The 116,243-nt window shown below is 38.4% G+C and overlaps 11 protein-coding genes and 1 pseudogene across 15 annotated transcripts; 3 read left to right on the top strand and 9 right to left on the bottom strand.

Annotated features, from left to right (window-relative positions):
- The first annotated feature begins 6,714 nt into the window (after positions 1–6,714).
- On the top strand, positions 6,715–9,740 carry LOC112173845 (probable flavin-containing monooxygenase 1). Its single transcript, XM_024311534.2, has 5 exons — positions 6,715–7,275; positions 7,662–7,902; positions 8,336–8,514; positions 8,633–8,982; positions 9,191–9,740. Exons 1-5 carry the CDS (start codon positions 6,793–6,795, stop codon positions 9,537–9,539), a joined length of 1,602 nt encoding a protein of 533 aa, XP_024167302.1. The 5' UTR covers positions 6,715–6,792; the 3' UTR covers positions 9,540–9,740.
- Positions 9,741–10,176: 436 nt separating this feature from the next.
- LOC112172451 (transcription factor btd) lies at positions 10,177–16,106 on the bottom strand. Of its 2 annotated transcripts, none has more exons than XM_024309798.2 (2): positions 11,208–16,106; positions 10,177–10,505 (listed from the first exon to the last, which is right to left on the bottom strand). In XM_024309798.2, exons 1-2 carry the CDS (start codon positions 12,398–12,400, stop codon positions 10,457–10,459), a joined length of 1,242 nt encoding a protein of 413 aa, XP_024165566.1. In that variant the 5' UTR covers positions 12,401–16,106; the 3' UTR covers positions 10,177–10,456. The 2 variants fall into 2 exon arrangements, with proteins under 2 accessions (XP_024165566.1, XP_040364257.1); XM_040508323.1 differs by lacking the exon at positions 10,177–10,505 and adding an exon at positions 10,522–11,143 and having other exon boundaries at positions 11,192–16,106.
- Positions 16,107–20,353: 4,247 nt separating this feature from the next.
- Positions 20,354–23,581, bottom strand: LOC112172729. 2 transcript variants are annotated; one of them, XM_024310194.2, is made up of 9 exons: positions 23,120–23,577; positions 22,814–23,017; positions 22,678–22,735; positions 22,523–22,585; positions 22,371–22,446; positions 21,693–21,808; positions 21,313–21,402; positions 21,082–21,213; positions 20,354–20,743 (listed from the first exon to the last, which is right to left on the bottom strand). In XM_024310194.2, the coding sequence occupies exons 1-9, from the start codon at positions 23,437–23,439 to the stop codon at positions 20,609–20,611; spliced, it is 1,194 nt and encodes a 397-aa protein (XP_024165962.1). In that variant the 5' UTR covers positions 23,440–23,577; the 3' UTR covers positions 20,354–20,608. The 2 variants fall into 2 exon arrangements, with proteins under 2 accessions (XP_024165962.1, XP_024165963.1); XM_024310195.2 differs by lacking the exon at positions 22,523–22,585 and having other exon boundaries at positions 23,120–23,581.
- Positions 23,582–25,162: 1,581 nt separating this feature from the next.
- On the bottom strand, positions 25,163–26,649 carry LOC112173844 (E3 ubiquitin-protein ligase AIP2). Its single transcript, XM_024311532.2, has 3 exons — positions 26,150–26,649; positions 25,632–26,065; positions 25,163–25,522 (listed from the first exon to the last, which is right to left on the bottom strand). Exons 1-3 carry the CDS (start codon positions 26,511–26,513, stop codon positions 25,373–25,375), a joined length of 948 nt encoding a protein of 315 aa, XP_024167300.1. The 5' UTR covers positions 26,514–26,649; the 3' UTR covers positions 25,163–25,372.
- A 610-nt stretch (positions 26,650–27,259) lies between these two features.
- Positions 27,260–29,590, top strand: LOC112172630 (F-box/FBD/LRR-repeat protein At1g16930). Its single transcript, XM_024310033.2, has 3 exons — positions 27,260–28,503; positions 28,854–28,982; positions 29,099–29,590. The coding sequence occupies exons 1-3, from the start codon at positions 27,502–27,504 to the stop codon at positions 29,360–29,362; spliced, it is 1,395 nt and encodes a 464-aa protein (XP_024165801.1). The 5' UTR covers positions 27,260–27,501; the 3' UTR covers positions 29,363–29,590.
- Positions 29,591–29,883: 293 nt separating this feature from the next.
- Positions 29,884–32,904, bottom strand: LOC112169987 (F-box only protein 13). 2 transcript variants are annotated; one of them, XM_040507915.1, is made up of 2 exons: positions 31,611–31,941; positions 29,884–31,370 (listed from the first exon to the last, which is right to left on the bottom strand). In XM_040507915.1, the coding sequence occupies exon 2, from the start codon at positions 31,351–31,353 to the stop codon at positions 30,085–30,087; it is 1,269 nt and encodes a 422-aa protein (XP_040363849.1). In that variant the 5' UTR covers positions 31,354–31,370; positions 31,611–31,941; the 3' UTR covers positions 29,884–30,084. The 2 variants fall into 2 exon arrangements, with proteins under 2 accessions (XP_040363849.1, XP_024162888.1); XM_024307120.2 differs by lacking the exon at positions 31,611–31,941 and adding an exon at positions 31,949–32,904 and having other exon boundaries at positions 29,885–31,370.
- Positions 32,905–33,044: 140 nt separating this feature from the next.
- On the bottom strand, positions 33,045–38,052 carry LOC112169986 (ubiquitin carboxyl-terminal hydrolase 18). Of its 2 annotated transcripts, XM_024307119.2 has the most exons (12): positions 37,522–37,632; positions 37,199–37,268; positions 36,768–36,966; positions 36,575–36,663; positions 36,330–36,415; positions 36,074–36,236; positions 35,839–35,962; positions 35,293–35,450; positions 34,952–35,036; positions 34,220–34,432; positions 34,074–34,135; positions 33,045–33,915 (listed from the first exon to the last, which is right to left on the bottom strand). In XM_024307119.2, the coding sequence occupies exons 2-12, from the start codon at positions 37,231–37,233 to the stop codon at positions 33,258–33,260; spliced, it is 1,872 nt and encodes a 623-aa protein (XP_024162887.1). In that variant the 5' UTR covers positions 37,234–37,268; positions 37,522–37,632; the 3' UTR covers positions 33,045–33,257. The 2 variants fall into 2 exon arrangements, with proteins under 2 accessions (XP_024162887.1, XP_024162886.1); XM_024307118.2 differs by lacking the exon at positions 37,199–37,268 and having other exon boundaries at positions 37,522–38,052.
- Positions 38,053–39,085: 1,033 nt separating this feature from the next.
- On the bottom strand, positions 39,086–41,161 carry LOC112174069 (annotated as a pseudogene).
- Positions 41,162–46,852: 5,691 nt separating this feature from the next.
- On the top strand, positions 46,853–52,028 carry LOC112169369 (histidine kinase 5). The gene is made up of 12 exons (XM_024306398.2): positions 46,853–47,278; positions 47,637–48,444; positions 48,525–48,581; positions 48,663–48,890; positions 48,986–49,286; positions 49,400–49,530; positions 49,602–49,651; positions 49,879–50,228; positions 50,314–50,417; positions 50,510–51,301; positions 51,386–51,565; positions 51,668–52,028. The coding sequence occupies exons 2-12, from the start codon at positions 47,725–47,727 to the stop codon at positions 51,803–51,805; spliced, it is 3,051 nt and encodes a 1,016-aa protein (XP_024162166.1). The 5' UTR covers positions 46,853–47,278; positions 47,637–47,724; the 3' UTR covers positions 51,806–52,028.
- A 12,343-nt stretch (positions 52,029–64,371) lies between these two features.
- LOC112169608 (glutamate receptor 2.2) lies at positions 64,372–69,231 on the bottom strand. The gene is made up of 5 exons (XM_024306665.2): positions 67,797–69,231; positions 66,345–67,684; positions 65,766–66,078; positions 65,228–65,634; positions 64,372–65,099 (listed from the first exon to the last, which is right to left on the bottom strand). Exons 1-5 carry the CDS (start codon positions 68,080–68,082, stop codon positions 64,506–64,508), a joined length of 2,940 nt encoding a protein of 979 aa, XP_024162433.1. The 5' UTR covers positions 68,083–69,231; the 3' UTR covers positions 64,372–64,505.
- Positions 69,232–72,012: 2,781 nt separating this feature from the next.
- Positions 72,013–77,010, bottom strand: LOC112173643 (glutamate receptor 2.8). The gene is made up of 6 exons (XM_040508626.1): positions 76,737–77,010; positions 76,291–76,305; positions 73,687–75,065; positions 73,284–73,596; positions 72,699–73,105; positions 72,013–72,588 (listed from the first exon to the last, which is right to left on the bottom strand). The coding sequence occupies exons 1-6, from the start codon at positions 77,008–77,010 to the stop codon at positions 72,082–72,084; spliced, it is 2,895 nt and encodes a 964-aa protein (XP_040364560.1). The 3' UTR covers positions 72,013–72,081.
- Positions 77,011–89,722: 12,712 nt separating this feature from the next.
- Positions 89,723–97,578, bottom strand: LOC112174336 (glutamate receptor 2.8). The gene is made up of 6 exons (XM_024312076.2): positions 97,278–97,578; positions 93,116–93,319; positions 91,665–93,004; positions 91,145–91,457; positions 90,578–90,981; positions 89,723–90,443 (listed from the first exon to the last, which is right to left on the bottom strand). Exons 1-6 carry the CDS (start codon positions 97,576–97,578, stop codon positions 89,850–89,852), a joined length of 3,156 nt encoding a protein of 1,051 aa, XP_024167844.2. The 3' UTR covers positions 89,723–89,849.
- Positions 97,579–116,243: the final 18,665 nt, after the last annotated feature.

The raw sequence follows: 116,243 nt of genomic DNA, 5'->3' as shown, positions 1-116,243 counted from the left end.
AATTGTTCTTGACCACACAGTCCTGCGCTAGTGGATAGGTACGTTGATTGACTAATATAAATTTCTGTTTGAAAATTCAATAAAAGGCCGCTTTAATTAGTTTATGGTATTGTCGATTCTTTATGAAAATTACCCATGAATTGCTCTAAAATTGTTAATTAGTTTGTTGGTATATTCTACAAATTGTCAAAATTAACAACATCAGACTTCCATTCAATAACCATTAAAAATTTACCCAAGACATGGACGTACTCTAAATCCACATTTGTCGAAAATCAAGACCATGAAATCTGTGCCAATATGCTAGTGTAATCAGAGAAGTCTACTAATTGTAGGTAAAGATTTCATCACGTTGAGTTCATGGGCTATGTTTGGGGGGGCTTTTTTGCTCCTCTGCTTATAAGCACAAGAGCAACAAGTGTTTGGTGAGTGAGCTTATCCTCAGCTTTTGAAAAAAGCTGCCCCAGCTTCTATCTAAAAGCGGAAGCTGACTCCCCCCCAGCTTTTAGAAGCCAGAAGCTCGGTGAGCACTGTAGCGGGGATTACTGTTCATTAATGAATTTTTTTAAATCCCTATTTCTACCCTCCGTTGGCAGAAGCAATTACAGTCATCTGCCATCATCAAACCCGATCTCCCTCTCCCTCTCACAGAAAAAGAACTCGCTCTCCCTCCTCAGAACTCGCTCTCCCTCTCACGACCCAATCTCCCTCTCCCTCTCACAGAACGCATCGATCTCCCTCTCACAGAACCTGATCTCCCTCTCACAGAACGCAACCTCGATCTCCATCCAGTCGCCGCCGCGATCTGTGCATCCCATCTCGATCTCCATCCAGTCGCCGCCACATCTCAGAACGCCATCCCATCCGATCTCCCTCTGCTCGATCTCGTCTGCTCGATCTCCGCTCGATCTCCTCTGCTCGGTCTCCGGTCGATCTCCTCTGCTCGGTCTCCGCTCGATCTCCCTCTGCTCGTTCTCCCTCTGGTTTGACTTTTGGAAAATGAAGAAATAGAATAACAAAGCTTTTGGCATGGGCAAATCTGAACGTATCACATCTATTCTCATAAGAACTTAATAGGGCGTGTTAGAGTTTTGGGGATCACTTACGTTGCCCCTAAGAAGACTGATAGTAGGAAACTTAAGTTGGGTTTGGTTGGCTGTGTTGACACCTGGGTCAGTGATATGTATTTTGACTCGAAATGTATTGCAAAATTGTGTTGCAATCCTTTTTCCTCCTCCCAAGTGTTAGTGAAGTTTAGGAGTCTGAACAAATCTGCATATTTTGGATCTGGAGATGAGTTCTTGCAGCTAATAATGATAGTCATTTGTCTGGTGGCCATGTTTGGTATTCCTTGGGCTGTACTTGGTGATATCAGGTGTCAGCATAATTATAGGTTGTATTCTCTAACGAGGTGGCTGCTGGAGATGAGTTCTTTGCACAATATTGTTTGAACAATATTGTTTTATATACAATTAATTAAGCAAAATAATCTCTCATGTCCAATTCGGTCATTCCACAAATAAAAAGCACAAGCCAGTTTGATTTACCAAACACTTTGCCACTGCTTCTGCCACTGACAGCCCTTATAAAAAGCCAGTTTACCAAACACTCAGCAGCTTTGCTTTTCAGCCACTTATTCTCATAAATAAGCAGAAGCCAGCTTTTTCTCAAGGAACAGCCATACCAAACATAGCCATGGTCATATTGATGCCATACCAGCAAATTAACGATGAATCAATTATTAAAGTGCATAGAGTTACAAATTTCTTAGAAGCTTCATTTCCTATTATAAATAAATGTGATATGCTTTAGTTGAATTAGAATCTTTAGAGAAGAAATTATGGACTTAGAAGTTCATAGGGAAAGAGAAATGTTTTTATATTTTTTTCTCAAATTTTTTTATACGTGATATGTAGTCTACAACAGTCAATTGGGAATATATCTCGGTGGGAAGTAAGGAAAACAATCACTACAACTCAAATTATATTTAAGCATTTAGACATAGCTAATTACTAATGAGAGAGTAATAAGGCGCATGAACAGAGTACACAAATTGCCTCAACGAAAAAATTACAAAGACAACCGGATAAACAAAGCAAATTAGATAATTAGAATTATTATTGAACTAAATCGGATTTAGTTAGTTTAAAGCACTGTGGGGGAAGGCAGCGTGCTACACACCGCGTTGTATATTGGCATCTGGTCTTCGCCGCGGCAAAATCATACTCGCTTCTACTATTACTCAATCTCAGAGAACGAGTACTTCGGTTTAAACTAATTAAGTCCTACGAATAATTTGACATTATACAAATTAATTAGTACTAATCAAACGCAGCGCGTATAGTTAGTAGTATAACAGCCATGATTAGGACACATAAACCCTTCTCATTTTAATTAGTGCATGCATTAGGACACATATATGCTCGATCACTGTGCTAAGTGGAACTACCTCACAATTTTAATTGAATTTAGTGGACTCGAAGATCCCAAAGTATGTATACGTACATGTGCATTGACATTAATTTGGTTAACTCATCAATCACTAAACACCAACACATGCACGGTCAACTTCAACTAATAGTAATTTTCATGGGAACGCGATCCAATTCAAACCAGTCTTGGACGTCTTATCTCTAACTAATCCACATATAACTATTATTTAGCTCCATGTCTCCCAGTTTTTCAATGATTAATTTTCCTTTTGAAAGAAAAATGAATGGTACAAGAGGTAGGTTAGGTACTAACATGTTTTCTGATTGGTCATGAGCTACGTAAGTACTATAATGTGGGATATAATATGTCTAAGATGAATTTTGCTTGTAATGATCAAATCCTAGCTCAAGTATGAGGAATCTTGGGTTCAAATTCTTGTAAAAAAAAAAAAAAACATGTGAAGGACCAATTTTCATCCCTATATACATGTTTGAACCAATTTCACTTTCGTCATATCCAATTAATTGTAAAAGTCTCTTTTTTATATTATTTATCATTATCATATAAGTGACCAAAAGTGAATATTTGTAATGAAAAATTTAAATAGTAATCAGTAGATGTTATAAACTACTAAGCTATAAGTCTTTTACCTTCAAACTTTGAAATAAAAGCCAGTCACGTACGTACTGTAGTGGAAGGGGTGATTAGTGCCTAGTTTTAATGCTGGAAAACCAAACTGTATAATTAACAATTTTATTTATTTATTTTTGGTTAAAACAGGAGTTGGGAAGAGCAAAGTGTTCTCCCACCCCAAATTTATTGAAATAAAAATAATGTACAATCTAATAGGATGGCACAACAGCCAAACCCCAGGAGAACAATGTGAGTGACAGCAAATTTAAACAATACAACTAACACAAGGAGAAATGACAAATTAATGAAAACGAAAGTTAGGGAGACCGAGCTTATCTCGTTGACATTGGTCCTTAATGAAATGAGGAGGCTCGTCCCACCAAGTCAATGCAGACAATGATAAACCAATATTAGCAAGAGCATCTGCCACTTGATTACCTTCCCTGAAAAATATGAGAAGATCGGAAGTTCATCTGAGATATGCGATGCAAACAATTACCCCATGCCACTCATAAACGCCATGGAACAAGATGAGGATCTCGAAGAAAATTAAGCACAAGTGTTGAATCCACCTCGAGCCAAATATGCTTCCATTCCCTAACCCAAGCCAGCTCAATAGCTTGAATAACTGCCATGACTTCCGCATCAACAGAGCTAGGAATATCAAGATTAGAATCAAAAGCACCAAGGAATGAACCATGGAAATCTCTAAAAACTCCACCAAAACCCGCTCTCCCTAAAACACTTTGCCATGCACCATCAGTATTAATCTTAATCCAACCCAAGATGGGAGGGTGCCAATTAACTCCAGTAATCCTAGGAGCCCGTCAAGAACGACAATTTAATCCAAAATTCTTCAAGACCCGAAGCTCTGTTAAAGAATTAGACATACAACCTGAGGCTAATTTGCTAGATGCTTTCATGTGCCCCATAATTAATTGACGTGCTGCATCAACAACAATGGTACAATCCTCACGCCTCATTTTATTCCTCACTTTCCAAATAAACCACAAGGTAGTGGTATAGCATATTAACCAAACCTCCCTGAGCTGTTGGCTACGTCCAACACACCCCCAATGCAATAAATCAATTAAGGTATGTGGCAGGTTACTTAGCTCAAATAAACAAGCCCAGCTATTCCATAATGATGCCGCAAAAGAACAGTTCAAAAATATATGCAGTAGAGACTCTCCAGCCAAACCACAAAGAACATAACGAGAAGCCAAAGCAATCCCTCGACGCTGCAATAAATCCTCTGATAACACCCTACCTCGCAACACTTTCCAAGAATGAAGAGAAATACGAGGGATAATGAATTTAGACCATATGAGCTTACCCCAATCCATGAGTGGAAGGCGTGGGCGAAGAAAATGGAATGCCTCTTTTGCTGTTAGCTCCCCGGAAGATGAAGGAACCCAAATCAACTTATTAGGTCCGGAACTATAGAAATAGGAACATTATCAATCAACTTACATATGCCTGGAAAATGAAATTGAAGCAAAGAAGGTTCCATGCCCCATTATGAATATAGTCAGCTACCAAATCATCCTTAAGTGCAGACATACATGTATGAGATCCAAAAAAATCCATGAGAGGTTTGCCCATGAAGTTATCATGCCAAAAAGAAACAGATCGTCTAGAGCCAATAATCCATCTTGTGTTCTCTTGGACCTGAGCCCAAAAGTGCTTAACACCCGGCCAAATAGAAGAATAAGCATAAGATCGACGCAAGACACTATTATGCCAAAAGCGAGCTCGAAGGAAAGAACAACCTGTCGAAGTTGAGGAGAAAACCTCCCAACTCTTCTTGAGAATGAGGGAATGATTTAGAACAACCAATTGCTTTAATCCCAAGCCGCCTTCCTCCAGCGAAGTATAACATGTTCTCCAAGAAACTAAAGGAACTCATCTCTTATCAATGGACCCAGACCAAAGAAAATTCCTACACTACACCTCCAATCTTCGCAATAAAGAGACAGGCCACTCATAAACTTGGTAGCTATACACAAGCATACTATGGAAAACAGACTTCAACAATTGGAGTCATCCTGTCATAGAGAGAAGGGAACCTGTCCAGCTAGATAGACGGACTCGAATTCTATCAACAATTGGTTGAAAATGAGATGCGCGGGGCTTACCTCGAAAATAGGCACACCTAAGTAGGAGAATGGAACCTTCCCTATAGGAATACCCAAAGAAGTAGCAATAGAATGCCTTCGATAATGAATATGCTTGCTTAGAAAAACATGAGACTTAGCCTTATTAATCAGCTGGCCTGAATTATGCCCATACTCCTAAAAAAAAAGACATAACCACATGCAAAGATCGTTGATCACCTCGACAGAATACATTCACGTCATCTGCAAAAAAGACATGTGAAGGAGCCAATACACCTCGTGGAGAAGATATTGGGTGGAACCTACCGCTATTTACAAGCATAGATAACCCCCTGCTTAGAACCTCCTCTGCTAAGCAGAAAAGAAGCGACGATAATGGATCCCCCTATTGTACACCTCGTCCACATGAGAAGTAACCAACCGATCTGCCATTAACTAATAAGGAGAGCTTTGCAGAAGATAGGAGTGCACTCACCCAATTAACAAAGATCACGGTAAAACCAAAAGCCTCCAAAACACGAACAAGGAAATCCCAAGAAAGTGTTTCAAAGGCCTTTGTTATATCCAACTTTATAGCTACATTCCCTCCATGAAATTTAGAATCCAACAAATTGGTACACTCCGATGTCGTTACAATGCAATCTGCAATATTACGTCCTGGAACAAAAGCATACTGTTGTGGAGAAATTATTCTTGAAGCAATGGAAGCAAATCGAAGAGACAAAATCTTTGGGAAGATCTTGAAAACAAAATTAGCAAGTGTAATAGGCCGAAATTGCTTAATAGAATTTGCATGCTCCACCTTTGGAATCAGAATAATAAGGCTTGAATTAAAAGAGCCTGGTAAAGTACCATGTTGGAAGAAGAATTGAACTGCACTAGTTACATCAGTCCCAACAACATCCCAACATGCAATGAAAAAATGCCCATTAAACCCGTTAGGACCAGGAGCACTATCTAGGTCCATACTCTTTATTGCCAAGAGAATCTCCTCTGAAGAAGGAATAGCCGTGAGAGACACATTCTCATCATCCGTAACCATAGAAGGAATAACCCGACTGATAAGTCCAGTTAACGTGTCATCAATAGTCAAGATTAACTAGTTAGAAGGATGAACAAGCCGATCGATTGCAGAGATTGAAACTACAAATTAAGACAAATGAAAAAGACAAATTATAAGGAGCAAAATTAGAATTCTCCATGTGTATTGTGGTTTCAAATGCACAAAAATGTGAACTATAGGAGAGAAAAAGTACTACTAAACATAGACTATATATATAGTAACTTGAAAACAAAGGTAGAATGAAGCAGAAATTAGATTTTACCAACTAGGTTAGGAAGATACTTCAATAATATAGATTGCAAATGGACTAGCACTGAATCCATGCACCAAGTCAACAACAACACTTTATAATATAATACCATTTTTTGTAGTATACAACTGAGGTTAGTTGAAGAAAATGTCATACTTCTATCCTATAAATACCATAAAGCTCCTCGTTACTCCAACACATGCAAATGTTCATTACAAGCTCATAGCTTTTGCCGCCATATCCAGCTTAATATTCTCCAACCCTTTCTAGCTAGCCTTTTGCTATTCACCAAAAACATGGCTGCGCAACATCTTAACCAAACCCACCTTCACTCAGTCTCCAAAATAGGCATCATAGGAGCTGGTATTAGTGGAATCGCAGCCGCTAAACAGCTTTCGGGTCACAGTCCAGTGGTCTTTGAGGCCACTGACTCGATCGGGGGAGTTTGGAAACACTGCTCTTACAATTCCACCAAACTCCAAACCCCTCGTTGTGACTTTGAGTTCTCCGACTACCCTTGGTCTGAGAGAGACAATGCGAACTTCCCTTCTCATGTTGAGGTCTTGGATTACTTGCATGGCTATGCCACACACTTTGACCTCTTGAAACTTGTCAAGTTCGGTTCAAGGGTTGTGGAAATACGCTATGTAGGTGATGATAGTACCAGTACCCAATCATCTGAAAATTCGAAATCCGGGGAGTATGGGAATCTTTTGGCCGGCCACCCAGTTTGGGAGGTCGGAGTTCAAAGCTCCAACCATACAGACAGTACCATTGAGGTTGTTATTCTGAAACTTGGGTTTTAAGTTGCACCAGTTTTTTCATCATTTTCATGCATGCTGCTTGCGTTTTATGCTAAATTTTGCATAATTGATCGATCTTCATGATCTTCTACTAATTGGGAAACCTATTAAACACAGAGCACAACACTATTTATACCATATTTACTTATCATATCTTCTAGGGATTCGTTTATATTAAGACATATAATTAGCAATATGATAGCTATCATGTAACTTGGGTAATACTCATGCTTGATCTCTGTTTTAATTTCTGTTGAATTTTGATTTTGTCCATAAATGTAATTCGTAAAAATGGTAATTAACCCTTACACAAAAGTGGTCGAATACTAATTAAAGTTTATATATACTTTTGGAGCAAGCAGTGGTATGGATTCGAGTTCATTGTGGTGTGCATCGGGAAATATGGAGACATACCGAGAATACCAAGCTTCCCTCGCAACAAAGGTCAAGAAGTGTTTAAAGGAAAAGTCATGCACTCCATGGACTACTCTAAGCTAGACCAAGAAGCTGCGCGTGAGCTCGTCAAGGGCAAGAAGGTTGCAGTCATGGGCTACAAGAAGTCCGCCATCGATCTGGCACTCGAGTGTGCAGAGGCTAACCAAGGTACATATCGAACGATATATATGTCAAGTTAATATTTTAATTATTTTAAATCACACGTAAAACTGACGTAAATTGATAATCTGGAAGAGAGAATAGAACCATATTCATGATATGGAATCTATAAGTTGTAACGACTAGGTAGACGTACAGGATGGTCAAAATGGTGGAACTGTCAGTATGAAAAGTGACAAAAGCAACATATAAAACCCAGTTGACCACACGCTTTGATCTAGTATTATTGTAGCATGATCAGTTCTAATCATGCCACGCAACAACCTAAATTAGCCTAAAATAGCATCAAGTGTAGCACACCATGTGACAGTTTAGCCAAAAAGATAATTAACAAATAATCAATTGGATTCAAATCTTGTGTTAAAAGCAACATTTTCTGGTGTGCTTGATTTTAAAGTTTTTGTGTTGGTGGATTTTATAGGACCAGATGGGCAACCATGCACAATGGTGGTAAGGACTTTGCATTGGACTGTTCCATCATATTGGATTTGGGGACTTCCATTTTTCTTGTTTTATTCAACGAGGTCTTCTCAATTCCTTCATGAAAGACCAAACCAGAGCTTCCTCAAAGCCCTCTTCTGCCTTTTTTCATCCCCAATGGTAAATTCACGGTTTCCCTTACATTAATGATTTATGTATCTCAAACTTACGGTAAATTCATTAGATAAAAAAGTAACAAAACTCGATGTAACTATTTTGGTACTTGTTCATTAAACAGAGGAAGGCGGTTTCCAAGTTCATAGAGTCATACTTGCTGTGGAAGCTTCCTCTAGTGAAGTACGGCCTAAAACCTGAGCACCCATTTTTGGAGGACTATGCTTCTTGCCAGATGGCTATTTTGCCTGAGAACTTTTTCCCTGAGGCAGACAAGGGTAACATACAGTTTAAAAGGGCATCAAAGTGGTGGTTTTGGAATGGTGGAATTGAATTTGAAGACAACACCAGACTGGAGGCTGATGTTGTTCTTCTTGCTACTGGTTATGAGGGAAAGAAGAAGCTCCTGTCTGTATTGCCTGAGCCTTTCCGCAGCCTCATGCTTGACTCTTCTGGCACTATGCCCTTATACAGGTACCCAACAAAACTAATATCGATTTCAAGTTGATATGTTATGTTGTTCGATTGTTGACTATTGAAGTCAAAATTATTCCCTTAGAACATAAACATCTGATTGGCTAATGTTATGTTCGATCTTGATTCTTGACTAGTAAAATTACAAGTAGTAGTGTACATATATTGATTCCCATTATTGATTTTTTGAATAATTGCTTAATTGCAGGGGTACAATCCATCCACTGATTCCCAACATGGCATTTGTGGGTTTCATAGAGAGTGTTTCGAATCTGCACACAGCAGAGTTGAGATGCAAATGGCTATCAAGAGTTGTTGACAAGGAGTTCAAGCTTCCGACTGTGAAAGAAATGCTTGATCAGATAAGCAGAGAGATGGAAGTGATGAAGAGGACGACGAGATTTTACAAGAGACACTGCATTTCCACTTTCAGCATCAACCACAGTGATGAGATTTGTGAAGAAATGGGATGGAAGTCTTGGAGGAAGAGCAACTGGTTTTCAGAGGCTTTTAGCCCTTATAACAGCCGAGACTATAATGAAGAGAAAGAGGATTAAATTTTCTTGCACCCCAAAATTAACATATAGATGCTATAGATACTGATCTATCATCTATGCATCCCAAAATTAACATATCATCACTATCACCTATGTTTAAAGGGCATTAGGCTCTTAAGCGCCCTAGATGTGCATTTATTTTCCTATAATTATATTGTTCATGAGCTGTTTGATCAATAAAAGAGTGAAAGTATGGTTTATACAGTTGGTTTCTTCTCTCTCTTTTTATCCCTGCTGTGTTTTATTTTTTTGGGATCAATTTATCCCTGCTGTGTTTAAGAAGCTGTCTTTTGTAGTCGAAAATGTCAAACTTTTTCTTTAGTCAAACAAGGAATGACTGATCTTTTGGGATGACCTTTCTGGCTGCTTGGATAAACCTAATTTGATGCACAAGACAGAACTGGACATGTAAATTTTGCCCTTTTGTGATCATATAAGGTCAGAACTCAGAACAATCTCTGCTTAAAGGATCGAAATACCCTCTTTTTTTTTCCTTGACTGAAGGATAGAAACACCACTTGAAAAGCCAATTGTTTCCTGATTTCATTATTTAGAAAGAAAGAAAAAATTGCTGTAATTTACAGGTAGTTGGTAATAACAGGTATGGAAATCAAATGTACAGGACGAAGCACAGCCCTGAAACTTAAAAAGATTGAGATTTACATAACTCCATCAAATATCCAATATATTATAATATCAAGCTGCGAAAAGACAAAAAGCAGACACTCTCCTCTCCTCTTCCTTCATTATTTCCTCTATGGTCTTGGCTCTTGCCTACTTTAATATATATTGCAAAGCCTTTATTGTATCCTCAACATGAAAGGAAACTAGAAGGAAACAATTAAAAGTATTCAAAGAATTAAAAAAAAAAAAGGCCAAAGATTTGATTAACTAAAAAACATCAATCCTTGTCATTCTCAAGCTAGCCATTCACCATCAAAACCTTCAAATTCTCCAATGTCCATGCTGTTTGTCACCAAAATCACAAGGTGAAAACAAAGCAAGAAATGAGTTAGCAAACTTATCAAATGCCTTAATTAATTCAGAGACATGCAACAAAATAAATTTCCTTCTACAAAGGCTAAAGCCTAATGCAGAGAAAAAGAACAGAGAATTAACAGTTGGGAAAAAAAAAAAAATCCTGTGAGTTGGTCAAGTACTCAAACTAAGGCAGCCTTTATAGAAATGCCATAATATCTGACTTGGGCATGTAGAGACCTACACTTTTTTGTTTACCAACTTCAACAATTTTCATCTTTGGGCCTTGGGACTCAAACTTGAGGCACTAAATGCCTCTCAGCCTCTTCTCCTCATCATATTAAACTCACAGAGCTCTCAGCTGTATTGATCAAGCTGATCAAAGAAAAAACCAAGAAACAGAGAAGCTGATCAAGCTGGTAACAATTTCTCAAGGCCTTCCACCTATTTTAATGGCTAGCTAATGGGTCCAGGTAACATCACACTAATGACAACATAACACTATGGCAATTGGTGAGATTCAAATATACAATTACTAAGTTGAGAAAAAAAGACAAAACGAAACAGATTCTAATGACGCAATTACTAAAAATATTTCCACTTTATAGAAACAAGAGACTGGACCCTTATGCTACAAAGAAAGCTATGGAACAAAAGCCGTTTTTTCCTAAAATTTGTTTGGTTTCTTACCAAGGCAAGGCAGGATCTTGAAAATAATCTGCTGAGTAGTAATCATTCAAATGTTGTTGAAAACTGCCCTCATTTGCATTCAGCCAGGCTGGAAACTCCAGGACTTCATCAAATGGAAGGTGGCATCCATCATCATCTTCAGCCTTTAAGAACTTGAACCACCATGCTGAAGCTACCAAATTCATGGTGTCATTCCATTCCATCTGATGCTGCTCTCCGATTGATCTGATCTCCGCCATCTCCTCATCATCCATTGCTGCATGCAAGCCATCTCCACCGCTAGTAGCGATGCCAGAGTCGTCAACATCAGCTACAGCAGGGGCCTCCATTTCCATGTGTGATATTGCGGCTGATGAACCAGGAAGTTCATGATCAGTGGCAATAGAAAGACTAGGGGAAGAAGATGATGATGGAGATGAGGCCGAGGCTGAGAATGAGACTGAGCCTGAGGTTGAGTAAAACGGGGGACTGTTGCTGTTGTGGTAAAGGGTAGTGTTTATATTGTTGAAATCTTGAAAGTTGAGGTTCAGGCCGAGGGTCTGGCTTGGAAGAGCTGTGAAATCGAAGTCATAAACAGGCGGAGGAGGAATTCTGGAAGTAGAACTCCAGGAAAATTGATTAGGAACAGAGGGATATTGATGAGAAAAATTGGATGAGTAAGGCAGGGTTTCAAGATAATTGGTTGAATTTGATGGGTAAATTCTAGGATTTCTCCTAGATTTAATCCCTCCTTCTGGCTCAGAGCATGGGTGGGGTTGAGGCAGCAATTGTTGCGATTGTGGCTGTTGTTCTTGTTCTTGATGTTGTTGCTGTTGTTCACTGGCTTGTTTCATAGCCGCTCTATGAAACTTTAGAGCAGTGACAATCTCCCTCCTAGCCTCAGCCATGTTTAAGAGCCTTTCTTGGTAAGGTCTACTGGTGTGGAGTCTCCTCCTTACTTGTTTTTTGTGCTGTTGAGGTTGTTGGGATTGCTGTGCATTTTGGTTTTCACTAAATCCTTCCCTGAATTTGGTGCCACAGTCCAGGAGGTCTTTGGGGTTCATGGTGTCTTTGGTTCTTGAAGAGGTGAGTTGTTTCACTAGGCTACGGATATAAGCACCAGACAGATGATGAGGTTCCTCTTTGAGCTTACTAAGGTCATCTATTTCCATTAATTGATCAGTCTCTTGCTTTGAGGAACGACTCTGCCTCATATCTCTCTCAGTTTAGCTGTGAATGGAAGGAAGAAAGGGTGGGTAGGTTGGGAGGAGAATCATGGGTTTCTTCCTATATTCTGAAGAACAAAGTACACTATGCAGCAGATAAGCACAGGTTGATCTGAAGAAGTCCGGAGGTCCTCATGGATGTTATAAATAGCTGGGGACAGTCTAGGGTTTTTAAATTTCTTTGGATTTTTCCCTGATTTGGCAAACCTCATTTGTTACTGTTTTATTACCTGCTTTAAATGGGCAGTTAGGAAGTTTGGCCTTAACAAACACTAGAGAGATGTATGTTGGCTACATTTTGATTAATAGAGTTTTTGCAGGAGACTTCTGACAGTCCAAGGTCTAATGTTAATAAAGTGTTCATAAATGACCATGAAATATTATTGTGGAGTAAGTAACTTATGAATCTCGACTTAAATGATAGACTTATGAGTTATGAAAGTAGAGATCTCAGGTTCAAATCATCATCTCAACAAAGAAAATGACGAACTATGCACATCAAGTATTACCAATTCACCATATACTTATCAAAAAAGAATGGCATCACCATATGTAGAAAAATCATTCTGTAAAAGGAAACTCAGAAACTATAGCAATGCTGTTAAGACTCTTAAGCATGTACACTCTCACTAAACCAGTAGTCCAGTACTAAACTACAGTCAACTGAAGCCTAACAGAACAAATTCTAGTGTGAACTGTTGCCACATAACTTTCAACCATATCTTGTGCAGAAGCTTTGCCGTGTACAATTAGGACATTATTCTACATTGACTACTCAATGAAAATATTTATTTTCCTCAAAAAGATTTTTATGAGTGATCATAAAAATGATAACAGACGGAGTAGACTTGGCATGCATGCAATCTCAGGACTTAAATTCACCAAATATTCAAGCCACAGCCCATAGAAACCTCCCCAACAACGTGTTCCAATAAATATGTACAACAAAAAAATAAGAACTGCCCTCTCCATTTGTAGAGCAAATACCAAACAAACTGAGAAAATGGAAAGAAAAACACAAATTTCAGCGATAGCAGTTATTTTCCTTAATATAAGTTTGTGTATCCTATGATCCTAGGTATTACTGGATGATCTTTGGGACTGTAAGTATCTGGTTTACAGGTTGCTCAAGACAGAGAGGACATTTTAGGCATAAAAGAATTGACGGGTAGTCTAATGTGTTGTCTATGAGTGAAATGGGGACCAGGCTCTGGAAACGTCAGCAAAAGCCTACAATAGACTGACAGAAGAATCTCCATTACTGTTGTAACTTCTATTATAATTTCTTTTATAGTGAGAAAAAGGAAACCATCCAAATTTTCTGTTTTATACAAGTTGTTCAACATGATTTGAGTCTGTTCATGAGACACAGAACTTGGACCTATTTGCAAAGGCATTTCCACACCATGTTACAGGACAGAAATGCTCCATACCTTCCTCCCTAACCCTTTCCTCAAATTATTAGCTCTTCTTTGTTACCGCCTTTTCTAAATCAACTTTTCACTGCCATATTCTTTACTGTAATGGTGACAGAGGCATGGCTTCTGTGCCTCAACAGCAGAGTTTAAAGGTCTCACTTACAGTTAAAATCAACTACTCAAGTCTAGAGAAAATAATTTTCTTCTGCTAATCATGCTATACATCTCAGGATTAATAAAAGTGAGCAAATTTTATTTTATTTTTGGGGTAGATTGGAAGCAATTTTTTAAGCACTAGAATTTATAACTGTTAAATCAAATATCCCCAAAGAGGAGGGAGATCATCTATATCTGTTCAAATAGTTCCACGTCCTATTTGACTCTGTCAGAAATGTCTGCATAGACTTTATGCAGAATGCTATGCAAGTATGTAACAATGTAAACAGGGGATTGGTACAGAAAGTTATATCCAAGTGTGAAAAGTGAAAACTAACAGCTGCAATCCAGACCATTGTCTCTTTAGTGATTGCATAAATTAGAACATCAAACTACAAGTATTCATAGTCTCACAAAAACAAATTATTGCCTAGGCAAGCTGTCACTAACCCCCTCATTTATATGGATATTTCAGTTCTCAGAAAAAACTGAAATCCAAGTGGATCAAACATATATGTGATAAGAGTCTTTTAAGTAAAGAAATTTCTATGTACGGGTAGAAAAAAGTTAATCGCAACAACATTATCTCTTTCACTTTTATTTGCTTTCTTATTTTGTCTTTAAGTATGAAAGAAAACACTAGAAATAACTTCCAAGTTCACGAAAAGAAATGGTGAACATTAACTATAACATCATCATATGAAGTCTATGTAATACTTGAGCAAGAAAATCCAATGCTATGAGCCCTCTTGGGTTTCCATTAAACTCAAAATCTATTCTTATATATAACTACATTTTTCAGAAGTCGAAGCCTAACTCATTTGCATTTGCCTTGGAGAGAAATTTTAGGGATTGAAATAGCTCCCAATGTGATTTCATAGTTCTAACGTATGCAATCTCTGACCTCCTCATACAATTGGAGAGTTCAGTTCTCAGAAAAACATGAAAACCAAGTGGATAAAACGTATTAGACAAGATGCTGACTTGTCTTGCCGCCCAACAGTCTAAAACATCTAACAAACATATAGCAGAATGGGGATGAGAGTGAAAAAAATATGACAAGCTACGCAAGCACTCACGTCATTGAGTTGAGAAAGTAGCCATTTGGTTACCATTTTCCTAAAGAAGGGGCAACTCCTTAACTCAGTATTGGAACAAGTAAAACCTCCTAATGAGTTGAGTTGAACAACAAGACCTCAACTTTCACAGACTAGCCCTCTAGAAACGCAACAGAAGCTAGCTATTCATACAAACTAACCTAAATTGGACCAACATTTCATCAAATGATTACCAAAGTTCTAGTCTTTAGAAGTTTAACATTGATGTTTTATATAGCACAACTGAAAAAATTACCCCCTAGTCAAGCAATGCCATTTCTTATTCCAATAAACTGGGAAGGTTTTAACACGCCTAATAAATCACACAATGCAAACCAAGCAGAAAACTTGAGGGCAAAGTTTGAATCTTTACAATGGACAATGCAAATGGGAAAAATGGGATAACCATAACTCATAACTGAGTTGAATAAAATAAATAATAAGCAAATTGCAATAATAAGAGAGCGTATGAGAGAAGGAGAGAGAGAGAGAGAGAAACTGGCCTTTTTTTTCTGCGGTGTGTCTGTGGATAACATCAAAAAAGCTTAGATGGATGAGTTTTTGTTTGTGATAAAAACCAAAGCGAAGCAGCCAGCTTCCACCAATGGGGTTGCTTAGCAGCAACATATTGCAGCAAGTGCCTTCCTTGAATATGAAGATAAAATATATGATAAACCCAAAAACAAACAGATGGGTTTTGACGAATCACATATCACCCACCAAAATCCAACCGCCCCTTCCCACACCTTCTTTCTCTCTCAGATCTCTTTCTAGTGGATTCTATTCACACTCACCGCTCTGTGAAAAAATTAAGCGCCTTTTTATTAGTTTTTGGTTTTTGGGGTCTCGTCTCACTAAAAGAAGAAAAGGAGAGTCACTCGGTGCCCACTGAGCTTTGTGCCTCTGAGAGTCACTGCTTGCAGGCAGACCCTGCAGCTCCTGCCCTTCTCCCTCTTTCTCTGGGGTTATTAGCCTTTAAAGCAAGCAATAATGAATGTGTCATTACCCCCGAAATCTGAATTAGGCAGAGGACGCACGGTGACACTGTATATGGGAAATGGTAAAAGGAAGACTCCACGGTCATGTTAAGAGTTCATTTGTGAAACGATTTCAGAGTTTTTATTTTATTTTTTATTATTGAGATCTCACAGGTTCAGAGATTAATCCGTATCGAGGAATCATGTTAAAATATGTCCTCCTTCTGGCCACTAAAAATATATTGAGATTTAACTCCAATCAGCATCGGTTGGATTCAAACCCGAGTGTGGGATTTCCATACCTAGATGCTCTTATCAACTCGACCACCTATGGTGGTTAAAGGGGTTTGAAACTCATTTTATTAAATTTGAGAGTCTATTTTATTTAGTGTAGAAAAGAATTGAGATTGATAAAATGAAACTTACATGAAACACAACAAAATATTTAAACTATCTGATTATCAGTAGTGTTCGCATGGTAGGTAACTGATGAAAAAAAATTATGTTCAATCAACGTTAGATGATCTATCGATGAAAAATAAAATCACTCAACTTTCTATCATTAAATTTACATTCAAGAATGCTCACGTATAATTTTATCAATCATTTACTGAGAATATTAATTTAAGATTATTGACATAATTTACCTCTTTTCTCTTTGTAACATTTTTTTCGTTAATAAATTTCACTCACTTGGTCAAATTTTTTTTAAAAAAATAAAATTATTGACATAATTATTGTACTTCATATTAAACTTGTTGCTCAAAGTCAATGATCTATGTATCCTCTATCTAATCCAATGACAAAAGCACCATGTCTGTGAGAAAAATGGATGAAAAGTTTAGTTAAAAATAAAAGAGAAAATTATATAAATAATATCCGAATTAAGGCCGACTCCTAATTTTAGTACCCGATTATGCAAAATTATTACTTTGGTATCCCAAGTTTGAAGTCCGACCCAACAATCGTACACACCGTCCATAACAGTGTTAAGAGCCCAGTCACGTGGCAAAACCTGAAGGGTAATTGGGTCACTTCAACCCAAATTTACACTCTCTCTCTCAATCAAACCCAAATTCAACAATTCCACCCAAATCACAACCAACTTCTCCACCTGTCCACCACCACTAACCTAAACCGTAACCTAAGAAATCCCAACAATCCATGGAATCGCAGTTTACAAACACAATACACAAACTTTATAAATTTATCTCTGAAATTCGTAAACCTTGTTGCACAGAGAGAGAGAGAGAGAGAGAGAGAGAGAGATGAACAGTGAGGGAATACGTGGCCGACCCAGAAACCGACGAGGTCTTCACCAGAATCCGGCTCGTCCCTTCCGAGAGCAACAAGTTTTTTGCTCAGGACCAAGGCTCTGTGGACTCTGATGGGTCTGACAATCTGGAAAAGCCTTCTTCTTTCGCTAAAACTCTGACACAGTCCGACGCCAACAATGGCGGCGACTTCTCCGTCCCTAGGTACTGCGCAGAAACCATTTTTCAGAGGCTCGACCACTCCGCCGACCCGCCGGAGTAGATGACCGGCATTTATTGAGCCAGAATGCAGCACCCCTCGTCGGCATTTGCTAACGACCGGGTGAAGCACGTTCGTGAACTAGAAGAAGCTCGTCGCCAGTGACTCAATTGTGTTCCTGCGAGCCCAAAACGGCGGCCTCTGCTTTGGGATTCGGCAGGCTAAGTGGGGATCGCCAGCTGGGTCGTCAGAATCAGGATGGAACCACGGCTGTTATGGGGGAGAGTCGGTTTTGCTGTATTCTAGGTTCTCAATGTTTCTAAAAGATGAAGAGAACAAAATGGGGAGAAATCAAGGAGAGAGAAACCAAGTTGCAATGAATTAAAAATATAAAAATATCTTGATTAAGACATGGAGTGACCAAAATATCTCTCAAAATGTGCTAAGTGGCACAAGATTTAACATCGTTAATAACGGCGTGTACGATTGTTGGGTCGGACTTTAAACTTGGAGTACCAAAGTGATACTTTTGTATAGTCGGATACTGAAATTAGGAGTCGACCTTAATTTTATATAATTTTCTCAAAAGAGAAATAAATGGGGAAATTAACTCATTTTGCAATAGATTTGACCTTTTCCTTTTCGGGGAGGGCAGGTTGGTGGTGACTGGTGCGGTTCATTTATTTATAGAAATAATTAGTTAAAAAGAAGGGTGGGTGGGACTGCCTGCCAAGACTGAGGACAAGATGTGACGCGTCATAATCAACGGCAAATTGCCACCGAAGATGCTGACACTGAGGCTGCCACGTGGGCGGATTTTTAAGCTCCAATCAGAACGAAGCTGCCACGTGGGATATGGCCAAAGGAACAGAGTATAGGCAGCAGCAGATGTGACCCTGCCCTACCTAAGCCCAAAAAGCCTGCGCCTTCCATCAATACCCCAAACTTTACTATCTTCGGCACCTCAGTTATTTATTTTCTATTTTTTTTTTCTAAGAGATTTTCCCTTATTTATTATGTCAATTTTTACGATTAATGTCACAAACCACACAAGCTTTAGTAGACGGTTTAAGAACGGCTCTGAGGCTTTCTCCTCCGCCATCTACGTTCATGAAATCGGTGTCATGTCAGTCAATCCATCTCCATTGACGCTTTTGATTTGGGCAATGTACGTAGAGGAGGAGGGTAGCGATATGCATTTGATTAGTTTAAAGATGAAATTCTAATTTTATAATAATTTTGATGAGTTTAAAGTGTAAACACAATACAATATAACTGTGTAACGGTCAAGTGTAACTGCTAGCTTTATTAGCAGTGTAATAGTACAAGTATGGGCGTTAAGCAAAGTAGAGCAATAGCACATGAGATTAGAATCATGCAAACATATGTTGTTGTTGGTGTGTTAAATGTTGAAAGTGGAATTAGCTAGCTAGCTACGGACCTCTGAGAGAGGTAGCAGAGGATTCATGCAAGTAGTAGCTAGCTAGCTAGGTTAATTAGGTCGTCAACTGTTCACAGTTCACACACAGAAGCGATCAATATATCGAGCCTCTGGTGAATGGTGATGATGTTCCCACTTGATCGATCATTTAACCCCCTAAATGTAAAGTCACTATCCGCTATAAGTGGGGGTGGGGGTAGCGGTGGACCATAACCAAAAGTCGACCATTACCATCTCTCTCTCTCTCTGATCGAGCCCGCCCTTTCGACGCAGGATAGTCGCTACAGTGTTTTCTAGAAAGAAATTGATCGATCATCCATCACCGGCCAGAAAAAGCATCACAATTCAGAGGAGCTATGCCTCTGCCTTAACTACTTGGCTTGTAATTAACAAGTTGCAACCAATAGAAACTAAGCAAAATCAATCCTGATATATAATTTCTACCCGTATATATATTTCTCATCTATATCACGCTACCAACCTATGGCTATGGCCCAAACTACCTATATGAATCATTACGGTGGTCACAAACAGCCAGATACTCTCCAGTCTTCCTCCTCTCTAACTGCTACATTTTCATATTTATCGTCTTATCCATCAGCGTAATATTATTGATGATATATTTCTTACAGGATTGAGATGAATATAATGATCTCATAGCCGCTAGCTAGGGTTTTTGGTTTTGATTTTTCTTATCAATTAAATTAAATGCGGCAACATGATAAGGGCCGCTGGCCGGGTGACCGGTGACATGCATGCAAAAGCAACAGAATGGTGCATGCATATAATTAATAACTCACAAATAAGAATGGGGCTACTTGCTCCTTAATCACAAACCCCGTCCCGTTCATTTGCAATCCGTACTGTATAGCATGATTCTGGATGAATATCTGAACTGAAGGAAAATGGTATTATATACAGATAGATACGTTCTGGGTGGGATCGAATTGCTATCACACTTGATACGTACGTGGTCAAAGTACCGTTCAAAGTTTTATGTCTATATAAAAGATTTACGCATACAAATTTGCAAAATTACAAATTGTTGAATCATTTAGTAAAAATTTCAGTAATAATAACAACAAAATTGTGTTCATCTATTTGTAGTTCATTGGTAGAGTGATTCTTGAAGCCATGTGATGTCGTCTGATTTTACCTATTCTTGAAGCCATGTAATAATAATTTAAGAAAATTATTGAAGAAAAAAAAAAGACCATGGCCCCCTATTGTTGACCCAGGGCTTTGTTCATAATAGATCTATAGGTCCTATGGAGCATTAAGTTTTATTGATTTTCACATGCTCAAGAGGTTTTTCATTACTAGTTTTACCTCTCATCGCAAAATGGGATTTTACCGTAGAGGAATTACACCCTGGTAAATTTGACCAAGAGAAAGTGAAGAAATTGATCTTAGATAGCAGGCCCAACATTCAGAAAATGCAGAGGTAATAAAAACCCAACCCATTGTGATACCGATAGGCACAATATACAACATACCGACCAGCACCACTGAACAAGCAGTCAGCTATAATATACAAGCAAACCAGCTATTGGGATGACAATTATACTAATTCTACTTCCTTCAAGGGTTTAGGGGAGTCAAAATGTGTATATCTTTCTTTCAAAATAGCTGCCTCAATATTCAAAACCTCGAAACCAGTCGATTATAGTTCTTGATAGGACTCTAACATCATTTAGTGAAAGAGTTTTAAGACTCTGAGCAATAGCATCTGCAGGAGTGTACAAGGCACCTACTTGCCACTTGGGCTCCTGAAAATACCATAAATGAGGATACATAAAGATAATGGATGGCAAATTTGAGAGCTTCTAATTAAGAGAAAGTAGCAATGAAGCTGATAATGCAGTTAGATGTGAAGACTATATTCTACGAGATTGAGATTGTTCAAGTATTACGACGCAATTCTCAATTAACTTCAGAGGCAAAAATAGCATCTATAAGTACAAATCCTACAATCTAATTTCTGCACCTGTTTTGGATGTGGCTAGTATTTGGTTGAACTTGTTATGAATGACACCTAAACTACCAAAGCTCACTCAAAATTTTGGATAAAAAAGAAATATATTGAGCAAACAAGAATCAAGTTCACCTGGACGCATGGTGTGATATGGTTACCACTTATCTCGACCTTTTCTAGTGTCCCACCAATAGCTTCCACACGAGGCTTCAATGTGTCCTCGAGAGTATCTGTCTCATCAATTCCGTCAAATTTGAACTTCACCTATAGCAAAAGCAGTATATTGAAACCAGAGTACATATAGATTATTGCCATCGAATTTGATTATGATACGGAATAGTAATAGTGGGACATCATCCATACCAGTAGAGTGTGTTTCACATTGTATGAGCTCTTAAAAAATTCACGATTTTCAGAGGGTGTTGGCCTAAACTCTGATGTCCCTTGGGTTACCTGACAGAAAGATTCACTTCTTATAGAATAAGCAAGGCTGAAATCCACAGAACTAAACTCTGATATTATGTGTTTAAGTATAAGTGAACGAATTCTTCCAAGACCACCAAAAACAAAAACAAAAACAAAACAGGGTTTGTACTGGTGCAATGAGCAACTCTTCTATAAGCACGACAATTTTACTATGAATTAAGAGATTATTTCAAGGACCATTGCTAGTTGAATGAAGCAGACCAATGATTCCTATAGGCAACTGGATTATCTTCTGAACCATAAAGATATTAAGATACCTCATTCAGCACCAACGGCAACTGATCAACAAACTTGGTGAGTGAATTTAGAGTTTCCTTTTCATTGTCTGGTAGAACTGCTCCAGCTGCATCAACTAGAGCCTTCCATGCATCTCCTAGATATGGGAAGTTGTGAAAAGAGGGAGCATCAGATACATATCTATTACACTGTCTTGAAATCCCACATTTTATGACACGGCATGCCAGTCAAATTCAATAGCTCAGTTAAAGGGTCAAAGGATTGGAAGAAGAAGATGGATACTAAATGTGGAGGCAGGTAGGTGAAAATGTGCCTTACCAGAAGAAATAACATCATGGGATAAAAAGGTTCTGAACTTACTCTCATGAACCAATACAAATAAATACAGAACATAGTATTGATCAACACTCCTTTCCGAACTGACTTGATAAATGAAAGTATTTCTAAATAGTTTATATCTGTACACACAACATCAATGATAACTAAATGGATTACGAGGAATATAAGCAGTAAATGTTCTTCCAGGAAAAGTAAATCATTCTTGTGGCATGACAGACTAGCTCAGTAAACAGAAAGCAAGGCATGGATCTACTCCTATAAGTAAGCCAATGTGCAACCCATAACTAGAACAGAAAAAAAAAAAAAAAGAAACGAAACTTTATACTGTAATGGTATACACATGTCGATCAGGAAGCTACCTGAGGCAGTCCTTGCCATGGAAGGAACAGGAGATGCTTCTACAATAGGGACCATCTGATTAACCAACGGTCCAAGCTGCACAATAGCATTATCAGATTTTAGCAACCTATATCCAAAATTCCAACATATAGTAGAATCAGGTATTAATCACCTGCTCAAAGTAAGGGACAGCCTCTGTTGCTGGTCTATTGTTGTATGCGATTATGGCATTAGCCTTACTACCACAGGACACAATATTGCTCGTCAAACTCAACAAACAACACTCCATAACCTACACACCAAAAAATCTTGTAAAACAAACCCTACCTTTGGGATTTTATCGGAGAAATAGCTCCCAGCGAGCACTTGGAGTAGTGCACCATTGCTACAAAAACGGAAAGACAAGTCATCAAACCAATACTGCAAAATGATAAAAACATCGAAACCACTCAATTCTAATTACCTATGGCCAACAGAAAACACTGGCAACTCAGCTAGTTGGGCAGGTGATAGATCAACATCGGGCAATCCAGAGGCTAAGACGGTGTCCAAGCAAGAGTTGAACCTCTCATAGACTTGGTGAGCAGCTTGGACATGATCAAAGGTCACATTATACGGCACTGAAATAACCAGAAACCCCTCCTTGGCCAATAGCTCAGTCAAGTAGCTGCAAGAATCAAATTCCACATAAACTTCCATCCCTCAATAACAAAATGAACAATGGGAGGAAAAAAATAAAAAAAGAACAAAACTTTGGTGGAGTTGGGACCTGTAAGTGACTTCAGGAACAGCTCCGATGAAGGCACCGCCCAGAAACTTGATGATAGCCCGGGGCTTCTTGCCGGCCGGCGGAGGGATCAGCAAGCAAGAACCGCTCCGGGTGTAGTTTCGGATGCCTGGGCCCACATACCCATTACTGACACTAGTGGTGGTGTTGGTAGTGGATGAAGTTGAGCTCACTGCAACAACTGCTCTGCTCTTCCATGGAAATCGGAAGAAGCAACTATGGCCATGACGTTTGATTTGGAATTGAGGGAAGTCGTATGCGCATCCAAATTTGGCGGAGGAAGACGAAGTGGTAACTTCCATTATAAGATGGACGGGTTTGGTATACTAAACTAAGATGAGTTCAGACTTAAGAGTGAGATAAGCAGAAGAGCGATTTGGGTTTCTGTTTTACGGTTGTGCCACGGTTGCAACAACCGTTTGCCTCAAATAGCAAATTTTCGACAGCCACTAGATTTCACGTTAATTACAAAGCCGAATCATTCTCATTTTCTGTGATGTCAACTTGTCAAGTATGAATCTTATTACGTCTCTTTCAGGTTCGGGCCCACCTTTGGAATGGGCTCGTTTAGTCTAGTAGCCCGATTTAGCCGATGAACAATAACAATCGATCTAATTTCAGTGAAAATTTTCCTATATGCCGATGCAAGTTTGACACTTATTAGGTGATCTCAGTTTTTAATATTTTTAGTTAATAATATTTTAATAATTAAAAAGTGCACTTCATGTTATCTAGCTGTTCATTTCAATTAGAATATGTGTCCAATTCTATTGTATATCTTCCGGACTCATGCATAATGCGGCAGTAAAGAAAACATACAGATTGTCCAAATGTAGCAGAAACTTTGTTAGGCGAGGCTGAATGTTAAGCATATTTAGTTGGACCCAAGTAACCAAAATATGAACAACAGATTGTTCAGCTCCAATGGCTCTAGTACTTCAAATGCTTTTTAACAATATATCATTGAACTAAAGCTGCACCTTTGACCAGTGTCGGAACCACATAGAAGGCTGTATGGGCTGTAGTCTAGGCAGAATTTTGGTCCAAAAACTCTCAAGTATATGTATATTTCCCTTCAATCCATACTAGCCCCCCAAAACAAAAAATTATATGCAGCTACTCGACTAACTCGAGTCCTCGTCTCCTTGACAGCAGTGCGGCACCAGTTGGAGACGAGCTCGATGATCTGGTCATCTTTGATCGATGGACTCCCCGATGACTGACTTGACCATCTGCTAAACAAGCAGAAACTAGTGAGAAAGAAGATAAACGGCAAAGACAAAAATACCGAGCTACTTACTCTGGTTGATTATGAGGATTAACTGTACCGTTAAGATCCATCTCCTATCAATATGTCTATGATTTCTCCTCCTCTTTTTCGATACCCACTGTTGGTTTGTTCAAACATGACACTTTGCCCTCGTCTATGTATAGGAAATATAAACCTCTAGTGGCTAAAATGAGAGTAAAACAAGTTTGCAGAGTATTATTTTGCAGAGTACTACTATTAACGTACGTGTCTAGCGTAGCTTAGGAGGGTTCCAACTTTCAAGTCATGCTGTTGATGTCAAGTTTCCTTTACTCTGCAGTTTTTTTTTTTTTAAGTACTGTGCAATAGTGTATTTCTAATTAGCCTAGACGACTTTTGTATTCTGGATCCGCCACTGCCTTTGACCTTTATCATGTCGATCCGAATAACCAGAATTTTAAGCATGTTAAAGGTTGAAGCACCCTTGTACCTAGCAGTCTAAAATCCTAGACCCTAAATTAAGCTCTGAAATTTAAAGAAATGGTTGCTCTCAAATCTCTATCCCCTGTGACTAAAGTGGCAACAAAAAGTTTGGAAATGGGAACCAAACCTTGCCAAATCCCATTACATTTCAGGTACCCGGTGTAATTATACCATTCAAGTCATAAGCAGGAGATATAAGTCTAGAGTGAAAAAACCCAACAAATGAACCCCGTAATCTGATTCCATCAGTTATAAGAAGCCATTGCATCACAAACATCATTCTCAAGAAGATATGAACATAAACCGTGCGGTTTCAAGGATATCACTTATAAAGAAGAGAAACTGGCAACATGTACTCTATTCAATGTCTAAATTACAACAGAGATACAACACATCCAGTTGGATTCACAGCCAGTAGAATGTGATGGAATGAATATTACTTATAATTGAAGCTGCAAATTGGACAAATTATTATTCCCATAAACAAAATCCTCTTCCAAACATTAAACATACATGTATTCACCACCCCGAACCGCATTGGCAGCGCCTTTTCTGTCTTCTTCAGCCTCCCTCTCCCTCTCCTTCCAGCTCTCATATGCATGATCATCAGTCTCCAACTCATGCCGGCATATTGGACACGAATTGTGCTCATCCTGCACAACCAAAATCAATCACACTCTTTCACTTACTTGAATCGAAACAAGACACAAAGCAAATCACATTATGATCTACATTATAACATTTACAACAAACAATAATTACCAGCCAAGGTTTTAAACATGGTGGGTGAAAAGTGTGCTTGCAAGGCAATTCCTGCATCTTGTCATTCACAACCAAAATCTCTTTACAAATGCAGCAGTCTGTTCCCAGCTTCTCCAGCTTCTCCTCCGTAATCGTAATCACCGGAAGATTCGCCACCACTTTCTTACTCGCCGGCGGCACCCTCGGCGCTCCTCTCACGTCGTCCAAAATCCCCGGCGGCAAAACGCTGTCAAGGTTGTCGATTAGCGACTGCAGCAGATTCGCCGCGCTCTCGGAGTCGTCGTTGTTGTCGCCGGTCTCGGGTTCGGGTCGACCCGAACGTGAAGACTCGGCGGCTAAGAGAGTGGCGGCGGAGGCCATGAAATTCGACTGGACCAGCCACTGCGGTTGCGGCGGCTCCCGATCCACCGTCAGATGCCCCTCGAAAAGAAACCCTAAGTTTTTCCACAAATTCAAAATTTTCGATTAGAAAAATACCAAATCGGAATCGAGCTCTGAAATTCGGAGAGATCTAAAACCTTGATTCGGCGGCGAGAGATTGGGAGGCTCGTCTTCTTGACGAACGACCTTCTCGGCCTCGGAAATGTAATTGAGTAATTGATTCTTCTCGGCCGGGTCGGAAACTAGGGTTAGGGCGAGGCGGAAGAGGGCCAGCCCGGCGGCCCAGAAACCGGGGGAGGTGTATCGGGTCTTCAAGACGGTGGCGACGCGGGAGATGACGGTGTAGTAGGACTTGCGAAGCGGCTGGGAGGCGTTGGAGTAGCGGTCGCGGAGGAGAGAGACGAGGGCGGCGACGGCGGGTTCGAACTTTTGCTTCTTGGAGACGTCTCTCTGCAATTCGTCTAGTCTTTGCTTCAGGTATTGTTCATCTTCGAAATCCATCGTGTTTGGGTTGGACTGGCTTCTCTGTGTGAATGACTGGTTTTGAATTTTGATGATGAAGAAGAAAGATGCAATTGGAATTGGAATTGGATGATGATCGAGCTGGGTTGTGTTTATATTTGCGGAGGTTGGCTTGGTGAGGAGGTCACCGAAACCGAAACCGAAACGAACAAGGTGTGGAGCCCCAATTCAACGACACCATTTCCAACGTCGTTTGTTACTTTCCCCTTTGAGAGTTCAGATACATAGAGGCCCATATCTCTGAAAATGGGCCCGGCCCAGTACATTTCAACCTGTAGTCTCTTGAAAATAAGTATGGCAGACGGGTCACGTGATTAGTACGCCCAATTAATCATATTTTTCTATCTCTTAAGTGTATTTTCTCTTGCTTTCAATTGAGCACTTGTTGTTGACGCATTATCCATCTTGACTCTTGACCACAAATCGTGAAGCAAGCTTGCAGTAGTGTTTTGTCAACTAATTCGTGGTAGTTCTGAATGAATTTTTTTTTTTTCCTTCTCTTCATTCGCTCCGAAAATGCTGCTTCTTATTTTTCTGTCACACTGATTTGATTCGCAGTCGATCCGGCCGGTGATAAAAGAAAATCACTTATGAGTTTTAGAATGGGCCCAGTTTTCAAGTAGAACGAGAAGTAGTAATCCTGTGTGCAGTAAGCCCACATAAGGAAAAGCCCAGAAAAGAGAATACGAAGCAAAGCTTAAAAAGAGTCAAAGGCCGATAAACGCAGTTCAAAACTCAGAAAAGAGACACCAACCTGAGCTTAGCAGGTGAAAACGGAAATGGGGCGGTTGAGTTCCTTCATCTTTTTACATCTTTGATCATGAGATCACGTTTCGGGTAAAGTTGCCTCCTTTCATTTTGCTTAGTTTGGTTCAAATCAATCAACGAGTGCCTTTGTGTTTCATTCTGAGCCTTGTTGTTATTTTCTAAGAAATTTTGAGCTGATAGATAGAGTAGGGTAGAAGAAATGCGTGTTCAGACCGGCAAGAAGAAAAGGGTAGAAAAAATGGGTTCGATTGATAGGATCAGTGCATTGCCTGATGAACTAGTTCGTCACATACTTAGCTGCATGCCCACATTAGATTCTGTGAGGACCTCCGTTTTGTCTAAAAGATGGAACAACTTGTGGACCTCGGTTCCCAATCTGGACTTCTACGACCGAAGAGATTTTCCTGCTGATGATGCTGATAATGATGTTCGACTTCGTCGCCCTCGTTGTGATCGTTTTGCAAGGTTTGTCAGCAGTGTGCTCTATTCAAGGGACGCAATAGACATTGGCAAATTCTCTCTGTCGGTTGGCACACCCCATCATTTACCTGTCATTGAGGATTGGATTTGCGCCGTTGCTAGGCGCAATGTTGTTGAATTACAACTTGCATTCCATGTGCCTAGTATTTTTTGGATACCTCGGTGCATATTAATGTGCAAGACACTGAGGGTTTTGGGGCTGTGCCTGTGGGACTTCGACTTTGCTATTGATCCTCCTACATCAGGCTGTTTCCCAAGTCTGAAGGTCCTCCATGTTAGAGTTTCTAGTGATAATCTATATTTAATGGGGAAGCTGTTTTCTTACTGCCCTGTGCTTGAAGATCTAACTATTGACGGAAAAGTGAAAAATGGAGACACTGATATAGGTTACAATTTCAATGTTTCTGTGCCTCAAGTGAAGACGCTGAACATAAGTCTTGAAGTGGGGATGGCGAGGTCAAGAAGAGGTCATGAGTATGAACAGTTTGAGACTCGTATCAATGTTTATATTGATGCCCCAAAGCTTGAAAAACTTGATCTCAAAAAGGATGGTTTCACAAATTATGTTCTCATGGGGAGAGCCAAGTCCCTAGTTAATGCTAGTATTGATGTCAGAGATTCTAGAGCAAAAAATCCACCTCACTTTCCCTCATGTGCAACTGCGCTTCTGGTTGGAATTTCTAATGTGAAATATCTGTCTCTTTTGGCTCCTTGGTCAAAGGTTAGTATATCTGAGCTTTTGTTCTTTTACTCTATACTTGTTACGATAGATTCCAGGATAAAACTTTAAAAAGGTCATCTCCTATCTCCAAGATGGATAAATCGGAGTCTATCATGTGGTGATTACTAATTTGGTTCTGCTTTGACACAAAGTCAAGTAGAGTAATAGAGTGTAACTGTACAAGAGGATTTGAAAATTTCATTCCCTTATAAAGTCACATTAGGAGTTTGAGCACCTTCGTTGACATTCCAATCATCCAACATATATGAGAAAAGATGCATCTCTATTATTTCATTCTATTTTTTATATCAGCACTTTTTACCTGAACAATATTTGTATTTATCATCTAGGATTGGCGTCTCCCTGCTTTTGATAATTTGAAACAACTGAGGTTAGTTCTTGTGGATTGCAATTACTGGGAAGTGCTGCCTGAGTTTCTGCACTGTGCACCTAATCTTGAAGATTTGGTCTTAGAAAATGTAAGTAAGATCGGTTCCATTAAATGCAACGTTATCCCAGTATGCAGCTGTTAAAGTTGATTCTTATTTCATGATCTTTTTCTCTCTTTTTTTGGATATTTATTTCATATGATCAGGTAACTGAATGTGAAAGACAGTATCCAAGGTGTGAATGGGGTCTGCCAAAGGATGTGCCTATTTGCTTGTTGTCACACCTGAAGACTATCTCCATAAGTGGATTCAAGGGACAGTGGGCTGAGAGGGAGATAGCCAAGTATCTCTTGAAGAATGGTTCTTTTTTGGATGAGATGCTGATTTACACAGACGGTGTGTATGCGGTACGAGACTTTCACAAGGAGTTTTCAATGTTCCATAGGATGGTTAAGTTCATTCAGATGTAAATTTAGATTTCATGAGGATTTCGTAAGTTCATTCAGATGTAAATTTAGATTTCATGAGGATTTCGGTTCATCTCATGGTTTTAGAAGATTTGTAATCAAACTTGCAGTCTCTTGGTGGAAGTTTTGGCATATGCTTGTTAGAGACTGGGGAAAACATCCTCAATTGCAGAAAAACAGTTCTGTTTGAAACTATGTTAGTAGTGGTAGACACCCTGGTTTTTCAATTTAGTCTGTTTCTTTCTAAGGTACACAATTTCTGCATTCTCCACACTCCACACTCCTCACAAAAAAGTGGGTCACAAATACATCAACACAATGCTATGAACTATCAAGTATCTACGTGATGTTGCTCCCTCAAGATTGATTAAATTTCAAATCTCAAGGGTAACATGGACCATTTATAAAGAACACCCCTGACTTAATTCAGGATTAGCTTCTTTCCGATTGTACTACGCATTGATCTATTCGGTAACATTGACGTTATTCTTCAGAAGACGAAAACAAATGCAAGAGCAATTTGCATTATAAACTTCAGTCCAGTTTCATTGAACACTAGCAATATATAATCTAAAAGTACAAGGTAAAAGAGAGAGATAAAGACTTCTCCATCGGCTAAGAATTGCATAAACAATAGCAGTGCAAATAGAATTTTAAAGAATTACAATCAATACACGGTAAAAGAATAAAACAAAGAAAAAAAATCAGAAACCAAGCACTCCAAATCATAGAGAAGCCTCAATCCTTGGCTGGAATGAGAAAGCAGACATAAACTTGATGGCTTCACCATCCACATAGCATTTGGGCAATTCAACCCATTCATTAGCAGCCAAGTCACACATAACACAGCTAGAAATCTCTGCTGAGCTTAAGCAAATCAATATCTGGTCACCTGCCCCGACACAGTTGATATCCACATTCTTGCCATACCACTCATGGGACATTGCTGGTGGCATTGCTGCAATTTGTTGCCAACTTCGAACATCCTCATCATAACACCAAACCCTAAGGCTCGCACTTTCAAAGAACTCCGACAACAGAACCACCAGCATCCTGCCTCCACACTCCACCAAGTCAATGGAGTACTCATAGAAAACGGGGAGTAGCCTCGGGTACTCAATGAAGCACTTGGAGGTCAGATTGCAAGCCACGATTGAGCCCGAGGAGCTAAGGAAATGGACTATTTCCTCACCATCTTTGTTAGTGATAACAGATGAGTATTGCTTAGATGGGCTTCTTTGCATATTGGTTGCCACTACATTTCCAGCCTTGCTGAGGAAGTAAACAGCACTGTCATCATTCGAGTCAAAGTCTGTAGAATCATCAAGTTCCTTTGAATTATCATCATCATTGAACTTCTTGCACAAGGTGATCTCTTCTTCCCAGCAACCGCTGCTTGAGTTGTACACTCTAAATGACAGCTTCGGAAGCTCACCAAAGACAACTACAAGCCTGTAAGAGGACTGGTCATGCTTGTTGGGACATGAGCTCATCACAATGGCATGGAATGTGAGGCTTTGTAGGGCTGGATAGAGTGGAGGTTGTTCATTGCAGGACCCTGTCACAGGATTGCACACGACAAAGTTGCCATATGAATTTCGGAAACAGATAAAGCCACCAGAGGCTGAAACAGGCATGGAATTGCAGTTGGAGTTTGTCTGGAGGAGAGGTGGATGGTTAAGTTTCTTCCAGTTTTTTTCAGCAGAGTCAAACACAATGGATCGATTGAGATGAGAGTCGACCATGAAGAACCATGGATCCCGAGAAGGGATTTGGGAGCAGGCAAGCTTGAAACTTGAAGAGTTTGCAACTGATTTCCATCTCTTGCAAACCGAAGAAAGACGGAAAAATGCAGAGATTGGTAGCCTAGACAGGACCCCTTCAAGAAGGTCTTCATTAAGCTCATCCATCAAAAATGTGCTTGAAATGCAATTCTCTTCTTGGGACTTTCTCTTCCGAGTCATCATGAAAGCTGAGCAATTTTCTTGCTCCATTAATTAGACAAAACCAGCTGCAATAACCAAAAGACTGAGTGTTACTTGTGAAATCTATATCCATGCCCATCTTGCACAATAAGTCTCGAATACATATCAGAATGTAGTGAATAAAGATTCCAACTTTCAAGAAAACTGTGGAGTCTAGTGAACAAAGATTCCAACTTTCAAGAATATAAAGAAAAATCTGAGGGTTAAGTTACTCAAAAACAATGGCAAGCAAGCAATTAGAAACAAATTGGGATTGAAAACAGTACCCATTTATGAGAAAATGCATTATCTGGGTTGTCAAGACAGAAATCAAATAGACTAGACTAGGACCCAGAAGAAAGTTGAAGGGTGGTTCCAACTGTCAGACCCAGAATTCCAACATACACAGTTTCATAGATCGATCTCAACATACACAAAAGTCCCAAATTTGACCAATGAATCAACTTAGTCAGTCACATTCACACATAGCCTAAACTAAACTAATACCCAACAAAACAATTTAAATTCAAGAGAAATGAGTGAGGTTAGGAGTAAGAACAGAACACAATGAACAAGAAGAAGACAAAAAAAGAAGATAGAACAGAGAGAAACTAAGAAAATGTACCTGATGCTATGTATGGCTTTGTGCTCCGTGAGTCTGAAATGGAGAAACACAAAAACACCAAGAGAGTGATAGTTGAGAGTAGCTAAGGCTTTGTTGGTGGGTCTTTAAAATGGGCGTTGAGACTTTGTTGGGGTTTGACAGGAAAAGCAAAAAAGCAAAGCAAAGAAAGAAAGAAGCAAAGGTGAGGAGGAAGGAAGGTGGGAAATTTCCTGTGTAGCTCTTTTTGCAAGGGTTGACACTTTGTTACAAAACCGAATGAGAATACACGAGCGGAGGAATTAGGGTTTTGCTTTGCCTTGCTTTCTCAATCCAATTTTATAACCAAAAGAGAGTATTGCTTTTCATACTCGCTCACCCAATACACAGTGTGAAAGTAGCTTAGACTCATAGAGTGAGAGTATATAGTTGACTCTGCTCTCTACCCTCTTCTCTTTGGCCTTGGATTCCAAAGCCCAAACAAAGACTAGGGCATTTGGAATACATTTATGTACTCACTTTAGTCTTCTTTTGCAAGTTTTTAACCTAAAAGAAAGAGAAAGACAGAGAGAGAGAGAGAGCATCTGGGCACGGTTGCATAGCTTGCATTACAATACAATACAACTAGAAAATACAAGGTCACATTGTCAAAGGGGCTAAATAAGATGCTGACCTTTGCAGTTTTGGCAAAGCAAAAGCGACAAGTCGTGGCCTCGTTAAGGAATCTAAGCCGCTGGCTCTTCTTCCTCATGTGATGCCATGCCACTCGTGAACATAAAACACTGTCTGTCCTGTCTTCAAAGTCAATGCCCAGACCAGATTCTTCTTCGAGTCCCAGAACTCAAACCAACCAAGCAATTTTCAAACTAGAATACAAACAAAAAAAGACAAAACTGACAAAGCCGCTGATTACGTTCCTATTTTATTGTGCTTTCTTCATTTGCTTTAAACGCAGAGATCTCCATGCCTACCAGGCCCGGGTCTCCAAGTGGCCTTCTTTAATTTGATCTATCAATTTTAGTTAATCATCCAATTCATAGTCAAGGGTTAATCTTGGTTTGTTGAAAAGAGAAGCTTTAAGTTCTAGAATGGAGGTTTAAGATTGAATGGAAGCTACAGAGACCCAAAAAGAATACCTCTTCCAACTCATTATGATGTTTCGATTACATTATGACGATTCTCCAACTAAGTTGTTAAGATACATCTGAGTTTCTGCAAATATTGAAACCCCAGACCAAGAATTTCCCAGCTCAATCTTTTCTTCTGATGATGAGGGGAGCTAAAGAATTATGAACAACCAATAATTATTGTTCAGAGATCCACCTTTCATTGTTTACCCGTCGTCAATCTGTACTAATCTATGATATCCGTTCCCATTCATTAAGCCCGGATGTTCAACTGGAGAAGCCGTTTCATTCGCTGCATCAATTGTTCCGTTGCTTTTGCAAACTTCAACGTCCTGTGCCACGAGTGTGCTCGACTCCCACTCCATATCATCTGCAGAAGAGCGATCCTTCTCACAGCATTCTGATGCCTCCTCAGACACAGCCCGATATGGTTTGTCATTAGCTACATCCACGCCATTTGGAACTGTTCTTACTTTATCCAGATCCGATGTAGTGACAGGAACCTTCTCGCAACCAGAAATCTCCCCTGAAGTGGATGGACTTGACTGTGAATTGACCGTAGCTTCTTCAATTATGTGAACATCTTTTGAAGCAGATGAGGGTGATATGAGACTGGACACATTTGTAATACCATCAGAATGCTCTAGTACAGCAGATGAGTCTTCTACACAGTTGGTTATTTGTGGGGGCAGACTAATGTCCAGTGGCTCAGACCAATAATGGGGAGTTAGATCTGCAGACTCCATAGCAGAACATTTAACTGGTTCATTTGGGAGAGTCTGTACTTCAAGGGTGGCATTGGGCATTTCCTCCTCTTTCCTTGGAGGTTCAAGGATGCTTAGACAAGGTAATCGTGCCTGAACCCTGTGAAACGACAGAAAAAGCAAGATCATTTTAGAGAGTATCCAACATAATGCTTCTTACCATGTACAGTGTCAGTTTGGACTTGCATCTGCAATCCGCCACAGCACATTTGTATAAGGTACTACCTCAAACTAAATATACTACAAACAGATATGCACCTGCTATATAAAAGCATATATGCTCCCTGAGAAAGCACCTCTTCCAAATAAACAGTCGTAACCTGTGAAAAGTAGCAAAATAAGTCAGCCAACAAGTTTCTCGGGTACATTATGCACATAAAAGTCATCAAAGGGATTGGAATTACCTTGCAATCATCAATTCTGTACCAGTTTCCAAGGAAATCCTTGGTATAACAGATGTAATGACCGAAGTATGAAGCATTCAACATATCCACATGGACAACAACACCATAAAGGCTGTAAATATCTGTACCATCTCCCACTTCACTCATGTACGGACCGAGATCTAGCGTCGCAGGGAATGTAACTCTCTTGTTAATTTTCCCAAAGCGCCCACTCTGAAATGTTCGTCAACATAATAGTTTGTAGATCAGTAAAACACAAATATCAATCCCTACAAATTTGACAAGAACAAAGAAGAAGATCCAAGTATCAACCAGGGTGACCAACTCAAAGATTATGCTTCTTAGTCGTGGTACTTATGTAAGGTACAGCCTCTACAATACTTAGTAATGGTGGCTATGCATTCTTCACTTGGAAGGTATTCCTAGTTATTTGTCATAGTGTGTGCAACAAACAATAGACGGTTATATTAAAAATCCAACTTGCCAACTGACCAAAATACCACATTCATCTATCAACTATAAGTCCAATTAGGACTGTCGGTGATTAACTGCTTTTCTGAATTACTATATACTATTAAATAGGACGCAATAAGAGCTACAAAAGAACTCATGGAACTGAGAGAGGCACTGATTTTACTTCTTGATGTAGGTTTTTAATTCAATTGAAGTTGTTTGGGAAGGGTTCAATCAATTAACAAAACAACACATATAAGAAGAGTATAGTGTTGAAACCTGAAATCTCTTCAAGGCAATTGTCAGAACATTTGGAGCACGTTTAACGGAAAGTCTCTTCCAAGCCTTGACATAGTCATTGCACCTATTAGCAGCAACATATCAAATCTCATAAGAAACTACATAATGGAAAAGATAAAAAAATAATAAATGGAATTGAAAAGTACATAGAATATATCTATTGAATGACTTGAATCACAACAGTCAGAGAACGTCGTACATAATACACACACACACACAACCCCACACAAAAAAAATCATCTTAAGATAAATGCAACACAAAAAGGGAAAGAGGAGAAAAATATTAGAAAGGACAAATCAGAATTAGGAAGCACTCATACCCATCACATTTGTACATATTTTCTCCATGAAGCGACTCCCTGCCAGTGTATTGGACTAGGCATTCCTCCAATGATGAAGCATCCCCATGAATCTCAACAGTTAAATCCATCATATTCTCATATTGGTTTGATATGTTATTGCATTTTGAACAAATCACCTGCAAAATATTCGAAAAACAGAAAACACATCAGAAGACAATTGGCAGGGGTGAAATAATAAAGAAGGCATCAAATCTGCTTTAAAAGAATACTTTCTACCACACATTCAAACACAAAGTCCACATGCTTAATACCAGAGAACATTTCCTTCCATTGTATACAAAACAATAACAAACCAACAAAAAAGAGTGTCAAGTAAGGCTCAAAACCTAAAACAGCAAGAAAATTCATAAAGCTTAAGAAAACGATTTTTTCTTTTTTCTTTTTCAAAATTGTAAAGATAAGAACCAGATAACTGCAGGCAATTGTAAGTAACATAGCATTACAAGTAGAGAAAACACAGATTTGGCAGCAAGACGTAAATCGCTTGACCAGAAGATGCATGACCTGAGATTGTAGCTGACCACCAAATATATGTTGAATGATGGTTGTTTCTTGAGAGCGAGGATCAACATTTTTCTCTCCACCAAACTCATCAAGACACACTGACTGCATTGTATCAATGGCAAACCTACAAAAGAATACAATGAACTTACATGAGCAACCATCATATACCACTAGATTGTTAAATTCAACAATGTATTGAACAGAATAGCCATAAAATAGTGCAAGTAACACAAACCTCATGAGTTCATGAGCATCCTCCTGCCTCCCATAGCCAAGATTTCCACCAATATTAGGTAGTCTAGAGATAATGTTGGTTGGAGAAAAGGCCTGTGAACTTCGACTTGCTCTTTCAAGATGGCTTTCAAATTCACACAGGAAGCACCACTCATCCCGTATGCCTGGAAACCAAACAAACAAGAACTGTTAAATAAGTGAAGAATGCCATAACCGCAAGGAAAATAAAGCAGTTTGGAATGGTTTTGAGACTGTACATTCTTTCCGATGGCCCTTCTCTAACAAGTACGCAACAAGTGGTCGAGTGGATGAAAGGCATTGGAGAACAACGTTGGCAAAGCAACTGCAATAATAGGACATTAGAAATATAAACAAGCTTGTGGCTAAACAATGTGTATGATGAGAGAGAGAGAGAGAGAGAGAGAGAGAGATAGGAGGTTCATGAAGACATACATGCATGGCATTATTATTTCACTGAACCATAAATATGATAAACACAAACCTGTTTCCGCAGTTTAAGAGCCCACAAGGAGAAAATCCGGCCTTCTCCCAATGGAAAAGTTCAACAAATTCATCATAGGGGAAAAGAATCTGAAAATAATTAGGTTTCTGTTAATGCATCTGGGTGTCCAATAAGAAATTACAAAGAATATGAAAGCAGCATTTACTTATGAAAAAAGAACCAGAACTTTTACCTTTTTTGGCTGCTTGAAACGCTTAGAGATGATTCCATGAGTAGGAACAAGTGCAATTCCTTTGAAATTTTTACGCACAGGAGTTTTAAATATACCATTACTCGACGTGTTTTGAGCTGAGCTGATTCTGCCAGCCAGTATATCATTGCATTCAGTCTTATGACCTGATCTCCAATGTTCTGTCTGGCACTTTTGCGAGCTGAGAAAACAAGCAAAGATATAGAACAAAAACTTCAGATATGAACATACATTAACATCTCTAAGATAAAAGAAAAAGAAAAAAAAGGACTATAATTTTCCTGATACAAATACCAATTCATCCATTCAGCAAAGTTTGAATATCCTGATACAAACCTTTTATAAAACCCCCTGTATGTTAATACAATTTCAATACAAAAAACAAAAAGGTATCTATGATATGGATCACTAACCATAGAACATCTACAGTATATTTGATACCCAGCATAGCGCAGAACCTCTTTGCGATTAAAGCCTAATTAACTGCAATATTTGGCCAGTAATTACTACAAAGACAACAAAGAATCAACATGAAGGACCCAGAAACTAAAAGTCACAAAGACTAAATCCTTGACATAACAAGCTGTACATACCATATTAGATCAACAAACGATATCTAAATTAACTCAGCAAAGTAAAATCATCAAAGACTAAACCTTTGCCACAATTCATTAAAAAAACAGCAACAATTAATTACCAGATAAGAAATTACAGCCATTAAAGAAAACCCAATTACCAGTATTTAACGGCTTTGCAGCGAGAGCACTTCTTGACGCCGGAACCGCCGCAGACGGCGCAGGCGGGATCGTTGACGAGCACGCCGGGCATTTGGGGCGTCCGATCACCACCGTCGAAATTGGCGTCGACCTCAAAGTACTTGGACGCCGTGTTCTTGACCAAGTGTAGCACCCCAAACGCTAAAACGAACAGAGTGAATATCAATTGCAGGAACCAGTTCAGATCCAAGCTCACTCCGGCGACATGCATCTACGCCGTGTTCTTGATCTCCGATACCTCCTCCTCCCCAACCCCTGCTCTTCTCATCGATGCTGCAACTTGCACACTTGCAATTTTAGGGTCTTGACCCAACCCGCCCCCAAATTCTCCAATTAGGGTTTGTTTTTTCTGGTTCTGGTGGGGAATCAATGATTTTGGATGGGGTGCAAAGATTAGGGTTTCAAGACAAAAGGCGAAAGCTTATATCTTTATACACAACAGACGCGCACACACCTTCCTCTTCTTACACACCAGAAGGTATTTTTAGCTTTTGGGTCAAGTTAACAAAAATCTTGAATTTACTGGAAATTTCCTCTTTGGGATTTTTTAGGGGATAAATAATGGGGCCCACGAAGTACACAGTATACTGACCCTTTCAATTCAAGGCGTTTGGGGAGGGGTTCATTAATCATTATTTGTCTGCAGACTCTGCACGGCTTTTTTACTAAATATGGCAAAAGTTGAAATATATGATGCTTTCAGTTTGATTCATCGAATTGGAAATAAATAATTTACTTCTGAGTTCAGAATTAGGCAAGAAATCTATTTATGTAAATTCTCTAGGCTCCATAACTTGAAGGCAATTTTAAATTGCAGACCATGATCAAATTACAATTTTTCCTTGCCAGAGTTTTCGTTTCAACTCAAGGTTTTCTTTATATTCCGACTTGAACTTGAGACTTGTGAGTTGTGGCAAATAACCACTATAGTACCACACCAACCACCTCAACGTTAATCTCCTTGTCATACAATAAATTTATACATCACTTCTAACATATTTAGCTCACCTATTCACTCATGTAAGGACTTTTAACATATAGCTCACCTATTCAAACTCATGCAAGGGTATTATTGTTTTGGCCATTTGTGGTTCTAAAACACACTATTCAACTCTCTATCCACTAATCATCATCTTTTTCTTTTCTACTAATCTCAACCTAATGAGATCAAAACCCGATAGCCTTAATATGGCATTAGTCTATATCCACCAAACACCACCATCTTCTTCTTTTCTACTCTGAAGTCTGAACCTAATAAGATCAAAACCTGATAGCCTTAATTAGTCAGAGCTTAATCGTAATTTTTCTATCCACTATCTTTTCAGCTGGTTAAGGGTTTTAGTAGTCGATACTAATTAATCTCACCATAAATTTCTCTTTTCATATACATTGTTTTTGAATTTATTTTTTCTCATCAAACTCTATTTTACTGAAAAGACAAGCCAGGCCAAAGGAAGTAACCATAGCATTGATCCAAAAAACATTCATAGCATATTCTTCAAGTTCAATAAGCAGAACAAACAGCAAATGAAGAGCATAACACCGAAAACATAAAAACAAATGAAGAAACTAAAAGCCAGTTTTCAGTTGCAGCACACATCAACCCTAGAGGAGCTAGGAACAAACTTTAGAGCAATCACCAAAGCAGTTGGAGACTGCAACACCCAGATTTCACGATCCAACGTTTTATATACAGAGTTGCAAGCCAATTCACAGCTACGTTTTCTGTGCACCAAAACCCCAGTTGCAGGGCATATATACCAGAGAAGCTTAGAAGACATATTCTATCCATTACACGTGTTACAAATCCCAAACGAAAACCAGAACTTGGATCAGATTTCAGTCGAGTAGAAGCAGACTCTCTCTATAAACATCAACATACCAGCAATCTTCGAACATACCTAGTTCAATTTCGTGCCCTTGAGGAGTACATGAAACAAGTATTGGTGGTCGACTATCACTCCTGATTACCATATCAATGTCTTTCCCACTGCCACTTGTGTTGAACCCCAATGGCCATGCTATAGATACAAAACTTTCCATACGAAGAGTCCTGGATAGTTCCAATTTACTTGTTACCATGTTCAGAATGTATATCTCACAGCAGCTTGTATTCTTCCCAGCATATTCAGCGACTTTGGGCCGAAACAAACAAAGTGAATTGTTCCACACTTGCATACAGTTTGGATGCATAAGTGGGAACAAGTCCCTACTATAGCTCCTGGTTCGAAATGACTCATTGTGCACATCAAAAGAAATGATGGACAAGAGGTCCTCAGATAGAATCCAATACACAACTCCGTTCAAATATGCACATTTGGGGCGAAAATAAGCATCTCGTGGAACAGGGGGATCGGAACTCTGCTTATTCTTTTCCAAGAATTTGAATTAAGACTGTATACCTCAACTTGAAAAGTATTTTCAGAGTCAGTATCATGGTGCACAAACTTTATAACCTTATAGTCATTCCCACCTGCAGAATGGAACCCCATCCCAAGAGTAACTTGATAATCGTGGTCATTAATTGTGCTTGTGATGAGGCCATAGGGAAGTCTTCTGATTTTTCTAATTGATGGATTCCACAAGTATATAGGGCTATCTACACACAGATACCTGTTGGATATGCAAAGCAACCCATTGTATGAACCATAAACAGTTAATTCAGAACCCAACTCGTACACAGCATTCTCAGGAAGCTTTATATCCAAATCCCTAGCAAATGTTCTAGCACAAATGCGTGACATGCATTCAATCTCTGTACTGCGGATAAGTAGATAATCGGAAGAATTTTTCATGGGATTCCTTTCGAGATGGAAGTGTATGAAATCAGAACTTGTAATTAAAGTCTTGAAAGATTTGCAAACCCATCTTAGTAGGAAAGCAGATTTCACAGGTAATCTTGCAAAGATATCAAACAATATTTCTGCAGGTAGGTCTTCGATGGTAGACATGTTGACAGCAAAAGCTCAAACGGAACCCAACTGATCTCAGCAAGAAAAGAAATGCATTCCAGAATAACAATTCTTGGACACCACTATTCCAAATTGACAATCCACAGAAGCTCAGGAAACACTGCAAGTAATTAAGCAACACAATCATATATCTAATACGTAAATGACCAATGATGGCTTTAGTATCAAGAACTGAATCAAAAGCATGAAGAACTATGAAACAGAGGGTATCTAATTATCTATCAAACACAAAATCAAAAATGAAAGCATTTAACTAAACAACAGGAAATCAACAACTTTAGAACAGTGAGAATCTTGATCTCTACTGGTCATTTTCTCGTGCATGAAATGATCATAAGCTCATAAAAAATAAAAATTCCAAAACCAAGGCATACCCAGAATCACCCATTCGAGAAAGATCAAATCTTTGATCGAATTCCTGGCTCATATATATAGTGAATGACTCGATTCAAACGCATGCACATGGAATACCCACTTTACGTATACAAGAAAAAGCAATGAAATTTCGAACCCATATAAGAATCAAAGATGAGGTTTACATTCTTGTTCAGGGGTGGTTCGCATTCTCTGAGCTCTTCTCCGACGGTGACATCTTCGTCTTCGTCAATCCTAGTGTGCCTCTTGAGTTTTTCAGACAGTGAAGAGTGGTTTCCTTTTCTAGCGTATTGTTGTAGTGAATCAATAATCGGTGTTGGGCCGTCTAACAACTATAGTTGTGGGCCGACTAGGCTGTAAAACCCAGGTATATGGGTTGATATGCCCAACAGAATATATACCCCCACCAAAGCCTTGTCCTTGCCTTACCTATTTGAATTTGGAAAAGTGTCGTGGGTTTTTGGCAACGCGAGTAATTGCAATTATAGGCTTCATAAAGTTGTGGGCCTAGCTAGGTAATGGGCCCACCAGATGAATAGCAAATGACGTATGAGAGACAAATCGTCGGCGAAGATATTGTCGTGTAGAATTTTTTCTGAAGAATGTGCAAATATCATTTGATGACCAACATCTTATCCCTAAAGATGTTTTCATATACGTACATTAAAATTTGTGAAAAGATGAGGAAATAATCTTTACCGATGAAAGTTTATTAAGAAAGAGCGACTAAATATCGAGGTTTCATTCAATGCATTGGGTTAGCTTAAACCAATTAACATGTACAGACAGACCATTTATATGCTGGTAAATAGTCTAGCATTAACCTATTGTTCCATATAACTAATCTAGCCGATATACGGGGGATGATTCAGTGCACCGATGTGCACTTGCACCGACATAAATGGATGATTAGATTATATTAAATACACTCTTAGGTTATTAATAAAAGTATTAATTATAAATATCAAGGGTTGAGATCATCTTATAAGTGCTGGGTCATTTGCACCGTCGGTGCATAGAATAATTTCCACCGATATACATAAAGAATTGTTAGCTACTCGCTACTGCTATTGGTATAACTAGTTCACAGGGCTGGTCCTGAGTTTTTCAAGGCCCTGGGCGAAAAATATATATACATTAATAAAATGGAATGAAAAAAAAAAATCTTCAATAATTGAGATCTTTAAAGAGAAGCCAAACATAAGTCTGCTAAACTTTGAATGTAAATACTTGAGCATAGAACAATAAAATATGAAATCAGTCAATCAACTTTGTTCCTTCTTGTTTTTCCTTTTCTGCTTGAGATCGACTTGGAACTCCAACTTCCAATTGCACCAAAATTGCAAATTGAAAACGAATTAGCAATCAACAGAACCCAAAAATCAAGTAACCCAAAATCAAAATTGAAAAACACCCAATACGTATTTTGATTTGTACCTCAGCCTACGTCGATGGAAACCTAAAGAATTCGTATGAACACTGTAGAAGTACATAAGCATAGAGAGGAGAAAGAGTGGGTGATGATAAATGATGAGAAGAAATTGAAGGATTGAACAACCATTGAAACCAATTTAAAGAGAATTTGCTTGATTTCAAGGTTTGGGAGAGAGTAAGAGACGCTAGAATAATGACATCGTGCGTGCAATTGGAAGAAGAAAGAAGAAAAAACGTTGGAATAATTGCGTCTAGAAATCTGCAATTTTTTTTTTAAGTTCCTTACTTATTTTTATATAATTATATATATATATATAATTATTAAATCTTATTTTAAAAATTTGGTGCCCCCTCTTTGTTGTGCCCTGTGCGGTGGCAATGCTGCCCAGCAGCAAGGCCGGCCCTGCTAGTTCACCATAGGTTAGCCCAACCTATTCCTCTCATATTGACTATTCAATTAGTGCTATACCCCTTTTAATTGGTTCGCGATGGTCATTAGAGAATTCATCTTGCTTTCCTCACTATTATTTTCTCAGTTGATATAAAATTTCTCTTGCTATTTCTTATTTTGGTCTTTAATGATTGGTATACCGTAGCATTTTTCTTCTCTAATTAATTTAATGTTAAAGACAACAAATCAAGAACTTAGTTTTGAATGATTCGGGATAAATAAGAGACAAACAAAAAACGATAGATTTATCCTAATTCTTTTGGAACAATAATTAGTCATTGAACAACAATTGTAGTCCTTTTTCTGAATGTTTGTGTTGCTTTAATCATTGAGCCATTGTTCGATTGTCTCATATGGGGAAGGACAATGAACCCAGACTAATGGATTCATCGATCATGTATAAATGACATTATTCCTCCGCAAAATGATATAAAGGGGGAGAAGGGGCCGGACCTCCCTCTTTACATGCTTTCGATCTTTTCCCTAATGCATTAAATTAATTGTGCGGGGTGTGGGTGGGCAATACTGCCGCATTAAGAAACGAATGTTGGTCCTAAATAGTGCACACAATTATTGTACTTTTAAATATTGCATGGCATATTTAGTACATAGATATACTAGGAAGTTAGTACCAAGTAATATGAATGATGACAAGGATATGTCTTCTTCTTTACCAATAGATTTACCTTTCTCGAGGATCTAAGTCTAGCCCTAGAAAGTTAGGGTTTTGATACAGAGTATTCGCTATGTGGGGATAGTTAACCAAGTTAAGCAAGAAAACCCGGAATGGGGTTGTCCGCCACTTACCCAATACTCCAAAATTGTCCAATCCCGATCTCCATCTCCATCTCCATCATATGATTTATGCCCAATGGCTTCGATCTTCTTACTTTCTTAGTCTAACCCTTATGGCTAAACCATTTGCATCATCTATATTTTCTTAATCTTGACATATTCAAGGTCCTATAGATAGGTGAATGCATGAACGTGTTAAGCCATTTTGTCAGCGAGTTGTCTCTAGGACTATTCGTCTTATATATCAAATTAAGGTTGTTGATTGTTTAGTCCGGAGTTTGTGGATTGTGTTTGGTCTGGTGTTTTCTAGACTTGCTCTTCCTTAGCTCCCAAATCCGGGATTGCTTGGGAGATATCGTACATTCATAATTGATAATTCAAATCATCGACCTCCAACCTTGGTGAATACTATGATCAATTCACTTTATAATTGATTAATTTGTAGCCTCACAGGTACTCCATCATTTCATACGACATGTGTTGGACCACTTTAGTTTTATGCCAATTTGCATGTTATACTTATGATGGAAGAGGGGGATTATATCAAATGCTAATTAGCGGTACAATAGAACAGTAAATTCTATATATTATAAGAGTATAAACAATCCAATCCAAGTGCAATAACACTAACTAATGCATATATTAGTTTTTTTTTCAAAAGAAATTAACAATTTGTTTAGATTAACAACTAATATTACATTTGAAGAAACTTATGTGAAAATTAGATGGTTTAACGTACTCCATAGAGATTACAACACGAATAAATCTAATGTGACTGCTCTTCTATAAAACTTCTGATATTCTTCGGAGAACCGAAACTTTGTGGAAGTTCTGGCGCATATAGTAGTCCACAGCGTCGACTAGACACCACTCACTCCCTGCCCTGTTCTAGTTCTGGGTTGTGCAGCTCGCAGTTGGCCTTTGGAATTCGTTTCCGCACATGATGCGATCCAAATGTCCAAGCTGCTACTCTCCAACTCCCCAATTATGCAAGGTTGACCTCCATTGAACTTGGACCCAACTGCACTTAACGTATCTGTAACCATAATATCTCAATAATCTCAGTACGAAAATATTCTATTTCTCAAATAAAAAAACCAAGAACAATAATTATACATGCATCAGCGACGGAGTTATTTATACACGATAATGGGTCAGCTAGCTGTCGTCAAGTGCGCCACTAACAGGAAAACTTCGGGGCCCCGCACTCAACGTAGCCCGGCCAGGAACCCACGTCGCCGGCGACGACTGTAGACTGCAGATTCCGTCCACTCACGCCCACCACCTGATGCTCGCAGCTGACAGTGTGCCACGTCACACTCAGCGCTGCCACGTCACACTCAGCAATCATCTGAGAGACTCAGAATTATAGTTTTGTTTAAGTGCATGGATCCGAGGCCAACACGTACTACGTGTTCCAATCCGGTTGAACTGGTTCGATTAAACTAGTAGGTCGAGGACGATGACTGTGAATAAGTTTCGCCGGAACCAAACAACCCGATATCATTATCTATGGTATAATGCATGTGTTTTTTTTTTTTTTTTTTTTAATTATTATTATTATTATTATATTTTTTTTTATCACAATGCATGTGCTTAGTTTGACATGGATCAAGTTAAACCGACTCTCCTATTTTATACGTTTTTAACCGATCAAACGAGCGACAGATCAGAGCGCAGCAAAACTTTTGGTTAATTTTGGCACCAAAATTTATGGTGGATTGGGTTTTGTGCTAATGAACTTTTTTTTTTACGTGTATTTTAATTCATGCACATGTTATATGCTCCGTCTTAATTTGTGTACGATATACCAGCACCAATCCCTTTGCCCAGTTGTTGTTAAAAAAAAAAGAACATGAAAACCCTAGCAATGTCAATGCAAATTGCTATAATTAATTAACAGAAACCCTAAGACAATGCTTTCATAAGTACACGTACGATGAATGGGATTGGATCGAATCGATCGACTAAGGGGGAATTAATTAGTCCCTTTGTTAGGGGAAGCTGTCACAAGCAAACACGCACAAAAATTAGAATAAACGAGGGTAGCAGATCGGTGGTCCCTGGATTAATTTCTCATCTTGTGGTAAGCTAGGGTTTTCTTTGGGATGCAGTTAACTAGGATATAAGAAGAAATGTGAACCGCCATTAATTAGTTGTTTATTCTAATTAGTCTAATTAACGGTCTTAATTCAGGGAATTGTCTCAGAAAAACGTTGATTAATCTGATTAAGAAAGAAGACACATACATGGTAAACGTACATTGAACGTGTAGGTCATAAACAACGTTTTGTCGTGATTAGTTTAAGTCATTATGTAACTAATTAGGTGAATTAAATATTTAAGTCCCTATGCTATCACACCTGGCAATCTTTGGAGTTTGGATGCCATAGTCTAATCACGTGTAACCTGGCTATCATAATTGATTAATGATTTTTTTTTTGGATAACTCTATCACATATAGAATTTTTGTATATAGATGATTTTTTAATTTTTTAATTTTTGGACAAAAATTATATTACATGACATTTATATATAGACGGATTGAGACACTACCATAAACTAATCAAGAGAAATTCTTGCGTATGGTCAGCCGTACTACGTGGCGGTGCAGTTGACTAATCAATAGCCACAATTTTTTTTCTTTTATTTTGAAACTATCCTTGCTTTTTAAAAATGAAATATCCAAAGTACCCTCTGCTAGGACCCTGATTGGTCAGCTGCACCGCCATGTGATACGACTGACGTACGTAAGAATCTCTCTTATATCAAACCTAGATTTCCAACTACAAATTTATTTGTTAGTGTTTTTCATTAATTATTTGGACTCCCTTAGTCCTACCTATTATAATTCATAACTCATAAAGGTGCAAAAAGTAGCAAGGAATATTTTCTTTCCAAACCCATAAGTAAATTAAATTCCCTCTCAAAAAAAACGAAGAGTAAGTTGAAATTCAATTTTGCAAAAGGAATGAAATTGAGTCCCATAAGATTGTTTTAGAAATAAATAAATCCAAAGCTTTTTTTTTTTTTTTGAGATGAAATAAATCCAAAGCTTAAAGCTTGCTTTGTAAATAAGAAGATTCCTCAAACCCAACCTTTCCTAGCAAAGCGCGTGCTCCTCACGTGCCGTCCCAACACACGTCATTACCTGGGAAAAAGGCGGGGAACAACAAACCCATTTAGAAATTCCAACTCCCGAAAACCTCCCTCCCTCTCTCTCGGAGTCTTCAAGACTTATAGCTAGCCATAGCTGATTGTAAGTCTGAGGTTTTGGTTTTGCAGAAGAGGAGCTCTGAATGTGATCACTTCAAAACCCAAAAACACAGTGAATTAAATAGCAAGTTTTTGCTCAGATTCAATTAAAAAATTGGCATCCCAATAATTCTCTAATATTTTTGACCTCCATCTGCACATGGCTTCTTGGTTTTCTCTCTTCCTCTCCCACATTTGTTTTTAGTTTTCCTTTTCCTCACATGCTTTTCTCTCTCTCCCCCCAACTGATTCATTGCCAGCACTACTACTGAAGCTAACCTTTTGACTAATCAAGCAGTTGATGAGATTCCTCTCAGATCTGCATCCATAGCCTTTTTGGCCATTCCCAGACTCTCTTCTACTGCTTCTTCTTCAAAGTATCTGCTTTTATTCCTTCACCAAGAAAAGGGATTACTTTGAATTTACCACAAAAAGGTTAGATATTTGCTTTTATCATTCTAAGCGCCCGTTAAGTTGTATTTGACTTTCTCTTCATGTATCTTGTCATCATTTCGCCAAATTCGTGTTTTGGCCCCGCTTTTCATGAAAAATTTGAAACAATTTAAGACTCTTTGTGTTGCTCTTGGCAGGATTTTGTCAATCTTAAAACTCAAAAGAGTTCAACTGTACAACCTTTTTTCTTGATTTTGACACTTATGTTTTTCACGCTAATAAACTAGAGTAACCCCCCATTAATATGCAAATGACAGGGTTCAATTACTTTATGAAATTAAATTTCGTAAATTATGCTTATTTTCCTGTTTTGCTGTTAAATTTTGATTCTCTGATGCAGAGACTACTGAGATAGTGGTGACCAAGCAGGAATCAGTAGCATTTTGGTTATGATATGTTTTAGAGAGAGCTAAATTGGATTGAATTTGATGGTTTGTGAAATGGAGATCGATAATATTGAAGAAATGGAAATGGAGGAAGTCCTCCCTTCTATGTGGCCTGAGGATATAGATTCCGATAAGCAATTCAACATTGAGAAGCCAGGAAAAGATCAAGACATGTTGGAGGAGGTCACATTCAAAGAGAAACCAACTACAGTCGATTTCAGGCGGCTGTTGGAGCTAACCAAACACACAGATACAGGCTCTTCCCAATTAGCACACCTCGTAAAGCACTGGGAATATAAGCAGGCGAATGTGGTGAGACTTCTTAGAGAAGAACTTGATATCCTCAGCAAGCAAAAGCAGGAAGTTGAGCTCAAGAAATTGGAGATATTGGAAGAGCACCGCTTCGAGTCAGAGAGCTATGGCGGTGACAAACGCCCCATTTCCATTTTGGATGAAGTGTATCAGTTATGGGCTCCGGATGTTCCTCTAAAGAAACTTGATGTTGTTGTGGAGAGTAAGAGAGTCGAGACAGAAGCCGAGTATGACAGTGCTGTGTACTGGAAGCAAAGGGCTATGCATTTGGAGAAGTTGTTGGAGGCAAGTGTTGCGAGAGAGCAGATTCTTGTCGATAAATTGCAGGAAAGCATTAAGAGTATTGAAAGACAGTCATCGCCGGTTGATGAGCTGTCTGAGATTTTGAAAAGAGCAGATAACTTTTTGCATTTTGTTCTTCAGAATGCCCCTGTTGTTATTGGTCATCAGGTAAACTGAACGCTACTCTTATCTTTGTGCACCAATTTTACCTTCAAGAGATTGAAATGTTTGGTTAATTTGTGTTTCAGGATAAAGAGTTGCGGTATCGCTTTATCTACAATCACTTCCCAAGTTTGGGAGAGCAGGTAATTTCTTGTCACTGAAGTTCTAATCTGAGGAGTGACAGTAGACCAGACCGCCCTAAGTTTCTTGTTTTCTTTTGCCAGGACATTATAGGGAAAACAGATGTCGAGATTTTCAGTGGGGCTGGAGTTAAGGAATCTCAAGACTTCAAGAGAGAGGTTCTGGAAAAAGGGATACCGGCGAAAAGGGAGATTACATTCGAGACTGAACTGTTTGGGTCAAAGACGTTTTTGATATATGTGGAACCTGTTTTCAGCAAGGCAGGGGAGACAATTGGTATAAACTATATGGGGATGGAGGTGTCTGATCAGGTAATGGTGTTTTTGTTTTAGTATACAATTGATTCAAATACTTCTCTGCTGATAACTGATGGGAATTTGTTTGTATTTCAATTCTTAAATAATAGGTGAGGAAAAGAGAGAAGATGGCAAAGCTTCGTGAGGAAATAGCCGTCCAAAAGGCCAAGGAAACAGAGCTGAACAAGACAATTCACATAACGGAGGAGACAATGAGAGCAAAACAGATGCTGGCAACAATGTCTCATGAGATAAGGTCTCCTCTTTCTGGGGTTGTCAGCATGGCTGAGATTCTTACTACCACGAAACTTGACCCCGAGCAACGCCAGCTGTTGGAAGTCATGTTATCTTCAGGAGATTTGGTCCTCCAACTGATAAATGACATCCTTGACCTTTCCAAGGTTGAGTCAGGTATGAATTCTTTCTCTTCATACAGTACTTGTTGAAACTACTCTATAGTCCATATGAGTGTGGTTTTATTGTGCTTGAGTATTTAGCTGATATTACTTCTTTTCTTGGTTTAGGAGTAATGAAGTTGGAGGCTACAAAGTTCCGGCCAAGACAGGTAGTTAGACATGTACTACAGACTGCGGCAGCATCATTGCAGAAGATTTTGACCTTGGAAGGACATGTTATGGAGAATGTTCCTGTGGAGGTGAGGATTCAGACAACATTTATGCATATACTTCTATATGAAATTTTATCATCACTATGTTCCAATTTCAGGTCATTGGAGATGTTTTAAGGATTCGTCAAATTCTAACCAACTTGATCAGGTATACATTTCTTAGGATTCATTTTGTAGTGAAGGATTCCATAGATGATATAGCTTATTTTATGCATGGCATCAGGATTTCCATATGTACTGTAAATTTATAACCCCATAAGTCCATAACCCCTACTAATGAGAAAATTCAAGATACTGCACAAGTAAGGGACATATGTAACATGTAAATCCAGAGAGAATTTGGCCAAAATTTCTAATAGATTGAACATTTTGCAGTAATGCAATCAAGTTTACTCATGAAGGGAAAGTCGGGATAAAACTTTACATGGTAGCGGATCCAACTTCTGGAGATGATGAAAGATGTCTGCAGATGTCGAATGCAGTTCAATCAATGGTTTCAGTGAATGGATTGGATGAAGAGAAATCAGCATCACAAAATTGCTGCAATGGAGAAGGTATTCGTCGCAAAGAACCTTACCAAAATGGTTCTCTTCACGATGAACCTAGCACACCGGTTAAGAGTGAAGCCTCAATGAATGGAGATAAAGAGGACGAACCCCATTCATCTGAAACAACAACAGTGTGGTTACTTTGCGATGTATATGACACAGGAATTGGAATACCAGGTAAACACTAAGTTTCACCGACTTTAGTTTGATGGTCCTATCTTTGAATGTTACTCATTATAATCTTTTGATTCTCATCTATCAGAAAATGCTTTACCGACCCTTTTTAAAAGATACATGCAAGTGAGTGCTGATCATGCTCGAAAATATGGCGGGACAGGATTAGGACTAGCAATATGCAAACAATTGGTAAACACTTATTTCAACAATTTACAACATTTTCACACGCAATGCAACCAGTAATGTTATGGAAGTTAACAGTTTAAATGTGTTTGGTGTAGGTTGAACTAATGGGGGGCCAACTCACTGTGTCTAGCCGAGAACATTGTGGCTCCACATTCACATTTGTATTGCCTTACAAGGTTTCAACATCGTCGGAACATTCTGATGATCCTGATGAGCTCACGGATATCGCTGAATATGACGATGCTGTAACTGATGATGAAGTAGCTGAAAGCTATTTCCAGTTCCAACCACGCACTTTAGGTTCTCTGTTCTCTTCTAATGGCACCGGCAGGACTCAAAAACTGTTACCACATAAACTCAATGGATTATCACAACATGCATACTCGTTTCCATATAATAACATCAGACCAGAGGAGATTACTTCAGTTGAAAATTGCTCTTCTGCAGTCGATGATGTTGCTGAGACATTATCTGAACCAGAGAGTTCAGTAAGTCACATGCCGAATTCCAATAGCGAAACTCCAGCATGTAGGGACAGAAAGGGTCAAGATGACTCAAACAGTCAATCCCAAAATTCTTCAACAGATTCAAATCATCATGCAGAGGCAAGCAGAGAAAATGGTGTAGCAGCAAAGACAAGAGAACCCCAAGGAACGTGTAATAGACAGGAGAAATCAGATGCAGATTCAGAGTGTAGCTCTGGCAACAGTCCAAAAATACCAAAATCAACATCGAATCCTAAGATTCTTCTTGTTGAAGATAACAAGATCAATATTATGGTGGCACAGTCAATGATGAAGCAGTTAGGCCAAAGCTTAGAGGTTGTAAATGACGGAGCTGAAGCTGTGCGTGCAGTTCAACGCTGTAGTTACGATCTGATTCTGATGGTATACAATTTCTGCATAATTTGTTGGTTTCTTCAAATACAAGAATCCTAGTCTTGGTATTCATGGTTGTTCCGAATTTTGCAGGATGTTCATATGCCAGTTATGGATGGCCTACAAGCTACAAGAATAATACGTTCTTTCGAAGAAACTGGCAACTGGGAAGCTGCTAAGAAGGCTGGAATTGAGCAATCTGTGCCTTCTTCAAATACACCACAAAACAGCCACGGACATACGCCTTGTAGAAAGCGAATCCCAATCATTGCGGTGAGTATTTACGATCTTAACTGTGACACTGTTAGACTATCAACCCGATTCTTGTTTTTAATGTCGTAGAATTTGTTAAAGAATTGTTCGGTTTGGTTGCAGATGACAGCAAATGCATTTGCAGAGAGCGCAGAGGAGTGTTTTGCAAATGGTATGGACTCGTTTGTGCCGAAACCTGTAACGCGCCAAAAATTGAAAGAGCGGCTTGAACAATATCTACCCGATTGCAACCTAGTGTAAATTTTATGGTTTCTGTACAAAAGCGACAGCGTGCTAGGAAAGTTTTGTAATCCATGTATCCCATGTATCATATTCTTCTCAAACATTAGCTTCTGCTTATAAATTGTACATACATATGCAAATCTTTTTTGCCTATATAGTAGATTACATGAAGCTAAAACCCGTCCAGACTTACAAGAATTACTGAGTTTTACCGAATGATATTTACTCCAACATAAATCGTCAAAATACAAAAGTAAATAGCGGATTAACAAACTCTTCCATATCAAATAGCCAAACGCAGTACAACAAGTCTAAACGGAGTCGTATTCATTGATTGGTTACTTATCTTTGGTGGAGGAAGGCGAGGTTACGGACGTAGATGACTCAGTTGACCTCCGGCGGCAGCCGCGTCTTGACTTTCCGGAGACTGATTGCGCTCATCTTCTTAGGGTTTTGGGGTCAAGATTTCTCGGAATGTAAGAGAAGGATAGAAAAGATGTGGGCCTTCTATTACAATAAGCTTGGTCTTTTATTGCAATTTGGGCCCGGCCCCATACATTACAGTGGGTCAAGACTAGTTGGGACATCTAATTGTTTTCTTTAGCTGTAATTTGCATTACTTGAATGGTCATGAGTCTCATGACAACGTCAGTGGATGGAGGGGCGATTTCTGGAGAGGCTTGATCAATTGAGGATGTGTGTTGTTCTCCAGAAAATGCAGAATGGGTATTTTCGTGGATCGAATTGTCGATGACCGGATTTTGGGGATAGAAGTGGTCTGGTGAGGCCTCAACTGTACTTGGCGGTTGGCTACATTTGAAAGCGCGACAGTTGGGGTCTTTTTCGTTGAAAATTTTAAACATGGTCTGAATCTTTGTCCCTGTCGAGAGTCTTGAATCAGCTGATTGGTTGAAGATGTTCCTATGCTTATAAATGAAGGAAACTACAAATATGATGAGAGCAGTGTTGAAGCCATCCCGGCAATCAGGAATAGGACCCAAAAGCTATCAGTGCCAATACTACTGCTAAATTCCTCAGCAGTACTTGAGCCTTCACAATTAATGCTTTCATTCTTGAACCATATGCCTTTGGGTCCTATCAGGTAGGATAGGATCCAAAGGCAAATCCATCTGTTTTAGAGAAGGGTCCAATCATGGTATATTAATTTGTTGCAATATTTTGCAAGAAAAAGCATCATATAGGGGGTTTCATGAACAACAGCAGCAACACCTCTGTTTGCACTCCCTTTTGAAAAAGCTTCATTAATTTCTTCCATAGTTTCCAAAGCCTTGAGCTTGGAATCTTCAAAACCTACTTCCTTCAACTGTTGGTAAACATTAGGATTGATAACATAGCCAACGTTTTCCCCTTCCCCTAGCAGATCATTAAGCTGGTTACAGTTGGCTTGAGTTTTTGAACGGTGTATTGTGACGTGAGATTGGCTGTGTAATTTATTGTCAACACTAGCACAACAAATATCCACACAGCCATCACAAATCTACCTAAATTGCTGACAACTTTGGCAGCTACATGCATAAAGCAAAGAACGTTTGAGCACTAGCCAACTTATCACAACTACACAAAAGGCTTCACACGACGGTTTAAAACTGTCGTCTCACGTTTTGCATTTCCGTGGTCTATCGAGGTGTCGTCTGATGAAACGCTGTTAGCTCGTATACCGATCATTGGGTCGACGGTTTGCAGTTGAATCCGTTGTCTGATGAATCGGCAGATCTGCCGACAGAAATTTACCGTGGTGTGACTTCTATTCATACCACGGTTTTTATGATTCCAGCCTTGTCTCTTTGTTGTTCATAAGTCAGTTTTCATTTTTAAGACGTTGTGTAAACTCTATACACACGATAGTTCTTTTGGAATTAGATGTGGTCTCTTTGTTGATCAGAAGTCAGTTTTAATTTTAAAGACGTTGTGCAAACTCTATACACACAATAGTTTTTCTGGCATAAATGTGTGCATTGAGACGACACATTTAACTTTTGTTGTTGTGTGTGTACATTTTAAACAATGCCTTTTAGTTATGCTTGTTGTCTCAGTTTATATTCAACAATGATTAGAATCAAGATTCAATTACCGATTGAACAATGATAATTGATCATGTTTTAGAGAATTGGATAATTGTATTGTATTCATCTCACCATGAGGTTTATATAGGGTTACATTATGTATACAAAAGGCAATACATAATAGGTATACTAATCAATCGCACATTACAAGTATGTCAATCGCATGCATTACGAGTCTGTCAATCGCATACATTAAGCAATACCTATTGCATGAATAGTCATTATCATTTACAACACTGCCCCTTGGATATTCCATGTCTATAGTGTTGCCTCTGCTATGTACTTTTAAGTTGCCTTGTCAAAAACCTTGCCAAGTAATAAAAATCCTGTGGGAAAAAACAACCTTGGTCGAAGGAGAAAAAGAGCACAACGCGCGTGAATGTGGAGTAGTCGACATCCTTCCACACTCCCCCTTGTCTAGCTCAAACTCGGTGATGACGCTTTGATCGTTGCCTCATTAAAAACCTTGCCAGGTAACAAAAACCTTGTGGGACAAAAATAACCCTAGTAGAAGGGCAAAAAGAGCACAACACGTCCTTCACTTTTCAAGATTAAACATGTAGGCATCATACCTCCCCCTGATGTCAAGGTCTCCCCCTGATTTCTACAATTATGGGAGTTCGGATAACTTTCTTAATCCGATGCTCTTCACATGTTTCTCGAAGGTGGATTTAGGTAACGACTTGGTAAACAAGTCTGCTACATTATCCTCTGAATGAATTTGATTCACTTCAATATTTAGAAGTGTTTGTTGTTGCTGATTGTAAAAGAACTTAGGCGATATATGCTTGGTGTTGTCGCCCTTGATGAAACCTAACTTCATTTGCTCAATACAAGTTGCATTATCTTCATAAATGCATGTAGGTTCATCTGTGGTAGACTTCAAACCACAAGTTCCTCGAATGTGTCTAACTACAGACCTTAGCCATATGCATTCTCACACGGCTTCATGTAGAGAGATAATCTCTGCATGATTTGAGGAAGTAGAAACAAGGGTCTGCTTTGTAGACCTCTAAGATATCGCAGTGCTTCCCATGGTAAAGACATAACCCGTTTAGGAGCGACCTTTGTGAGGGTCAGAGAGATACTCTGCATCAGCAAAACCCATCAACACATCGTTGTCATTTTGATGGAGGGGAGGAGGAGCACGGAAGGTGGCGTTTTGCCTTGTGGAGTCTGATCCCACTCTTCCGTTATTTCTTTTCTCTCTGTAAGGATAGAACAAGCTCATATCAATCGTATCTCTCAAGTATCGAAAGATTGTCTTTATGCCAATTCAATGGCGGCGTGTTGGCGCAGAACTGTGTGGAGCTAACAAGTTCACTACGAATGAGATATCTGGTCTTGTGCATTGAGCTAAGTACAATAATGCGCCTATTGCACTTAGATAGGGCACTTCAGTCTCTAATAAGTCTTCGTCCTCATCCCTTGGACGAAACAGATATTTTTCAGGCTCAAGACTACGACCGATCATGGGAGTACTCACAGGCTTTGCTTTATCTTCATTAAAGCGCCTTAATAATTTTTGAGTATATGTTGACTGATGGATCATAATCCCATCACTACGGTGCTCGAATTCTAGTCCGAGGCATAACCTTGTTTTCCTAAGATCTTTCATCTCAAATTCGGATTTCAAGTACTTAGCAGTTTCCTTTAACTCATCTAGAGTTCCAATTAGGTTCAAGTCATCGACATAAACTGCTACAATTGCAAATCCGGAACTTGTCCTCTTTATAAACACGCATGAGCATATTTCATTGTTGACATAACCCTTCCCAATCAAGTAGTCACTTAGACGGTTATACCACATCCGTCCGGATTGTTTCAATCCATATACTGAGCGTCTCAATTTTATTGAAAACGCGCTCCGTGGTTTAGAGGCACTTGACTTGGATAATTGAAGTCCATCTGGAACCTTCATATATATATATCTAAATCTAGATCCCCATAGAGATATGTTGTAATCACATCCATAAGATGCATGTCAAGTTTTTCGGAAACTACCAAACTGACAAGGTAGCGGAACCTTATAAAGTCCATTACGGGAGAATATGTCTCCTCGTAGTCGATTCCAAGGCGTTGTGAGAAACCTTGCGCCACAAGGCGGGCTTTGTATCTAACAACCTCATTTTTCTCATTACGCTTTCTAACAAAGACCCATTTATGGCCAACATGCTTTATACTTGGGGGTGTCAGCATTATAGGCCCAAATACTTGTCTCTTTGTTAGTGAATCCAATTCAACCTGGATCACATCTTTCCATTTAGGCCAGTCTGCTCTTAGTTGACATTCTTCAATGGAGCGAGATTCGATATCATTGTGTTCTAAAATTCCTTGAGCAATCGAATACGCAAACATATCATCAAGGATAATAGAATCTCGATTTAACGTCTCATGTACACTAATGTAATTCATGGAGATCTCCCTATTCCCTGGAATTGGTTCTAACATTGAAGTGTCCCCCAATGATGTCTCTTGGACATAACCATAATCCGGAATATCTTCATGAGACGGGTTATTTATGTCGATGATTAATGAATCTTTCTGTGCCAAACTCGCTTTCTTTCTCGGGCGAGAATCCATCGAACATTTGGACCTCCCACATTTCCTTGCTGGGAGTCCGGACTGAGCCACATTGCCATCACTATTAGTGGTGGAGGCGCTATGCCCAATACCCCTAGGGGTGGCGCCATATCCATGTTTTTTAGGGCATCAATCCTTATAGGCACGTTTGCAGTAGGTATATGTGATCTTGTCACTTTAGCGATATCAGAAAACGCATCAGGCATAGAGTCTGCTACGTTCTAAAGATCGAGAATTCTCCGCACTTCAATTTCGGACTGTGCGGTTCGGGGATCAAGATGAGACAAAGTGGGGACAGACCACGACAATTCCTGTCGTTCCTGTTAAACATTATTGTTTCTATCTCCCCCTAACAACAGGAAGACTGTCTCATCAAAGTGACAATCCGCAAATCTAGCCGTAAATAGATCGCCTGTCAAGGGTTATAAGTAGCGGATAATGGTTGGAGAGTCATATCCAACATAAATGCCTAATCGTCTTTGAGGACCCATTTTGGTGCATTGTGGCATCGCAATTGGCACATAAACTGTACACCCAAATATGCGTAAGTGTGAGACATCAAGTTCATATCCAGTAACCATCTGGGATGCAAAAAAGGGTTGAGTGGCAATAGGCCTCAGACGAATGAGCACAGCTGCATGCAATATTGCATAGCCCCAAGCAGAAACAGGGAGATTGGTGCTCATAACCAATGCTCTAGCGACCATTTGAAGACTTTTAATGACAGCTTCTGCGAGACCATTTTGGGTGTGAACATGAAGAACAAGGTGTTCAACCTCAATCCCAATGGACATGCAATAGTCATCAAACGTTTTTGATGTAAACTCTCCAGCATTGTCAAGACGAATTGACTTAATAGGATGATCAGGGTGATGAACCCTTAATTTAATGATTTGTGCGAGGAGTTTAGCAAATGTAGCATTTCTTGTGGACAATAGCATGACATGTGACAATCGTGTTGATGCATCAACCAACACCATAAAATATCTAAATGATCCGCAAGTTGGTTGAATGGGTCCACAAATATCACCTTAGATTCTTTGTAAGAATGAAATATTTTCTTTAGTGTCCTTTGCATAGGATGATCTCGATCCTAATTTTGGCTAAAGATTAGACTTTGCAAAACAAAAGATGGGCTTTAGAAGCAACCAAGGAAGTATCCGGTTGAGCCACGAAGTCACAATTGACTTTAGAAGTAGAAAAAGGAACCAAGGAGGTATTGGTGGCGTCAATACCACTTTTGGGCCGCAGGGGGTAGGCGACGCCAGCCCTACCTTGGATCGAATTTTGGTTCTGACTTCTTTTCGTTTTGAAAAATGGATGTCCGTGTGAAGTCTTTAATATACGGATCATCATATCACGACCTGGGTGTCCCAAACGGTCATACCAAAGCCTACATGTGTCAGAATCCCATAAGTCATCTCTCATGATATGGTTGGATTCAATAACTCGAATAGTGGTTGCATACAACCCACTAGATCGACACATAAGTTTCTCTAATACTCGTTTATGTCCGTAGTCATTAGAGGTGATGCAAAGAAACTCTTGTCCATTCTCACAATGTGTTTCCACATGAAAACAATTGGCTCTTATATCTTTAATACTCAATACGGTCATTCTAGCCCTAGGAGCATATAGAGCTTCGGTGACATTAATACTTGTGTCATTTGGCAACATAAATTGAGCTGGTCCTCGACCATGAATCAATGTGATGGTCCAGCCATCGTAGTCACAGAAGATCGACTAGGCGTCATCCATAGAAATAGTTGTCTATGTCGTAATATAGTATGTGTGGTGCCACTATCAACAAGGTATTCCAACTCTCCAGGAAACATACTGAAAAATAAAGTTCGGAATTAAAACATGTCCATGACATCGAATAATAATACAATACTTTATTAATAAATATAGCCAATGATTACATCAAAGGTCTCAAAAAGTCTAATCCAAAATAAAATCAAACTAAGACACATTGTAGTCATTCTATCCGTTTGGTAACTCCAATCAAATATGACCAGGAAAGTAGAGAAAGAGATGTTGGTGGAGCGAGGCTCTCTTCAGTACCATTAATCTCAATAACTTTCCTAGACATCATATTTCATTGGGTGCACCACATAAGAAAAAGAGTTTAATACAATTTTTATTTATTGGCTAAGGCATATTGCCATTACAAAAATTCTTGGAAAATAAAAGGACTAATCTAATCAAAGTCTGCGGCATCCTTATGCACTTCATCGTCACCTTTGAAGTCCTTTATGGTGAGATGGATGTCTCCACCATTTTCTTCTTCTTCTGCAAGGTACACTTCTTTCTCCCTCAGGTCCTTGTATGCCCTGTATCTTGAAGCTAGTTGCTCGCATGCCTTGCATTGCTTGAACCAATGCTCACTTGATCCACATCGATGACACATGTCATTGTGGTTGCCTCCCTTTAATTGAGGTGCACGTTGTGGGCGTTCCCTAGGAGGGTTGGTGCCACCACCATGACCCATGGCGCCTCCACCATGAGCCATGGCGCTACCACCACGACCAGGGATACCGCGACCACCTCTTCCACCTGTGGCATTGCCACCATGTGTATCCGCACCAAACCTGCGGTTTCCTTCCTTGTTAGGGTTGTTATATGGACCCATACATCCCTCATATCCCTTATTCTTAGGGTTGCGCTCCTTGCGCCATCTTTTGGGTGCATTATAATTTGCCTCATGAACGCTCTTAGTTCCAATGGGCCTTGAATTATAATTCCTCATGAGTATGTTATCATGTTTCTCAGCTACAGATATGAGATTGATAAGCTGATGAAACCTCGTGATCCGTCTAGCATTGACTTTAGTGCGGTATTGCTTTGATACCACAATGGCTGAAACGGGGAAGGTGGAGAGAGTTTTCTCAATTAGCTCTTGCTCTATGACAGGTTGTCCACAAAACCTCAACATGGACTGTAGGTGAAAAGCTTCTGAATTATATTCAGCAACAGACTTGAAATCAGCAAAGCGCAGATTGTTCCATTGAACCTTCAAGTCAGGGAGGAGGGAATCTTGGACATTGCCAAAATGCTCTTCTAGCGCTACCCACAGCTCTCTTGCATCCTTGATCGACATATACTCCAATCTGAGTGCCTTGTCCATATGACGTCGCATCAAGATAACTGCTTGAGCATGCTTTGTAGGTGTTCGTACGAACACACGATCCGGGTTAGGTGCCTGGATTATGGATAATATTCCCTTTGAAGTGAGGTGGTTCTCAACATCGGTTACCCAACTGTGGTAATCCGAGTCTGTTGAGTCAAGCATGGGAAAGTCGAGTCTAGGTACATTCGACATCCTGAAAATAAGAAGAGAAGATATATTAGTTTCGGAGCTAAACTTCCACGAAAACTAAAATAATAAGATTTCCGAGCTATGATACCAAGAAAACAATTTCCAAGAATCTCTTTTGGATTAGACCAAACAATAATGTCTTAATATGGTCACAATTTGATGCTTAAGGATGCTCTCAGTCCGAGCATTATAAACATTCTTAGTTCATACGAACACTCTTAGTTCGTTAAGCGTGAATCCCCACAATTCCACTTTATTAAATAATCGAACCTATGTTCATATATTGAAAATTCTGCAGAAAATAAAGGAATTTAAAAGACAAGAAAGCAGGAACTTTAATCTTTAAAACTTACTTGTTGAAATTCGGAGCAGATTCGCTTCTGAACAGCTCCCACTTCGAATGGTGTACAGATCTCAAAACGACTCCAATAGGGCTGAAATTTGGAGGTCAGATAAAAGAGGAAGATACAAACAACTTTGATGAAGGAAGGATTTTGATCTGAGGTCCTGATCAAGATGTTTCGGGGTGTGTAAATAGGCTGATCTGCACAGGAACGAGTGTGCTGCTGTGCTGCAGGGGCAGCAGGCGTGCGACGATGCTGCAGAGGCAGTAGGAGGCACACGGGTGCTCAAGGGCTGCAGGAGCAGTGCACGGTATGGCTAGCAAGGGCTAGGAGCTTGCGGCAGTTTTTGGTGAGAGAAATTTCGGGTGTTAGGTTTTTTTTTTTTTTTTTGCTAGGGCTTGGGTTAGAGTATCGTGCTAATAACTTGTTGTAGAGAATTGGATAATTGTATTGTATTCATCTCACCATGAGGTTTATATAGGGTTACATTATGTATACAAAAGTCAATACATAATAGCTATACTAATCAATCGCACATTACAAGTATGTCAATCGCATGTATTACGAGTCTGTCAATCGCATACATTACGTGTCTGTCAATCGCATACATTAAGTAATATCTATTGCATGAATAGTCATTATCATTTACAATAGATCCCAATATATTGCTATTATAACCGAACATAAATGTATATAAATTGATTCACTAAGGAGTTCACTAGCCTATTGTATCTCCAAAACAAGGAGCAAAACTCCAAAGCTTCCACAAATATATACATCCATAATAGCCAAGGTGGTCATCTCTGCAAAGTTGAGCTCCTTCCTCTTTAACATCAGCATGCCCTTGCACAAGAATAGAACATACTGGTTATATAGGGACCACACCTTGCTGCGTCTTTCTTTGAAGAGAAGAAGTTTGAGACAATCTTTAAAACTACTAATTGACAAACTATCAGATAAAGAAACTTACAGTCAGAAACATAAAACTTTAGAAATCAATTACATACCTTGTTCTTTTCTCCATGTTCCAGTCTATCTACGAAACAATGTTCTCTTCTCCATGTTCCAGTCCATCTATAAGAATGGCCAGTTTTGGGGGTGAACGGCGAGCTGAGGCGCAGAGGCTCATTCGGGGTCCAAAATTTGATTTTTACTTCTTTTCGTCCAAAAAAGTGGATGTCCGTGTGAAGTCTTTAATATACGGATCATTATATCACGACCTGGATGTCCCAAACGGTCATGCCAAAGCCTATATGTGTCGGAATCCCATAAATCATCTCTCATAACATGATTGGATTTAATTATTCGAATAGTAGTTGCATACAACCCACAGATCGACACATAAGTTTCTCTAATACTCTTTTATGTCCGTAGTCATTAGAGGTGATGCAAAGGAACTCTTGTCCATTCTCACAATGTGTTTCCACATGAAAACCATTGGCTCTTATATCTTTGAAGCTCAATAGGGTTATTCCTGCCCTAGGAGCATAAAGAGCTTCGGTGACATTTAAAGTTGTGCCATTTGGCAATATAAATTGAGCTGGTCCTGTACCATGAATCAATTGAGATGATCCAGCCATCGTAGTCACAGAAGATCGAGTATGCGTCATCCATAGGAATAATTGCCTATTTCGAAGGATGGTATGTGTAGTTGCACTATCCACTAGGCATTCTAGCTCTCCGGGAAACATACTGAAAAATAATATAGTTTGAAATTAAAATATGTCCAAGACAATGAATAAAATAAATCGATACTTTATTAATAATAGCCAATGATTACATTAAAGTTTCGTGACCAAAATCTAATCCAAAATGAAAAATCAAATTATAGACAAACCGTAGTCACTCAATCCATTCGGTAATTCTAATTTGGTTGTGACCAGGTAAGGTAAGGCGAGATTTTGGTGGAGCATTGCTCACTTTTAAAACCGTTCTCTCAGTTCAAACCTTTCTTAGACATCACAATTACTCTTGAGTACGCCTAGAGGGAAAGAGTTAATACAATAAGTCATTTTATTAATTTAAGGCATAATTGCCATTACATAATTCTTGGAAAAATGAAGGACTACACTAATCAAAATCTATAGCATCCTTGTGCAATTCCTTGTCAGATTTGAAGTCCGCTATGGTGAGATTAACGTTGGCATCATCACCATCTTCTTCTTCTTCGGCAAGATAGGCTTCTTGCTCTCTAAAGTCTCTATATGCCTTGTAATGCGCAGCTAATTGATTGCTTGAACCAATGCTCACTTGATCCACATCAATGACACATGTCATTGTGATTTCCTCCCTTTAATTGAGGTGCATTGTTTGCACTTGGGTGGCGTCCCCTAGAAGAATTGGCGCCATTCCCACGGCCTTGGGCGGCTCCACGACGTCCTGGAGCCCCACAGCAACCTCTCCCACATTGCCATGTATTGCCACGTGTCTGTCCTTCATTCTGACAGTTTCCTTCCTTTGTAGGGCGGTTTTATAGACCAAAACGTCGATTGTGTCCCTTATTTTTAGGGTTCCCTCTTGAACTCTCTTAGTTCCGATAGGCCTTGAATTATAATTCTTCACGAGGATATTATCATGTTTTTCAGCTATAGATATAACATTAATTACTGATGAAACCTCGTGATCCATCCAGTATTGTATTCGGTTTGATATTGCTTTGATACCAATATTGCTAAGACGGGGAAGGTGGAGAGAGTTTTCTCAATTAGCTCTTGCTCTGTGACAGGTTGTCCACAAAACCTCAACATGGTTTTGAGGCGTAGAGCTTCTGAATTAAATTCAGCAACAAACTTAAAGTCGGCGAATCGTAGATTGCTCCATTGAACTTTCAAGTCGGGGAGGAGGGAGTCCTTGACATTGCCAAAACGCTCTTCTAGCGCAACCCATAATTCTCTAGCATCCTTGATCGCCATGTACTCCAATCGGAGTGATTTATCCATGTGGCGTCTCATCAAGATGAGGGCGGTGGCATTATTTGTAGCCGTGCGCTCAAATAAGAGCTCAAGGTTTGGTGCCTGAATTACAGGAAGAATCCCTTTTGAAGTGAGGTGGTTCTCAACATTTGTGACCCAACTATGATATTTTGAGCTAGTTGAGTCAAGTATAGGAAAGTCAAGCTTCGGCTTTGACATCCTGAAATAAGAAGAAGAAATATATTAGTTTCGGAGTTAAAAACTTCCACGAAAACTAAATAATAAGATTTCCGAGCTTATGCTACCAAGAAATCGATTTTCAAGAATGATTGGATTAGACCGAAACAATGATGCTTAATATGGTCATAAAACGATGCTTGCGGAAGCTCTTAGTCCGAAGTCTTACGAACGCTCTTAGTTCGTTAATAGCGTCAATTCCCACAATTCCGCTTTTCAAGAATCGAACCCACGTTATAAGAAAGGTGGGATGTAGAAGAAGGGAGGTTGCAAGTCCTCGAGAAAAAGAAAGAGAAATTAAAGTACGGAAAGTGGGAACTTTAATGTAAATACTTACTTGGTTAATTGAAGCTTGAAACTTAAAAAACTTGATCTTGGAGTTGTTGTAGCTTTGGTGAAAAGAACCTTGGATAGTTTGAAGGTGTGCGGCAAACGTGTAGGCAGTAGTGAGTAGTAGCTGCCGAAGGGGGAAGGGCCAAGAGAAGCAGCTTATTGTGTAGGGGCAGCAGTTCGAAGGCTAGCAGGGCTAGCTGAGTTGCGGCAAGGCTGCAGGGGCAGCAGCGCGGCGGTGCAAGGCTGCAAGCGCACGGGCGCGCAGGCGGGCAGCAGGGAGCGCAGGAGTGCGTAGCGTGGGGCACACGCGGGGTAGGCTGCGGTGATGGCTCGGCTAGCTTGAGCTAGGGGCTGCGGTAAATTTTGGTGAGAAGAGTTTTCGGGTTTTCGGTTTTTGTTTTGTGGTTAGAACTCGTGATGATAACGTGTTTAAGTAAAAGAGAATTCAAGAGAGAATTGTCTTTCATTATTGAGAATAGGAGCCCTATATATAGGGATTACAAAGTACATGTTCTAATGTTACAAGGAAAACTAATCCGACTAGAACCAGGAATTCTAGAACCTTCTCTCCTATTACAACCATGAAACTAATCCTAGTTTGAATAGGTACACATAAGCCAATTTCCTTCAACATGGGAAATTTTGTCCATTTATTTTCAGGATACGGGTCAAAACATGAATATTCCTTCTCAGATGAACTATGGGGCTTCAAACAATTAGTTAAGAAATACTTACAGAACAAGGTGAAGCTAAACAGAAAATATGTGCCTGGGTATGTAAGAGTTAAAAAAGGTCTTATCAAAAACTACGAGAATGAATTGGATAGAAGTGGGTCTGGTCTTGTTATGCGACCTTTCTTCTGTCTACTTAGATAATAAATGATGTAATGTATGTATGTGACACTGATCAATTGTATTCTTGAGCTGTGTTAGAAGTAGTTCTATGCATTTCTTGAACTGTGATCGCAACCTCAGTAGTTGAAGGGAGTAGTTCGTCTGAAGGCGCTTCAACAATTGAGCTTATTTGTTGATCTCCAATAAACAAAGAGTTCATCTGATCAGTGTGATCCGAATTGTGGTGGACTAAAGTTCCTGGGAAGTTGTTTGGTGAGTCCATAACTGCATCTCTTTGTCGATTACTCCTTTTGTAAGTGTGAGAGTCGAGGTCTTTTTCAATGAAAATTTTGAACAGAGCTCGGATCTTTCTCCATGTTGAGGGTTCTGAATCAGCTGGTTGCACTAACACGAACCTATGCTTATAAATGAAGGAAGCTACAAATATAATTATAGCAAGTACTGAAGCCAAACCGGCAATGAGGAACAAGACCCAAAAGCTACCAAGCCCACGACTATTGCTAGAAACTGTTGCATCACTTGAGTCTTGACAATTGGATTCTTTCTTGAACCATTCCTTTTCAAGATTCAATACTTCGTCTCCTCCGGTCATGTTTAGGACTGCCTGTGAAACATCGGCTACAAGTGGGGAACGTTTCGGAAACACCTGTAATGTCATCCCAGCAAATTATGCAAACATATCATACACATACATGAATTATATATAGGCAGATAAGAGAGAATCAAATTTTCTCATTCACTATGTAATGTAGGCAGATAAGAGAGAGATCTTACAAAGGCAAATCCATCAGTTTTAAAGATGGGTCCAATCATGGTATATTTAAAACAATATTTGGCAAGAAAAAGCTTCATCTTGGGGGTTCCATGAACAAAAGCAGCAATACCACCATTCACAGTCCCTTTTGAAAGAGCTTCATCAATTTCTTCCATTGTTTCAAAATTCTTGAGCTTAGAATCATCAAAACCTACTTGTTTCAAGAGATCGTAAACAAAAGAATTTTTTATGTAGCCTACATTATCCTGATGCCTTACTAGAACCTCTATGTCAGTAACTGTTGGCTGCAGTTGTTCAACTGTATACAATGACGATAAACTGGCTGTGTAGTTTATGGTCAATATAAGCACAACAAAAACCCAGATAATCATAACGAATCTAGCCAAGTTGCTAACAAGTCTCTCTCCTGTAAATTGCAGATGGAAGTTGTTAATTAAAAAGAAATATAAGACCTGAAAACTTATGAAAACGAAGTTTAATAAATGCAGCTAGTAAAACCTATTGAACTTTAGTAACTAGATTAGAAAGAGAGATTACTATGTGCAAACACCATGGTTGAGCACGAGAACCAGACACTGGTGCCAACTTGATGTAAGAGAGGGCCACGGAATTCTTTATTAATTCGATGTTCAAGAACCCAAACCACAAAACCAATATAGACAAAGAAAAAACAAATTGTTAGCCACAGGTCCCATGTCCAAGGCTTCAAGAAAGCCAATACATGTTTGCTCTTGAAGTCGATGACTGGCACAACCATTGCTACACCAGATTCTGAGTATGGCATTGTAAAGTCCACATATAATGACCTGTCTGCTCTAATAGTTGTATCTCCCACCACAGCATCAAAGTTCTGTAAAGTAATAAGGATATTTATCATCTCAGCAAAAGAAAAAAATGAAAAAATGAATGCTCATTCTTTTTTTTCTTTTCTTTTTTTGATAAAGGAGGCCAAAGAGACAACAGTTTAATCCAGTATCTGAAGCTCAGAAATTTCACAAATGTACAATTTGAAAAACACAAAAAAAAAGAAAAAAAAAAGGAACTTGACGAATGTATAATTGTATATGCATAATATGATCATGACTTCGCTTATTCTAATAAAAGCATAGAATTTACCCCAAGATATACTTGATAGCACAACTGATTGTAAGTGCCGGCACTGGTGCCATCAGGGTTTGCAAAGGGAATGAACTCATAAGAAAGAGCATATGGTAATAGTCTCACTGCAGCCTTAAATACATCAACACTGAAGCCTGTGACAACCGTTGTGTTGGTTCTGTCTTTTGCTACCTTAACAAACTCAGTAAAATCAACCTTGACAGGAACTCCAATTCTCAATTTCTTTCCTTTTGTTGGGAATTCCCATCCTTTGGGAACAGATAGAGAATCTCCCGGCCACCTAATAGGTCCAAAGTCAAATTTGGAACTTGAAATTTTCCTCGAGCCTGCTGATGAATTCAATGTTTTCACAAGGCCTTTGAGTGTCCAAAATCCAATTGTTCTTGCTCCACCGCCATTCACACTGACTATCTGAAAATTTGATGAGTTGCGTTTCCCACCAACAACCGTGAAATGTCCAGCTATCCCTTCAAATCTAGCAGTTGACAGAGCTCTGAGAAGTTTTGGCCCATATTGAGAGACTGGAAAACCTTCAAGATCTGTCGAGTTGATGGAAGCAGCATTTGACTCTTGGAAGGGAAAGCTAGTTGGAGTTCCAATTACTTGTTCAATTGCCATGGCCACTGCAAAAACAGCATCATAAGCCCAAAGTCCAAAAACATCCAATTCAGCACTAATGGCTGGATTGTGTGTATGGAATTGCTGTTTCAACCGTATCTTGAGTTCGTCAAGCTCTGGTGTTAGTGGAACAAAAGTTTGTACACCCAGTACACCTTGCATGGAATCAATGACAGTAGAATTTTGTGACTGTAATCTATTAAGTATCTCATTAGTAGTGAGCCATACATACCCTTTACTCATCATCCCAATCTCTTTTGCCTTGACAAATAATCTAGAGGATAGATCAGTTGTCATGTGGACAATGAAGACTCTGGTTTCCATTGTCATCAACTTGGAAAGTTCTTGAACTATTTGACCATCAGTGGCTGATGAGGGAATGACACTTCGGTATGGGACACGAGCATTTACCTCATGCAAGGCGTCAGTTAAGTATGGTATGATTCCCTCCCCATACTCAGTTTCTATATAGATAGGCACGACTTGTCTCCATCCAAAGGCTTGAACAATTGCACTAATGGCTTCCACTTGGGATGAGTCAGTTTGTGCAAATTGAAAGAAATAGGGGATCCGGAGAGAAGTAAGAGAAGGGCTTGTAGCAGAAAATGATATAATAGGTACATGAGCCTGGTTTCCAAAATTAATGACAAAGCTCGTCTGCATGGATGTCACTGGCCCTATGATGGCTTTCACTCGTTCATTCTTTATCAGATCTAGAGCTGCATCTCGATGGAAAAGATAGAATCATAATTTGAAAATGAACAAGCATGAATCTTACAGACGAAAATCAAAAGATATAGTATGATCATAATAACAATAGATAGAGAGAACCTGCAGCAGCTGCACTGACAACACTTTCTCTGCAGTGCCTAGTGTTCAAAACAAGCCTAGTGTTGTAGTGAGCATGAGTAGCATAGAAGTCTGCGAGAGCCATTTTCATGCAACGCAACCAAATATCCTTGGTCAATGAATACTTAAGGTCATCGAGAACAACCCCCACATTCACTGGGATAATGGTTTCAGATTGTGCCAGGGCTAAGGAAACCCATGAACAGAAAGTAAAGAGGAAAAAGATAGAGATAAGAAGGTGAAGGTTGGTATGGTTCTTCTTCATCATATTTGGAATCTTTAGAATGCCTTAATCTGGTTTTGTACTAAGGTCACACCCAAATGATGGTAGAATAACAACAACAAACAACCCATTATATACGTAGGCATTGGAAAGCTTTAAATGCAGAAAGAACAGACACTACTTGTGTTTGGTCTGATGTAAACATAATTGAAAAATGAGTTCCATCAAGGACATCTGACAAAATTGGAAAAATTCTTAGAAAACAAGCATGCTATCTGCAGGAGGATGAGGAAAACTTCAAATTAAACAGAGTAAAATAAACCAAAAGTAATTGACACTCTGACAAGATCATATACTTAAAATAGTGTATCGTACAATATAACTTTGAGAGAAAGACAAAGAAAGGATCAATGCTACAAAAGAGGAAGTCATAGCAATTGACTAACGGTTTCGTTTGGCAATAATGGAATAAACAAAGGATAACAAGACTAGTGTAACATTACCAGGAAATTTCTCAAGGACTCGGAGTGCAGTATTGCTGAACTAGTTCAAAGTTCAAACATAACAAACTAAATTGACATCAAAACGTAAAATTCTTCTTGGTGAGCAGAACAGGACTAGTGTTGGTGAACATTACAATCTCAATTTCTTACGGTATATTTCTAGAAAGTCCTTATGAAGAATTAGTCTTTGTTATTACGGAAGATTAGCTTGTGAATACTCTCCAAGATTTTATTTGGCAATTACGGAATAAGAAGGGTACAATTTGTAGAACCCGTTGGCCTAGTCTTCTAAACAATGTTTCAAGCATAACATCCAGGAAACTCCACAAACTCAGAGAATGGTACTAGTTGAAGATAAAATTTATGATGAAGAAATTATGACAGAAAGAAAATAACGGAGTTGAAACTTGAAAACTGGAATTACAATCGAAAAAGACTTGGTCTTGATATTCATGGTTCACCAGAGTAAGACTGTAAGAGATTCAAAGAGTCAGGTCAAAGCAGTACAGAATTAATCTAAACGACAGCGACTCGGTTACTTATCTTAACGGAGACACCGTAGTGCTCCAGCTATCTTGGCGGGTGTTTGACTTTTTGACGGTGGCAGCCGGCGTTGACCTATCGGAGACTGCAAGAAAGTGAACGTTTGTTGCGGGGTTTATGCAAACTTGGAGGAGCGTGAACAGTGACGATGAAGATAAACCCCAATAAAAAAAATGGGGCTGCTCTTATGTTGAAATGGGCTGACATTGAGATATGGGCTTGGTCTCTGCATTTCATTTTCTCAATGTGACGACTGACGACTGATCTATACATATGGAACACTTCCTCTCTATTTACACATACAGAGTCACGGTCCTCATGGAGTGGTTCTGTGCATTACTTGGACTGTGACAACATCCTAGTAGCTGCAGCAACTTCTTCCGAAGATTCATCAATCTTGCGGTTGCTCTATATTGGAAACAGAATCTGAATCTGTATGGTTTGAATTGTGGTGGAGTACTGGACTTTTTGGGCAGCTGCTGGTCGACGAGGCCTTAACCGCAACTAGTGGTTTGCTTGCTTTGAAAGGTATGACAGCTGAGGTCTTTCTCATTGAAAATTTCAAACATGGCTCGGATCTTTGCTGATGTCGAGGGGTTTTGAATTGGCATCCGAGTGCATCAACACGTGCCCTGTGCCTGTAAATGTACGAAGATACGAAATATGATGAGAGCTAGTGTTGAAACAAACCCGACCAAGAGGAAGAGGACCCAAAAACTATATGCATATTAGTGCCAACACTATTAGAAACCTTGGTATTCAGATCTTGACAGTTGCTTTCCTTCCTGAACCATTTGTTTTGAATGTTCAATATTGCCTGTGAAACATCAGCTAACAGAGGGGGATCGGATGTTTAGTAAACGTACACCTGCAAATTCACCTCGACCACAAAATTAATACACAATTACAGTCGCTATGCTCTGTTCGTTGAAGGTGATTTCTGCTAACTGGGAAGGCTGTTTGGAGGGAGGAATGAAAGCTGGCAATAAAGTCTATGAAATTTTGTATCGAATCAGGGCTTGAATCCATTACATAAGAAATACCTAGATAACAAGGTGAAGCGAAATAGAAAATATGTGCTTGGTAGTATAAGAGTTAAAAATTAATGGTCTTATATACAAAACTACGAGAATGAATTAGATACAAGTCTGGTCTTGTCTGCATACACAACAAGGAAATGTATTTGACATTCAATTGTATTCTTGAGCAGTGTTAGAAGTAGTTCCATGCATTTCTTGAACTGTGATGTCAACCTCAGTAGTTGAAGGAAGTAGTACGTCTAAAGGTGCTTCGAAAATTGAGGTTGTCTGCTGCTCTCCAACACATGAAGAGTTTGTTTGATCAGTGTGATCCGAATTGTGGTGAACTACTGTTCCTGGCATGGGAAGTTGTTTGGTGAGTTCATTACTGCATCTCGCACTTTCCCACTCCTCCTGAAAGTGTGAGAGTCAAGGTCTTTTTCATTGAAAATTTTGACGAGAGCTTGGATCTTTCTCCATGTCGAGGGTTCTGAATCAGCCGGTTGCACCAACTTGTCCCTGTGCCTATGAATGAAAAAAGCTATAAACATGATTAGGGAGAGTATTGAAGCCAACCCGGCAACGAGGAATAGGACCCAAAAGCAACCAAGGCCAAGACTGTTACTGCAAACATTTGCGCCACTCGAGTCTCGGCAACTGGATTCGTTCTTTAGCCATTCTTTTTCAAGTGTCATTATCTTTTCAAGTTTCATTATCTTGTCTCCTCCCGTCATGTTTACGATTGCCTGTGAAACATCGTCTACAAGTGGGGAACTTTTTGGAAACACCTGTTATGTCATCCCACCAAATTATATAAACAAAGTCATTCACTGGGATGGTTTTGTTATATATGTGGGATGGCCAAGCAAATCCATGAAGAAAAAAACAAGACAAAGATACAAAGAGCAAGCTTACTAAGAAGGGTGGTTTTTTTGGATCATATTTCAATCTTTGAAGCTGTTTAGTCTGACCCTATATTCATTTCTACTTTCCATTATTTAAGAATTCTGAAGTCCTTATATGCTAAACGATCCTTATTCTTTTATATTCCATATTAGGTAAGAACAAACAAACCTGTGATTAGTTCGATGTTGTCTTAGTCACTAAATCTGGTCAGAACCAAGTCATATTCACTAAAAAGCCAAATACAACAATCCACAAAACTAGTTGAGTTTGCTGACGAGAATTCAAGCAAAGAGTCTCAAAAAGTTTATAAACATTATCAACAATATTCAGAACTCATGTAAACCCATATAATTTTGACTCAAATGCACTAAAGTTAATAGGTAGTCGACTAAATATCACTGAAAAGATAAACTTGGAGGAACCTTCTATCAAAATTTCACACCATGTGTGGGATTGGATCGATGGAAGAGATAGAGACATAACTTGTTACTTGTCCTATGTTTTTTAAGTATTAAATGGTAACAATTGTAGAATAACATTTCTAGCCGATGTCTCAAGCATATTGGAAGAATATTTTACAGATATTTTACAGACTTAGAATCACGTTCATACCAATCAGAGTGCACATCTGGCAACTGTTCAAGTTTACCAAATCCACATAAAATCCTAAAGTTAAATATTGTTCAAGAACAAGATTAATGTTACAAGTGCACTCTTATTGGCCACCAGCACCCTAGGATTGTTCAATTCCAAAATCAAGTAGGGAACAAGATCAAGCTGTGGCTTAGTTGAGCCACACAACTTTCTAATAACCGAAGCAGAGTGTCACCAATTGTTTTTACTTACAGATATCACTCGTCATTCTATTCCTGAATCAATTTATAATTTGCAATCAAATATTATAATGATATAACTACATATATAATTAATTACATATAACATTAAGGAAGATTAATATACAGTGCTACTTCTATCAATTAATATACAATCATGTGTAACTAGCCGAGAAATCATATCAATTACTAAATTGGGGAACCTAGGAGTACCTCTCTGTCTCTAAGGATGCTCAATAGCTAATTCAATCTCTCTGGTTGATTGACCATTAGTGGGAGTGTGGGACTCAAATCACCATGCTCAGGAGAAGATGTTGTCTGCTCCGAAAACACATTATGCGCTTCAGTGTGGTTTGAATAGCTTGATGGACTTGAGGGACTAAATTGCAGTCCACTCTTCTTAAAGGTATGGCTGCTGAGGTCTTTTTGGTCATAAATTCTTAACATGACAAGAACTTTTCTCCAAAATGAAGATTCTGAATCCAAGCGAATGTCCTTGTGTTCATACAAGAACATGGCAACATATATGAGGAGAGCCAACGATGAAGCAACCCCAGCAATGAGGAAGAGGCCCCAAAAACTCTCGAGGCTAAGACTGTTGGACGAGACATTGTTGTTGCTTGTGTTTTGACAACTCTGTTGTTTTTTGAACCATCTATCCTCAATCTTGTCCATTTCACCTCCCTCATTCACATTTAAGATTGCCCTTGAAACATCGCGAGCAAGAGGTGAGTCTTTTGGGAAGACCTGTCAAGTTCAAAAATTAAAGAAAACAAAGTCAGAGAGAGATCACAAAGGAAAAAACATGTATACTCGGACAGAGATCACATAGGCGAGAAAATAAGTAAGTTACTTACAAAGGCAAAACCATCAGCTTTGAACGTTGGCTCAACCATGGTGTATTTCGAGCAATAAGTTGCAAGAAACAATTTCATATAGGGGGTCTCGTCGAATGCAGCCGCTATCCCATTATTTGCAGTCCCATTATGAAAAAGTTCGTTCAATTGTTCAACAGTATCATAGGTCCTGAGCTTATTATCCTGAAATCCTAGCTGTTTCAAAATCCCATAAACAAACGAACCTGATTGGTAGCCAACATTGTCCCCATTCTTCAGAAGCAAGTTTACGTCAGTAACAGTTGGTTGGAGCTGTTGAACTGTTAATAGTGATGTTAAACTGGCGGTGTAACTTTGAGTCAATATGAGGACGACGAAACACCATATGATCACTACAAACCTAGCCAAGTTGCTCACTACCCTTTCCCCTGTGACAAAAGATAAAAAAGAAACAATGGAATGAGTCAATGAGCAGTTAACGATGAGTCATAGAAAGTTGAATAACAAAAAGTAGTATAATATTCAAGGGAAAGGAATGTTGCTTTGGTTAGTATGTTTTACAAAGCAATTATAACCATCACTACGGATTAAGATAAAGGAACTCACTGTGTGTGAAAACCATGGTTGAGAAGGAGAACCAAAAGCTTGTGCCAATCTGGTGAAGTGGAGGCCCTCGGAAGTCTTCGTTAATCCGATGTTCTAGAACCCATACCACAAAACCAATGAATATGAAAAAACAACCACTTGTTACCCAAAGGTCCCTAGTCAAAGGCTTCAAGAACACCCATGCATTTTTATTTTTGTTATCTTTTATGGGCACAATCATGGATACCCCAGATTCTGTGAATGGTAATGTAAAATCAATATACAAGGACCGGTTTTCTCGAATAGTTATATCTCCCACAGCAGCATCATATTTCTGTCCAGTAAAAAGTGCCATTGTTTCAGTGAATAAATTGCCTAATCTGCTATGCATAAATTGAAATAAATAAATATACAAGAGTCTTACCCCAAGAAACACTTCATTGACCAAATCATTGTAATTACCAGCACGACTCACACCATCAGGCTTTGCAAAAGGGTAATACTTATAATCTATATCATAAGGTAATGCCTTTTTTACAGCTTCGAAGACATCTATGCAGTATCCACCCACCTTGTTTGTGTTACTGCTCGAATCATGTGTGACATTCACAAACTCCTTGAACCCACTCTTAATTGGAACTAAAATCTTCAACTTCGTCCCACTTGTAGGAATCTCCCAACCTTTTGGGGCAGAGTTGGAGTCTCCAGGCCATATAATAGACCCAAGACTAGTATTCGAGGTAGAGTATGAGCTGTTCATAGTGGTTTTGGAATTCAAGCTTCTCACAAGTCCATTTTCTGGTGTCCAATACCCTACCACCTTCTCTCCTTTACCATTCACATTAACAATCTGAAGAGTTGATGATTGTAGCTGCCCATTTAGGAGGCTAAAACGCCCTGAAAGCCCTATGAAATTAGTCCTTGACAGTGCTTCCACTAGTCGAAGACCAATTTCCGACATTCCAATCCTCTCCAAATCATTAGAACTACCAGAAGAATTCACCTTCTGAAAGCCGAAGCTTTCATTACTACTCGTCACTACCTCCTCAACTGCCATGGCCAATGCCTTGGCAGCATCATGAGCCCAAAGTCCAAACACACCCAAATCCACATCATCAACACCTGGATTGTCTTGCTGGAACTTCCTCTTCCACCTAACCCTAAAATCCTCGAGCTCATTTGTACTTGGCACATAGGGTTTCAAACCCAAAGCCCCTTGCATATTTTCCACCACGGAACCGAAACTAATATAGCTAAACATGTTGAACATTCCATCGGTCATTATCCAAACATAACCTTCATCCATCATCCCAATCTCCTTAGCCCTCTCGAAAACCCTAGTACCAAGTTCAGGCAGCATGTGGACGATGAAGACCCTTGTCTGCATGGCCATCAATTTCAAAAGCTCCGTTTCGATCTGGTCATCGTCGGCCCTTGACGAAAGTACGGCCCGGTAAGGGATTCGGACGTCGAATTGTTGTAGAGCATCGGAGAGGTAGGGGATGACCCCCTCGCCGAACTCGTTGTCTACGTAGATGGGGACGACTTGTCGCCAACCGAAAGCTTGGATTAGGGCGCTTATGGCTTTGACCTGCAACGAGTCGTTTTGAGCGGCGCGGATGAAGTACGGGGAGCGGATTGAAGTGAGAGATGGGCTTGTGGCGGAAAATGAGATCGTAGGGACATGGGATTTGTTTCCGAGGCTTATAACGAAGTTGGCCTGCATTGAAGATTCTGGGCCTATGATGGCTTGCACTTCAACATTATTTATTAGGTCCAGAGCTGTTAATAAAATTGAAAAAGCTGAGTTAGATGTTTTGAGAATCTAGATACACATTCACGCATCAAATATTTGTGAGTCTTGCATAGGGCTGTTACTTGATCGGTTCGAATCGGTTATAGGTATTACCAACTTCAAAACCAAAGCTTTCGGTTTCAAAATTGAGTTACCAATTACCAACCAAAATTTTCGGTTTTTAATCATAACTACCAAATTCGGTATTTCGGTTTTCAGTATTACCAACTTTAGAACAACTAATTCTTTGTAATTAAAATTAGAATGAACAAAACTAGGTTTTTCAATTTTATAGTCATAAACTTTGTACTCATCTTCTAATTATAGCTTTCTTTTGTATATATGACATCAAGTTTGAGTCATTTTTAATAAAACTAGGTTATTTAACCATCTCTAACTAAGTTACTTAAAATACATGTACTATTAATGTAGTATATGTAGTAATGTTCATACTATTATGAAAATTTATATGTTTATTTCTTAATATACATGTATGTGTATTGAAAACCATAGTATATAAAGCTACTATTTAGATAATCGGTAGATTCGGTATTTACCAAAACCAAACCAACTTTTTCAGTAATTTTCGATTTCGGTTTTATCAGTCTCGGTTACCAAAAAGTCAGTTTACCAAACTTAAAATATCGGTTGGTATTCGGTCAGTTTGGTGATTACCAAACCAAGTGGCAGCCCTAGTCTTGCACATTATATTTTTATTTAAATTAATAAATATTTAATAACATTTTTTTAATTTTGTATTAATATTATAAATTGATAATTAGGTCAATTTCATAAATATTTAAAAATATTAGGTCAAGTTTATACTTTTAAAGATTTTATATTTATTTTTCAACTTGAGAAAGATTTTTTTTAATATTATAATAATTAGAGTCTAATTAATAGACTAAAAAATTAAAATTTTAGGATAAAATTAATTGCCAGAATAATGTTATGTAACTTAGAGAAAAATAATTTTCGAGATTTTAAGGCAAATTAATTTAATAAGAATTATACTTAATTATAAATAATTAATACAGATAAAGCCTATTTGTATCAGAGGATATGTAGGGATGGTGTGTTTCTATTTTCTTACGTTTTGTTTCCCTATATAGCAACTCAACATTTTCAAAAGCATTAATTAACAAACAAAATTCATAAATAGTATGTCACGGTTCCAAAAAAATTAACAAACTTAGCAACTAACTTTTCATCACGTCTATGTGACCCGATTACAATTAGTTATAATAGCTCTTCAGCTAAATGAAAATTTCTAATTCCAAACAAAAAAAAATCTAACATTTTTAATTTGTAAGTGAACTGTAGTACATATCGTTGTATATATATACGTAATATAGAAGAAGAACCACAGCCATGGAGTTCAAACTTTCTAGAACTTCTACAAAAATCCAAACGGATTCATTACTAAAGTCAAGATCGATCTAGTACTGGACAGCTGGTATGACTAATTATACCAATTTCATCCAATATTTGTCGTGCGTGTTGAATTCGATCCTGAAAACCCTAAAAAATAGACCAACGTCTTATACATTGAAGAACAAATTACGAAAATGATGGAAGAGTAATATGGCAGTGAAAGAATTAATGGAATGAAGGAAGAACTCGATAAGAATTAATTCACAGATCGAAAAACACCAGAGAGAGAGAGAAATAGAACTAACCTGCAGCAGCTGTAAGAACAACGTCTGTGTGTGAGTTCCTCTGGTGCAGAAGCAGCCTGGTGGTGTAATTGGGATGAGAGGCATAGAAGTCAGAGAGCGACATGTTGATGCAGCTCAGCCCCATCTTCCCAAACCCCGTATCGAAATCAAGAACCACCCCGACTCCCACATTCACCGGATTATTCTGTGCCGCCACGGCCGCGAAAATACTAGAGAAGACTAAAAAGAGAGAATAAGAAAGAGAGATGATATGAATATTCTTGATCATCTTCATCGTGTCTGAATATTCTCTCCCTCGGAAAGTCTCAGCAGTTATATGTAGCACTTATAAAATACCTAATTGTTGGAGGGTACGTAAGGTATTGGTTAGTGTATTATTGAAAGGGCTTGTCTGGGTTTTATATATATAGACTTTTATATAGGAGCAAGTGCAGAACTAAACTAAGTGATAGAAGATATACAATTCATTACTGGCTGCTTGAGAGTATATGTAATTTTCACGCTGTTAAACTGTCAGCAATCAACACAACTGTCTGTGCATCCTTTTCTTCCCGGTGAAGGAAATATGTTCGTATTAGTTTGCCACGTCATAGGAATGGGATGTGTTTGGACTTTGGACTCTGAAGTCTAGTCGAATTGAAGAGAGAATGTCAGCCCACCCAATACGTTAATTAGTCGCACTTGAGATTTTATTTGGCAATTACGGAATAAGAAGGGTACAATTTGTAGAACCCGTTGGTCTAGTCTTCTAATCATTGTTTCAACTTTCAAGCATAATATCCAGGAAATTCCACAAACTCAGAGAATGGTACTAGTTGAAGATAAAATTTATAATGTGACAATGATGAAGAAATTATGACAGAAAGAAAATAACGGAGTTGAAACTTGAAAACTGGAATTACAATCGAAAAAGATTAATTGGTCTTGATATTCATGGTTCACCAGAGTAAGAGATTCAAAGAGTCAGATCAAAGCAGTACAGAATTAATCTAAACGACAACGACTTGGTTACTTATCTTAACGGAGACACCGTAGTGATAAAGTAATCTGAGGTTCACATCCAAAACCAATTGACTATGGATGGAGTGGCCCAAACCCTTATAAACTCATAGGTAAGGTCCTATTTTTCCCATGTGGGATGTATATATTCTCAACACGCCCCCGCACGTGTGGCGAATTTTCAAGCCATACACGTGGACAACTTTTGGGTGACGTGGAGCCCGTGTGGCCGTTAGGCATGCACACGTGGGTAACCCGCTCTGATACCATGATAAAGTAATCTGGGGTTCACATCCAAAACCAATTGGCTATGGATGGAGTGGCCCAAACCCTTATAAACCCATAGGCAAGGTCCCATTTTTCCCATGTGGGATGTATATATTCTCAACACGTAGTGCTCCGACTATCTTGGCGGGTGTTGACTTTTTGACGGTGGCAGCCGACGTTGACCTATCGGAGACTGCAAGAAAATGAAAGTCTGTCGTGGGGTTTATGCAAACTTGGAGGAGAGTGAAGAGTGAAGATGAAGATAAACCCCAATAAAAAATGGGGCTGCTCTTATGTTGAAATGGGCTTGGTCTCTTTGTATCTCTGCATTTCATTTTCTCAATGTGACGACTGATCTATACATACGGAAAATTTCCTCTCTATTTACACATACAAAGTCATGGTCCTCATGGAGTGGTTCTGTGCATTACTTGGACTGTGAGTCTGTGTCAACATCCTAGTAGCTGCAGCAACTTCTTCCGAAGATTATTCGATCTTGCGGTTGCTCTATATCAGAAACAGAATCTAAATCTGTATGGGTTGAATTGTGGTGGCATCCAAGTGCATCAACACGTCCCTGTGCCTATAAATGAACAAAGATAGAAAATACGACAGAAGTGCGTGTTCTTTAGCGTCCTTCTCAAGGCTCATGCTTATTCAGAGATCACCGTTCCGGTTTCAACTCGTGTGGTTGGATCATCCAAGTTTTCTTTCTTTGGTGACAGATGTATGGCAGAGTGTTCAATTCTATGGCAATCTAATGTTTGTTCTGGCTTCTAAGCTTCAGACTCTTTATGAAATGTTGGTCAATTGTTAGTGTGGAGGTAGTCAGAGCTGTTCAGAGTTTTTTCACTAATGGTTACATTCTCCCCCATTTTAATTCAAACATAATGATCTTGATTCTGAAAGTTCCTGGAGCAGACTCAGTAACACAGTTGAGTCCCATTGCTATGGTGAATTTTGTTTTCAAACTTATCACAAAAATTATAGCTGACAGATTGGGAAATATTGCTGCTTGAATTATATCCCCAAACCAAAGTGCTTTTCTTAAAGGCCGCACTATTGCAGACCCTATTATATTGACTTCAGAGTGTATCAACCTTCTGGATCATAATTGCAAGGCTGGTAACATAGCAATTAAGTTTGATGTGCGAAAGGCTTTTGATACTCTAGACTGGGGATTTTCTGATGTTTTTCGGGATTGGATTAAAGCTATTCTAGGTTCTGCGCACTTGTCAATTCTGATAAATGGTGCAATGGAATAGTTCTTTTCCGGTTCGCTTGGAGTTCGTCAAGGCGATCCCCTATCACCTATTCTCTTTTGTCTTGCTGAGGAAGTATTGAGTAGGGGTCTGACCAAGCTAGTAGAAGATGGACATATTGATTTAATATCAGCTCCTCTTGGTATTACTCCGCCCTCTTATGTTCTTTTTGCAGATGATATTATGGTTTTCATGTGGGGTACCAAGCGTTCGATGAAAAATCTAATGCATTTTATGGAGGAATACGGCTTGAATTTAGGGCAACAAATCAACAAAGATAAATCATTAGTTTTCTTGGGGAAATATGCTTATCGTCGGTGTTTTATTATCCGGAAAATTCTTGGGGTCAAGCAAGGGTCTCTTCCTTTCACTTATCTTGGCGTCCCGATTTTCCAAGGTAGTCCCAAAAGAATATATTTTCAGGCCATCGCAAATAGAGTTCGGTGCAAATTATCATCTTGGAAAGGTTCTTTACTCTCACAAGCAGGTAGGCTACAGCTCATTCAGTCAATGATTCAAGGCATTTTGGTCTACAATTTTCAAATTTATGAGTGGCCAACGAGCTTACTTCGTGACCTTCAATCTTGGATTAGGAATTTTTTCTAGACAGGTGATCCATTAAAAAAAGGCATGCCTCTTGTAGCTTGGCGTCATTGTTGTAAATCCAAGGAGGAAGGAGGTTTGGGACTATTTGATCTCTTTGAGGCGAATCATATATGCTCTTCTAATAACAAGGTGTTGGGAGGTACTCTCTTCTTCTTCTCCGGCTTCTGTCTTGATGCGAGCTCGATTTTTGAAGGAATATTTTCAGCTTATAAAATCTTACAAAAGATCCTCAGTTTGATTGGGTATCAAAAAGGTTTGGCCTACATTCTTTAATTCACTACAATGGTGTGTTGGGGATGGCAGGAAAATCTCATTTTGGCTAGATAATTGGCTGGGTGAGCCTCTGGCTTCTACTATTGGAGTGAGTGGTTATGTTCCTCTTCAAGCCAAGGTGCACGAGTTTATTGTGGATTCACACTGGGTTATTCCGGCAGATTTTAATGCTTCATTCCCTTAAGTTGCAGAGAAAATACATCAAATTGCTTTGCCTATGGAAGACATGTCTGACTCACTTTTATGGCCAGGAACATCCTCCTCAGGAACTTTGATAGCTAAGGAAGCCTTTATGTTCTTTTCAAATCATATTGATCGTCGAAATTGGGGTAAGGTTATCTGGGACAAAACAATTCAACCACACAGAAGCCTTGTTGTTTGGAAGGCTCTTCATGGACGATTACTAACGGATGATACTTTACAACGGCGAGGTTTTTCCCTCCCATCTCATTGCTCTTTATGTGGTAGCCATGCTGAGTCGGATGTGCATCTTCTTCTACGCTGTCCTCAAGTTGTGGCGTTATGGAAATGGGTTTGCCTTCTTTTTTCTCATTCTTTCTCCCCTTGGAATGCTCTTGAGGACATGTTTTTTGGAGCTTCTGTTTCTGCTCTCTCTAAGCATAAGCGTCAGCTTTGGTTTCTGGTAACTTGCAACCTAATTTGGTATATTTAGATTACTAGGAATCTGCTGCGTTTTGAAGGTAAGGATTTTAATGTGCTGGTTTCCCAACGTCATCTTCTGGGATTATTCAAGGAGTCTGCTATGCATTCCTTCCATCCCTACAATAAACATGCAGACGTTTCTATTTACTCTATTCTTGGTATCTCGCAATTGTCAGCCACTGCTCCCAGTTTCATTCCATGCTTTAATTCTTAAGAGGTGGCGCAAGTTTTTCTATGTCTTCAAAGGAGCAACTGTACTATGGAACACAAGGACAAGAAGCTGTTGTTGGTTTTGCCTGCATGCACAATTAAGTGAGCTTTTGTTTATCATTTCTAGTTAGAGAATCGTAAGATTTGGGAGGTCAGGTTCTGTCCCCCTCATTACTTGTACTGTTGAAGGATGTCGACATAATGTGTGCCTCTACAAACTAGGGTTTAGAATTGTAATAGGTATTCAATTGTAATCGGATTCTATTACCTTTTTGGGTACCTTGTAACTCCCTATTTAAAGGGCTCTTATTATCAATAATAGATACACAATTACGATTTTCCTACAACACGTTATCAGCACGAGCCCTAACCCTAGCCAAAAAAAAGAAAAGAAAAAACCTAAAACCCTAATCACCAAAAACTGCCGAAAACCTCCAGCTGCAAGCCTCCAGCCGCAAGCCTACTGCCGCAGCTCCTAGCCCACTCTAGCCTCACTTGCGCACCTGCCCCTGCAGCACCTACGCGCCCCTGCGCACGTATCCCTGCTGCCCCTGCAGCACCAACACACACCGACTGCATCCTTCTCCTTTCCTGTGCAGGTCAGTCTGCTTGCAGGCTCCGAAACCTCTTGATTAGGACCTCAGATCAAAATATTTCCTTCATTAAAGTTGTTCGTCTCTGCCTCTTCTATCTGATCTCCAAATTTCAGCCCCATTGGAGACGTTTTGAGACATGTACACCATTCAAAGTGGGAGCTGTTCAGAAGCAAACCTGCTGCAGAAACTGCTGCTTGCTGCTGTCCAAAACTACTGCAGAAACTGCTGCTGAACCTGCTGTATAATGCTGCCGCCGTTTGCTGCCACTTGTTGTTGCTGCTGCCTCAACACGCCTGCTCCAACACGCGCGTGTTCTCAAGCCCAGAACCATCACTTAAGTTTTTGTAATTAAAGTTGCTGCTTTCATGTATTTTAAATTCCTTTTATTTTCTGCAGAATTTTAGAATATATGAATATATGAACATGATTTTGAGTATTTAACAAGTGGAATTGTGGGGATTCACGCTTAACGAACTAAGAGTGTTCATAACCAATGAACTAAGAGTGTTCATAATTAAACGAACTAAGAGCGTTCGTAATCAATGAACTAAGAGCGTTCATGATATTCAGACTAAGAGCGTCTGCATTGTGACCATATTAAAACATCATTGTTTGGTCTAATCCAAAATTTCTTGGAAATAGGTTTCTTGGTAGCATTAAGGCTCGGAAACCTTATATTAGTTGTCGTGGAAGTTTTTACTCCGAAACTAATCTATTCTTCTTCATCTTTGAATGTCGAATGCAAACATGCAAAAACCCGACTTCACTAATCCAGATTCAAATGACATTTGTTATCACCGATGGGTAAATAACGTCAAGAATCACCTCACTACTAATGAGATTCTGTGGAGTAGAGCTCACAGAATATGAATTAATTGAGAAATCCTCTCAACCTTCCTCGTCTCAGCACTATTGGTTGCAAAGCAATATAGGCTTGTGTGCAATGCTAGATGGATTATGAGGTTTCATCAACTTATGTCATATACTGAGTAAGTTGACAACATACTCGTGAAAAACCATAATTCAAAGGCCCGTTAGAACTAAGAGCGTTCACGAGGTGAATTATAATAGCGCACCGAAAGAAGGACGCAAGGAGTGGAACCCTAAAGTTAGGGGACAAAAAAATGGACGTGTGGGTCCATACAACCGCCCTACAAAGGAAGGAAAACCACGAGATACATAGACACGTGGCAACATTGGCCAACGTGGGATCCATGGAGGATGTCTAAATGCACAAGGTGCATCTCAATTAATGGGTGAGGTAATGCTATAGATGTGGATCTTCAGAGCATTGGTTTAAGCGCTAGAATGCGAGTGAAAAAACAAAGCTGCACAATACAAGGTATATAAAAGATATGAGAGAGCATGAGGCTCATCTCGCAGTTGAAGGAGATGATGGAGATGACAATGACATCAATCTCATCATTATGGACTTCAAATCTGGCAAGGAAAACAACAATGATGATGCCGCAGATTTTGATTAAATAGTCTTTCATTTTCCAAGAATTATGTAATGGCAATTGTGCCTTAATGAATAAATGATATTTGGTTTTAACTCTTTCTCACTAGGCGTACTCAATTAAATACGATGTCTAGGAAAGTAATTGAGATTAGTGGTACTTAAGAGAGCCTCCCTCCACCGACATCTCTCTCTACTTCCCTGGTCATATTTGATTGGAATTACCAAAGGGATTGAGTGACTACAATTTGTCTACATTTTATTTTATTTGGATTAGATTTGATCAAGAAACTTTGATGTAATCGTTGGCTATTATTAATAAAGTGTCGATTCTTTTAATTTCGAGCTTTATTCACTTAGGTATGTTTCCCAGAGAGCTAGAATGCCTCGCGGATAGTGCTGCTACGCACATCATACTTTGACATAGGCAATTATTCCTTGGGATGATGCCTACTCAATCTTCTGTGACTATGATGGTAGGGCCATCACGATTGATTCATGGTCAAGGACCAGCTCATTGCCAAATGGCACATTGATTTACGTCACTGAAGCTCTCTACGCTTCTAGGGCCGGAGGTCCCCCTTTTGAGCTTTCAAGATATTAGAGCCAACAGTTTTCATGTGGAAACACATAGCGAGAATGGACATAAGTTCTTTTGCATTATCTCTAATGACTACGAGTATTAGAGAAGCTCATGTGTCGCTCTAGTGAGTTATATGTAACCACTATTCGAGTAATTGAGTCCAATAACGTCATAAGAGATGATTTTTGGGACATTGATTATACGCATTTATATGCGTGTAATTATATCTAAAACACTAGAAATAAGTTAATCCCCGTGTCAATTAATATGTAATTAATCTATTTTTATTATTTTGTAGAATAAGCGGAATTGTGCGGAAACGAGAGAAAGTGATGGGAAATTGAAGCAAAATGGAGTTTACGAGAAAAAAGATGAAATTGCGGGTCCAGTCAACCATCGTAAATGTCAGCAAGTGAAGTGAAACACGACTACTCCTTTGATGGTGGGTGTGAAAACATATTGAGATCGCGTGAAAGAGTTATATAATATATATATATATATATATATATATATATATATATATATATATAAATGGAGGGAGAATAGGGAAATAGAAAAGAAATAAAAAAATAAAAGAAGAATGATGAAATTGGCTACGTGTTGCTCTATTAATTAAGCATTGCTTAATTATACTTTGCTGCACCTTTTCTTTTCTCACGCACGTGGCACGAGGGAGCATCAATTTTCTCTTTCTCTCTTGCTGGCAGCCACACACCGAGAGGACATGCACCAATCAATCTCAACCATTAAATTCACACTTTCTCTTCTCCATCAAGGAGGGCCATCCATTTTATCCTCTATTGGAACACATGCAGCATATATATTCATTCTAACCTACAGTAGCCGGAAGACACTCACCCTACAACAGCCCCGCGCACCACACCAAAGAGGCAGCCCCTTTGGGCTGCTCTCTCTCTCCTCCTTTCTCCTCCATTTTTCCTCTTTTCTTTCTATTTTATTTTGAGATTTGAAGGATTTACTCACCCAAAGCTTCAAGGATTTATCAAAGGGCTCAACCTCTACAAGATTCAATATTTGGGTATTTTGTGGGAGTTGTAATTCAAGACTAGTCATGCTAGCTTTTTAGCTATTTGTGATTATTCTTGTTTTCTCCTACACTTCTCTACTCTTTTCTATTTGAATTTTGTAATTTTGATGTCTATGATTATGGGTTGTGAGTAATTTCCTTGTTGGGGGTTAGGGTTGTGTCCCTAACCCAAATTTTGTGTAAAAGATGTTTAATTTAATGTAATGATGCAATTTTCATATGATGGATGTTTATATCTATTTTTGTTGGGTTAAAATGCATGTCTAGGAGCCTAGTCAACTCTAGGGTGTGTATTTTGAGCATGTCTAGGATGGAGTTAGAGGCTTGACCCCCTCTAATTCCTAAGCTAGAAACCTTCAATTTCGTATTCGAGGGGTTATAAGCATGGTGATTTACACCCGTTGCGTGATTGCGCGGGCGGGTCGCTGAGTAGTCTAATTCCTCGATCTCTACGCCTCTTGATGTGAATTAGTAACCCTTGAACCGGCTCTAATTCATGCCAAGTGAGTCCCTACGGCCCTTGAACCGGAGTAGAAATACCATGAAATGGAATTTCGGTCCTTGAGCCTTGAACCGCCTTGGATACGACTACAGCCAAAATAGGAAATATGCATCTATATTAGATTAGCTTCCGACACATGAGATTTGGGTGAAGGAACTTCCCTAACACCCGGCATTCTCATTTTTATTGTTTACATTTCATTTTTATTTTTTTATTGCTTCACATTTCATTATTATTTGTTAAGTTAGAATCAACCCCCAAACATTAAACTCTTCCACTCATTTGTGCATATCCACCACTAGGCTCTTAGTTTTGATTAGGCTTTGGTGAAAATCAAAACCGAGCATTGCTAAGGCTTGGTGCCTTAGATTAGTGTTATTTTATTTTATTTTATTTGTTTTATTTTCTTTATTTGCTTAGTGACTTTAGTTCCGACCACCCAAGGATTGTGGGTTAGCCACTAATCCCCGTGGTACGATAACTTTGGGCATTATACTTCCCTATCTTGACAACGATATGTACGCTTGCGTAAATATGTAACAAGTCAGACATCGACACATATATGCTTTGGCATGACCAATTGTGACATCCAGGTCATGATATGATGATCCGTTTATTAAAGACTTCGCACGGACATCCATTCTTTCGAGTGAAAAGAAGTGTGAATCAAAAGTTGATTCAAGGAGAAGGGTCATGCCGCTACCCCCTACGGCAAGAGCTTGGCATTGACGCCAAGAGTGGCAATGTGCCACCTCTCTCCACTTCTCAAGTCAATTGTGATTTCGTGGCTCAACCAAAATCCTCATTGGTTGCTTCTAAGGCCCATCACTCGTTTCCCAAAGCCTGCTCTTTAAGGATCGAGACCATCCTATGCAAATGACACATGTGTTCTCAGAGAACCTAAAGGGATTCTGTGGATCGACTCAACCAACTTGCGGACTACTTAGATGTTTTATACTGTTGGTTGATATGCGGACACGTTGGTCACTTGTCGCACTATCGTCCACTCGTAATGCTGCTTAAGATGAACTCCTAGCCCAAATCATATGGCTACAGAGTTTACATCGAAAATTTTCGATGACTATTGCATATCATTGGATATTGATATCAAGTATCATATTCTCATGTACACACCCAATTGGTCTCACGGAAAAGCCACCGTTAAAGGACTACAATGGTAGCCCGGACATTGGTAATGCGCAACAATATTTCCGCTTGGGTTATGCAATATAGCATGCAGCTATGCTAATTCGTCTATGACTCATAGCAGCCACTCAACTTTTATTTGCGTTACAGCTAGTGACTGGGTTCGAGTCTAATATCTCGTGCTTATGCATATTTGAGTGAGCGGTTTATGTGCCAATTGCGCCACCACAGCGCATCAACATGAGTCATTGCAACGAATGCATATATATATATATATATATATATATATATATATATTTGTGTTGGACATAAGTCTCCAACCATAAGTCCACTATGTAGAACCCTTGACAGGCGATCTCTTTTTCGCTAGATTTGCGAATTGTCACTTTGATGAGACAGTCTTCCCGTCGTTAGGGGGAGATTAGAACGTCAATGTTCAACAGGAACGACAGAAATTGTCGTGGTCTGTCCCCACTATGTCTCATCTTGATCCCCTAAAAGTGACGATATCACATATACCTGCTGCAAACATGCCTGCAAGGATTGATGTCCCCACAAGAGGACATAGTGCCACCCAGAGAAGATGGGTATTGCACCACTACCATGGATGGTGGTATGGTGACGTCACAAAGGTGGTATAATGGCGTCATAGGCCATGGGTTCCGCTAGAGAGCGTAGGAGACCCATAGGTTCGATGGATTCTCGCCCTAGGAAGAGAGCGAGTTTGGCACAACTTGATCCATTGATCATTGATACTCAAAATCCGTCTCATGAGAATATTCTGGATTGTGGTTATGTCCAAGAGACATAATTGGGGGACGTCTCAATGTTAGAACCAATTCCTGAGAATATAGAGATCTCTACGAATTACACTAGTGTACATGGAGACGTGGAATTATTGAGACCAATGACATCAAACCTTACTCCGTTGAAGAATGCCAACGTAGAGAAAATTGGCCTAAATGGAAAGATGCGATCCAGGTTGAATTGGATTCACTAACGAAGAGGAAGGATTTCAGGCCTGAGATGCCAACACCTCCTAATATAAAACATGTTGACATTAATAGGTCTTTGTTAGATAGCGTGATGAGAAAAAGAGATGATAATCTCGCCTTATGGCGCAAGGCTTCTTACAAAAACGCCCTGGAATCGACTACGAGAAGACATATTCTCTCGTAATGGATGTCATTGCACTCCACTACCTTGTCAGTTTGGTAGTTTCCAAATAACTGAACATGCAGCTTACGAATGTGGTCACTACGTATCTCTATGGGGATCTAGATACATAATATAATGAAGGTTCTTGTGGACTTCATTTACACAAATCAAGTGGCTCTTGACCATGGAGCGCGTTTGCAATGAAGGTGAAACGCTCACTAAAGTGACTACTTGATTGGGAAGGGATATGGTGAACTATGCCCTTGCGTTTTCATGACAAGTTCTGGATTTGCAATTGTCACGATTTATGTTGATAAACATGATTGAAACCCTTGAGAGTTAAGGGAAACCGCTGAACACCTGAAATCCAAGTTTGAGATGAAGGACCTTGGGAGAACACGGTTTTGTCTAGATTTAGAACTTGTAACCGTGTCAATAAATGATTTGCATTTTGATAAAGTCAAAGATGCACTCCCATGGTCGTCCGTAGTCTTGACCCTAAGTGGGATCCGTTTCGTCCCAGGGATGATGATGAAAACGTGTTAATAGCAAAAGTGCTTACCTGAGTACAATAGGTGCATTATTGTACTTATCACAATACAAGACCGGACGCCTCAATTGTTACGAACTTGTTGGCTAGATATAGCCCCGCGCCAACGCAACGTCATTGGACTAGTATAAACTATAAAGACAATCTTTCGTTACTTAAAATGTACGATAGATATGGGCTTGTTCTATCCCTGCAAAGAGAAAAGAATGACGGAAGAATGAGAAAAGATCTCATTAGCCCAAGTGGCGCCGTCCAAGACGCCATGACGGCAAAGCTGCCACCACAAAGGGTGGCCGGCGTCATCCTCCTCCCTTACACCAAAACGGTGGTGATGTTTGCTGATGCAGGGTATCTCTCTGACCCTCACAAAGGTTGCTCCCAGACGGGTTATGTCTTTACCATGGGAAGCACTGCGATATCTTGGAGGTCTACAAAGCAGACCCTTATTGCTACTTCCTCGAATCATGCAGAGATTATTGCTCTACATGAAGCCGTGCGAGAATGCATATGGCTAAGGTCTGTAGTTAGACATGTTCGAGGAACTTGTGGTTTGAAGTCTACCACAGATGAACCTACATGCATTTATGAAGATAATGCAGCTTGCATTGAGTAAATGAAGTTAGGTTTCATCAAGGGCGACAACACCAAGCATATATCGCATAAGTTCTTTTACAATCAGCAACAACAAGCACTTCTAAATATTGAAGTGAATCAGATCCGATCAGAGGATAATGTAGCGGACTTATTTACTAAGTCGTTACCTAAATCCACCTTCAAGAAACATGTGAGAAGTATCGGATTAAGAAAGTTATCCGAGCTCCTATGATTGTAGCAATCAGGGAGAGATATTGACATCAGGGGGAGGTAAGATGTCTACATGTTTGATCTCGAAGAGTGAATGACGTGTTGTGCTCTTTTTGTCCTTCGACCAGGGTTATTTTTGTCCCACATGATTTTTGTTACCTGGCAAGGTTTTTAACGAGGCAACAATTAAAGTGTCATCACCAAGTTTGAGCGGCACAAGGGGGAGTGTTGAAGGATGTCGACATAATGTGTGCCTCTACAAGCTAGGGTTTAGAATTGTAATAGGAATGTGTTCTAGGTATTCAATTGTAATCGGATTCTATTACTTTTTTGGGTACCTTGTAACTCTCTATTTAAAGGGCTCCTATTATCAATAATAGATACACAATTACGATTCTCCTACAACATGTACTATGTTTTTAATAAAATAGTGGGCTGTTTGCCCGCTCTTCCAAAAAAAAAAAAACCCGACCAAGAGGAAGAGGACCCAAAAACTATATATTAGTGCCAACAGTACTATGGTTAGAAACCTCGGTATTCAGATCTTGACAGTTGCTTTCCTTCCTGAACCATTTGTTTTGAATGTTCATTATCAACTCTTCTCCGGTCACGTTCAATATTGCTTGTGAAACATCAGCTAACAGAGGGGAATGTTTAGGAAACACCTGCAAATTCACCTCGACCAGAAAATTAATACACAATTACAGTCACTATGCTCTGTTCTTTGAAGGTGATTTCTGCTAACTGGGAAGGCTGTTTGGAGGGAGGAATGAAAGCTGGCAATAAAGTCTATGAAATTTTGTATCGAATCAGGGCTTGAATCGATTACATAAGAAATACCTAGATAACAAGGTGAAGCGAAATAGAAAATATATGCTTGGTAGTATAAGAGTTAAAAATTAATGGTCTTATATACAAAACTACGAGAATGAATTAGATACAAGTCTGGTCTTGTCTGCATACACAATAATGTAATGTATTTGACATTCAATTGTATTCTTGAGTAGTGTTAGAAGTAGTTCCATGCATTTCTTGAACTGTGATGTCAACCTCAGTAGTTGAAGGAAGTAGTACGTCTGAAGGTGCTTCGAAAATTGAGGTTGTTTGCTGCTCTCCAACAACTGAAGAGTTTGTTTGATCAGTGTGATCCGAACTGTGGTGAACTACAGTTCCTGGGAAGTTGTTTGGTGAGTTCATTACTGCATCTCGCACTTTCCCACTCCTCCTGAAAGTGTGAGAGTCAAGGTCTTTTTCATTGAAAATTTTGACGAGAGCTTGGATCTTTCTCCATGTCGAGGGTTCTGAATCAGCTGGTTGCACCAACTTGTCCCTATGCCTATGAATGAAAAAAGCTACAAATATGATTAGGGCGAGTATTGAAGCCAACCCGGCAACGAGGAATAGGACCCAAAAGCTACCAAGGCCAAGACTGTTGCTAGAAACATTTGCGCCGCTCGAGTCTGAGCAACTGGATTCGTTCTTTAACCATTCTTTTTCAAGTGTCATTATCTTGTCTCCTCCGGTCATGTTTAGGATTGCCTGTGAAACATCGTCTACAAGTGGGGAACGTTTTGCAAACACCTGTTATGTCATCCCACCAAATTACATAAACAAAGTCATGGAGGCATACATTTTAAAAAAAAAAGAAAAATGCCATCTAATAATGAGAATCTAATTTTCTGATACACAGATAAAAAGAAGGAGAGAGATCTTACAAAGGCAAATCCATCAGTTTTAAATATGGGTTCAATCATGGTATATTTAGAACAATATTTGGCAAGAAAAAGCTTCATCTTGGGGGTTCCATGAACAACAGCAGCAATACCATCTTTTGCAGTCCCTTTTGAAAGAGCTTCATCAATTTCTTCCATTGTTTCATATTCCTTCAGCTTAGAATCATCAAAACCAACTTGTTTCAAGAGATCATAAACATAAGAGTTCTTGATGTAGCCAACGTTATCATGATTCCTAAGTAGATCTTCTATATCAACTGTTGGCTGGAGTTGTTCAAATGTATACAGTGATGATAAACTGGCTGTGTAATTTATTGTTAATATAAGCACAACAAATACCCAGATGATCATAACGAATCTAGCCAAGTTGCTAAGAACTCTCTCCCCTGTAAGTTGCAGATAGAGGGAAATTGTTAATTAAAAGACACATAAAGTATCTGAAAACTTATGAAAGCAAAGTTTAATATAAGATCATTTAATATATGCAGCTAATACAACCTATTGCACGTAAATTGCTTTAGATTAGAGAGAGAGATTATTGACAATTACTATGTGCAAACACCATGGTTGAGCAGGAGAACCAAATACTGGTGCCAACTTGATGTGAGAGAGGGCCACGAAATTCCTTATTAATTCGATGTTCAAGAACCCAAATCACAAAACCAATATAGACAAAGAAAAAACAAGTTGTTAGCCACAGGTCCCATGTCCAAGGCTTCAAGAAAGCCAATGCCTGTTTGCTCTTGAAGTCGATGACTGGCACAACCATTGATACACCAGATTCTGAGTATGGCATTGTAAAGTCCACATATAATGACCTGTCTGCTCTAATAGTTGTATCTCCCACCACAGCATCAAATTTCTGTCAAGTAATAAACATGTTTGTCACCTCAGCAAAAGAATAAACGAATGCTCTCTTTCTTTTTTCTTTTTTCTCGTGTGATAAAGGAGACCAAAGAGACGAAAGTTAAATCCAGAATCTGAAGCTCAGAACTAAACTTCACAAATGTATATGCTAGCTCAATATAATCACGACTTCATTTATTCTAATATAAGCATAGAATTTTACCTTAAGATATACTTGATGGCACAACTGATTGTAAGTGCCGGCGCTGGTGCCATTGGAGTATGCAAAGGGAATGAACTCATAAGGAAGAGCATATGGTAATAGTACCACTGCAGCCTTAAAGACATCGACACTGAAGCCTGTGACATCCGTTGTGTTAGTGCTGTGGTTTATGGTTACCTTAACATACTCGGTAAAATCTTGCTTAACAGGAACTCCAATTCTCAATTTCTTGCCATTTGTTGGGAACTCCCAACCCTTGGGAACAGAGGGACAATTTCCTGGCCACCTAATAGGTCCAAACTTAAATTTGGAACTTGAAGGTTTACTTGAGTTTGCTGACGAGTTCAATGTTTTGACTAGGCCCTCTTTCAGTGTCCAAAATCCAATTGTTGTTGCCTCACCACCATTAACATTGACTACACGAAAATTTGATGATTCACGTTGCCTACCAACAACACTGAAATTCCCAGCTATGCCTTGAAATCTAGCAGTTGCCAGAGCTCTGCAAAGTTCTGGACCATATGGAGAGACAGGAAAACCATCTGTCGAGTGGTTGGAAGTAACAATTGACCCTTGGAAGGGAAAGCCAGTTGGAGTTCCAATTGCTTGTTCAATTGCCATGGCCACTGCAAAAACAGCATCATAAGCCCAAAGTCCAAAAACATCCAATTCAGCACCAATGGCTGGATTTTCTGTATGGAATTGCCGTTTCAACCCTATCTTGAGATCTTCAAGCTCTGGTGTTAGTGGAACAAAAGTTTGTATACCTAACACACCTTGCATGGAATTGATGACTGTAAAATTTTGAGACTGTAATCTATTAAGTATCTCATTAGTGGTGAGCCACACATACCCTTCACTCATCATCCCAACCTCTTTTGCCTTGACAAATAGTCTAGAGGATAGATCAGCTGTCATGTGAACAATGAAAACTCTGGTTTCCATCGACATCAACTTGGAAAGTTCTTGAACTATTTGACCGTCGGTGGCTGATGAGGAAATAACACTCCGGTATGGGACACGAGCATCTACCTCTTGCAAGGCATCAGTTAGGTATGGTATGATTCCCTGTCCATACTCGGTGTTTATGTAGATGGGCACGACTTGTCTCCATCCAAAGGCTTTAACAATTGCACTAATGGCTTCCACTTGGGATGAGTCAGTTTGTGCAAATTGAAAGAAATAGGGGATCCGGAGAGAAGTAAGAGAAGGGCTTGTAGCAGAAAATGATATAATAGGTACATGAGCCTGGTTTCCAAGATTAATGACAAAGCTTGTCTGCATGGATGTCACTGGCCCGATGATGGCTTTCACTCGTTCATTCTTTATCAGATCTAGAGCTGCATCTCGATGGAAGAGATAGAATCATAATTTGAAATGAAAAAGCATGAATCTTACAGATGAAAATTAAAAGATATAGTATGATCATAATAGCAATAGATAGAGAGAACCTGCAGCAGCTGCACTGACAACACTTTCTCTGCAGTGCCTAGTGTTCAAAACAAGCCTAGTGTTGTAGTGAGCATGAGTAGCATAGAAGTCTCCGAGAGCCATTTTCATGCAACGCAACCAAATATCCTTGGTCAATGAATACTTAAGGTCATCGAGAACAACCCCCACATTCACTGGGATAATGGTTTCAGATTGTGCAAGGGCTAAGGAAACCCACGAACAAAAAGGAAATAGGAAAAAGATAGAGATAAGAAGGTGAAGGTTGGTATGGTTCTTCTTCGTCATATTTGAATCTTTCGAATGCCTGCTGCTTACTCTGAATTTGTAGCAAAGTCACACCCGATCGAATGAAGTTATCTATATATATGGAGATGGAGAACTTAGAATCACAACAACAAACAACCCATCATATACGTACGCAGGCGTTGGGAAGCTTTAACTGCAGAAAGAACAAACGCTAGTGTTTGGTTTGATGTAAATATAATTGAAAATCATATACGTACGCAGGCGTTGGGAAGCTTTAACTGCAGAAAGAACAAACACTAGTGTTTGGTTTGATGTAAATATAATTGAAAAATGAGTTACATCAATGACATCTGAGAAAGTTGGAACAACTCTATGAAAGCTAGCATGGTATCAACAAAAGGATACGGCGCGTAAATAGAGGAAAACTTCAAAACAGAGTAAACAAACCGAAAGGTCAAATATGATCATAAAATGTAACTTTGAGAGAAAGACAATGATAGGAATCATAGGATCTACGGTACAAAAGAGAAATTCATAGCTTGTCCAATTAACTACGGTCTCGTTTCGCAATTAATTAAGGAATGAATAAAACATGAACAATTCTTAGGTTCACCCCTAGGGTGAATGATATATTCACCCCGTTGTCGATTAACATATTTTTACTTAATAAATTTATAATCCAACGGTCTATATTTTAAATTATTATTTAAAGATCATCTCTGTAAAAAATCAATCAAATCGGAAATCGTTTAATTATCTAATTGAATCAAACAAATGAATGGTTCTAACAACACTTACTACTACTATGATGAACCGTCAATGTAATTCATAGAAATGAATAACTAAAAGGTCTTCAATTTAATTGATTTTTTACAGAGCTAATCTTTATATTACGTTATACAACATGAACGGTTGAATTAAAAAATTATAAAGTTATTATACGTTAATCGCAAGAGAGAGTGAATTTGCTCATTCACCCTAGGGGTGAACCTAAGAATTGTTCATAAAACATTTAAATTACATAACTTTTCATCAAGCGTTACCAGGAGATTTCGCAAGGACTCGGCTTGTGTGTAATATTGCTAGTAGCAGTTCAACCATAACAACACTAATTCGTTAGTAATGATGTGCAATTATATTAATGCCAGAGTATAATGGAGTTTATTTTCATTTCTTTTCTTTTGCCTAAGTGAAATTCAGGACCGGCCATTTAAAAATGAGAAATTTATGTCACCGAACCAATTTATGGGTCAAATGAAACTGACATTCTCATTCATGTTACGATGTATTCTAAAAACTCCTCATGAAGAATTAATCTTTGAAATTCATGCTTCTTAATTGTCTCAATGATTTTATTTGGCTAATAGAAAGGATACAATTTCTTGAACTTTTTTTTTTCTAGTCTTCTAAACATTGTCATTCTAGTATTTTGGTTGGCTCTCTGGATGGGAAAGGTTTATCCTCTAAGGATATTTTTTTGGCAAATATCCTCAAGTATATTCAACACTTAATGACATGTTATCCACGGATTCTTAGAAAGGTTTGTTCTTGTTGACTCTCTTAGTTCACATTATTTGTTTTCTTGGATATCCAGTATTTGGAACAATGATTCTCATCATCCTTTTTTTATAATGGAGATATGTTTTAATTACTATATTTTGGAAGTTATGGGATCAGAGAAACAAAATGATTCTTCAAAATGAACTACCTCACATTCTGTGTTCATATTAACAATTGGATTTGGGAACATAATATCTGTGTAAGTTATCAAATAAAGGAAATTAAATGTCTATTGGATGGGATCTTCCCCCTGTTATATAATTATATCAAGCTGAACTTTGATGGAGCTGTTGATTCGACTGGGAAAGCTTCTGCTGTTTTTATTCTTAGAGATCATGATGGTAATGCTAGGCCTCACCCAATTGGATATGACTGAGCTTTTTGGTTCAAATATGGGGTTGCTTTAGGGCAATTGTCTCGGTCTATAGGAATTACAAGTGGAGGGCGATTCTTTGCTTTTGATGTAAAGCTAGCATTTCTTCACTTCTTCAAGATGTTAACGACTTCTGGCATCAATTCAGTAATATAAATCTATTCAACATGTATTCCAAGAAGGAAATATAGTAGCAGACCATGTAGCTAGCTAGCAGCCTAGCATAGATAAGAAGATCCATGATCGATCTATCATATATATTTGGTCTACTGATTTTCCTGCATCACATATCTGTTGTAATTTGATAAATCTTTGCTTAGGTTCCCAAGGGAATCCATCCTTGTTATGATGTACTTCATGTTAAAATAAAATTAAAATAAAAAATCGTTGATCTGGAAGAAAAAGTAAAAACTTTGTCTCAAGCGTAGTTTCCAGGAAACTTCATGGACGTATTTGTACCGTGTGACAACGTATTGGTTACTTATCTTATTGGAGACAATAATGCTTCAGCTATCTTGGCGGGTGTTAACTTTTTTGACTTCGGCAGCCGGCGTGGGGTTTCGGAGATTGCGAGAAAGTGACGGAGAGTTTGTCGTGGGTTTTATGCGAACCTCCTTGGTGAGGGTGAGGGTGAGGGTGAAGAAGATGAAGACGGATAGGAATAATTGGGCCTGCTTGAAAATGGGCCGATAATAAAGTTGTCTTATAACAAATTGGATATTGACCTTATAAGCCTCGTTATTATTATTATTATTTTTTAATTATCAAAATTTCCTTTCTTTAAATTGACATCACCGATATTATTTTTTTGCAATATTTAAAGTATATTCAAAATTAGTTTTTGCGCTTCTTCAAAAAAAAAAAAAAAAATTAGTTTTTGCTCGTCAATTGGGGCAATATATGTCGATGGTTCTTTGAAATGTTTGTAAATTAATTTGCTACTTTGAAATCTTCATCAGAACCAAATGTTTGATACATTTTCTTTCTACTCTCTAAAAGATGTTAATTTGATGAAAAGAAGAAGAAGAAGAAGAAAAAGAATATTTTATACGCACAACTTAATATAACAATGAGTCTCATTTCAAGTAGTCAATTGATTCTTTACACATTTGAGCCTAATTGTTTTTGAATTTAATTTAAGAGTGGAGAATAATGAGGCCTTCAAGTGAGATTATTTACCTCATCATTCTCCCCTATTTTTTTTTTTGAATAAATCATTCTCTCTTATTTAGATCTAATGGTTCTAATTGGACCCCCAAATTTGATATTTTGACCTCCATATTTTTTTTAATTGTTATTAGACTTTGTAAACTCATATGAAAAGACAAAAATGAAAAAGTAACAATTACTCTTCTTACCTCCTTCATTAATATAAGTTACCTAAAACAATTACGTAAAAATAATTAATTTCTATATATGACCCTCTCATTCGATACAAAAGTAAATTCAAAACATCTTATTTGAGATTTCCTTAAACTAAATTCATTGAGTATTTTGGTGTAGTTATTACTAATTAAGATCCAAGGTCAACCCCTTTAGTTTTTTTTTTTTTTGATCAAAATAAGTCAGCCCATTATATAGATTCAGCAAGTAGTACAAAAATGAAACACCCCTATAGGGTCAACAGAAAGAATTGTTTCTCAGAGTTCCTGAGACTCCTATTCTAAACAAGAACAAGAACTCAATATACCCCTAGTACACCCACCTTTTAGGAAGTCCACGCACTATTATTTCAAATAAAGACCAAGGAACTCCGAAGCAGAATAAAAAACCCTCAGAGCTATTGGTCTTTACGACCGAGCTCAAAAATTAAATAACATTTGGAGTAGAGAATGATGTATCACCATCCACTCTATCTTCATTCATTAGAGTCTCCACAATTGAGAAGTTACAAGCAACCTCAACCCAGCAAGAGACCCTTGCAGCCCAATATCGAGCCCACAAGGAACCCAACATCCAAACTCAGGCCCAGCAACCCCAACCATGAGCAAAAATGCATCTCAGGTCCAGCAACTCTGGAACCCAAAATCTGGTCCAACAAACGATAACCCAAATTAAGGCCCAAAGAGCCCAATGCTTGGCAGCTGCTATGGGCACCCCAACACCATCTCCAATGAATTTCCAGCCACCAGCACCATGAACCCTCGCCGCTGCTACAAGGCTTCTGCCACCGAGAGCATGCACCACCACCGAGAAGCCTCCACCACAGTGTCCATGAGCGACGATGTCCCAACCGCTATCAGAAGCAATTTGGATCAGATCTCCACGATTAGCCTTTCCCATGTTCGCGACCCGAATAGATCTCACCCCCCGACCCCGCTGTCCCTGGCCGACCTCTATCGAGAACTAGCGAAATCTTCCAGCCAAACCCCAACAAGCACCGATGGATCTACCAGAAATCTTCGCCCCAAAGTCAAACCCAGCCATAGCGGACGCTCATTGGAGAGTCTGAAGGCTAAACCATCCACCATAACACCATCCTCCAGTCTAAATGCAGGGAAACAACCCAACTTTGCAACAAAGGAAGAAAGAAAATCCACAGACCAAGGCGGGTCTCCATGTGATAAAACGAACACAGCAAGCAGGCCGAGACAGAAAACCACAAGGTTAGGGATGACCCTGGCCATCAAGGTTTGAAATTTTTAGAAGTTTTTTCGAAGGTAGAGGACCACCGAGTAAACCCTAGCAGAGCGCTAGGTCAGAAAAACACTTAGAAGTTTCCCTTTAGTTAGATTTAGAGCTTTTTACCAATAACTACAATGGGCTATAGTTTATTTCCACAAGCAAGATTCAAAATTTGTAAAACTCTCTCTCTCTCCCTCTCTCCTGAAACTAAGGTCAAGGTGGCGCAGAAACTCCATCTCTCGTCTGGTGGCACTCCGACCAGCAGCGCAGCTGTCATAACGGTGCTGCCAGACGGGTAATGAGTCCTATGGCTGGGCCCTTGAGTTGGCTCTGCTCGGAGGCTAGACGTGGCTCCAGCTTGGTTATGTTTCGTTGCTCTGAGGCGGTGATGGATGAAAGCATTGGTTTTTGATTTTGTGTTAGGTGCGCGCGGGTAGGGCTGGTTCCAGGCGGCGGTGCAGCGATGTCTACTAGGTTGGCGGCGTCAAGGTGGAGCCCTCGTTCTGATGGCGGTGATGGGGTTTGATGGTGGTGCTTTTGAAGGATCTACTCGAAGGGTGAAGCAGAGCTGGGTTGGGCCTGTTGTTGGGCTTCTTTGGGCCTCAAGCTGTTCTTTGGGCCTTTGCCCAAAATATTTAGACTTTTTTCTTTTATGTTTTTTCCTATGTTTTTAGGTTTTGTCTAATCACAATAAGTTTCTTTGTATTAGGAACCTAGGCACTTGTGTGCACTCTAGTTATCTATAGCGCTTCTGGCGTAGTACCAATAGAGAATCTCCGCTACTTTTACGTATTTGAATGTATAATGAGTAGGTCTATTTCTATGTACCACTATAGGTACCACCACTATTTTATTGTCTATCTATGCCTTTAAATGGCAGTGGAAGGGTATGTAATGGCCTATCTTGGTTTGTGATGATTATACTAATGATAATCATTGATCGATTGATTCAAAAAATTTATAACCGATGCGGTGATAAACAGTAACGGTCCATCTATACAAAAATAAAAGGGCACAACAACTTCTAATTAATTACGACAATTGGCACAACCTTTATTTCTATTTTCTCCCAAAACGAAACCCGTCAAATCCAATTCTTCCAAAATCAAAACCTCTCTTCCATTCCCGCGAAGAAAGACGGCGAAACTAGGCCTCTCAAAGCTCGGCAGTGAGGGTCAACAATGAAGCTAGGTAGCGAGGTAGCGAAGCTAGGCGAGGGGAGGCTGGGCTGCGATGCTAAGCTCGGAGAGGCTAGGGCTTGAAGGCCAGTTGCCTATTAAGGGTAACTAGCTTAGATTTATGCCTTAGAGGTTAGTAGCTTAAGAAATTTCTAGTTACTGAGGGTCAATAGCTATAGTCTCTGATTTTTGTGCTTTTTTTGATGAATTTTGTAGATCTCTTTATCTCTTTTGCTCATTCTATCCGTAGAAAGTTAGGGTTTCAAATGTTGGTTGATTATTTTAGCTCGTATACTAATCCTTGTGATTAGTTATCACATTACAGTCTTGGATTGCTTTTATCATCTATTTATCTGGTGAAAATTGAAGCACTGAGTGTTTTTTTTTGCCTTAGAGATGCATATATGGAACTAATCCTATTGAGGGTCAGTATCCTATTGAGAGTAATTTAATTTTTTTTTGATATTTTGACAATGCTCTGTAACAATGATATTTTGACTAGCATATCATCTTTCTTGATGAATTATCAGGCTTTATTCTGCTTTTCTATTTCATTCTTGTTGCTACTGATTTTCATTCTGATACATAGAACAACTTCTGGTTTTGGATAATATTTTGTTCTACTCTTTTGTTTGTTGTTAGGTCGTTTGCATTCTTATAGGCTATATATGTATGTTGGGTTGTGGAAGAATTTATAAAGTTTAGTACATCTATTTCTGGGAAAAGCCAGCTTACTAATCCTATTGAGGGTCAGTAACCTATTAAGGATTAGTAGTCTATTGAGGATCAGTAGCGCCAATCACAAAGCCCAAGTCTCTATAAAATTAGTTTGAAACAGTGAGTGGTATACGCTTGAGTGGAATGATGTAATGTAACTGAGTGCATGCTGCATTCACAGTAATTTTGTGTAAGGCAAGTTGGGTTTCCTATTTGAAATCTGCATTGATGCAATGGCATGCCTCCGTTTATGAATTTAGCTAGCTCAGCTTGATATCATCTTATCAATTCTTTGAATGTGTTTCAATAGCTTCACAATTTCATTAAAGCTGCTGATTTCTAGCATATGTATGTTTCATTGCTTTGACAATGTGGGATGCATGATATGATTTCTTTATATTTCTTATCTTTGTACCCTATGATTGTGTATTGAGGAGAGTAAATAGCCTATTGAGGGTCAGTAACGTTAGATTTGATGCCATTTTATATACATTCTAAGAAATTTATAAGTTATTGAGGGTCAATATACTTATTAAGGATCAATAGCTATAGTTTTTGATACTTTCCTTTGCTTTGTGTTCAAACCTTCTTAGCCTTGCTGGCTTTGGGTGAAATATGTGTGCAGCTTTGCTTAACTATTACTTTGTTCTGTTTGTATTCTAAGAAAAAGATCTCATCTTGATTGAAATTTGAACATCTATACTAAAAATTTTATTTTTGAGTAGTGGGCTTGTGTTATTTTTTAGTCCTCTATGTTTGGTGCAAAATGTGTGACTAGTTTGTGATTGTTATGCTTGAGAATTTTGTGTTTCTTTTGGTTTAAAATTTGTCTTTGATGTTCTATCACAACATAGGTAGGATTAGATATATGGATAATGAGTAAGCTACTAAGGGTCAGTACATTTTCATAAAGATATTCTATTGAGGGTCAATGCTCATATATTCGCATATCATATACACAGATTAATCGCAATGACAAAGGGAAAGGGGAAAACACTTGTTGAAGAAGCAACCTGTACTTAAAGGACAAGACAAAAGAGGAAAGCTGCTGCAATCAAAGAAGATGATACATCAATTGAAAGGAAGAAGATAAGAGCACAGAGACCAAATCACATATAGTGTAAATGTAATTTGCATGCATTATGGGCTACTATCAACACCTATAGAATAGTGACATTGTTGGAGAGAAAAGATCCCACATTAGAAAAGTGACAGATAAAACATAACTTATAAGTGGATGGATCACACTCAATTGTACCGAGGCCTTTTGTAATTATAACCCAACACCTAACAGGTGGTTAAGTTGGGGCAGTATCGGTACAATGGTCGGCCACGGGCCACGCTTGTCGCTGTTTAACATGGTATCAGAGCGGGTCTCTCTCCAATTGCGTCTCCAATTGTCATGGGCCCAAATTTGGGTTCCTTATATTGCCATCGGAAAATTCCGATTGGATTGTTACCAAGTGTCCGATGTGAGCCTTGGATTGTTATATTGACCAAGTATCCAATATGTACTACTAGAAATATGCTAATAGACATCACGTCATTTAAATCGGTTAAGATTTCACGCAATGTAAAAAATTATTTTAACATCGGTTTCTGAAAAACCGATTTCTATTTATATAATTAACATAAGTTTTTATTGTTGACTGATGTCTAAAATTTGGTTCGAAAATTTTAAAAAACGCGGAAAGCCTGAGTTAAAAGTTTTTGTGCAAGCGGGAACAAAATTAGAGTTGGTCCGTTTCCCACTTTACCTCACTCACTAGAGACCCATTTGCTCTGCTCTTCCCCAAAACTCTATGTCTCTATCCCTCTCTCTACGTCCTGATCAAAACAAAATACAAAACTCTAGAAAATGATTCTCTATCTCACTCTCTCCCTGTCCTAATTGACCCAAACCACAAAACCCTAGAAAACAAATAGATTTCTTTGTGGTTAGCTCGGAGGTGGACTGGACGGAGCTGTGTGGTCATGCTTCTAGTCGTGGCTAGAGGACGAGCAGCCTAGCATTGACTCGTCGGAGGAAGGCAAAGAAGATGGTGGCTCCGGTGAGTCTACCCTGATGGTCGGAGATCGGTGACAGAAGAAACAGAGTCCTCCATATCCACTTTCTCTCTCCTCCTTCTCTTTCTCGTATGTGCTTTTCTCTGGTCCAATACTGTGATCCTCTTCGGAGCTCTAGCTGTAATTGAGGTAAAAATTTCTGCTAATTCATCGATCCAGTGATCGGGAGTTAAAAATTATTTCTAGATACTTGACTTGATACACATTTACGCAAGCGTACGTATCATTGTCAAGATAGGGAAGTATTAAGCCCAAAATTATCGTACCACGGGGATTACTGGCTAACCCACAATCCTTGAGTAGTCGGAACTAAAGTCACTAAGCAAACAGAAGAAAAATAAAATAAAATAAAATAAAACTAATCTAAGGCACCAAGCCTTAGCAATGCTCGACTTTGATTTTCACCAAAAGCCTAATCAAAACTAAGAGCCTAGTAATGGCTGGCTATTTACAATGAGGCAGAAATTGTCATTCTAAATTGTGATTGTAATTTTCTAATAACTAAATTGTAAGAATTTAAATGAGTGCTTTAACTAACAACTAAATTAAATAAAGGAATAAAAAATAAGAAATGGAAATTAGGTCACTAAGGTATCATCCTAGCCAAATTCAATGCACAAATATGTTCCGACAATGGTCAAACAATTTATAATGGCATCAAGAACCGTACTCAAGGCTTTTCAAGGCTCATGGGTCAATAGATTCCTTAAAGGGTATTCCTACTCCCGATCAAGGGTCGTAGAAACTCAATTAGGACAATCTGGAGCCTTGGTAGGGCCTCTGGTTGCACCAAAAGGCGAAGAGTCCTAGAATCAAGGTTCCCAAGCTAGCCAATACGGCAATCGAAATTGGTATTGTAACTAACCATGTTCTAAACTAGTGTCCTAGCCATAAATTAGAGAAGTGATTAGTCCCCTAATTTGTTCTAGACATGCTCATCTACACATTCAAGAGTTACAAGCTCCTAATCATGCATCTAAGCCAAATATTATATAATAGAACATATGCCAAACATAAAATTCAAAACCATTACATCAAAACATATTTATTACATTAAATTCATGCTAGGGCTCAATCCCTAGTTTCCGAAAGAAACTACTCACTACCCATCAACTAATCAACAACAATATGTGTTGTAACATTTTAATATTTTATTTATTATTGAAATTAAATTTGGGTGAATTTATTTTGTGTTTAATTTCTGAATTTATTTGTGTGTTTAAATTCAGAATTTATTTTGAATTTTATTTTGTAACTCATGGTGTTTTATTTTGATTTATTTTGAGTTTTAATTCTTGTAACCTATGGCTTTTGGTTACTACCCTATTAATGGTAGGGAGTGTCCTAAGAGCCTATAAATAGCACCATTTGTTGCATGCTAAAACACATCAAACTTTTACTCAACTATTCACCCATCAACTTTCTTTCCAAAATCCCCCAAAAGAGTCTTGTGTGTTTCTTGGCCAAAGAAAGGTGTTCTTTTGGTGGAGCTTTGGGTTCCTCCAATTTGTGCAGATTGGTGTGAGCCACACAACTTGTTGTTGGGCTGTTGTATCCTGGAGGGGACAAGTCAAGAAATTTCTGGTGCACCAGCATTGTTCCGCAGAGGGCTTGAATCTCCTTAAAGAGAGCGAGATACCCGCGCCTCAGCCTTTTGTCAACGAGTTTCTCATATAGAAATTATAATCTTATTGTAATTTCACCATCAATTTTAAGGAGATTCAAAGAAGATGGAGCGTACTCAAGAGAAGCCGCTTGACAATGTGGGAGATCTCAACAAGCCTTTCCGCTTCAAAGGTGCACATTTCAAGAGATGGAAGGGAAAAGTTCTCTTCTACCTTAATCTTCTCAAAGTTGCCTATGTGCTAACGGAGAAGAATCCATCAAAGAAGAGTACCGAAGGCATGAAGGATGATGAACTCCTTGCTCATGAAGAAAAAGTTGAAAAATTTCAAAAAGATGAGTATAATTGTCGGTACTATCTCTTGAACTGTCTTGCTGATCATTTTTTTGATTATTATGATACAACATATTCTTCTGTCAAGAAAATTTGGAAAGCATTACAGAGCAAATATGACACCGAGGAAGCTGGTGCGAAAAAATATGCTGCAAGCCGTTTTTTCCGCTATCAAATGGTGGATAGCAAGTCGGTTGCGGAGCAAGTACAAGACTTCCAAATGATTGTAGCTGAAGTTACATCTGAAGGTGTCAAAATTGGTGAAAATCTAGTGGTGGCTGGTATCATTGATAAACTTCCACCTTCATGGAAAGAGTTTCAAAAATCCATGCGTCATAAACAAAAGGAGATTTTCTTGGAGACTTTGACGACTCGCATCCGAGTTGAGGAGGAAGCAAGAGGTCAAGATGTTCTTATGCAAGATACAAACAATGACACCTCCAAGGTAAATTTAGTATCTTCCAATAATAATATGCCCAATGGTCATTTTCATAAAAATTCTCTTATGCAGCCAAAGAAGAAAAATATGAAAAAAGTTGGTAAACCTCACCAACAGAATAAAGGCAAACCAAGCTATGTGAATAAGAACCAATATCCTCCTTCAGAAAATAAGCAACAATATACTTGTTGTTATGTTTGTGGCAAAAGTGGGCATATTGCTCGAAATTGCAATTATCGAAAACGTGAGGCTGTTCCTCAAGCTCACGTCACTGAAGAACCATATGTGGCAATGATAACTGATGTAAATATGGTTCAAAGTGTTGAAGGATGGTGGGCAGATTGTGGTGCTAATAGGCATATCTGCTATGATAAAGATTGGTTCAAGAAATACACTCCTTTTAAGGAGCCCAAAACAGTTATGCTTGGAGATTCACATACTACTCATGTGCTTGGAACTGGTGAGGTGGAACTCAAATTTACTTCTGGTAGGGTGCTAACTTTGAAAGATGTGTTGCACACACCCTCCATGAGAAAAAATTTGATGTCTAGTTATCTTCTTAATAAGGCTGGTTTTAAACAAACTATGGAATCTGACCAATATGTGATCACCAAAAAAGGTGTATTTGTGGGCAAAGGTTATGCTTGTGATGGCATGTTCAAATTGAATGTTGAGAATAATAATAAAGCATCTACTTCAGTTTACATGCTCTCTTCTTTGAATTTTTGGCATGCACGTTTATGTCATATAAATAGTAGATATGTGGGAATCATGAGTTGCTTGGGTTTAATTCCTTCAATGCAAAAAGATTTTGAAAAATATGAGACTTGCAGTAAAGAAAAAATTACTAGAAGGCCTCACAAAAATGTGGATAGGGCATAAACCAAGTTTGGGTTATCTTAGAGTTTGGGGTTGTCTAGCCTTTGTGAGGTTAACTAACCCTAAAAGACCAAAATTGGGTGCTAGAGCTACTACTTGTGTTTTCGTTGGATATGCTTTTAATAGTACAGCCTATAGATTTATTGATGTTGAAAATTATGTTGTGATTGAATCTGGTGATGCAATTTTTCATGAAGAAAAATTTCCTTTTAAATCGAAAAATAGTGGGGGTCAAGAATCTAGAGAAAATATTTTTACACAACCTAGTTCTTCTTCTTCTAATTTACATATACAACAAACTAATGAAAATGAACCTAGAAGAAGTAAGAGAGCTAGAGTTGAAAAAGATTTTGGCCCTGACTATTATGTTTATAATGTTGAGGAAAATCCTATTTCTTTACATGAAGCTTTATCATCACCAGATGCAATTTTTTGGAAAGAGGCTGTGAATGATGAAATGGAGTCTCTAATTTCTAATAATACTTGGAAATTAGTAGATTTACCAACAGGTTTTAAAACCATTGGGTGTAAATGGGTCCTTAGAAAAAAACTCAAACCGGATGGAAGTGTAGACAAATATAAAGCTAGACTTGTTACTAAAGGCTTTAAGCAAAAACATGATCTAGACTTTTTTGATACTTTTTCTCCGGTTACAAGGATTACGTCCATTAGATTATTGATTGCTATTGCTGCAATTCATGATTTGATTATTCATCAAATGGATGTGAAAACAGCTTTTCTAAATGGTGATTTAGATGAAGAGATCTATATGGACCAATCAGAAGGTTTTATAGAACCTGGTCAAGAGCACAAGGTATGTAAGTTATCTAAATCCCTTTATGGTTTAAAGCAGGCTCCTAAACAGTGGCATGAAAAATTTGATTCCTGCATGATTGAAAATGGTTATAAATCAAATGAATGTGACAAGTGTATATATTATAAATCTTGGAAAAATTCACATGTTATTATTAGTCTCTATGTGGATGATCTACTAATTTTTGGCTCAAAGTTGCATGTAATTGATGAGACAAAAACTATGCTTAAGAGCAATTTTGATATGAAAGCTCTTGGTGAGGCTAATGTTATTTTGGGCATGAAAATAACAAAAACATGTGATGGTATTTTTCTTGATCAGTCACATTATATTGAGAAAATGTTGAAGAAATATGATTATGTTGGTGACAAGCATGTGTCTACTCCTTTTGATTCTAGTGTTCACTTATTTCTTGTTGAAAGTGAAAATGATGTGATTAATCAAAAGGATTATGCTAGCATAATTGGCAGTTTGCACTATGCAACTGACTGCACTAGACCTGACATTGCGTATGCAGTTGGAGTACTTAGCAGGTTCACAAGTAAACCAGGTAAAGAACATTGGCATGCAATTGAGCGTGTTGTGAAATATTTGCTTGGTACCAAAAATTATGGATTATTTTATAAAAAATATCCTGCTGTACTTGAAGGCTTTTGTGATGCCGATTGGAATACTCTGTCAGGTGATTCTCTCTCTATCACTGGTTATATTTTTACATTAGGTGGATGTGCTATTTGTTGGAAATCAAAGAAGCAAACAATAATCTCTAATTCAACCATGGAAGCTGAACTTATTGCTCTAGCTTCAGCAAGTGAAGAAGCAAATTGGTTGAGAGATTTATTGCATGAAATTCCTTTGTGGGAAAAACCTACACCACCTATATTGATTCATTGTGATAGCACTGCAGCTATTGGTAGAGTAAATAACCGTTATTATAACGGTAAATCCAGACCTATAAGAAGAAAACACAGTACTGTGAGATCATATTTGAGTGATGGAATTATTAATGTGAATTATGTTAAATCATGTGATAATCTTGCAGATCCGTTAACTAAGGGCTTGGCAAGAGAAAAGGTCTGGAATACATCGAGGGGGATGGGATTGAAGCCCATATCATCATGAGCCATATATGAGGACACCCAACCCGGTGATTAGAGATCCTAAAAACTGGGTTCAATGGGAAAAACGAATCATAAGGTGGCCGTAAGAAAAATGCACTATATTTTCTTACTCATCCCTATGATGTAAGTGCATTAATCTTGTAACGTATATGAAGGTTGAGTTCACTTAAAATTCTTAATAAAATCTGTAGCTCATATGAGTGGGATGTTATAGTTACAAGAGCATCCTTGACAGATTTTACCTATATGAGTGTGAGAGTGGGGCCGCTCACTATGAGAATTGGGCTTATTCTTGAAATATACTCATGAAAACCGGGATAAGCACAAGGCCGTAACGTGCTGGCTAATAAAGCTCATATTAACACCTGAATTATTATGTGTGAGCAGTAATTCTTATTTTCCCTTAAGTAGTTGTAGTTCAAGTCTGAGACCACTATCAACTCTGGAGTAGGGATTGCTGTTTCACTAAGTGAAGGTTCAATGCAGAGCACACCTTCATGAAGCATAATGGTTTGTCTTTGGCCGGTAACTTTGGTTGATATTTTTTTAAAAAAATTAAAATGAGTGGGGGAATGTTGTAACATTTTAATATTTTATTTATTATTGAAATTAAATTTGGGTGAATTTATTTTGTGTTTAATTTCTGAATTTATTTGTGTGTTTAAATTCAGAATTTATTTTGAATTTTATTTTGTAACTCATGGTGTTTTATTTTGATTTATTTTGAGTTTTAATTCTTGTAACCTATGACTTTTGGTTACTACCCTATTAATGGTAGGGAGTGTCCTAAGAGCCTATAAATAGCACCATTTGTTGCATGCTAAAACACATCAAACTTTTACTCAACTATTCACCCGTCAACTTTCTTTCCAAAATCCCCCAAAAGAGTCTTGTGTGTTTCTTGGCCAAAGAAAGGTGTTCTTTTGGTAGAGCTTTGGGTTCCTCCAATTTGTGCAGATTGGTGTGAGCCACACAACTTGTTGTTGGGCTGTTGTATCCTGGAGGGGACAAATCAAGAAATTTCTGGTGCACCAGCATTGTTCCGCAGAGGGCTTGAATCTCCTTAAAGAGAGCGAGATACCCGCGCCTCAGCCTTTTGTCAACGAGTTTCTCATATAGAAATTATAATCTTATTGTAATTTCACCATCAATATGTATCAAATTAAAGAGAGAAAGGAGAAGAGAAGTGGGAAGTAACAAGAACAAGTCACAAATTGCTATAGAGCAATTATGACAAATCTTGATTTATGGCTCCTCTCTTTTACCCAAACTCAAATCTTGATGTTTCTTAACAAATTGATGAAGATTTGTTGGTGAGGATATGAGAAAGAAAAAGGAAATGGAAGAAATTGGGAGAGGGCAGCCCTTTGGGCTGCTCCCTTTTAGCTGGTGCGGCGCTGTGTATTGAGGTGAGTGAAGATGAGCTCCTCAATAGGGTTTTGGAATATATAAATCTATTGGTCTTCGTTGTGGTTGCCAGCCAAGAGAAATTAAAGGAAGAAATTATCAAATGCGGGTGGGAGCGTGCAAGGAAGAAATGGAATGTGGTCTGCCACATGTCAAAGCTAGATTGGTTTCCAACCAATTAAATAGCAACTTATAATTGTAATGGCTGCATGTGATGGCTGTGGCTGAAACCAAATATAATCAACAGTTTTAAAGGTCTGATTAATTAATCACACAACTCTATTTCTCTTTTCTGCAATTTTCTTTTCTTTCTTCCCCACTTGCCACAATCTCGAATATTTCCATATATATTGTCAAGGGACTAGTCGGGTTTCTCTCTCTAGCTTAGATTGACTATAGTTGACTTGGCGTTGACTTTTTGTCTTTTTATCCGAAACTCTAATTTGCTCCAATTTTTGCAATTTTCTTTTCTTTTTCAGCAACTCCACTTATTTTCTACAAAATAGATAAAAATGGATTAATTGCATAATAATTAACTCGAGGATTAGCTTAGTTATAGTGTTTTAGATATAATTACACATATAGAAGTGCGTGTAATCAATACTATAGTGGAGGGTCATCTTGGTTTTGGTTTTAAAGAGTTGAATTTGGCTTTCATTGTGTATAAGCAATTAGTTGTGGGAGAGTTCGAACATGGAGAGGCCCATGTGGAAGGTTAGCTAAAGAAACTTTATCTCTGCTTTCTAATTGAAGAAAGTTTGGTTTTTTATTTGGGTTTTGAGGGTGAAGTGTTATGGGATTTGATAATGGTTTGTGTTTATGTTTTTCATGATAAAGTTTGAATCTTTTAACTGGGTTTTTGAGTTTAAAATTATGGGTATTTGGGTTTGACATGTGTAGGTTTTGTTATTTGTGATTGCTGAACTGTAAGCATGTGGCAATCTCAAGTGTATATTCATTGTGAAATTAAAATTATATGTTTTAATTTACTGCATTTACCTGGTGTTGCTTTTCTTGACACCAAGGTAATTTATCTTTTTGTGTAATTAGAGATTTTTTTTTCCTCTCTTCTTGATCTGGAAATTTCTGTAATTTGTTTAAGTACTTGCTGAAATTGCTGTATATGTTGGATATGAAGACCATCTTCTTTTTCCAGTAGTTTCTGCAGTCCTTCCTTTTAGGGATACCTTGTTACAGCATACAAGAATCAGATCTAGCTTGTGATCTTCTTTCCAAAATGTCTTCTTCAGTTCCCCTAGACTCTGGGTATGTCTACTTATTTTTGTTTATCCTTGTTCCCCTCAATCATGCAGCTTCCTTTCCTAGTCTTTTGATATAGTGTGGCATGTTATGCTGTCAGTGTTGATCTAGGCTAATGATGAAATTGAATCTTGTATACACATGTGAATTGGGTTGACAATTTAGCAGTGTAACATGTCATGGATCGCTTTCTTTCATAACGTGAATTAGTTAACTAACCATGAGGTCATGATCATAAACAGGATTTATGCAGAGACTTTAATGTCAAACCAACCCAGTTGGTTAAACTTCTCTAGCAGTAGCACATATTTGACTACTGAAGTAGAAGTAAGTGCTACTTGGCCCCTATCAGTTTCTACTATGTTTGAAACAAGGAGAAGTCCTTTGAGTTCATATTGATGATTCAACATGATCTTTTTTTTTTTTTATCATAACCTGATATATAATAAGAGTTTCTATTGGGACCTCCAAATCTGCTCACTTGACCTCATTCTATTATAAATTATTAAATGACATATATAACCTACTATAAAATGACTATTAAGGACAATAATTATACAAAAAACAATGGTTATATTTATTTTCTCTAGACTTTCCAATTCAATAATATTAGATTGCATTCTTTATTATTTTCCCTATTTATTTTTATTTTCCAATTTCACTACATACTCATTAAAGTATTCATATATATATATATATATATATATATATATATATTAAGAAATAAAACTATGATTAAGATAAAAATATATGATATGTACATTAAACGCATATTGGTTAGGGAGAACAAAATAAATTGTATTATGCCCTAAATCTAAATCTATCCATTATATTTGTAAAAAGAAGAAGAAAAAAAAAGAGCTAGCAAATAAAAATAAATAAATAATATTTAAATAATTAATCACGAGGTACAGAAAATAGAGAAACATTAAGAAAAAATGATTAATCTTTATTTTTTTTAATAGCCAAAAAAGAAAAAGTAAATAAAAAAAATCACATAATAGTTCATGTTATTTTATTTTTATTAATTTTTCAAACTTAATACCTTGTGTTTGATTTTTTTTTTTATTGGATAAGAGATTTATGTTGTTTGATTAAGAAATGGAAATGTAATTAAGATTTATAGAGTAATTAAATCATTAAAATGACTAAGTTTTTTATTATAAAGATCTTAGTTTGTTTGTAAATTAATTATATGAGTGAGGTTATTTGAGGAACTTTAGTGAGGTTTAATAAGTAAATTTAGTATTTGAAAATTTGATAGGAGGTGTGAAAAGCATAGAGGTCAAGTGAACTATATGCTCGGGCATTTTTAAGAAAAGGAGAGCCACATCCAGTGGAACCTGTAATTGATAGTAGCAGGTTTGTCCTATTTTTCCATAAAATTGTACAATCTATATGTGTCTTGTGAGGTTTATATATCAGTCTACTACAATACTCACGTAGATTGAATTTATTGAGCCTTATAACTTATGTGAATTTTATTTTTTCATTCTGAGGGTGTTAGCAAGTTGGTGTATGTTTGTAGAGGAGAACATTAGTGAGCTACTGGCCTCTTTTAAAATCTCTTTTATAATGAATTCTATTAGCCATGTATATAAAGATGCTTTTGATTCTTTTTCTTATCCATTTTTAACTTGCAAGGTAGATCATCCCCCTTTCTGCATCTTCCAATTGATTTATAACAATATAGAATATAGGAAAAGAAAAGGCATGATTTGAGAGAAACCAGCTAGCGGTTGCTAAAATCTTAAAACAGTATAGCAAAACTTATGTGCAATAATATGTGTATATCCATTCTAGACATGGAAACCCATGGGTACAAGGCTCTGAAACTTTTATAGATGCATGTTAGTGAGACATGGCTAAATTTCAAAGCCCTTAATCTGGGCATGTTGGTTTAGTATCATAGATGGGAGCTGGCTACCTTTCAAAAATGTTGTATTTGTTACTTTGAATTCATAGATATTGTTACTATAACATTGTCATCTTATCAAAGAAAAAAAAATAGGATAAGAAAAGATGAAAATGGAAGATAACTATCCTATGTGATCTCTGCATTTTCCTACAAATGGTTTCTGAAGGATAGAAAGTAGGATATCCCTAGAAGGCCAGGCTACACTGATAAGGTGAAGTTAGTGCTTAGATACAAATGTGATGGACATTAGAGAATATACAGGATTTCAATTAATTGTCTTATGTACTGGAACATATTTTTAACTTGTGCTTATCAGTGCACCACCATGTGGTGATATAAACCAAAGACCTATATGCCCTACAGTTTTTGCAGAGTAATGATGTCACATTTTCTTTTTGATTTACTTTATTCTACCCCTTATAGAGTGTTGAGTTTACTGACTAAAAAATAAAAATTGTGCCAGACTTTTGGAGCAAGTTAAAGCTTCCTAGAGGGTTTTATTCACTTTTTTTCCCGTTATTTATTCACCTCTGGTCATCATTACTTTTAAATTTATGCAGATGGTCAACTTCGACATGCTTTCATTGGCTTAGGATTTCAAGAAAGAACAGAAGCTTATGATTTTCACACAGCCTTGCATAATCACATGCATGAAGTATGTTCTATACATACAATACTTACAATATTTTTCTGGTCATCTTTTTTTTGCAACAATCTTGATGTGGTAGGGAGAGGAATGTTATTTTCTTTTCTTTTGTTGTTGTATATGGAGAAGTTTAGGCCATATGTCCCCTTCGGATAGAGCTCCTCTGCAGTGACTTTTCTGCAGTTTTTATGAATTTCATAAAATCTGCGCCATCAATGGAATCGAATAGTTTAGAACTATGCCACATCATCTTGCATACCATTTGGTTTTTTGTCCCTTCACCACTGACGACAAGTCTGTAACTCTTGCCATCAACAGTTTTCTCTCTCTTGCTTCATCTCCAAATTTATCCAGAAAATGTGATTTTCTTGTATATTGCTGCTTTCTAAGGAGGGAGTTGTCGACTCTAAATTGTTTGGGTTCTGATCACTTTTGGATGTTTCTAAACAGTATTTTCATAATGAGAATGGAAGAATGCTTTAATCCCAGATTTGTGTAGTGGTATGGGTGTTCATTACTCAAATTTGTTTCATGATTAGGAGCACTCTCCAATCTGCGAAGGCATATTTTCTTAATCGATTGTTATGATTTTCACTTTTCATCACATAAAATGACATCTCACATTTATGAGTAATTTTTTGCGAACTTGATCAGAAAATTAGATGAGGAAGAAGACTAAATTCTGAATCAAGATCGAAGCAGCCTATCTTCGACCACTTTATCATACAATCCCACAACACAACAATCGTAAACACGTAGTCCCCAAATCAATTTTCTCCCTGAGTCTCTAGGTTGTTTCTGTATTCTGCAGATGGATTTAGTTGAGAATTTGGTGTTGCTTCCCTTCACTCTATCTACAAGTGGTACGAGCAGTGAGAAGAAAAACCAAGTAAAATAGGAGATGGGGTGACGTGACGGTGTTAAGTATTTTGGGTTATGAAAATATAAGAAAAATGAAGGCATATGATGTGGCACATTGTGAATCATTTGATTGTTTATGTGGCACAGATTTTATGAAATTCACGTAAATTTACGCTTTCTAACTTTAGAGGATCCGGATCTGTCCCCTTCTCCCTACTCTTTGTACTTGTTTTTATCAAAAATAGTATTAATGAGAATTTTCTTTGTTAACAACTTGTATTCTCATTCTGATATTTTTCTAGTGAAGATTTATACACATAGGGAGCTAATCACCTTTAAACTAGAAATTGAAGCAAGAAGAACGAAAAGACAACTACAATGAAAAAAAAAACTTATGTTATAAATTACTAAGAACATCAGTTCTATAATAGTAGATTGTAAACTGATGTTAGTAAAGAAAATGTACATCGGTTCCTTAAAACGAACCGATGTCTAGAAGCATTTTAAACATTGGTTGGTTAAAAGGAAGCGAAGTGTGGAGTAATTTTAAACATTGGTTACTTAAAATGAAGCAATGTGTGAAGTCATTCTTAATATCGGTTGCTTAAAAGTAAGCGATGTATGTCATGATTTTTAACATCACCCACTAAGACATCGGAATTTTTTTTATTAGACATCAGTTAGGAACTGATGTGTATGAACTTTATTCTAGTATTGATGAGACTTGTGTCCCAATTTTCAATGTGGGAATTGGATTGTTAATTAATTTCACGTGCAGACCTAGAGCTAGGTTGCACGTGAAAGGACATGTTGGAGAGGAAAGATCCCACATTGGAAAAGTGACAGATAAAACATAACTTATAAGTGGGTGGATCACACCCAATTGTACCGAAGCCTTTTGTAATTAAAACCCAGCACCTAACAGGTGGTTAAGTTGGGACAGTATCGGTACAATGGTTGGCCACGGGCCACGCTTATCGCTGTTTAACAGACATAAATGTTACATTGCAAGAAGTTGTTTGTACATAAATCAAACAAACTGCAGAGTTAATTTGTTACGCTATTTGAAAACTGTACATATTATTCACATAAAGATCACCATTTCTTATGAGAAGACACTTAAGCGACAATCGAGTACGAAGCACAAGTTGCAATACCTACATCAAAATCATAATATCAATGAAAAGGTGCACTTAGAAACACACAATTCACATTGATAGCAGCTCATTCAAGCTTCACTTACCACACATGTTCTTCCCATACTCCGTCTTAAAATAGCCATTATCACCCCATCTTTGTCCCCAAGAGTTCTTGATGAGCCAGTATGGGACACCGTTCTCCACTCTATACCCAACAACAAGAACAACATAGTTCACATCATGGCAACAAAAATAGGATCAGATTAGTGAAAACTAAGCACACACAACATTTGACAGCTTCTCAATCACCTAATTAGAAAAATTTAACTCACCATAGAGTGTTGCCGCATGTTTCACTGGTGTAAACTCCTGACTTGTACAATTGAAAATTATTGACCACCTGAATAGGTATAGTTCTCATTAGGCACTCTAACTAGCTAACACTTTAAACTCAGCTTATTATGATACAAATAATGACACACAAAAAAAGGAACAGAAGACAAACCTATTGAACCTCAATAACAAAGGCATCATCGTATTTTTTGTTTTTAATTTGTAGCGTGCCGCTGCACTATATGTACGAGCAACAATACATTTAAGTTCTATTTCTCTAACATTTGCTTAAATTTCAAAATTAAGCAAATGTAATCAATTCAACTCACAACTCATCAACTCAACAATCAATTCAACCTGATGGAATCAACTATGCTTCACTGTATACACAGACAATTACAAAAACCCTATACCTAATTTGTTGAATGAAACTTGTTGGAATGATACACTTTCAAGTAATTGAGCAAAAATCTAACCAAATTGGAAGAAGAACAAATCTATTAACAACTAAATCAACAACATGCAAATTTGCAAAATCAAAACAAACCGTCAAATACACAGTTTAGCAAGCTCATGAAATTGCAGGAAAATCATCAAATATACAAGTAATCGAAGCAAATACAGAACCAAATTCGAAGAAGAGGAAGCTATTAATCACTAAATCAACTAGAAAGAAAAAAAAATCAAAACTAACATGAGCTGTTATTTGAATTCAGATTCTTCATGAAGAGAAAACGTGTTCGACTCGAATCGATTAAGATAAACAAACAATCAGATCGAGCTCCATTGAAATAAAAGCTCCAATTTGCTTCCAACAATAAGCTCAAGTTCTTCGAAGCTCAAATTCACTACTGAAATCAAAGCTCTAATATGCTTCCAACGAATTGCTCTTCGAGTTTTTTTTTCTAGAACTCTGAAAATGGTAGTTCCATAATTTACTTGTTAACATAAGTTATGTAAGAAATTTGGGTTATCTGGCCGCAAGGAATTGGGCTTTGCGCATGGATCTTGCGCACTATCGCAAGGGAAATATGAAAAACAGGCCTGCTAATGGTAATTTGTTAAAAGTGTAAGTAGTGATAATTTGCTATCAGATTTAATCTATATATATATATATATAATTTATTTGAGAACCATAGTATTTTTTCTTTTACTTTTTTAATCAAACTCAAAGCCAGGTGCTAATATATATTCATCTAAAGCCAGAATATGTCTTTACATTCCCTTCTACTGTCATCTACAGACAGACAAGAAGATAGTGATAATACCCACAGTGGTACATAGAAATAGACCCACTCATTAGACATTCATGAACCAAATTCCTTTTTTATAACCATCCATACTGTAATATATATATATATATATATATATATATATAATATAAAATAAAACTAAGGTCTGGATTAACAAAAATATCTTTATAATTGTCTCTTTGTTCGGCCCTCCAAGAATCAATTGTTGATTCCACTACTAGATGAAAGTACACTAATAATGTAGACAACTCCCTCACAAAATTTTTCGTGGTTGAATTAATAGAGATAAAAAAAACAAAAAAGAATAACAAATTGTTGAAAGTACTTATTTAAC

This window comes from Rosa chinensis, chromosome 6 (assembly GCF_002994745.2).
Source record: "Rosa chinensis cultivar Old Blush chromosome 6, RchiOBHm-V2, whole genome shotgun sequence".
Classification (NCBI taxonomy): domain Eukaryota; kingdom Viridiplantae; phylum Streptophyta; class Magnoliopsida; order Rosales; family Rosaceae; genus Rosa; species Rosa chinensis.
This window is presented reverse-complemented; position numbering and strand designations above follow the sequence as displayed.

Coding starts and splice junctions, on each gene's coding strand:
- LOC112173845 (XM_024311534.2), top strand. CDS start 6,793: ATGGCTGCGCAACATCTTAACCAAACCCACCTTCACTCAGTCTCCAAA. Junction 7,276..7,661: donor ATACAGACAGTACCATTGAG/GTTGTTATTCTG, acceptor TGGAGCAAGCAG/TGGTATGGATTCGAGTTCAT. Junction 7,903..8,335: donor GTGTGCAGAGGCTAACCAAG/GTACATATCGAA, acceptor TGGATTTTATAG/GACCAGATGGGCAACCATGC.
- LOC112172451 (XM_024309798.2), bottom strand. CDS start 12,400: ATGAGGCAGAGTCGTTCCTCAAAGCAAGAGACTGATCAATTAATGGAA. Junction 10,506..11,207: donor CAAGATCCTGCCTTGCCTTG/GTAAGAAACCAA, acceptor GGTGACAAACAG/CATGGACATTGGAGAATTTG.
- LOC112172729 (XM_024310194.2), bottom strand. CDS start 23,439: ATGGAAGTTACCACTTCGTCTTCCTCCGCCAAATTTGGATGCGCATAC. Junction 23,018..23,119: donor GTTCCTGAAGTCACTTACAG/GTCCCAACTCCA, acceptor TGATTCTTGCAG/CTACTTGACTGAGCTATTGG. Junction 22,586..22,677: donor TCTCCGATAAAATCCCAAAG/GTAGGGTTTGTT, acceptor TGTGGTAGTAAG/GCTAATGCCATAATCGCATA.
- LOC112173844 (XM_024311532.2), bottom strand. CDS start 26,513: ATGGATTTCGAAGATGAACAATACCTGAAGCAAAGACTAGACGAATTG. Junction 26,066..26,149: donor TCTCTCGCCGCCGAATCAAG/GTTTTAGATCTC, acceptor GGAAAAACTTAG/GGTTTCTTTTCGAGGGGCAT. Junction 25,523..25,631: donor CATGTTTAAAACCTTGGCTG/GTAATTATTGTT, acceptor TTGGTTGTGCAG/GATGAGCACAATTCGTGTCC.
- LOC112172630 (XM_024310033.2), top strand. CDS start 27,502: ATGCGTGTTCAGACCGGCAAGAAGAAAAGGGTAGAAAAAATGGGTTCG. Junction 28,504..28,853: donor TTTTGGCTCCTTGGTCAAAG/GTTAGTATATCT, acceptor TTTATCATCTAG/GATTGGCGTCTCCCTGCTTT. Junction 28,983..29,098: donor AAGATTTGGTCTTAGAAAAT/GTAAGTAAGATC, acceptor TCATATGATCAG/GTAACTGAATGTGAAAGACA.
- LOC112169987 (XM_024307120.2), bottom strand. CDS start 31,353: ATGGAGCAAGAAAATTGCTCAGCTTTCATGATGACTCGGAAGAGAAAG.
- LOC112169986 (XM_024307118.2), bottom strand. CDS start 37,772: ATGCATGTCGCCGGAGTGAGCTTGGATCTGAACTGGTTCCTGCAATTG. Junction 36,237..36,329: donor GAAGGGCCATCGGAAAGAAT/GTACAGTCTCAA, acceptor TTTGGTTTCCAG/GCATACGGGATGAGTGGTGC. Junction 33,916..34,073: donor TATATGCTTTTATATAGCAG/GTGCATATCTGT, acceptor GTCGTTTCACAG/GGTTCAGGCACGATTACCTT.
- LOC112169369 (XM_024306398.2), top strand. CDS start 47,725: ATGGTTTGTGAAATGGAGATCGATAATATTGAAGAAATGGAAATGGAG. Junction 49,531..49,601: donor TGGAGAATGTTCCTGTGGAG/GTGAGGATTCAG, acceptor TTCCAATTTCAG/GTCATTGGAGATGTTTTAAG. Junction 50,229..50,313: donor CACAGGAATTGGAATACCAG/GTAAACACTAAG, acceptor CTCATCTATCAG/AAAATGCTTTACCGACCCTT.
- LOC112169608 (XM_024306665.2), bottom strand. CDS start 68,082: ATGATGAAGAAGAACCATACCAACCTTCACCTTCTTATCTCTATCTTT. Junction 67,685..67,796: donor TGTCAGTGCAGCTGCTGCAG/GTTCTCTCTATC, acceptor ATCGAGATGCAG/CTCTAGATCTGATAAAGAAT. Junction 65,100..65,227: donor AAACTGATGGATTTGCCTTT/GTAAGATCTCTC, acceptor ATGACATTACAG/GTGTTTCCGAAACGTTCCCC.
- LOC112173643 (XM_040508626.1), bottom strand. CDS start 77,010: ATGAAGATGATCAAGAATATTCATATCATCTCTCTTTCTTATTCTCTC. Junction 73,597..73,686: donor TCAATGAAGTGTTTCTTGGG/GTAAGACTCTTG, acceptor TTTACTGGACAG/AAATATGATGCTGCTGTGGG. Junction 72,589..72,698: donor AAGCTGATGGTTTTGCCTTT/GTAAGTAACTTA, acceptor TGAACTTGACAG/GTCTTCCCAAAAGACTCACC.
- LOC112174336 (XM_024312076.2), bottom strand. CDS start 97,578: ATGGGAAAGGCTAATCGTGGAGATCTGATCCAAATTGCTTCTGATAGC. Junction 91,458..91,664: donor GCCATCAAGTATATCTTAAG/GTAAAATTCTAT, acceptor ATTACTTGACAG/AAATTTGATGCTGTGGTGGG. Junction 90,982..91,144: donor AACCATGGTGTTTGCACATA/GTAATTGTCAAT, acceptor TGCAACTTACAG/GGGAGAGAGTTCTTAGCAAC.